The sequence below is a fragment of the Acipenser ruthenus genome, chromosome 29 (genome assembly GCF_902713425.1).
Source record: "Acipenser ruthenus chromosome 29, fAciRut3.2 maternal haplotype, whole genome shotgun sequence".
NCBI classification, from domain to species: Eukaryota; Metazoa; Chordata; class Actinopteri; order Acipenseriformes; family Acipenseridae; genus Acipenser; species Acipenser ruthenus.
The window spans coordinates 6,714,559-6,836,454 of NC_081217.1; the positions used below are offsets into that span (position 1 = coordinate 6,714,559).

The window sequence follows — 121,896 nt, forward strand, 5'->3', positions numbered from 1 at the left end:
GTGGCTGAGGTGGGATTTGAACCGGGAACCTTCTGGTTACAAGCCCTTTGCTTTAACCACTGGACCACACAGATGTTAAAAGTATTTTTTTTTTAAGAATTGAAAAACAATATTCTCCGCCTGTTAAACCCAGTTTCAATTGTGTGATAGATAAACCGAACACTGTTGGAATTTACGCAGCCTGTTGTTTCTATGTATCTATGTCTTTGTGCGTCGTTGTGTGTGTGTGGGGGGGGGGGGGGGGGGGCTGGGAGAGTGTGTGTCCCAGAACAAGCCCAGCTGTGAAAGACAGGATGGATGCCTGCAATAATTAGCCAGCAACAAAAACCCCTTCCAGCACACTGCAGCCATAGCAACAGAGAGATCTGCTGCCCCAGCATGGGCCTGCTGCAACACATTAGTGAGGGAACAGAATTAAACCAGGACTTGAGCACTGCTCCAGCACAGCCTGTCTATTACTGCTCTTAGCTTGTCGGCCAAATTACTGTCAATTAATGGATGTGCTAATATCGTTATCTGCTGGGGCTGCAGCTAGTAAAACAGAGCGGCATTGAGAAAAAGGCTGTCCAGGGCGAATTTTGTATAGTGCTTTTAAATGATTATTAGTGTTTTTTTCCAACAACATAATATTCAACAGTTAAGCTGTTAGCTTCAGGTGAAATGCTGTTTTGGGTGAGAAAGAAAAGGTGTAAAACATGTGTTGTTAATAATCTTCTGCTCTAATACTGCAAACATTTAGTTTGACTTGGGAATATGAAGCTCTGGCAATAAGCTTCCTAGCAGTTGCTATTTCAACAGCAAAATCACTTGTATACAGTGCAAGGAATACAAGGAGTTGACCGCAAATGGTTGACATCTTTTCACTTGGCTGATTTGTCGTTTTTCTAAAGGACTGGAGAACAAAGCTTTGTTGAGTTGATTTTGAAATTTAGTTTCACTTCCCATAATGCAGTGCTATTTTGGAATCGCTTCGCACTGTAGAAATACATTGAAGTCGTTATGTGGAGAATCTCTGTTTTTTCATGCTAAACAGCTGTTAGAACATTTGCGGTCCTGCAGATATGAAGGAGAAGCCACGAGCCTCCCAAAATATCTTTTACACTTTTAACACCATCAAACCCTTTCATTTCCACCTTGGGTCTTAGCTTGGGTATACAATTTGAAAAACATCCCTAAGAGCACAGCAAAGTGCAGTAAATCACATTAAATACAATTGACAGATTATTCCGTTATCAGCCATCTTATTAGAAGACCCAGTACTGGGTAGGACCAACTTTGCATCAATCATAAACCTGGCATAAAACCCAAAAGATGCCTGAAGGCGCCCATTCCTGTGGAAGTACTGCCCTTACCTAGGTCACTGAGGTAAGCAGAGAGCAGTATCCATGAATTCAGTTTAATACACAGAAACTCTGGTGGACAGAGACCAGGGATTATTCTGACCAATGATAACTGAAATCTGTCCCATGATGCACCTCAAACCTGAAATGAAAAAGCACCTTTTACAATTCCAAAAATAACAAGAAACAACTTCAGACGATGCACAAGCCTCTGAATTAAAAGCCTGTGTGGTTTAGTTCTGGTTTGGCAATTTTATAAAGTGCATTTTTACCATCTGAAAAAATGTGCTAATTATGATTTTGAGTAAATAGCATTGAGAATCGAGCCCTAAGTGTTTTGAACTGTATTCTTTTACATGACCTAAGTCTGAATGAAATCTGTGTGCAGTAAAAACACATGTGTTGACACATAATACTGTTTAAGAGAAGCTGATGTGGCTGTACAAAGCACCATCTCATTGTTCCCATTTATCAGCTCATTTTAACCAATAGAATTTGAATGATTCAGGAAACAGAAGTCATGAGATTACTGAACTTTGTCAAAGTAGAAAAAAAACTGTTCATTTTCCTCGGGTCAGGGAGTGAAAGCACAAGGAAGTGAAAATCTTAAATGAAACACATGGTGGGACAATTAGGGTGACTGGAAACCCAGCATTATTAAAAACAGTCAGGAATAATGTATCATGTTTTTCTGATAAACATTATTCATTCTTTCAGCACTAAATAACTTCACAGAAAACTAACCCTTAGATAGAGAACGAATGGCTTAATTCCATTGTCTTTTACTGACAAAGAAACACGTGAACATTTTTTTTTTGATGTACACAAAAGGTTTTAATGATTAAACAAAAATTGAAATAAATGTATGCTTCCTGGTTTGTTGTTTTGATTGGATAATTAGACAGTGAAAGCTAAATTGTTGAGTTGTTCTTTTAAAATATAAGGTTTGAAATCTGTCCCCTCCCCTAGAATCAATTCTTTGACCCTGATTTGTTCAGCTGTTACTTTCTGCTCAGAGTACCAGTACCGTTTTTTACAGTGTTTTTCAACAGTGATTACTGTCCCATTTTGACAAGAACTCGCCTTCAGTAATTGCCATCCTTACATGCATTTACAACCATCATGTTCTGTCTTCACCAATTATAGACACTTTTCTTCCATGCGACTCCTCGTGTAGCAGCAAATTAATCCCACTTACAGCGTCGCCACATTTATAATGAGAACTCTAAATGGGGTGTTCAAAATGTAGTTGATACAAAGAAATATTCTCAACCCTAACCCTGCACAAACCCCACCCTAACTCTAACCCTAACCCTAACCCTAACCTCACCCTAACCCTAACCCTAACTACTGCTACTAAACCCACATAAGTGATCATTACCAAAGGATTAAAAACTAAATAAAATCGGTTTAGGGTTACTAGTTGACAAAAGACTGCTTTTTCATTTAATTTCACTTGTCTAAATTACAGTGAAAGACTTAAATGGCTTGCATGTTTCTTCTGTTGCAATTTCTAAAGCTGTAATAAGTCCCATTCAGTGTTTTGTGTTCCTCAAGCCCTTTGTGTAGCCGGTGAAGCTGGGGAGCAATGCAGATGTTATTGAGGCCCCAGTAGAAACAAAGAACTCAGGAGCCCAGCTGGCTTCAGGCAGGCGCTGACATCCCTCTGCCAGGCAGCCGAACTCCACAACGCTGGCTGGAAGACAACGACCCATCCAGAGACCAGGAGAGGAAACTCCCTCAGCTTACAAAATAGCCCTGAAAAGATGAACACCCCCTCTTTTAAACACACGCAGAAGGTTTCAAGCAAGCTTTTCACAAATATCATGCATTTACATACATGGGAAGGATTTGGGTCTTTTTTATTTAATTTTTTTTCTGCAATGGACTATAAAGACTGGTATAAAATCATTTTTATATTTCATAATACTTATTGGCGGATAGTGCAAAAGGTGACTATACGTAGCACAATATTACCATATTAAGCAAGGTTTAGAAGGCAAGACCAGGGCTGTTCAATCACGGTCCTGGAGGGTCATTCCGCTCCAGGTTTAACAGGTAACATGTGATCATTAACTACTCAAGGTCTGGATGGAGGTTTAATCGGTTCAATTAAACAATTTAGAAAACAGTTGGAACAAAGACCAGGAGTGGAAGGGCCAACTTTGGACACCACTGGGCAGGACCATGGACAAACTGAAACTGCATCACATCTGTGAACTCATTTTGAACAAGTGGCGCAGCTTTTGAAAAAAAAACAAAAAAACCCCATACCAATCAGGACTAAATATTAACCAGTGACCTCTGTTCCTGTTGCCATGACAACCTCCTCTTGCACCTGCTGTACCTAAGCGACGTTGCCTACCAACCTGTGGCAGCGTAAAGGCCAGTACTGCATGCTCTGTGGGACCCCAGTCAAGATCAGCAACTCATCATTACTGAGATTTGAACCATGCTTGCATGACTGGCACAGCACTCTAGGTGGTAGCTCTTTTACTAGGTGAACCTACTTTTTGATGGTTGATTTTTGCAATTGTTAGCGTTAAATTACTGTACTAGTGTTTTAGTTCAAGGTTAAAAACCTGGCTTTTTTGGATGAAAATGTGAGCTCTCTCCCTGTTGATTCTTTAAAACAATGTCTTACACAGTCTCCAGAGTGCTTGGCAATGCTAATTGGAATGCTGGGAGGCTCTGGACACCCTCTGGTAATGTCATTCTTAGACGCACATTTCAATCCATCTCTGCAAGGAGATTAATGTGACATACTTGTATTTCATATCCTATACTACAGGCAATTAGGGAAAATGTATATATATATATATATATATATATATATATATATATATACTGTGTGTGTGTATATATATATATATATATATATATATATATATATATATATATATATATATATATATATATATATATATATATATATAAAGAAACTGGCAGAAGGCACAGGTGTCGTTGTCCATCAAATAACAGTACGAAGGTCACTCTTGAAATCAGGACTTAAAGGATGTGTTGCAGTAAGAATACCGAACGGGGAACAAGACTAAAAGGCTAAAATATGCACAAGAACACAGAAATTGGACTATGGAACAATGGTCAAAGGTGCTTTGGATTGTTGATGGATGGACAACGACACCTGTGCCTTCTACCAGTTCTGTTGTCAATTCAACACTTGTCTTCTTTCTATTCCCTAAGGATATTATCTTCAGGTATTGCTCATCCTTGTTAGACAGCTTCCAGTCCTGGGTTTGTCAATTACAGATGTCAATTATTGTCAATTATTCTTTGGATACCACACCTTGAAAATCAAGTGATGCAAGCTATTTCACTCAATGTTTTTCCTTCTTTATGCAAGTTAAGGTTGTTATAATAGTAGAAAATACTAGTGGAGGCTTTGAGTAAATTGTTGATGCTCATAATGCCTCAGAATAGAAAAATGCAACATGTCTAAGACTTTTGCTCAGCAGTATATATATGTGTATGTGTGTATGTGTGTGTGTGTGTGTGTGTGTGTGTGTGTGTGTGTGTGTGTGTGTGTGTGTGTGTGTTAGAACAAAAAAAACAAAAAATTGATCCCAGGTGGGACATTTTGCAGAATTAATTTTTTTTTTAAATCTATTTTCAAAATTGTTTCCTAACAACATTTAAAAATGCTTCAGTTCATGCATATTTTTATCAACGCACTTTCACTGCTGTTTGAACCCGTTTTCATTGCTGAGTGGTGGGTTAAGCTGCTTACTGTGTCAGCCTTTGTCTGTGGGACAGGGCCAGGATGCGTTCCCAGTTTCCACCCTCAGTGTCAGGTTAGCATGGGGGATGGGTAAATAAAAACCTGTCCACTTTCCTCGCGCCAGCTTGCCTTGAATAATTGATGTGTCCCGTGCAGGTGTTGCACACGCACGCCTCTTACCTCGTTCTGCAAATTAAAGCGCACACAAAATGGCCCATATGCATGTAAACCATAAAATGTTTCCTGAAAGCAACCGTTTGCAATATAATCAGAAATATATGTTTCTCCAGTCGCCCCCAAAAAAGTAATACACAATTATAAAAACTATCTTTTAAAATCTAAAAGTTTATTAAGGTGACTCACTGATATGCAGTTTAGAATGTACCTTTTCCCATAGCACCGTTTTTTGAGGGGGGTGTTCAGTTCAATAGTAGGCGATTTCATCAGAGTAATGATCCGTAGGCTCTTTTGCTCAAACAGCTTGTAGTTTAATTGGGTTGCTTGATCAAGGAAATGTACAAAGGAAGCCTGTTCACTTAATATCACTCATATCAGCGAACACTCAGACAGCAGGGTAGCGGGACAGCTCGCTTAAAAAAAAAAAAAAAAAAAAAAAATTGAGTAGGTTGGAAATTTGCGTTTGGACATCCTGTTGCAATGTATTTTTTGGCTATTGTAATCATTTTGAATGATGTGGGCAGACGGAATATGACTTCTGCAGGATTTGAGCTGTTTTCTTATTCCCTTGGTCAATATTTAAAAAATAACAGAGTTCCTTATACGAATCGGTGTTCAGTTGTACGGCTGGTACCGTTTTCACAGCTGTACTGTATGGTTTCATTCAAACAGGTGGGGCTGTGCGATTAATGCTGTTATACAACAAAGCGAAACCGGTTTTCCGTTGTATGGCATAGATCATATGATATTTTTTTTGGAGGGGCGTGTGGGGTGGGGCGCAGAGTTGTAAATAACTAGTTCGTGGGTTAGTGAATAAAGGTTTTGTTTTGTTTTAAAAATTTGACATTTTGAATATTTCTCAGACCTTTTTTTTTTACATACAGGTGGGAGATAGCCCTGTTGTAGGACAGCCCACTTTTCCTACAGAGGAGGATGTGAGCGGCTGACATTTGTGTTGCGTTTTGGGACAGGAGGCTCGCTATTGCAAACAGGTGTGATAGAGGAACCAGAGCCGCTTCTTTTTTGGGGGTTATTTTGTTTTAGATTAGAATGGTGATTATATTGCAGGCACGGATTTAAAGCACACACACATACACATATATTTAAATCCATGTCTAGGAAAATAACGTTGGATTTAATAAGGAGAAGCCCCGTCTCCGAGGGAGATATGTTTAGAGAATTTCAGGAGTGGTGTCTTAGGACTTATGGGGACTCGGGTAAAACAAAAACCGTCACCCGTCGAAAATACAAGAAGATTCTGCAAACACTTCTCCAGGGCGAAGAATCCGGCGACAGCGGCTTCATTGAAAACAACCACGTCAACGCCAAATTTAAATTCTGGGTGAAATCTAAAGGCTTTCAGGTCGGATGCAGTGCTGCTGCCAGCAGTCACAGTGAACAGAAGAAAGGGGCATCTGGAAAGCCTATCCTGTATGTGCCTGTTAAATCAACGGTTAGTCTGCTCTTCATAATATCTGTCGTGCATTTCTGTATAACCCTGAATACGTATGGTTGTGTTTGTGTTTATGGAGTTTGACTGTGCCTAGCTTCACTCTCCGTGGTTCACCATCTGTGTGTTATTGTAACTTTCTTCATATCCAAGAACCGACTCGTCCCACTACCGCGTCCGTCACCCAAGACCTGCTTTTGTGTCTTGAGAAATCTACCCGCAGCTTTTCTGTAGCCAGAGCGTACATTTTTTTTTCATTTTCAAGAGCGATCCGTAATAGGTCGGCAAACTGGTTGCACTTGAATTCTCTGCTTCCCGTAATAATATAGTGTACTATATGTTTTTGCTGTAGGACCGTTGACAATGTGTATGCACAGTACAACAGTATGTGGGTGTGTTGTGGGACCGATAAATTGCCTTGGTGAACGAAGATGAGAGATTAAAGCACCGTCGCCTTGTTTAGTCGATCGGTACTATGGAGGATTTTTAAAGGGGTCTTTTTCTGTTCTTATCTTTATTTGTGATCAGAAATAATATTGTAAGGATCACCTGGACTATTAACTTCTCAGGTTTGGGATTATAAAACCTAATACCAAACCAACCTTTCATCTATTGTTTTTTTTTTTTTTTTTTATCTACACAGTACCAACAGTATTCAGTAGATTTGACTAAATAACTGCTTTAAAAAAATGCCTCTTGAATACAGTGCAGTATGAAGATACAGGGCTGCCATACTGAGTAATATTCCTTTGGCAGGCATTTATAGAATTTTGGATAGGTGCGGATGAGGTATAGTTACCATACACATATTTTTTTTTTTTTAATTTGCCTTTAGTGGAATTAATAAGCTCACAAATGCAGAATTAATTTTAAAAGATACATTTCTGCAGTAAAAATATTGCAGTTTTGTACTTGTACAGTGTTTTCATTTGGTTCCCACTTAGCTTGGCCATGACCACATGGTGTCACTACCCCTTAATTCTCAGGTCCAGACCACTGTTTCAAAGTTAAACGGCGAGTTTCACAGAACTCGATTTGCACTAATCTTGCATCTAATTGGGGTCCGAGAAACCAACCAAAAAGAGTTTAACTAGGTGACAAGTTATTTCTAATAGTCCTTTAAATGGACAAGTAGCTAGTCAGATGAAGAAGAATAACATTTCCTTTCCTTGTCAGGAGTTCTTGAGCAGTCAACTGGTAAATCCTGTAGTCAGATGGGTGACCAGTGCAAAGACACTTTTAAACTGTTCAAACGTAAAGTGTGGTCTCAACTGTTTTACAGTGCATTGCTTTCTGTGTGGAGCTGCAGTGTCCTTCAGAGTACATTCTAGGAATGAGGAATAGGCTGCAATAGGCTAACAGTACTTTCATTTTTAATCTTTGGGTCATGGTGACCTGCATTTCCTAGACGAATGTTCAGCATACGTGCTCAGCTCCACAACACACAAGTAGTAAACAAGTTGTGCTTGCTGTTTGGGCAGGTCATAGTGCCTTCTTGTTTCTCCACAGTGCACCCAGCTGTAAAACAAGAGGTGGAATTTTGGTTGGGCTAGCCTGGGTTACTTCTAACACAGCTAAGTTACTGATAATCTGGACATTGCCCGGTAGTTCTCATAGAGGCACCCACTATCCTACTGTATAGTCATGCTTTATTCTCCCCTAGTGTAGCTCTCTCTGTGGAACCTGTGTCAGTATTGCGGATCACATTTCATTTTTCCTCATGTAAGTGTTGCAACTGTCTCAGTGAAAGTCTAATGGTGTAATCAAGTGCATGCTTCTAATGCAAAGGAGCGAGTAGGACTACATTACCATGTGGTCCTTATGCTTTCTGAAAATTCAGCTCTGCAAAAACGGACTGACCTGCCAATCTGAGTGAGCGTCGTATCCTGGTGAAATAAATCCAGTAAAGCCTTCATTTCAGATTGTGATACATTTATTGTTTTATGATGGCATTCTATAGAATGGTAATTGAACCTTTAACGGATTGTGAAATGCCCTATTATAATTAGCTTCAATAGCCCACCAAAATGCTCTTGGTGTGGGTTTGCTTGGCACATCCAGGCGTTGCTGTATATTGAATGGACTGGAAGGATGCAGTGATTCTTCAGCTGTTCATGCTCAATAGAGGGCACGTGTCTCAGGGTAGGGGGGGGGGGGAGCTGGATCCAGCCGGTTGAGCACCACTGAGCTGAGTGTTGCCTGCTGACACGGTGGGAGAGGGGGCTGGATTGACAGGCACTGGCCGGGGGAGGGGGGCAGTGAACCAGAGTCAAAACACCACTGCTTTTTCTGTGCCACTACCTGAACCTTGGGGGGGGGGGGGGGGGATATATCCCTTAAATAATTAATCTAGATTCCTCAGCTGGATATTGACTTTATACCAGTATTGAAAAAATTAAATCAAATAAAAAAAATGAGAGAGCTATAAAATTTGCGTCTATTTTATTAATTTTTCTTGGAATGGATAATGGATAATGCGTGTTGCTCCGAAACTAGCAGGGACCTCTATATTGAAATGCTTTACAGCAAAGTATATTTTATGTAGACAATAAAGCAACAATCTCCTCCTTTCCCAGGTAGGATCAAGCAGATTAGGCAGCTGTTATGCTAACAGAATCCCCAATCTGTGAATCTTCAGTACAAGTGTGATCAGCTGTCAAAGTAGAATACAGGTGCTTATTTACCTTCCCTCGGGTAGGTGAGGGGGTTGGATGGGAGTGTGTGAGTTGTTCATACAAAAACACTTACTATCATTACCAGGGCTTCTACCAATGATCACTAATGGGGAAGCTTCAGTTTGTATTTGTGTCACCTATAGCTTTAAGTTTGACGCATGCATAGTATAATATACTTGTGTCAATCCCAGGGTATTTATATAGTGCTTAAGATGTCGTTTGGGACCCATTAAGAAGTGTTTTCCCTTTTATTACGCCCCCAATTTGGAGGAACCGCACGTGTCCATGTAACAGGAGAGCTCATGTTGGGGCTTTGTTTGTTCATTTAGAGTAACAGCATTTTTCTGCAGACACAAGGAGAAGCAACAGAAATGACAGCCTGGGGCAGCGCAAACAGCAGCACTGCCGACATCTTTCACCTCCTGCAAGCCGCCCGTGGGGCTGCTCTTATGTGTTTCTATACTATGAATCTCATTCCAAGAACAGCAGTGCTCCAGACAGCTGCAAGACGGACGTTATTTAATTATATTGGGATGTCCTGAAGATGGAGCGAGGGCGTCGGAGCTGGCTGAGTGCTGGAGATGCACAAGTGGCCCTACGTTTTTATTTTAGCAGCTTTGTCTGTTCCAAACTGTATCAAGAAAGTTCAGGCTGCTTATTGAAACGCATGTGCTTTGACGATTACATAGCACTGTGTTCCTTTGCATTTAGCGTCAAACACATGGGTTGGGAAAATCAAACGTGTTCAGTTAAGTGTCTTTTGAGAATGGGTTAATAAAGTCTTTGTATTTTTCTTTTTTTGCTTCTTATGTAGTTTAAGTTTAAAAATGTTACTAGGTATTTACCCAACATGCTGTACTGTTTTGCATAGCGGCTGAGATACAGACCAGTTGCAGTTCAATGGCTGGCGTGGCACTTCACCAGACAACCTAATAAAATACTGACAGACTTTGCTTGCTTCTCATTCCTGGTTTTAAATGACCCCTGAAATGATACAGTGGGGAGTGTAACGGTAACATTCAGTAAAGCGCACTAAGGCATCATTGAAAAGCACAGTTCAAAATGCTATAAGAATAATATTAGTCTAGATTGTACACTGATTAAAATACAATTTCAAAAACAAGACTGGGTTAACCCTGATCATTTAACCTAAGGGGAGAGAGGTCCTCTCTTTTTAGCCCTTTCCGGTCCATTGTCGGACTGGGTCCGACATTGCAATTATTCCTCACAGGTCCTTTGTCGGACTGGGTCCGACATCATTATAGCAACGCAAAAAACAGTTTTCTAGTCGTTTTTTCTCCGGAAAAAAACGAGAAAACCATTCAATTGCCGAGTGGGAGCGACAAGAGCCGAGACAAGTCGAAATAAAAAAAAAAAAAGGCATATCTCATGAATAGTCATACATGGTATCTGGTATCAGATAACGGGGCGGGTCGTAAATAAACAAGTTGGCTGACTGAATCAGCGCACAGAAAACACGGACATTTGCAGAGCTTTTTTGAGGGCCATTAAACCCGTTTGACTGTGAAAAAAAATACTTTTAAACAGCGCGTCTCAAAGTAACTGCGCGTGTGAAAATTAATTAGACCTGACGTACCTGACGCGCGATTAATAAATGGACCGCAAAGGGTTAGTTCTGGGTATTATTCTGAATGGACAGTTTTCTCCATAGACTCCTATCTCAGGGAAGCTGTGAGTTTTTCAGATGATCCCGTTCCAGGTTGCTGGTAATGGAAATAATTGAAGGTGTGATGATTCACTAAGAGTAGAATGAGTATGATAAGCTTATTAGACACAGCTGGTTTGGGTGGTGAACCTTGATGGGCCTGTTCTTCATCGCAGTTCCTGTTCGTGTTCATCATTGGCCGGGCCAGTGGAATTGCTCTTTTAGCCCGTCCAGTGGGGCTCCTTCTTTCACAACGGAAGGGCATGTTTTGCTGTGTCACTTAGATGCAGTGCTCCCCTGCAGGTGCCACACTCCTGTAGTGATGGGTGGCGTTGCTGCATATTTGGCAGTTCGCATCTAAGCCGTTACCTACAACTGAATAGATGGTAAAACACAATATTCAATGTGAGAAAGAACAAGATCAGTCTATAGAATCGGTAGTGAGATTGGCAAATCGTCCTATGCAGAGCACCATGTTCAAAACTTCATAGACAATCATTGTACAGTTGCACAGGTTTATATCCACGGAATTATTAGAGTAGAAGATGGAATAGCACCAGTAGCTGGAGGGCACTTTCTACTTGCCTGTCAGAGTAATGTGTTGGAGATGTATTTTCACTGTTGCTGTATCCCAGCTGTAGAATGCATTGAGTTAATTCAGTAGTCTAGAAGTGGTCCTTTGTCACTGTCAGAGTGCTAAATAAATAAATAAATAAATAAATAAATAAATAAATATTAGATAGATAGATATATAGATACAATGGCACGCCAGCACCTTGACTTCAGCAATTTCCCAACTGCATTAGAGAATTAAAGTTCAAACCCACGCAACAAAATGGTGTCTAAGGTAGACTTCAGTCAATGGTTGCCGACAGGCCGTTCCTTTAATTTGCTTAGCAGCAGAAAGGTCTTCCCATATTGAGTTGTAACTGTCGGGTAAATCAGCTTTGTGTGAGAGATGAGAGACTATTACAGAGAGGGAAGTCCCTTCAAACGATTATCCAACACCTTTGAACTATTGAGTTTTCATTGAAGCTGCCGTATTCTCAGGACGCACCAAGTGTGCCAGGGAGAGTTAGTGCTGGCATTATTTTAGAGTAGAGTTGTGAAACCCAGGGGGTCTCATTACACTTTATTAACCATCTGTTCTTGTCTGGACAGCCTGATTCTGTCCAACAGGGTATCTGGTCTGGAAACCACTAGAACCTAGAGGAAATCAGGCAAAAGCTTCCTGACTTGTTAACACAGAGACACACACACTCACAATTGGGTTGGTTCTGCGACTCCTGATTAAAGTTACACTGCAGTCATGTTCATTTATAAGATTTAATTATGCTTCCCTGAACATGCTTTGCCAATTGCTCTTTGTACTTCACTAAGTTTTGATGTACTGTACAGCATCACTGAATGTTGAAACGGGTGCAGTTGGTTTGCTGCCTTTTAACACAGAGCACAACACAGAGCGCAAGTATTGTTATGAAATATCAGGGTTATTCTTCCATTTGTTTAGATTCACTATTTTTTGTTGCAGTCATCACATCCTGTAGAACTCAGTAGTGCTTTCAGAATCATGTCAAGCACAGCTAGTACACCAGAGTGTAACCAATACCCTTCCCCACTGCAACACTAACCTCGTTTTGTGATAAAGCAGTGAGACACAGGACAGGAAGCAATGTTTAAAGTGATCTGACCCACACACGTGAATGCGCGCAGTAAGCCTGAACTGGGGTTGTTAGTGTTGGGGTAGAAGGTCATTAAACCAAGATTTCTTTTAATGATAAAATATTTCTTTTAATGATAACCTATCTGATATGGTGCTGTCAGATGGAAACAGAAACTGTCACAGGCCATCAAGAAACAGTTTCTTAGCGGCAGTAGCTTTGTCCAAAAGATAAGGCTGGTACTTTCCAAACCCAATCAAGCTTTGTCAGGGGCAAGGAAGTGGTATAGATCTATCAGGAAAGGGCTTCCTCTCATCAGTAGAAAAAGCAGCATGCTGTTTTGTTATAAAGCCTGTGATCGCTGCTGGTTTCGTTATTAAAACTGAGAATGTTACTGAGGTGCTCATGCCTTTACTTGTTGGCAGAATGGTATATTTAGACGGTCAGCATAGTAAATGCGAGCCTACAGCACAGTGCAGACAGGTGCTCTGTCAAATCAATTCATGTAGTCTATCCTTCCATGCTCCCCTGTTTAGTCTTGGGGCTTTCTTAAGCAGAGACTGTCAGTTACACCAAATTCTGTGGTGGGTTTGTAATGTGAACCAGTGTGTCTCACTGTACACATGAATTGAACTGGTATTTTTCCGCATAGTGGTTTGCACGGTGCATGCAGCTCTGGGATCGCTTTCCTTTCATTCCCGCTAGAGCAACACCTTCAGTGTCACCATGGCGATGGCATAGCCTTGTCTTTATTGGTTGAGAAATTAGTGAGGGGGGGTTTGCCCCCCCTGCCCTCCCCTCCCCTGCCCAAATTAGCAGACTGAGAGTGCTGTATTGCACAACCTCATTAAAAATGGCAGCTTTCTCATGCATTCCAAATGGAAATTCACGTGTCTCAGTAAACGAAGCTGAAGGGGCGGTAGGATCGTTCACATTGCACACTCCCAACACACGCACACACAAGCACACATGCACACGCACACGCACACACACACTGCAGAGCAATGATTCTTCTACTCTTGAAAGACCTGCCATTGATCTCATCTTGGTAAACTAAAGTGTTTACAAATCTGAGCCCTGCTATAAACTCCTGCAGACCTCCATTTTCTAGTTTATAAGTGTGGGTCTACATTTTGCTACAGTTGTGCAATCTTATACCTGCATGGAGTGTATTGTTGTTGTTGTTTTGTGCTTTGTCTCAAAGATACTGGGGCTTTCATAAAGGGTTGCTATTTGTCACAGCTTTTTTTACAAAGTGTGCTGCTGTTGTTTGTGGACTCAAGCTGCTTTTTTTTACAGTGGCTTTATTGGTCTGCAGCTTGACCACACTGTGAAACAAAGGAAACGTGGAGCCCCCCGGTGTAACAAAGGAACCAAAACTGAGTGTCCAAGAGCGAAGGCGTCTGAAGTGTTCAGCATTAAAGCCTCACCTTCAGGCGCTAAACAGTATCTCAAAAATATTTGATTTGTCATTTTCAGGGAGTTATTATTGTTGTGACGCTTTCTTCAACCCTTTTAATCGGTTAATCGCGTAGAGGTGCTCAATTAAATAATAAAAAAGGAAGAATGCAATTACTCATTTAGTCTTTTAATTGCTTTCAAAACCTAATGAGAGTTATCTACTCATTATCAGAAAAGCCCACCATTGAATAATGCAGCATGCATAATTAATTACAGTGCACGGCTATGCTATGAAAACCACAGCAGGTTCAGTCTATGGCTCTTGACATGTTGATGGTACACATAGATATCTGAGCTAGACAGCGCACTTCAGTGTGCCAGAGCAGCTCCACTATACTAAGAAGCCTTAAAATGTACTCCAAAATAAATGTTCTACTGCAGGTCTGTAAACTATGGCAGTTACATTCAGCACAGCTGAGTGTATTTGCCCAGACTCTGCCTGTGCCGTTCACTTATTCACAAACAGACCTGGTAAAAGGAATAGGCTGTATTGGACCGAGGCATTAAGGGTTACCGCCACTGAAATTTGGGGATTTATTTTGCTGAGTGTCCTGAGACTGGACAAAACCTTGGTTTCCATCTGTAAATAACCATCTCCTGGCTTTGGAATAAGATTTTCAACTGAATTCTGAATTGAATGTTAAATGATTGCCACTGTGTCCTGCTGTAGAATACTCTCAAAATCCCTTTCAATAAGAGCCTGTTTGAGATCGTATTTATTAAGGTTTTAATTACCATACATTTGGAATGTGTCCCAAACAGATGACACCTTCACATCAATTCAATAGTCAATTACATTGTTTGCACATGAATTAATGACATTTATTGTAAAATAAAAACAAAATAATAACACAGAGAATAATGTCTCCAGCTCCATAAAAAGACTCTCCCACATTGCCATGCAAGCATTTTAACAACTCCTGTCCTAAAGCCTAGTGCTTGCAGATATCATGGAAAATGATTCCTTTTTCCATTAAGAACAGTAGCAAAGGCAATGTTCTTTCTGTATGGCAGTTCTTAAAAAAGGCAACCCATTTCCCAAAGGATTTATGCACCCTGTACCCCACCCCCACCTGAGGCAATGCCCCCTTTCTTGTCAAGACTCAAGCTGCCAACTGCATTGGTAATTAGTGGCGTGTTAGCGCTGTCCCTTTTTGATTAATTACAATGTGATGGGGAGAGCTTTCAGCAATCTCTTCACAGCTCAATATAATTAGATATATGGATAGAAAGACGTACCACCAGAGACAATAAAGAAGAAAAAAAAACACCACAGTCTTTCATTTCCTAATTTTACTAGCTAGATACCGAAAAACTGCTGTCACCCAATTGCTGCCCTTTGGAAAAGGTGCAGATTTGCTTGCTGTTTTGGCTGGTAAGCGCAGTTTATTACATCTCAGAGATATATGCCAGGCATGTGCCTGTTTGGTCAGCAGCTGAGAGGTGTAGTGCTCTCGAATCAGCCATTGCACAGATCTCAAAATAATGAACAAGGGAGTGTGGCACGCATTCAGCACAGAGGCTTCAGTGTTCAATGCCAGATATACTGTAGTCCCGAGGAAACCAAGTCACTTTAATTGAGGGTGATCACTCACTGACACCCACTCTCTTCAGGTTACATGGGCTCATGAAATGGTGCTGGAGGCCAATCCTAAGGCTTTTCAACCTTACCCTGGAGCGACCGTCTTCTTCGGGGCTAGAACTCAGCTCCTTGTCCATCCAAACATCTTTGGGCTGTATAAATATAATTTTTCATACAGGATGTGTGTGTTATACACTGACAGACGGGGAGAGACACAGGAAGACACAAAGGCCATGTGACGCTACCAACAATGGTAGGTCACGGGCGAGCATACAAGAAGTGTACAAAAAGCACAAAAAAAACCCCTCAGAAGTGGATGATCTTGATGAGGGATATAATAGGCCTGTAGTCAGGAGTCATTTACACCATCGGGATCCAGTGAAGACTGGGGTGATAGGGTGCGTTGTGTGCCTCAGTGCTTGCTTGTTAAAGCTTGGGCATAATGAAACATTCACCAGAAGAAAACAAGGAATGTTGGTCTAGAGAGAGGCCCCATCCCCATCAACAGACAATTTGCTGATCTTCTAATGGCTTGAGGGCCCTGTCTCTCTTTCATGTGGTGCCCTACATTCATGTGAATATAACTGCACCAGAGGTAAACGGATCCCTAATACGAAAAAACTTTTTAATGAAAAAAAGTTATTTCCATTAGGCTTTCCTGTGCCACAGCTCTGAAACTTGCCTCCCCCTGTCTTTCTTATTTATATACAGTATCAGTATGACATTGTTCAGCCCTCCCTGGCACCTGATACAGCTGTGACTCAGTGACCTGGGCCAGGCTGCCATTTATCAAATGAACCCCACTGGTTTCCTAGCAACCAGGCTGCACCTCGGAGCTGGTTGCTCTGGGACCAGGAGGATTATAATAACACACAGGGAGGAAAGGACCTCCGGTTCAGCGTGAACGATGCAGTTTGAGCCTTCGAGGATGGGGGTGACACAGTGGATTAGCGAGCCGGCGTCATGTAGGGAGGGGTATTGCAGCCAGACGATGGAAAGCTGTGGGGTATGAGGATCAGACAGGTTCAGGAAGCGTATTTATTTCTTTTTATCCATTTTATTTTTTCAAGGCTGTTGGGGAGGTTGAGGATGGCATTAACTCCTTTCCCGCTGGACGCCTCTAATTCAGCTGACGTGTGTCTTGTTGCTGAGATGTGCACTGTCCAATCATGGGACACTCCCAGCAGCCTTGGCTGAGTGCCTGGCTGTTCCTCCATGTACAGTGTCTCCCTGTAGAATTAACAGAAAGTTACGAATAAACCAAGACTATACTGTAATATCAGTCAGTCTTTACAAACATTTAGGTGAGAGTGAGGATATTCTATATGCGGATGCACTGGTTTGAAATGTATTCTGTTTCTGGAAAGCATTCTTCCTGCTAATTCTCATAGGAAAAGCTGTCTTTAAAACATTTTGTGTCAATACCAATTAATAAAGGCAGAGGACTATCTTATAAAATAAAAAGGTATTTCCCCGCTTGGAAGAAAAGTTAGTAAAAAAAAGCCACTAGATAAACCGAAAGAATAGATTTATGTTAAGATGACCCTTGGCAAGCCAGGGTGTCTCAGCTGTGGGAGGCTGGATTAGCGTTTCCCTTCCAGAACTCTGGCTGTCCTGCACACTCTATAGTGTTGCTATGGAAACTCTCATTACCTGGCTTCTAGTGCAGAGAGAGCAGGCTGGGGGACTCGCTGCTCTTTCAACAGGCCCTTTCAGGTCTCCTCCTCTTCAGCTCATTTATTGCCTCCTTTTCACAGCAGTCTGTCCCATCGACTACTCTAATGTGCACAGGACAAAGGCAGAGACAGCACACTAATTACTCAAAAAAGACCACCATTTACCTGTGCTGCTATAAACTGTAAACAAGTCTCTGTTCAATTCAATGGGCTCATTTGAATGAATTAGTGGTGATTTCTGATTTGTTTTAAAGTAAGTTACAAAACAGGGAGAAGGCAGACGTGGAAAATCATGAAGAACTGTACAACACACTGAAAGAGCAGTCCTTTAATATGAAAAAAATACATCTCGTTACATTTTGTGAAAACTTTTACAGATGAAAAAAAGAACGCAATAAATAAAGTTTTTTTTTTTTTTACACAGCTGTAAGCTCTGTTAGCGAAAGTTACCGTTTACAAAGGAAGTTCTGCTTGATGTTGTGATCTGGGAGCCAAGTGCACCGTGTCTTAGAGGTCAGTTTTCATTTCCATGGAAACAAGGTTAGGCTTGAGGTGAGCTGTTATATTTTAACAAGGTACTAACCTGAGCAAAATGCTGAAGTAAAAGCACACAGAAACTAGAACTAGAACTAGAAACACAGAACTTAAAATACGGATGGTTTTTTCTTCTTCTACTAAAACAGAAAACATATTTTTGCTACTGTAAATATTCATCATATTTTTTTAATGTGGTCCACAGGGTCCTATTATCATTATGGTCCAATTATCATTATGTTTCAGCGTAAGGTTTCTGGCACTAATACAGAATGAATGTGCCCTTTTGCACTGAGCTGAATTATGGCAGGTTTCTGACAGAAAGAGCTGTGCGGTTCACCTCCAAGCTGCTCAGTTGATCCCTGGCACTGAGGAGCACTGCTGGTGAGATACATGTGCAACAAACCAAGTCAATGCTTTAATTAAAGCTGCATGCATTGGTAAAACTGGGTTCCTGGCAGATTGCACAATTTTAAGACCATCTCTGAAATCTGTATTCAGAAATGTTAAAGGCTACCGGTTTTTACACAATCTATTGTATTGACCTAAATAAACAACTCTGTATTAATCCTGTGGGTGTATTGACCTCCTTATTACTGAATGTAATAGTAAATACAATGGAATACGTTTTAGGGTGACAGTATTAAAGTCAGCCACTGTTATGATCATTAAAATACACTCCAATGTATTTTTATGTTTGCGTTCTGTAAACCCCTTTTAGTTTTATTTGCCTGGCATTCATTTGATATAATCGTTTCTGTAAGCACTATAAAAGGGTGCTGATTACACAATACGCATTACACAATTCTACAGTTTCACTTTGTCCTGTATCGTTAAAATGGAGGGTGTATAATTTAGAAGCGATTTACAGCATGCAGTACCCACCAGCAAGTATCAGAACAGGTGAATATAACAGGATGGCTGGAAGCAGGGCAGACTCTTGAGTTATCGGTGCGCTGGCTTTCATTGTGTAGTTAAAGAACTGATTGCTCAGTTCTAGAACACCTTGGAAATGGAAATTGAGCTCATTGAGATTGAGATTTTAAAAATATTGCATAGGCCTGGTTTCAACCAGTCAACAGATAAGTTGTGCTTTGGAATAAATCTCAATCTTACAATGCTGGTGTTATTCAATGTTCTTGTTAGAGCTTGTCTGCAGCAGCTGCCATTGAGGAGCTCAGTGCTGTTGTATTGCGGGTCTCTTTGTGGGCTTGTGAGGTTGATAGAGCCCTGCAGAAACAGGCAAAACTTTCCCAGTGACTCATGTGCAGCTGTGACAGTGGCGGAGCTGGTGGGAGTGACACCCAGCATGACAGGCAGGGGATTTACAAAGCCAAATCACTCAGAACAGTTTAGAAGTTACTGAAACGTGTCCACTTCTGTCTTTTCATAAACTCTTTTTTTTATATACAGTATATGTTTGTTATCCCATGGATTTATGTTTTTACATGTTTAATAAAGTATAATATAGAATTTCTGTAGTAAGGCCAGTAGTATGATGACCACTGTGTTTGGCGTTGCACTAGGGGTGTGCACCTCTTAATTTCTCCCCTCCTGAAACAGCGACTTTGTTAAAGATTTGCAATGGAACTGGCATATTATGGCGTTAACATGTTAGTTTCTCTTTAAAAGAAAATAGGAGAATAATAAACACTTCTATAGCCCCCAGTGTCCAAATATAGTGTGGTGTTTAATGTGTGTGAAGAAGGTATTCAATGGGGATGGCCCTGTAACTCCTGCTCGACGCCCCCTCACTGTGGCCTCTCTGTTGCAGATTTCGGAATGCGGGCCGGCCCAGGACAGCACCTCCCTGAAGCGGGTGGCTGTGGTGGAGGATTTCTTTGACATCATTTACTCCATGCATGTGGAAATGGGCTCTGACCCCGGCAAGGCACCCAAGCACGCCGGCCAGAAGAAAACATACAAAGCGGTAAGAGGAAGGCTGACGTTACCTTTTCTTTGTACTCCTCCTTTTTGTTTTTAATTTGATTTCATTTAGAAAGGAGTCCTAAAAAGACCCTTTTCTTGTCATTTTTTTTCCTTTTGAAGACGTAGCAGTCTAGAGGTCTTTTGCTTCCTTCCTGTTATTTGTCAGTAGCAGGGCACCCCTGTATTGATTCTCTGATAATGCTAATTTGAAATGCATCTCTTCAGCACTAAGTTGAACCACATCACCGGGGCAACACAGTGTCTTTGGCTTTTGGTCTGTCTACCCTCTTCTGGAGAGAGTAAGTCCTGTACTCCTCAGATCTTATCAGAGTAGGTGTCTAAAGGATTAATTAGGCTGGACAACTCACAGCAGCAGCTTCTGCTAAAACTTGTGATACCAACACTCCCTTTGATATTATGCATAGATTTAATAAATACAAAATGCTCTCAGTGTTCAATTACAGTGTACTGGAACACAATCAATACTGTAATTAGTCCTCCAATTAAATCAAATAAGCACTGGTGAGGAATACTGATAAACTATTAAACTCTGCACAGCATGCGTTGCAGTTGGCAGAGTGGGTCCAGTTCCATTGCAATGGTTGAAACGTGACAAGTATGCAGTATACAATATGCAGATTTGAATTTAGAAGAAGGAATAAGGCAGTCTTGAAAGACGTCTCTGAGGTTTCCCGAGCGAGACACTTCGATGGCAGGCACACTTTGTGAGCTGAGACGAAGCCGGCGTGACTTTGTAGTGCAGGGTCAGGTTGAGGTCAAGCGGGGGTGGCGGCAGGGGGTCGGAGGGAGGCTGCGGCTGGTGGAGATTGCACTGGACAACATGCTATTCAATGAATAAGAAAAGAATATCCCCGTGCTCTGTGTTCTTTGGTCTCTTCCACTGCTTCCCAATCCAGGTTCTCAAGTGATATAAATACTCCAGCAGTGCACCACCATTATGAAAACCACCCTCACTAACAGTGCATGTACTGAAGGTCTCTTTAGAGTATTTTTTTTCTCTGTAAAAGTATTTAAAATGTCAGGGACGGCCCCATTTGAAATATGTAAACGGCAGGTATATTTAGACTTTAAATAAAACCACATGTTTAACATTTTTATAATTAAATATGAACACATAATAATTAACTTAGATTAGTGGGGTTTTGCCTTGTAAACTAGCAGTGCAGGCTCCTGATAAATATTTAGATCCTGGTTTAAAAACCTGGACTGAAAAAAAACCTAACAAATTGAAATTCACTTTTATGCTAGTACAGTAGAGTCAGCCTGAAGCAGGCATCGGCTGTGGCTGGCTGTATAGTAATATGTAGCGTTGCACTGTCTGTAATATAAAGTAATAGCAGATATTTCACTAGGGGCTTGCGCTGACCTTTCGGCTGCTGTCTGGGTAGTAATCACAGCAACAGCAAAAAAACCCTTTGGAGTCTTGTGGCTCATCACTGGGACTGTCCGCTCTGCAGAGCATCAAATCAGTTGAGAAATAGAGACACGAGGTGGAGGAAATGAGTAGCATGGGTTAGAGATGTGAGGAGGGCTCAGCTGTGTCAATCAAGGAGATTCAGATCTCGTTAGCTGACAATTTTCAACAGGAGACGAAAGTCACAAGCCCGATTCGAACACGGGTGTGCTGCTGTTAGGGTTCAGTTGCTCTTTTTGGAGAACAATCTAGAAGATAAATATGAGGTCAGTGAAGCACAGCCTCACAGGTCCTGGTCTGTGTATTTACATTTCTGTGGTTTATTTTGGGTTTGTGCATCACAATGAGGCACCAGATTTGTCCATTGTGGGCTTGCTCCATGAGCCCTTTCCCTGAGTTTCTGACACTATTCATATTAAAATCTCAAGATGGTTTCATAGCAGCATCCAATGCTTTCCGCTTCCAAAGTTAAAAGCCAGCTGTATGTGAAGTGCTTGCTCACATTGTTAAAGCTGCAGCTGACAGACATGCTTTGTTTCTGTTGATGCAGATAGCGGAGACCTACGCGTTCCTGCCGCGCGAGGCTGTCACCCGCTTTCTGATGAGCTGCCATGAGTGTCAGAAGAGGATGCACATCAATCCCAGTGGAGCCGAGTCCAAAGGTACGAGAATGACTGACTTCACTGAGCCACTGCAGAGCAAGACACTCACACTTTTTTTTGTTATCCTTCGCCATGCATGAAAGGGTTAAGCTAGCCATCAGTCTTGTAGTTTTTCTGTGGCCACGACTCAATCATATCTATTATTGACCTAAACACAAAGGATCGGATTGTAGCCCTGCTGTCAGTTGACTATACTGTATTTTGTCATGTGGTTAATTTCAGCTGCCTGTTTAGGCAGTGTGTCTCTTTAAAGGGACTGTCAGGTACAGTACAGAATCCAAACACTGGCCGCATATCAGTGGGAAATTGCCAAGTACCACTGCAGTAAACATTATATCTCAACCAGCTTGGTACCCAGAGAATTGTTAATATCCGTTCCTGCATTTGCTTGTGAAAGTCAAAAAGGAATTGCACTGATTTATAGAAATAAAACGGGTAAGTAAGTATTTTATATGCAGACTAAGACATCAGCCTTAGGCCTTAGTTAGGATGCAATTCTAAACCAACAGCTATAGCACAAATACTGTGCAATGAAATTACAAATCAAAGAAACCAGGTTAATTGCTAATCTTCCAGACAGGGTCTCTCCATCTCTCAGGCTCAGCATATTGTATTTAAAGTTCAAAAATGAATTATTAAACAGACCTAATTGCTGGATGGTGTGTCGTTTTGTTCGAGTCAAACAAGACAAGTGCAGTTTTCAGTTCTCTTCTTCAGTAAATGGATGTCATGTTACCAGGATCTTCTTATGCTGTCGATGTTTTTAAAAGGTATATTGTAACAGAGATCAGAATAGGGACTATTCAGGCTCGTAACTACAGTCAGTTGAAATGAAATCGCATAAGAATGCTTGCCTTGAAACTTCTAGTGAAAGGAAGTCAAATATCAATGGAATTCGGATTGCTGTATCTCAAAATCTGTAACACCAGAATGGAAGCAGAACATATTGATGGATTTACGCAGTTACTGCGTACAACACTTTTGTCTGAAATAACCCACTTATGATACACAATAATGCTCTACACAGTAGGCACTGTCCCTCATTTTGCTATAATGTCTATGAGATATTTTGCAAAATACACTCTGATTTAAAGTTAAATCTTTTTCCATTATTATCTCTGCTGGGGATGAAATCTCCTGTAAATTGCAATTTTTCCATACTGGAGGACCACTTATCCAGTTGTCATGAAACATTCAATTGTTCATTCTTATTCTATCAATTGTGTACATGCTGTTGATATTTTTTTTAGCATAGCGATTGATCTATTTTTAAATTTACTGTTCCTGATATTTTGTGTTTCCTGCTCACTTTAATCTTGGCATGTAATTGTAACCATTTTTGCATCCAGTTGGAATGCAAAAATGTTATTGATGAATGCTTTATAAAACCTTTTTTTTAATATGAACCACTTGGAACTGGAGATGTCTGATACCTCCAGTTTGTCCCTGTGATTCAATGCAATGTTATTGGACAGTGATACAAATTACATGAAACTTAATGTTTCCAGTGTTTGTGAAAGAGATGCACGGTTAGCAGAACTCAAAAACCTCTGTTCTGGCACCTTTTCAAGCAACGTAAATCACAACAATGTAAAGATTGCTTATTTCTTAAAGAGTAAGGAGAGGGTTCAGAAATAATATAGCCTTTTACGTTCTCATGTGCTGCTACAACTGTTTAAATAACGCACTTGTAATGTTTATCTTTTTATTGTTAACATCCTGACAACGTTTTACACTTATAACTTTAAAGTCTGTTTTAAAGCTCTTTTCAAAATGTCCGCTCTAGTGCACTGATATAGGATTATTGCCCACATTGTCAAACAGGTAACACAGTAATAACGATGCATGATGTGGTACGGAACAGAAAAGCCAGAGCACCTTTTTTTATCGCTTTTCCTGCAGTGATTTAGAGGACAGATCTCAAACCCCAGTGCACTAGAGCGGACATTTTGAAACAGACTTCAAAGTTCTAAGTGTAAAACGTTGTCAGGATGTTAACAATGAAAAGAGAAATTACAGGTATGTTATTTAAACAGTTGTAGCAACACGTGGGGACGTATAACGCTATATTTTTTGTCATCTTTATTTTTAAATCGTCACCTATTATTTAATGTGTTATTTAATTATTTAGCAGATGCTTTTATCCAAAGCGACTTACAGAAATTAAACAAAATATAAAATAATAAATTAAAAATTGTAAAATGTTTCTTGTAGAAGGAAAAATAAAATAGAAAAAGAAAAATAAGGATATGGAGAGAAATGGCATGTTGCGTCAAAGCTTTCCTGAAAAATAATTTAGTTTAGTTTTTAACTGTACTTAACATTGTACAAGTGAAGATTGTATGCAAATAAGAGACTTTACATGTTAATGAGGACTACTGTGGGACACTGCTTGTCACAAAAAGCGACAATAGGTGTGCAAAAGCAATGCTGCAGTACAAACTGAAAACACTTGCCCCCTAGTGGACAAAGATAAACACTACTCTTTTTACCAATCCGTCGAAAACCAATTTATGTAGCGTCCTTCATGTGCAAGCACCCCATCTTTTTGTGGCTTTCTGAGTGCGCTGAGTAGTCCAACTGAATCAAATGATGCAAATCAATAAAAAATAACTTAATGTGTAAATAGCATAGTGACAGCTCTGAATAATAACCTGAAACACACTGTCGTCATAGAGAACACACTTGCATTTTAAATAATATACATTTCCATTTGTTTTTTGGGTACTGTGATCATGCTGTACACTTCTTAACAGATTTATTAGTTATCACTTTAAAAGAAAAAGAAGACACTGTTGCCAAGGACACCATCAGCAGCTGTTTTGCTTTATTTGCTATCCAAATAAAAAAGGTCCTCTAAGACAGAACCACCTGTCTCTCTTAGAAAACCCCCTGCTGGAGATTTTCAATATAAAATCTATGACTTCTTCAAGGCGACTTACAGGAGTTACAGAGAAGTACAGGGTTACAATGCAAGATGAATATTTAAATACAGTAGAGTTTAAAGTAAGTGCAAATAATCCTACTAAAATACAATATGAAATAGGATGCAACAAGTTAGGATTACAACAAGTTATAGCTACAGTGACATATTAGTAGTGCAAGGATTGTGCATTAGCTGAGGATCCAGTAACCTGGTGTGTAGATCAGGCAATTCCAGTGCATAGCAGGAGGGGTAGATCACCTGCACAGCACCAAAACTCCTGATTTGACTTGTTCACTTTTTAATCTTGATAAAAGTAAAACATATTTTGGTGAACAAATTCTGTGTGCGGGTACACTTTGTTGCAGGTGTATTTAATTTATCCAGCTGGATTCTAGTGAGTGGTGCAAGATACCTGGGCTTTACTGTATATAAAACCTCTGAAACGCTTCTTTGCAGAGAATGACCGCCCTGTCTCCTTAGTCCCAGGACTGATAGACTACAACATGCCAATCACCACGACATACCTGAAACAAATGAAGCTGTGCAGCATGGGAGCCAACGAGCAGGTAGGACAGGCACATCCTTGTGTTTCGGGGCACTGTGTGTGGGTATGCGTGGGGGTTTCTTCTTAATGCCTATAGACAGTCATGCAGACCTTGCAAACTCTTGGACAGTAGAGCAGCCTGCTCCACAGTGTGTGCTGTACAGAGGGCATTGTGGGGTGGAATACAAACCATGCATGCTGTGATACCAACACACCCTCAGATATAAGCAGTACAGCTGGGAGTTGGTAATGTCGTGACGAGAATGAAGTGCACATTTTGGAGTGCAATGTGCTTTAGTTACCGACTCATCTCTGTATTTAAAAGAATGCCAGACTTCAGAACTGTTATCTTATACGTCCGGGGATTCTATCAGATTCTAATAGAGGGATGAGAAGTGGGAATGATAGGGAGTGGACCCCACTGGTACAATGTGGCCCCCTGCTGGTCATATGAGTGGTGTTTTTTTTATCTTTGATGGCAATTGAGCAGGTAGAGGCTGCACAGCCTCGCATCACAATTGGAGACGGCTAAAGGGGAAAAATAAAAATGACACCACAAAAAGGCCCATGTAATAAACAGAATTTGGACAGTAAGTAAATAACCTAAACACAGATTGGACGGTAGGATCTGAGCTGAAAAAATAGTCGTGGGGTGTCTTTATTACATATTTCATATTTTAGAAAAAAATGGATGTAGATGACACAGTGATTCTCATAAGCTGTTTAAACAGAGTGCCGAAAAGCAATTAAAACAGCATTTCAACAGGTTGTCCTGTTCCTGAAATAGCATGAAGGCTGTCTGAGCTGCTGCTTCTCTCCTTGGCATTCCTGGGCTCCAGTATGTTTTCATAACAGGCTTTCTATCAGTCTTTAACATTCTTCAGAGCCAAATTCAATAGAACCAGACAGGAAATGGCACACAATAACGTTATTCGGGGGAGGAGGGTGGGGGTAGAGATACCCCACACAGATAGCAGAGCAGCCTGCAGTATATTAGGGCTTGGTACTGGGGAGCTACAGAAACCTCACAGATAGACAGGGAGATAGGGCCTGTTTTGTACATTTAAGCAGTCAATGGGTTTAAATGTAAAGTAAAAAGAGGAAGCTGCAATACTCTGGGATCTGGGTCCAGTTCAATACAAGAACAGAGGAAATGACACATCTCCTTCCTTTTGATTTGTGCTGATGTGTAAGGGTTGCCCAGGGTAAAAAATTAGCCAATAGTCTCATCTTTATCTCTCCTGCACTGCCCTTTAATTAAAATTGAAGCACCAGAACTAGCAAAAAAAAAGCACCTTTGATGTGTGTGTGTGTGTGTGTGTGTGCGTGTCTCGCTGTACACCCTAACTCAGTATGTAGTAAGACAGTATACAGCAATGGCCAAACGTTTTGCAACACCTAGATATTTTTATTTAAAACCATGTAATCAAAACAACTACAAAATGATATTGCAAAAGTCTACCGGAAGCCATAATAGTAGTACAGTATTTCATGTTAGATTTTAAAACTTTTTTTTCAGCTTTTCATAAGGTATATAGAAAACTACAAAGGAGGAACCTTAAAATGTGACATGAAAATGTTCTTTGTTTGAAGATGGTTTCGATGCACAAATAAGCCCCATGTCAAATGTACCTCCCCCTGGAAAATGAACTTGGTGCTTCATTAATCCTGTGATGTGCGATCTTTTCACTTAAAAAAAAAATTTAAAAAAATTAACGTCATTTTAATATAAAGCTATGTGCAGCATTTTGAGAAGTTTTACACAAAAGGCACTATATCAAAATAAAATTGATTGATTTAGAGACCTGTCCTGGGACATGACCTGCTATGTGTCCACATTGCCTCTAGGTAGCACTGTTTCACAATGATCTGCTACAAAAACAAACTGGTATAAAACAAAGCAGAACCTTTTCCTGTTTATACTCTACATCACTCGAATGTCTCTATAGTGAGGAGTTCCTCAAGAGTGAATTTTACAGCCTTGCATTATCCTCCTGTAAGGTAGACTTTAGTGTAATGCATATTTTACCTTTTTTCCACCGTTGCTATATGATTCCTGTGCCTCTCTCAAGCAGAGCTAACAGAGATCTCTACTTATGATATTCTATAAAGGGGTTTAGTTGAATCCAAGAATTAATTGAGGAGTGGTGCTGCCTGTGTGAATCGGTGAGATCCTCACAGATCACTGACCTCACCAATGACCTCAAATTAAACATTGCTTAGACCTTGTATTACACTCTGGGAGGTGTATTAGAAGGCTGACCTCAAAGGACAATAGCTGTTATCATTGTCCACCTCCCTGCTGCGGTCATTAAACTGCTGTGAAAATTAAACGCCTGAAAGAAAAGGCTGTGTTCTTAGCTAATGCACATTCTTAGAGAGGATACAATAACGGTATAAGTCACGCAAGGAACTACTGTACTCAACTGAACTGCTCCTGGAATAGTTTTTTTTTTTCTCTTGCTAGTTTTATACATTTTACAATTATTTTCTCAGATTTGTATTATTAAATAAATTTTAAAAAATGTTAATGATAACATGCATTAGGTAAAACTTTACATTAAGTAGATGGAAATCGCATGCAGTTCTAACTGAATAATATTTTTGCTATTGAATGAAATGATCATCAGTTTGTTCTAAATTCCACACTTATATAACATCCCTTATTTGTGGGGACTGCCACTGTTTTAGAGTGTTACACAATGTTAAAATACAATGTATTTATTTAAATTGTATTTATTTCTTTCAAATTTAGCATGTTATTCTTTGCCCCTGTTTTTCTCCAGTCTGACATGTATGAGTCTGGCCAGTAGGGGGAGCACTAGCGCAGTGAGGTGAAGCAGTCCCTGACGTTTTTTTTTAAATCTCCCTAACCTGTTGAAGCGATAGGGCCAATGCAAGGTAGCCATGATCAAAAACCTATATAAAAATGAGTTTCAACTCCTCCTTGATCTTTCCATTTTCTCCCAGTAAAACACAAATATAAACTCTATTATATAAGAGTGTTTTAGATAGTACTGTAGCGCTGGATGAAATTGCTAGGCAGAGCTGTATTGGTGATGTAGTTTATTTGCTAGGATATATATATATATATATATATATATATATATATATATATATATATATATATATATATATATATATATATATATACGTTGGTACCAATATAACTCCCTCTATTCATTTCAACAGCACGCAACACATTTTGATGAAATGTTTCAACACTGGGGTGCTACAGATGAGCATTGCTGCGTTGAAGAGGCTGTTGAAATTAAGACCGTCTTCAAGTATCTATTAAAACTGATCTGTTGAAAAGACTGGCAAAAGATAGAACCACTGGAAGCTATAATGAAGTCAAAGAAGGTCCGATTTAATAAAGATTACAGCAAAATTGCAGTCAAAGAAATGTCTTCAGTTGTATATTTAGACCAGGGAAACAGCAAACCGTTTTAAAAACGAGTCCTCCTGTAATTTATAAAGCTGCTGCAGAGAATTGGGGGTTACGAACCAGGCAAGCGCTTTGTACTTTTGATGACGAATGACTGCACCTGCCCGCGTGTTATTAAAACAAGCAACTTTCTTCTTCTTTTTGAATATTATCTTCCCAATGAATTCTAAATTGAACCTCACCTGACAGACCAAAAACGTAAACTTAGAGTTAGAACAAATTTAAAATGACCACTGGTGTGAGCAGCAGGAAAACTTCTCAGAAATACATAGGGCATGCATGCACTCACTCGCCTTGCCGTATTCTTGTGTATTTAATTAGACAGGAACGGCAAAAAGCTAAATAAAATAATGCAAACAAGGGGGATATCACAATTAAAACACTGGTTACCATACTTCACAAGACTCTATAATGTTTGTGTCCTTTGGACGGGGTGTGACGTACCAGCACTGGTGCACGCGGAGCCCCGCCTCCATCTTCTGGGCTGGATGTCAGTTTTAGTCTCAGTGTGCTATCCTGTCTCTCAGAATAGCAGGATATTGTTTAAATATTAAAACGCGGAAAAGAAAGAGAAATCGTTATTGTGGTTGTTTGATACATCTAAACGGTCAGGCGTTGAAGGTAAGCCGTCATGTTGTTAATGCTGTATTTTTTTTGTGTAAGGGTTTATTCCTATTTTGAGAGCCTTGTGGAAAATAATGTTGGGCTGTGAAACTGACCAGCCCTCCCTCCCTATCTCTCTCTCTCTCTCTCTCCTCCTCCTCCCTCTCTCTCTCGCTCCTCGCAGACGAGGCGTTTTTTTGGTAGATGTTCACTGTACAGTTTTGGAAAATGGAATCGGTGTTAAGAAGCGGGTCCCCTTTTTTTATTATAAAAGTCTAAAATCGAGCCAACGTGTTGTTTGGAGAATTGATACACTTCCTAAATTGTATTGTTATTTATCCGGGGATGCGTAACGCGTACCATTTAGTATTTGCATCATTAAATTGTTGCATGTTTTTTTCTTTCAGAGCTTTACATGTATTTCCTGCAAATGCATAGTACTGCAATCAAAAATCTTCAAATGTTATATTAACTTGTTACCTTACTGAAATAAACAATGATCTGTATTGCTCGGTTCACATGCAGTGCTATATTTCAACTTTTTAGCTAAATCATTTCTTCATATTGACAAAACATATGATGTGTTGTATTCATTTTGAGATACAGAATATTACCTGCTTTGTGAGGGAATTGAAGCGCATTTAAAAACATAGAGCTTATTTTTGCATTTTTTCATTGTTAAATAGTTGAAATCTTCATTTCCTTATTATGGGAAGAATGAAGGGCAGCTCAGCCTCCCATATATACATTAGAACAATAGAGAATGTGCAATTAAGCATAATACAAATAAAACACATGTATGTGTGTGTATGTATTATTACCATTAGTGTAATTGTTATTTTGAATGCTCTTTACACAGTACCGGTGTACAGTAAAACGCTCGGTATTACAAAAAATATTAAATATTAGGCATAAATCGGAGTAACCTATACCAAAGCCTACTGTATTATAGGTGAGTATTTATAACAACCTTATTTCTAAAAAGATTTCACGAATACGTTCTATAGCTTTTCAAAAATTAGCTGCGTTCTAATTTCGTTAGGTTTCAGTTTAAAATTCCATTTAAACGCTATAGATAATGAGCTCGGATCAGAGACTGTTGAACAACAACACTACTATCTTTGTCCCAGCACGTATTCTTTAATATTAAATGTAATATACATGTTAATCTCTCGTTGAGGGTTGGTACTGAGGTTTAATGCAATCTTAAATTTCTTACATGCTTCATGTTTTGTTTTATATAGTGTTTTGCCCCCCCCCCCCCCCTACACACACACACACACACACACACAGAGGCAAGGTACAAATCGATATACAAACTGAAGGTAAATCAATATAAGGCATTACTAAATAAAATAAAATAAAAAATATTCTCCAGGTTTTTTTTTACAGTTGTATTTCCATGTTTTTTACTTGTCTGTGTAAGATACTAGTTCTGAGTTAAGCTCATGAGCTGGACATACAGTAGTAGAACAGCACAATGGTCAGGAAGCTCACAAACCATATAGCTACATGTTGGACACACACATATAATACAAACCAAAACCAAAAATTGTAAAAGTTTAAGCACCCTTTCATTTTCAGCACCAATTAGGTTTACATATGCCAGTTACTTTGAAAGCTGTAAAACCACATTTATGGCAGGTACAGTTATAAATCTTTTCCCCATTTTGCAATATCACTTTCCTGCTATCAGCCTCTTCAAACTATGTTGTTTAATGATTTAGTATTAAAAAAAAACAAAAAACTGGGACATTTGAAAACACTTTGTATATCAAGCCCTACAGAAAAGTTGACCATGGTAAAGTCATTTTTCCCCATGTGTTCTAGACCTTTGTGTGTATTACTGTATCATGCTTTTGCTATGCTTTACTACACTTTGATGCTTTCACAGTGGCAAGCTCAGCTCTGGGCTTATAAAGTTAATTGTCATTTAAAATCATTTTCACCCACCGTTGACAAGGGTATGTTGATAGTGTAAAGGCATATTTTACTTATTAAATGTAGCCTTGTTGTTTATGGTTCAAATTGTGGTGGTACACTGAGAATCAATGGACTGGATTGGGCAATAGGGACAATAAATGAGTATTACTGTACTGACTGAATACTACAATGTGGCTGGCAACATATTCATTGAGATGCTAAAACTGTTATTAACTCTTTCAACAACGGAAAAAACACTCAGAACCACCTTGTGTATGCCAATTTATGCCTAGACACTTGGGGGTTTCTTTCTGTAAAGTGACTTGGTGCTGAAAGAGATGTGGAAAATAGCTGGAGGATAGTGGATTAAAGACATGCAGTATAGACGTGCTCAAATTTGTTGGTACCCTTACAGCTCATTGAAATAATGCTTAATTCCTCCTGAAAAGTGATGAAATTAAAAGCTATTTTATCATGTATACTTGCATGCCTTTGGTATGTCATAGAATAAAGCAAAGAAGCTGTGAAAAGAGATGAATTATTGCTTATTCTACAAAGATATTCTAAAATGGCCTGGACACATTTGTTGGTACCCCTTAGAAAAGATAATAAATAATTGGTTTATAGTGATATTTCAAACTAATTAGTTTCTTTAATTAGTATCACACATGTCTACAATCTTGTAATCAGTCATTCAGCCTATTTAAATGGAGAAAAGTAGTCACTGTGCTGTTTGGTATCATTGTGTGCACCACACTGAACATGGACCACAGAAAGCAAAGGAGAGAGTTGTCTGAGGAGATCAGAAAGAAAGTAATAGACAAGCATGGTAAAGGTAAAGGCTACAAGACCATCTCCAAGCAGCTTGATGTTCCTGTGACAACAGTTGCAAATATTATTAAGAAGTTTAAGGTCCATGGAACTGTAGCCAACCTCCCTGGGTGCGGCCGCAAGAGGAAAATCGACCCCAGATTGAACAGAAGGATAGTGCGAATGGTAGAAAAAGAACCAAGGATAACTGCCAAAGAGATACAAGCTGAACTCCAAGGTGAAGGTACGTCAGTTTTTGATCGCACCATCCGTCGCTTTTTGAGCGAAAGTGGGCTCCATGGAAGAAGACCCAGGAGGACTCCACTTTTGAAAGAAAAACATAAAAAAGTCAGACTGGAATTTGCTAAAATGCATATTGACAAGCCACAATCCTTCTGGGAGAATGTCCTTTGGACAAATGAGTCAAAACTGGAGCTTTTTGGCAAGTCACATCAGCTCTATGTTCACAGACGAAAAAATGAAGCTTTCAAAGAAAAGAACACCATACCTACAGTGAAACATGGAGGAGGCTCGGTTATGTTTTGGGGCTACTTTGCTGCGCCTGGCACAGGGTGCCTTGAATCTGTGCAGGGCACAATGAAATCTCAAGACTATCAAGGCATTCTGGAGCGAAACGTACTGCCCAGTGTCAGAAAGCTCTGTCTCAGTCGCAGGTCATGGGTCCTCCAACAGGATAATGACCCAAAACACACAGCTAAAAGGACCCAAGAATGGATAAGAACAAAACATTGGACTATTCTGAAGTGGCCTTCTATGAGTCCTGATCTGAATCCTATCGAACATCTATGGAAAGAGCTGAAACTTGCAGTCTGGAGAAGGCACCCATCAAACCTGAGACAGCTGGAGCAGTTTGCTCAGGAAGAGTGGGCCAAACTACCTGTTAACAGGTGCAGAAGTCTCATTGAGAGCTACAGAAAACGTTTGATTGCAGTGATTGCCTCTAAAGGTTGTGCAACAAAATATTAGGTTAGCGGTCCCATCATTTTTGTCCATGCCATTTTCATTTGTTTTCTTATTTACAATATTATGTTGAATAAAAAATCAAAAGCAAAGTCTGATTTCTATTAAATATGGAATAAACAATGGTGGATGCCAATTACTTTTGTCAGTTTCAAGTTATTTCAGAGAAAATTGTGCATTCTTCGTTTTTTGTGGAGGGGTACCAACAAATTTGAGCACGTCTGTAATTGGGTATTGTTGTTACCTTTCATTTTAAATAGGTATAGAGCCCAATACAGTGTACTTTTAGTCATAAGTTAAATAAATAGCCCTATATGCATGATTCATGAATCATTTCGCAAGTATATCTAAAACACTGTTGGTTTACCTTTTTTGCTTTGCTTCCCTGAGCTACAGTAGAGCTTGCACATGACAGCCATAACCTCCGACTGCTGCAGGTGCTGTCGTAGCAGGAAAATGCATGTTTATTTAACGGAGGGACAGCATGACAAGAAGGCTTCGTGGAGGGAGGGAGGGCAGCTTGTGTGCTGGCCACTAAGACCACACTTAGGAAATGTAAAAAAAAAAAAAGGATTGCCAATAGGGTCTTGAGTCTGAAGTACAAGTCACAGGAGTGTAAACTAGGTAAGAATATATTAAACGTTCTATTGAACAGGATAGTGGGGTACTGAAACTTTAAGTAGAACTGAAAACATCCTACCTGTAGTATTCTATATTCTATCATTTATCATTTACTGGTGGGATTGTGACCCTGTGTGAACCACCTGATTGCCTCACTTGGTAGGAGCTGCCAGCTATGCCAGACCTCTTTCATAAATGATGAATAATGTGTAGTGTAATGCTTTTCAATCTCTCAGCCCTGTATTGGTATAATTCCTGGGGGACGCAAATGCAGGACTGGAACACAGTGGGACGATTTGTAGGTTTCAAATCCAACTCCAGAAAAAAGTCACAGGGCCCAAAATAAATGACCATAAAACAAAACGAAACCAAAAAAAAAAACAATCTTCCCTTCAAGTACAATAAATGGCCACAATAACTCTGTAGCACGCTGTAACTGTGAGCCAAACTGTGGGTCTGACATTATAGTAAATCGAGACTCAAGTGGATTGATAGAACAGGAGCTGCCGGCATTAACCTCTTAACCACCAATCGGTTTTTGAGAGTTTTGATATCTGCAATCTGAAAAAGCTTCTGTTTGTACAGTAACGCACCTCATTTTGGATGCATTGACAGTTGTATCACCGTAGTTAAAAAGGGACAGGGTGGAGGATCAGAGCATTAGTTTTAGGTATTTAAAATGAGCAGACGTCTTAATCTCAGATATTTAAACTATTTTTCTTTTTGCAGTCTGCTTGGCTGTTTCTGAATCTGCTGAGGAACCACAGTATTCCCCTGTTAGCCAGTCTGTGCTGTGTGGCAGTGGTTTCCATCGTTTATGCCATGCCCCACTTGGTGCTTAATAGGGCTGTCATCAAGTGCCCTCAGCCCTCAAACGCATCACTGATGATGGGGGAGTTGTTCTTTGGAAGGCAGCCTTTGTGTGCGTTTAGGAATCAACAACAAAGAAACTGGGTTAGCTTCGTGACCCATTAAATATCCCTGTTATTTGTTGGGATCCCATGTACTGTAGTATAACAAAGCTTTATTTAAACATGTGCGCGTCCCTTCCTTATTGGTTGATGATTACCATTTCCACACCTTTACCTGGAATTGTCTGACATTGCCGACACTGCATTCCTCCTGTAGTACAACCTGGCTTGGAATATCTGACTTTGCATATAGTTATTTTATACATAGCTTGGTTCTGGACAGATTTGGAAACAAAAGATGGATCAATGAATGGGAAAGTAAATATTAACTAATTACAGTTTTAAATCAGTGGAAGACGGTAGTTATTGCTTCTCTGTAGCTGGAATAGGTGGGCAGCTGCAGCCAGTGCATTACCAGGGCTGAACCTTAGAGTAAACCTGTACCATTGTGATTTTTTTTAAACAATCATTTTATTGGTCCGATTCAGTTTTCACAGGGTATTAAATGATACCATTTGAGCCTAAAGTGTGCAGAAGATTTGTATTTAAAATGTCTACAAAAATCAGCGCTTTCATAGCAGGTCACATAGTTTTTGGGCTTTTCTTAGAGGTTTCTCAGACATCCGCAGTGAAATGCATACTGTACCCCTTATGTCCTGGTTAATGTAGACAGATAGTTGGTTAGGGTCTATTTTAATCCTAGCAACACCAGCACAAGCCCATATTCAAAGGACATGCGGCAAGAGTTACTTCCATTAATGCGGATTGCTGTCTGTTAAAGCACAACAGCAGGCTGTAAATAACCTCACTTTGAAGCATTGTATTTGTGGGAGTCTTTGTAACAGTGTAAACAGGAATAACATTGTGGGGTATGGGAATTTTGCCAGGTTTGCCTGGTCCGTATACTGAACACACCACAACTCAAATACTCTACATAACGTTAGGGGTAGCCAAGTCATTCAGATGTATTTTCTGTTCTTTTTGCGTGTTTTATTTTCAATGTTTTTGAAAGCTGAGACACGGAAGGGCTCGCATTTCTGTAGTCTTGTTGCTTTATATCTTCTTTAATGTAGAGTCAGCAGTGTGTTGGCGACTCCCATGCAAGATGGGCGAGGTCAACACCATCAATTAAATTCAATCAAATTCCCGTCTTCAACTGTCAAAGGAAATGTTTTTCATTTTCTCTACAATTCATATATATATACACTCTGTGCTGGCTTATATTTGAGTACTATTAAAGCAAACCTGATTTTCAATATCCTACACAGGATTATAGCAGTATAGTCAGCATCCCCTGGAAAGCACACACTGTGAGCTAAAAACAGAAAAGAAGTAATAAAACCCAGGGCAGCAAGGTCTGTGCAACATGTCATGCTTTTGTCCTAGGCTTATTTCAATAATAACGTGAGGTACTTTGTTCATAAATATGAATTCTAAAACAGTTATTATTATTATTATTATTATTATTATTATTATTATTATTATTATACATTTCTATATTTATTTTACAATAAGAAATAGAGAACAGTGTTTTTTTCTTAATTTCTAATTCATCTTTCTAATGTAAAGCACATTCAGTAGTTAATAGCCTGTGTTGAAAACAAGCTTATTCAATATTTCCAGTTCTTATTGATAGTTTTCCTGTTCTAACAAGCCTAGATATAGACTACATCTCGCTGTAGACTCTGTAATATTGAGAACCACAGAGGTAATAGAGAAATTGAACCCGGTGGAATTCATCTGAGAGAAATTCTGAGCTGTGTAATTTACCTGCTGGGTAAAGACCAAACATCCGTAGCAAAATGTTTTCCAAAGGGTCCTTAATACTGTATGCATTGTGTCCACATTGCTTTCCAATTTATATGTTACAGTGAAAGTGTGACATCAGTGACTGTAGAATCACTCAAATTGGCCAGTGGATGTGTGAAACATTGAGAAAACTCAAATGTCATACATTCACCAGGGATTGTATAGAATCACTGTGGTAAAAGAGATGTGTAGATGCCTTTTTATTTACGTTTTATAAATTCTATGAACATTTTACATGCATTTATAATTATTACATTATAATTTGTTTGAAGATTAAGTTGTTCCCCATATGTTCATTTTGTTTAATAAATAATTGAATACTACAAGTCTCTATGTTTCTTGTATTTTGCCTATATTCTGACTGTACTAGCTTATAAGATTGGTCATTGGTTTGGATTAAATTATGAGTGCTGTAATACAGTACAGCAGCTCCTTTATTAATACAAATCTATTTTCGTTTTAATTGTGTTATTTTGTACGATTGTGTACATTTCTCATACTTTCACTAACATGTGACAGTGAATGTGTACAATCACTTTTTACAACAGAGTTCAATTTCATACATTCACTAAACTGGCCAGTGATTGTATGGAATCACTAGGGATTCTATTCAATCACTGGATTTCACACTTTCACTGTAACATATGTAAGTTCTAACAGGCCTTGGTGCTTCAGTAGTACTGTAGTAATTGCTTTGTACTATTCCCATTTAATGTAACCTAAAATTTTTACAGTAAATTATCCTTTTGGAGCAGGCTGATGTACTTCGAATCTGAGCCTAATTTGTGTAGGTTGATCACAAACGCCTCATTGACCTTGGCCTCTTTGTTTATGAGAGAAATTGCTCTCAAGTGTGCCTGCTCTGTCCTCGGTACAGCTCAGTACAAGGCTGTCCTTCAGCTGGTCAGAAAAACTGAAGCAGCATCCCCGGCCACCAGGAACTTGAGCTTGTGCTTTGTATTAGCCGTGTTCAGTTTGACAGCATTGGCTTTCTTTGAGTCACACTGCACTCTGTTCCTGTTTAGACCTTGCTTTGCCGCGACACAGGAGGGAATCTCAGTTGTTGAAGTTATTTGAAGAACGATGGAGTGCACAGATGAGATTGAGTGCGTTAAAGCGTACTGTATACAAATACATCCATTAGCTTGTTACAGCCTCTCAAAGTCAATTTTTCTATTTGTAGATTTAAAATGAAATCTCATTTGTATGTACAGTACAGAATAACAGAACAGGTTCATGTTCTGCAGGCTGGTGAGAGAAAGCCCAGAGCAGGCATTTTTATGTGCCCACTTTGAAGTTCCTTATTCAGTGCCTGCATGCTGTCTAGAGAATTGACGGGCCATCCCTGAGCTGGCCCAAGACATTTCTACTGAATCTAGTGCTGATACTGTACAGAGCGCACACTACAATTATACAGCAAGATCTACTGTTTTTATTTTAAGCTTGGGGCGTCCTGGGATTTGTAGTCCCTCATTTCAGTGCTGGTTGTAACTGACACTTGTGAATACACTTTTCAGATCTGTTTTGCCAGTATGTGATTGGTTATTAACATTGTCTCCTTTCCTGTGATATAGATAGTCTTCAAAACAAACTTAACGCTTTTTTAATGCTCCTCTATTTTGTGTCCTTTCCGCTTGATCGGGGACTTTGCAACTATCAGCTGAAATTCTTAGTGTTTTTTTTGTTTTCTTTTCAGAAATCCCATTCTATAAATTGCCCATAGTGAAGTCTATAGTGTAAGGGTTTTCATTTCTCAGTGCATGCAATACATTTCTCAAGAGTATGGGTAGCTATTGACATCCCCCTTGTCAGATTATATGGATCTCAATTGATTGACAACCTTTCACCGGGTGCAGATAACACCAACAATACCCTCTTGTGCTTTGTGCCTACATGTTGTACAGTATCTCTGATCACACACTGCAGTCCTGTCAATGACCATCCGCTTTGCACCTGTCAGCCCCAGTGTGACATTGCCCTGGTTTCATCCTGGAGATTGTGAGATCAAGGTGGTCCACAACCGAGGTGCACGTTACTGGAAACATGCCGTTGGCTCCTGGTGGTCAGTTAGCTTTAGTGCTTGCTGGAGTCAGCAATGAACAATGCATGCAAAGGTGACAAGGTTGAGGTAATAAAGCAACACTGGTTCAAAAGCGCAATCGCAGGCTATGATCTCCAACAGTCTCTCAGTAGACAAAGCCAGCTTTGAGAAAGCACCATTTTGGTGCTGTTTAAGGTTGTGTACCATCTTGGTTATACTTTTTTGCTTTTTTTTCTGTAATTGGTTTCACAAAATTATTGAAATGATTCCAAACTTGCCTATTCCTCTTGTACTGTACCGCACCTTCATATTTGTAGCTGCCAGCTGCATAGTACGTGTATGCCATTAATTAATCCAAGGAGATCAAGCTCGTAAAATGTGGACCGCTGGCAATGCGCTCAAATACAGGTGCAATAAAAGATCGGGACAGCGCTGGTGCTCCGCTTGCATTTCCTGTTAATAACAATATGTTCCATTCATGCTGTGTTCCCAAGGTGGTAGGGTTTTAACAACATTTGGTAATTTGGAGAACAGGCAGAAATTGCAGTGTTATAAAGGTAGTGCTGCTTTACTTTTACACAAGTAGCATTGCCATTGGTACTGTAGAAGTGGGTTTGACGTAACCTCGATGACAGCTCTAAATTGAGGTGAATTGAAGTGAATATTCAGTTTAAAAGATGTACGAACTGCATGATTTTTTTTTGCGAAGCCACGGAAAAAGCTACAAACAGACAAACAGCAAGAACTCCTCTTCCAAGTTCAGTTCCATCCCCTAGAGCGGGGGTTTCCAACCCTGGTCCTGGGGGGCAGGTGTGCCTCCTGTTTTTTGTTCTAACTGTACACTAAATTAATTAATTAGACCAGTTAAGATTATAATAAGCACTGAATTGGTCCAGTTAAGTGATTTAGAGTACAGTTGGAACAAAAACCAGGAGGCACCGTCTCTCCAGGACCAGGGTTGGAGACCCCTGCCCTAGAGAACCATTCCTCCAGTCGCTGCACTCTTGTCCATTTCTTCCTTCTCTCTCCCTGTTTGGTGTGTTTCCGGTGCTGCTGGACATGCTGCTGGTTTAGATGGTGTAATTCATAGATCTGGACTCTGGGGACGTGCACATTATGGATTTCTTTTCATATTCCTGGTCTGTAAATGTGCTGCATGTACAAATCCTATATCATATTGAAGACTGGCTATACAGTACTGTACTACCCCCATTAGGGTGCAGGAGAGTTGAATAATTTACACCATCAAAGAGGATCTTATCCTGGGCAGACTGGGAGTATCTTCCGGTAAGCCCAGGAGATCATATCGACGCCTCATAGTCTCATGCTTTTTGAAATACAGAGGTTTTTTTTTTTTTTCCAAAACCTGCTTCACCAAAATTCAAGCTCCAAAGATCCAGCATACAGCAAGTACTAGCACACACTTTTGTATGTGCTGTCCTGCAAATGATGAATTTACAATAAATACAGTACAAGCCCTGACCACCAGGGTAGCAGAATGTCCAAAATCTTCGGGACACCTTTATTTACCAGGTGGGAATGTTGGCTTTATCTTTATTATTGTAGCAAATCCTTCAGCGCACATTCAGCAGTCCTGCTGACCACATCTTCTTGTATACAGAAATATGTATTGTTTAATATAAAAAATACAAGCTTATCTACAATATGTTTTCACAGTGCACTCCACTGCTGTTTGGCTGTACAGTATAATGGTCTAATAGTGAGCAATAGACTGTAGTATTCAGAAGCTGTATGTTTGGCTCTCCATTCACTATATTGTGGTAAAGTTACATCAGCCAAACTTTTATCAGTGGCACTGTTCATGCATCTATGTACTGTGTACCAGTACTGTACCAATAATTTTCCTAAAACCTGTAAAAACTGTCACCACTTTACTTACTGGTACTCCTCATTTCTAAATAATATTGACATGCTGCAGAATGTAGCTATTGATTGAACTAGGAAGTGCACTTGTAAGGTCTGTCTTTGGGCTCTGGGTAAAGATAGTACAGGGATGTTGGATAATCTAAAGGGTATTTTCAGCACTAGATTGATCAATACTCTGCATTGAATGCTGCTTTTTTATTTCAGTTACAATTGCAAGGTAAGCAAACCTGGTAGGATCCTGACTAGGGGAACTGCTACAGAACCAGTAAGAGCTTCCAGTACCTACGGCACCATATGAGTGAAGAATGAAGGAAAAGTGTGGCACATACAGTAGTGTTTATATGTTTAGCTCTCTTCACATGCTGCATTTGTAGTAGATTCCAATGAATTTCGCTCTCATGGTCTGTAATGTTCTCAATGTGACCAAAAATTCATAATTCACAATCTGTAGTTGTTTATTCTACAGCATAGTACATTCCAGTCTTGACTTGACATTGGTGTGTATTGGGACAGTAACTATTTGTGATCCACCTATGGGGAAGCACATACTTACAGTATGTAGGTCATGGTGGTGTGGCAAGGAGTGTTCTAACATACATGGATTATTTCCCAGTAAACAGGCATTAACATGAGCATCACACTCTCATATCGTACAGGACTGTCGGTCAATGCGTTACTCTAGTCAGCCAAACCGTTTGATTGGGATAGCAAATGCCTTTAAACATCTTAAAACAAATAATCCAAACCTTGACAAGGGATTATTTGCCTCATTTTCAATGCAATACTATTTTATCAAGGTTTATAATCCAAACCTTGATAAAATAGTATTGCATTGAAAATGAGGCAACTGATTTAACCACACTTTTATTTTTGTATTTTTTTGTGTAGAATTTAAGAAGGCAGAGCTTTTGAATGAACTTTTACAGTAGTCTGCACTCCTCCCTTGACTGTTTAAGCCCCTTCACACTGATACTTCTACCTGGGTCCGGACCCGGGTTCTGGCTACCCGGGTCACAATCCCGCATAGTGTGAAACCACGTACCTGGGTCGACATGGATGTGGGTCAACACGCTTTGACCCAGATTGAACAAGACAAAATGAGCGATACAAAATGCATGACGGCCAACGAAATAGCAAACAGCCACGCCTGCGTGAAGGTTTCACTTCTGCAAGGAACGTTTTTGTTTATTCTGTTTAACCATATTTTTGTTGCTTGAGACACACCATGAGACAGATTGCAGCAGGGATGAAGAAGCATTTGCTCAAATCAACATTTGGGCCGCCGGTTCAATCCAGAGAAGCTTGGATAGAAGCGTCAGTAACAAGCTGCTTCCGGGGCATTGATACGCGTATTGTGTACTTGTGTCTGTCACCCAGGTCAACCCTGCTTTATCAAAAGCAGTGTGAAATCAGGGCTAGGTTGGGTAGAGCATGCCAGTGTGAACAGGGCTTTAGAATGTCCTCATGATGTTACAGTAATGTGACTGATCTTACAAGGGTTTGAGTGTACTGTAGTCTGGAAAAAGAAAAGTACATGTCTCTCAGTCCATCCATCTGTACGTGCTTCTGTCTACAGAAAAAACTACAGTACAACTTTGGCAACTTTGGATTGAAGGCAAAGGGTGGTCACACCAAATATGGATTTGATTTAGATTTTTCTTCTGTTCACTCACTTTGCATTTTGTTAATTGATAAATATAATCTATTAACATGTCTGTTTTTGAAAGCATTCTTACTTTACAGCATTTTTTCACATCTGCCTAAAACTTTTGCACAGTACTGTATGTTACTAACTTGTCTCCCAACCAAAGCATGGCATTATTAAACACTGACTGGGCTTTCTCATTTGGCACAGGCAGCAATTCATCAGGAGATGATAACAGTATCATTTGCATATAGATGAGGGGAATACATTAGGGAGATCATTAATAAACAATACAAATCATAAAGGTCCCAGAATTGAGCCTTGGGGGATCACTGCCCTGAGATGAAAATATACTGTACATAGTGAATATTAGGTCAAAATTGAATTCTCCCAGAGATGTAAGATTTTCACCAACTAAGTGAAATATCATTGCATCCTAATTGAAAAGAAGTTTAGTACAACATTAGATGATGATCCTCGAAATGCTTTAAAATGCTAAACGGGCTATTCGACAAGTAAAGGCTATAATCTCTGTGTCTATGAGAGACAACACAAGCCAGTAAAGTTTCTTTGATTTGGGCTAGATATATATTTGTATAGCCTTTCCGTACGACATGTACGTATGCATTTAAACTTACTTTAATATGTCCTGGATGGAAGACAGGATAACACATTTTAATGAATACAAATATGTTTTTAAAGAAAGCAACTTTACAGCATATTCCAGAAGTTCAATTTACTGCCTTACTGTCTCAAGGCCGTGGGGGCCAATGATCTAAACAGTGATAGATCTTAATACCACCACCCTCAAAATCAGCCCATGGGGGACACCCCAGCTGGATCACAGTTAGAGTGCCATTATTTAGACCCACCACTGTTTAGATCATTAAAATAGACCCCAGTGTGGGAAAGAGCGCTGTTCAGTGCTCCAAGAGGCTGTAGTCAACCTACCTGCCTACAGTAAGTGGAACAGCAGATGAACTACATAGAGGGCAGCCTGGTCTTATGCTGAGAGCTGAGGACCAGGAGCCAGGGGACCCAGTTTCAACTGTAAGTCTGACAGCCACCAAAGAGTGGTTAAATTCGTTTTATGCTGACGTTAGTGGTGGTGTTTTTAAATATTTTATTTAAAACTTTCTGAGTTCATATATCGCCACATCATGAAAAAAAAACTAAAAAAAAAAAACTAGACTTTGTATTCATAGTTTCAATATCAGCACAAAATTTAAATAATCAGTCACTTTCATGTGTGAGATTAGATGATGGTTATGTGTGCCCATGTGGCTAAACTTATTTTAACCTACTATAGTTTTAAATGGCTACTAAATCCCTAAACATTAGCACTCTTACTTTGTTATGAGGTATAATACCTACAATACCATAACAATGCCTCCTGTACTTCCTAGCTATTGAAAATGTGTGTCTCTATTGAAAAAGTATCTCAGCCAAATTCTGTAACATGAATTCCTTCACACTGAGCCCTTGTTCCGTCATGCTGGAGACCGAGTAGGATGCATTAATAATGTAAAAGCCAATTTGCAAGTTAAACACGTTAACCAATTGGACTGCCTGCTGGGCTGGCAGCCCTGTCCCTTGGGTGACTGACAGTGTGTAAGCCTGATGGGCTGCACACTGCTGCTGCTGCCCTTGCGTGTCATTACCCAGCACTCCCATTGGTGAGGTGCCACTTAGCAATGAACTGAGCTGGGGGGGTTTCTAACTGATGTCCATCGAGTGATCCCCAAGTAGCTTTTAACTCAGCTGAAGTCATAAATCAACTGGATCTGATTACATTATTAATAAATATGTATATGTAATTTAATTTAATTTGGCCAGGAATACAGCAAAGGGATTCTTTCTCCTTATAATTTAATACCAGGTCAGAGAGATATTTTTATAGTTTTGGACTATCCTACCTATCCTGCTGATCAAGGTTGTGAAACCAGCTATGAAATTTAAACCAGCCTTCACGTCAATTCTGCAATTTGTTGTGTCATATTCTCTTTATGTTTTTCAAATTGTTCTGTTTTTTCCTAAAAAAATAATAGTGGGGTTGTTTCGTTCACTGTGGCAGTTAATTTGAAACTCAACAATAAAGTTAAGATTAATTTACCCTTTGTTTCATTAGAAGATAGACAGGGTGTCATTTTGTTTTAAATTGCCTGCGGACTAAAGAGATTGGGAAAACATAAGTGCAGTTCTCTACCATGTACCACACAGTGGCTAGCTGCTGCTACAATGTAGAGAATTTCAGCTGTGGGATATAGCATTGTGGATGCACAGGCTTAAAGAACAGATGAGAATGAAAATGTATTGTATACTGTAAAACTGTGGTCTTATACTGTATATTGCATATTATGGCTGTATTACATGAGAGAAAAGCTTTATGCATAATAAGGGGTTATATTTATAAGTGGTTAGAGATATATGTATGCTGTTTCCTGTACCTTTGTTTTCCATTTTGCTGTTTGTACTTATCTGCATCTATTTTCCATACCAAGTCACCTTTGTGCAATATCAGAAATGGATGATCCTGTTGTAGGTATATGGGTATCGTAATAAACTATTGGAGGTAGGAGTTTGGCAAATAAACAATGCATGTAGCCAGTCAAGAGATCATCATATAATCCTGGTGTCTGGGATCCAGAAAGAATAGCTGAAGCTTAAACCGCACAGTAGACCTGCATGCTGCATTTTTTACTTTTAAAATGTGATGCAGAGCTGACTGAATTGAAACACAACACCATGCTCAGAATATTAAGTGCTGCTCAGTTCAACACCTGGCTGGCATTTCAGCAATAAGCAGGATGGCCCAGGTGCTGTTCACCCTCAAGGCGTAACACTCGTCTCCTCTGATAACTCGATGAGTTTTTTTTTCATGACGTGGTGGTCTCCTCCATCACTGTGAATGATGACGTGCACTTCCTTTCTCTGGCAGGATGAAAGTTCAGTGAGCAGCGAGGATTTTGATATGACCGACCCCACATGGATGTCAGCTGATCACGGCACCACGACTGACCTGAGCCCCAGCCAAGGAGAGAGAATGCACACCCCCCCGAACAGGCACAAAGAGGAGGACGGTGAGCTCAATGCAATACACCATGCAAATGGCAGGGACTTTATTTATAGCTGGATTTGAAGATCAACTCGTTTGTGATGAACATTGGTATGGACATTAGAATTTAGGCCATTTATGAATAATGACAGCATGCATTAGTTTGCAGTATCACAGAAAAGATTCCTAACGCAGGGCGACACACAGGAGGTAGTGTAAGCAATTTAGTGACAAACCCTTACTATATTATCAGAGGAGTGATAAATTAACAGTACGAGTCGGAACAGTACTGCTCATTTTATAAGATCACATAATTCTGCACAGTACAGAGCCTGTAGGCTGAAGCTAGGTAGTGACTGAGTGCCTCTCCATTGATTTGAGTGAACTGAAAAGGGCAGAGTGGAATCGGGAGATGTTGGAATAGATTCTGATCAAATGGTCACTGCTGTTTTCTGGTTTTTGATTGGCTTGAACTCTTGAGCCAGTAAGATCCTATCTCGGAGCCCAGAAGGGGCTGGCCTGGTGGGAGTGGGCAGTTGAGATGTTTGAGGACCAACCACTGATACTTCAAAGCAATTATATCGGATGTCTTGATGCTTTCAAATCAAAACACTATTTGCGTTTTAATTCTATTTAGAAAAATGTCATCAGAGTTCTGTAAAATGCAGAGTAGGTTACCAGCACTTGCCGTATGACTGCGGTAGCTTCCCTGTGTCTACTGCTAAAATAGCTCATGTGGATGGTCTTTTCAAGATAACACAATTATAAAAGCCATCCAAAGAATCTGTCAGTTTCAGATTTGAGGTGCAATGTGAAATGAGCGTTTGTTTGCTTGCTGAATCAAATGGAGCTTGGTGCATTTTATTTTGTTATACTTTACAGCACAGCTAAAAAGTACAGTAGTGCTAATAGGCTGTACACTCACTACAGATACCTTCATTAGTGTGAGTTGTTTTCTGTTGAGTTAACTTTGATTTTGGCTTGGGAATCCACTGTGTAAGGGGTCAACTGTGTTGTTGTAATGTCTAAAAAATGGCGGGAAACTGAGCAAGAGGTAAAATGGCAACATAAACGGTTCAAAGGAGAACAATTACTGAAAAATGTACAGGTCATTTGAAATGTCTTGGTTAACTGGTCTCAACACCACACATCACCCCTCTGTTTGTCCTGTCCAGCAGCCAAACCTTAAATCGTTCAGCGTGTGCTCCTAATTTTGAGGACAGTTGTCCGGAGCTGCACTCATGTAGTACAGAGTTGCTTTTTTCCAAGTGATATAATTTTGAGAAGGAATCAGGTCCCTGGATTCAGGTCATGTCATTAAAATCATGTTTAGAAACAATTTAATGTATTGTACAAAAAGTAATGAACAGCACGGTGAGCACACTGAAGTTGTCATGTGTCATATGGCCTGCGAGTCCGGGCTATATCTGTTAAGTGCCCTCATGGGTGCCACTTCAAATAAAAAAATAGCATTTGGTTTGTCGTTTTGGTCAGCTATCTGTTCTATAACAGCAGTAATATCATAAAGGAGGCTGTGTGGTCCAGTGGTTAAAGAAAAGGGCTTTTAACTAGGAGGTCCCCTGTTCAAATCCCACCTCAGCCACTGACTCATTGTGTGACCCTGAGCAAGTCACTTAACCTCCTTGTGCTCCGTCTTTCGGGTGAGACGTAATTATAAGTGACTCTGCAGCTGATGCATAGTTCACACACCCTAGTCTCTGTAAGTTACCTTGGATAAAGACGTCTGCTAAATAAACAAATACTAATAATAAACAATACAGTATGACCAATGGGTTCGCTTTATTCTTTATGTGGTCTAGCAGTGTACATGGCAAGTCCAGTTGGGATCATCAATGTAATGTAAAAAATTGTTCAAACAGTTTTAAATGTTTATTTTCAATTTCGTCAATCAGGAAGAAAATGGAATTAAATGTGTAGCGATACAGAAAAGAAAAGCTGTTGCTTTTATTGGGGTTGCCATACCATGCTGTGAAACAATGACACTTTTATAGGGGTGAAATTATTCACAGTTAGGATTGGGCATTTGAAAAAATATGGCAGGATAAAAATGTAACTTAATGGAAATATTATTAGAATTAACAATTCTAAAATATTATTAGAATTAACAAGTTCAGTGATTGTAATATAAAGACAAGAGTAAAACTATTTTACAGCCCACGGCATGTCTAACTATTTTGCAGCCCATGGCAAAGTTTGTAAACTTTCTTATGTTCTTATATTCTTATGTGATCTGAAAATCACTGAAAATCTTATGTGATCTGAAAAAAATGTTTGCATTTCATATATATTGTAAGTATACTATAGATATTGTATTTATTGAGATACTGTACTGTACAGGGGAGTGGTAGTGTCCTGAATGTGGTGTTTCAAATTGTGTTAACGTTCACGGAATCTGACAAAGGCTCTGCCTCTCACTGTAAAGTAATGGTGATTGTTGTTCTCTGCAGTTGAATCTGAAGCAGTTCGAGAGTGGTTGGTGGGGGAATGCCATAGACCCACTATAACTTCACCAGGAGGCAATCTCTGATCCACCTCTGTGAATCCAAGCACAGGGAGTGCTGCAGACACTTGGATAAGGCGTACTGCTGCCTTTCTGTTTTATGATGGGGTTTGAGTGCTTTAGAGTAAAGGTTGCTTCATAAAGCTAAAAAAACACTGAAATTTGTACCTCTTGGTATCAGCAGTACTCATGTTTACCCTCTTTAGTGGGAACACTTCAACTGGAATAGGGCTGCCATGATAAGATAAGGAACTTTCAGCACCGCTGGGCAGGTCTCGCAACTCTTGTTTGTTATTTCTTGTTGCTTTATTTTGGATGAGGCTGGCACAATTCTAACCTGTAATAGATTTAGAAATAAAGTTGTTTTATTTTTTGCTTTTTCGAGTAAGTTGAAACTGGAGTTTTACAACGTTAGTTGCTGGAAATATGGGAGGCTAAAGTAACTACAGTGTGTGGATATGAACCTCGTTTCATCTTCTTGAGAAGTATACTGAAAATCATTATGTGAAAATGTACTCCAAAATATGTCTGCTTTTTGTGGAATTTTGATGTGTGATGGTGGGGGTTGATGTTAACCTGGACCATCGAATGACTGGACTTTGAAAATTAATACATATGTAAAACAAGCTACACTACTGTTACACTACAATAATTCATTTATTTCAGATGTGGATGTGCTGGTAACCGCCCACAGTACTCATTTTGACAAGCCTCTCTCTCAATGATCACAATAGCAAGTTATATAGGTATCTGGATACTGACTAACACAATCTGTCTGGCCAGGAATAGGATGCACTTGATCTAATTTGTGTTTTGATAGGTTGGTTTTATCAGCCAGCTCCTCCCTCTTAGTTGTGATTGGATACTTTCCAGAGGTCAAAAACAATTCAAAATTCAATACAATTGAATACACCCAGGAATAGGAATCCCAGAAGGTAATCCAGGTTTATACTGGACATGTAAGTCAGAGAACATCGGCACGTAGTTGAACTGACCAGGGCTGAAAGCTGTACTGATATTAAGAATAAAGGATAGTCAAATTCAATATGGTAAGAATGAGGCTTGTTTGTGTGTGTTGTGTCGAACAGGTGAAACTGATACTTTGATTGTCTGAAAGACTCTCATTTATAATTTAAATAGAATAATACAGATGGATGCAGTAGCATCTTCTGCCTACAGTAAATGTACATGCTATGATTTTGCACAGCGGATTTGGATATTCTGTAGTGCACAGTTTCCACCAGTTTACTTGCAACTGTGTCAAGTAAATGGGGAGCTTGGGCAAAATCTTTCTTAGTTTAAAAATAATAATTTGTGTATCCTTATTTGAACAGTACAGAACCACGTGACTCAGTACTGACCTTAGAAAGGTGTGCAGTAACATAGTTCAAGTGTGTAATCAGTGCTGTTGTAATGGGACATCATTTCAGTCCAGTGGCTCTCAAGGTTCATTCACAGGGGCTTGCCTTGGTCCTTGTGCTTACGTATGACCTCTTCATCCTCTCTGAAAAGCCTGTTGCTGGTGTGAAGGTGTGTGATTGCTGCTTGTACAGTGAGCGGCATTCAATAAAAAAAGAAGACCACAAATCATTGATGTTTAGTGCATTAAGATATACCAGCAGGCACTGCTGCCCAAAGCACTAGAGACAACCAGAAACCCACCTGACCATTGGGATGCAGGGAGGCAAGATCTAAAGCATGCTGCATTCCAGTTAAAGTTTGGGACTGTGTTCCTCGAAAGCCTTCCAGTGCTTTTTTCTACACTCTAATTATTTTCTTGAATTCCCAATAGTATGTATTTATGTGCTCATGAAAAGCTAGAGCTTCCTGCGCTACACAGAACTAAGGATTCGGATCACTGATTCATCACTCACTTGATGTTTAGGATATATTCAAGCTAGTATACAGTAGCTGTACCCTTGATAATGGTATAAAGAATGCTCTTCAGCTACATGTATTTTAAAGATAAATTCTAAAAGACTTTGTAACATTTTTAACAAATATTTTGACATGATACTAAATATGCAATGTCTTAAATTTGCAAATTCATGAATATTAAAAGCAGACTCTGTCATTCATGGCAATGATAGACAATAGATCTTTGCTCCTCATAAATCTTTAATATGCTTGATTCTGGAGAAGCAGTTTGGTTATGTTGGTGTACCTAGGGACCATAACAATTCCAGTGGTGTAACGTTAAAGATATTTGGGGTTATTTCTATTGAAGTGCAAATAGCCAACAGTATTCCACAGAGCTTTGATCCCTGCCAGGTTGCAGTGGGTTATCAGGTCTCTACAGTACATGCAGTAAGCAGTCTAACTAATTGCTTCTTCAAGAAGATGCATCTACCTGTAGCAAACTACAATGTGTTACTGTCCCACATTTATTTGTCTGGTGCGCAGTAGCTGAGAATCATTTTGAAGCAGGCAGCCTCATGCAAACAAGTTCATTTAAAAAAATAGTCAAAAACAAGTTTATTAATGTGTTCCTGCAGTAGTTTGATGTAAAAAGACATACATAACAAAGCATTCATTAGAGAGTTATTAGTCACTTTCACACAGAGCAAGACTTTAAGAGACTGTCTTTTGACGGCAGTTAAACCAAGTTTTAAGTTACCCACACTTGCTATATTTTATTTACGGTGAATTTTGGCGTTTGGATCAAACTGCAATTGCAGTAACCATGTATCTGTTTATCAACCAGGATTAGATCTCAAACGTAATTTACAGGGAAATGCGTGATTATGTATTTTAATGGAGTAAGCTGACATTGACAGCATGGCTCATTTGAGAGATAACACCCCCTACAGAAAGTATAGTAGTCCACTTTTTATGAAACGTGAATAGAATTCTGTGCAGGTCATAGACAATTTAATTTGTGCCAGTAATACTGTAGAGCTAATTACATTTCAGTTCTGACTACCCCCATTAATACATTCAGGATGTTTCTGTTTGTATGGATTGACACCTTTCAGAAAAATCTCAGTGCCTGATTTCCTGGTGTATTCTCTTACTGGTCTGTCCCCACTACCATGCCACTATCATTATATCTGTGAGCTTGTAAATGTGGATGAGATGTTTCTGTAAGTCATTGTAACAGGGCGAGCAGCCCTGTATATTGTTTGTTTGTTTATTTTTAGAACGAGGGTTCATCTTCCGCCCCTGTGCAGATTATTGTTTTTGTGTATTATGATTTACTGTATTTGTCGGCGAGCGCTGTATGTTTTATTGTTTGTATTTTGACGGCGTAGCCAATTTGTTTTGTTTAGCGTGGATGGGTAGCCCCATCCACAAGATAATAATTAAAACTTGTGCAGAAGGTGGCCATCTCCCGAATCAATTAGGTGATTTAATTTGTTGCTAATCGGGAGATGGTCACCTGTTATAAAAAGCCTGCAGCTCTCTAGCTCGAGGTGGGTGTTAAAGAGGAGAGAGCGAGTAGAGAGACGGAGAGCGAGAGGAATTTATTTAAAAACCGAAACTAACTAGCGTCAGTGAAGGCGATTGCCCAGCCTGACCTGGGTTTTGTTATTATTTTGTGTTCGTGATTTGTTTTTGTTTACCCTTTTATTTTGCTCTGTGAGCGAGTGTTTTCTGTTTGAATATTTTATTTATTTTTGGATTGCTTTAAATAAAACGGCGCACGCGCCACTGCACCGTACCTTTTGTTTTTGTTGTCCCTTCTTCTGCCGTGACGTCAGACCACTCAGCCGTTCCTGTCACAGTCATCTTGATATCAAAGTATATACCTAAATAACTAAGCATACTTTTACATAAATGTAACTGTTCAGTCCTGTAGAACGCCCAGGACATAGCTGCTGTAATCTTTAGATGTAAGAAAGGCATTTTAAATCTGGGATATTACAATGCATCTCTTTGTGTGGTGAAGACCAAGTTCACTAAAATGTCCTCGTTTTGGATTTTAATTGCATTAAAAAGAAAGTCAGAAACTGTATAGAACACTTCTTCTGTACAGCTGAAAATAGGATGAGGGGGCGGGGGTCATCTTCAGTCTTTTATGAATAGGAATCCTTGAGTTTATGAACAAGAGATACGAGGAATGGCAGCCTTGGTACTGCTCAAGTCAATTAGTCTGTGGTGGAGGTAACAAATGGAATGCAGTCCCCATGAAGCTGAAAGTCTCTGAGTGGCTGGATCTGCCCCTGCCTTGTGTAAAGGAATTAATAAAAGAACAAAGGTCAGAGAGACACAGAGTGTAGGCTGTGCCACCAAGGGCGTGCTTCCACCATTAACTTCTCCATGTGACTACAAAATACAACACACAGACTGGATGGCTGAACTACTGGTTCATGATCTGGTTCAGTATTTCAGATTTCCTAATAACAGTTTCTCATACTTTTGTATTCACTGATGCTGAGAGTTAAAGCATGATACAGGCTGCATATGATTTTTATATAGCTGGCAATAAAGAGTTTATAAGTGCTGTAGGAATGAGGCAGTTATAAAGATCATTATCAGCCTGGGCATGTTAATGACGAGGAGAGAACTCACACAAATAATGGACAGAAGTGTTCTAATAGCACACAGCAATTATATGGATTTGAACCTGCTATATCCAGAGCCAAAGGCAAGCTGTAACACCCATTATACACAATCGTTATATTAAGAGTTGGCAGGTTGTATATTTAAATATTTTGTTCCTGATGAAAAAGCTCAGTCCTCAAAATAGCTGTTTTCGTTATCACTACGTGAAGGGACAGCCTGTCTCTTGGGGGGGGGGGGGGGGGGAATTACCATAAGAATCTCAGTAAGGCAATTGCCCTGTTACTTGATTTGAATTCACTGTTGTGAATCTTCATTCCAAAATGTGTGAATTACATCTCTTGAAAAAAAAAAAATATATATATATATATATTTTTTTTTTAAATATTGATTATTCATCCATAAATCTGCAGAGTAGTATAATCAGTAAAGACAAAGAGGTTGATGGTACTGTATATTGGGAAATGACATCTGCTTTTACTTGTACCAGCAGGTACAGGGAGCTTCTCTGTGCCTTGCTGTCAGTGAGGCGTTTCTGTGTACTGCAGACACCCTCATCAATGCATTAAATGCAGACAAACCCAAAATACCCATTAGGGTAGCTGCAAAGCGCTGCCTCCCTGACAGTGAATAGACTGTTTTAAACTCCTCCTTCTGCACCATTATTGACAAACCACCACCGACCCATCCCCCCTTCCCTCTTCCCCCTATCCCAACCCCACACCCAGTCACAGAGTGCTACTGAGATTAGTGACATAATGTACTGCACCAGTGACACAACAAATACAAATTTGTATTGTTTTTCTTTTCGTTTCTCATGATTTCTAGAACAGTAAAATGATCTGTATGTCATACATCTGTATAGAATGGAAGTTTAAGTGAACCTACCTTGTTTATTTTCCATGTCAGTGGTGTGCTTGTGGGAAGAAAATCTTGTCACAAACATCTTTCCGGCTAAGTGGAATTGCTCCTGTTTTTTGAACAGGCAAATCAAACCAAAACATTACAGCACCCAAGTCTAACATCTCTCTGGCTCAGTCTTTACAGTTTAAGCAGAAAGCTGGGGGTTTCAAACATACAGGTATTGATTGTTGAGAAGGGTAAACAGACAACATGACAGCCCTGCAAGGCTATTTCAGAAAGAACCACAACAAACTTGTTATTTCAACCCCCATGTATGCTCTGTCATTCCCTCTCCCTTCAAGTGTTACTGAACAGGATGTGCGGCTTAAAACACAACACATTACCGTCCCTTGCTTTCTGCTTTGTTGTAAGTATTCTTGCAAGATCTTTTTCAATATAATTGCAATGATGTTGATATTTTTATAAACACATATCTGGTCATAAATCAGTTCAGACTAGCTGTTTTTTTCCCTTCATAACATCGGCTGCTAAAATCCAACCCGTTCAATCAGAAACATTTCATTGGTTTCCGACTGCACAACAAAGCATAAAACTAGGGAAAGAAATGCATTGTGTTTTAAACCCTACAGCCTGGTCAGTAACACTTTTTAAGATGTGAGATATAGAGAGCTACAGTATGTCAAGGTTATTTATTTATCTATAACTTCGCTTGATGTTTTAAACTGTAGACCCAGTGCAAACAGGATGTTGCATCTTGAGGGGCAGTCCTCAAGGATAAAATCAAAATCAAGAATTCTAAAACAGAACCATCACTCTTCTTAGGTCAGGGTTTATTAACTTACTATAGATGTCTCAACTTTTGCAAAAATATGTCTGTTGCACTGAATTGTGTCACATTGGTTGTGGACTGGTTCCCAGTGACAGGGACTCTTTATAGACAACTTATTTGCACTCAACACATCACTTATTATGCCTAGCCACATGCTGAACAATAAACACATTAATTAATGCATGATTTGGGAATTTCCCCAATTTATGTGTGAGACCACTGTCCATTTTACAGTGGGGTCTTTGTGGGTTATTGTGGGGGTTTTCTAGCCCATACCCTCCTTTATCAACTTACCTTAGCCATCACGTCCTTTGTTCCCAGTATAAACACCAGTCCTCCCCCCGCAGCGTGCTGCCCAGCACTTAAACTGTTTGCTTTAGCCCTCATCCTGTCTCTTAATGGCTGACCCACTTAAGCTAGAGGCTACTTCACACAATCATCAAAAGCCATAACCTTTAAAGACAGATATTAGTGCTGTGGTTTGTTTCACTCAATAGCTCCCACATTAGTTGCTTAAAAGTGGCCATTATTTTTGCTGAAGAGTGATTTTTCAGCTTGTTCAGCTCTGTTTATCGTTTTCTTGGAGCTGTTTTCAAATTCCATCGCCCATCATAAAAGACACCATTGTTCAAGGAGCCACCGTTTTCATGTGGAAAGAGGTTGTCAATAACCCATTTCACTTTAAGCTGTGCCTTTTGTTGAAAACACCTTGACTACTTGTCAGACACTGTTCCGCCGCTGATGAAAAAGCTACAGCTCCTGGAGCTAGTTCCATTCAATTCCCAAGGCTGACCCTCCTAATCTCACAAGGACTAGAACATGCAGTTCAGACATTATCAAGAAGAGAGGCTGGCATTGGAAAGGCTGGGTGAGAGATTGTCCCTTTCCAAGAATAAAAAGGAATTCTAGGGGTTACCAGGTTCTCTCACTTTTGAACAAGGGCCTGGTGGTACAGTAACCCCTTAGCTACACATATGCAACTTCTTTGTGTCCTCTCCACAAGTGCCAGGAATTCATAGCATACTACCAATTTACCATATAACTTTATTAGAGAGACATTTTAATAGCTGGAACACTTACAGCACACCACAGGAAAGGAAAGAAACAGCAGTTCTGTAATGATGTTGGCGTCTAAGGTAGCATTATAATGAGGATGAATTCTTGCTGCTGATCATTTTATTTATTCATTTTCTATAAAGACATTTATTTTATTCTGTATCTGAAGAGTCTAAATTACAAATGAATTTCAAACTGAGCTAATTGCCTGGCTTGTAGCAAAATCACATATCCTCTCTTTAACGTGTGAAAATAAAAATGACCAGTGGTCTTTATTGGGGCTGCAGATTCATTTGAAAAGGACTTTCCAAATGTAATTTCGCGGATGTCTCGCTGTGAACATATTTACAGCAACCAATGTGTCCGCATGTAAACAATACATGTACTGTATATAAACTGAATTGAGTAATTATGCTAATTTTGCAGCATTTATATTTTGTAGATTTTTAATAAAAGCGAAATGAGTGAATATTTCTTGCCAGCAAACATTTAATGTTTTACAGTATATATAATATAAATTAGAATATGTAGGTTTGGATGAATAGCCTGGTGTTGGAGAATGTATAATGTAATGAAAGTCAATGAGTTTAATTGTGGAAAACAATGCAACCAGAGGGCATGTTGTTCTAGCATTTGGATCGCTGGCACTGCCCTTCATTTTCCAGGCTCTTTTGCAGCTACTGTACTGTAGACAGATTAAAAAAGTTACTAGCCTTGGGAGAGGTCCTCATCATGTGTTCCATGTTAGAACAGAAGAATAGAGTGGAAGGAGTTCCTTATACTAACACTAAGAGAAAAATCATAATTGGTCCTGGGGGGGGAACCTGTGCCTTTAAGCGGTATCCTAAAATTAGGCTGAAAGGAGTAGAGGGAGAAGCTTAATAAGTGAAATTACTGCTAAATCACACTGCAGGCACAGTACACACAACCCCGTGGATCAGAATGAGGGAGAGAGGCTGAATATTAAACATGATAAAATCCTAATGACATTCCTCGGAGGGGTGCAGACGCGAAATGTCAGTGACCTACATTGAGATCGGAGCGCCTTCCTGCTGAATCTTTTATGGGGAACCAAATTTGGAGCAAATTGAATTTACTGTAGCTAAGAGCTGAAATATTGGGGAGGGATGGTGCAAATCTGTTCCCATCTACATATGCAATAGTCTTTAAATAAAAATTTTAAGTGTGCTGTTTTTAGATGACTTCAATGAAAAAGACACCAGCTGCATCAAAGATGAGAAATATTTCTGCTAAAGATCGCTCTGTCCAGTACAAGAAGGGGCCGTTTCCCATGCCTGTTGTTATTTTTCCATTTATGTATGTTTTTATTTTGTTTGATAATTCACTGATGTTGAAAATAATGTCTTTAAAAGGTGGACATAAAATATTCTACAATTGAGCATTTACTGTTTTCCAGGTAGACTTAAATATGTCGAAACATTTGTTGTATAACTAGAGAAAACGATCAATTTTGAATGTGACAATGCAACTTTTTTCTACTTTAATAAATATTTAATCGTGAAATATCTTGAAATACCATAGACTGTGAAATGCCATGTACCTCCTATTTCTCAATACAGAATGATGGCATAGTGTTTGGTAAAAATGGCAAATTGGATGCTGAAAGAACGCCCAGTGCCACAACACGCTGTGCTTTTGGAGGCTATATTATTTTTAATGAGGCATCAAACTAAATGATATCCTTGATCAAACCCTGGCTTTAGTTTCCGTCTCAAATTTGGTGAGCCCTATTTGTGTCTCCAAGCAACTGCAGATCAAAATGTGACTGATGCAGATTTTGTAGGAATCCATTTAGCTGTAAATCCCTGTAATGAGGCAGGCTATTCTATACAGTATCTAGTCCAGCCAGTAGCGATCTGTGGTATAAACCAACACATGATTTCCTATCCTATGTAAGTGATTGGGAAGGTGCCAGTTTGAAAGGGTTTACACAGATGCCATACAGGCAGGAATAGGGATGTTTTTTGTATAGTGAAGATTCTTGTGAAGAAGCTATTGTACCGCATGCTTTATCATGTGTTAATGCAGCTCACTTTAGTAGAGCATAACACCTACAGTATATTGTTGATCGCCTGTGTGGTATTGAAAACCCTGTGCTTTCATTTCATTCAGTGATAGCAACTGGACGTGTTTCATTCAGACAAGAAATACACAGGATTAAATATTCCTAAACTCTCCTCAGCCAAAATCTGCTTTTGAAGAATTATTTGTGACGCAAATGATCAGTCTGAATAGTTTTTCATACAGTAGATCTTGGAAAATCGCTTATATAGAGGCAAGTGGGAACATTAGGATTACAACCAAACATAAAGTCATGCCTTAAACCTAATAGTAATCTTCAGAATGCCCTTGCTGTATTGATGGGATCGTCAGAGGAGCAGATCGATACTCTTCTACACAGAATCGGGGCATAGGCAGGCCCTGCTGTAGATGGTGGTTTGCAGGTTTTGCAGTTCTTTTGTAGACAAATGTTTTTTCATATAATTTAGACATGCTAATTTACAGACTGAAACAGTCCCTGTTTAGTGTGACCTTCTGCACCTGTACGGTTTTGAATATGCTTTTAATAATACTACCTGGACTGCTTCTCTTGCAAAGCAGGCGTTTCTCAAGTCAGTAACCAGCAGTGTTCGTTTTGGGAGGAGTGCAGGTTGCAGAGAAAGGATCCTATTAGCTCTGTGAAGATAAAAGTCAAGGTTTTCAGGCGAGCAGTAATTTGTAGCTTCTCTTACGGAACTTTTGCATGCAAGGAGGTGGGGATGGGGGGGAGTTGCGTTAAGGCACAAGGCCACACGGGACAGATCTAAGCTGGGAAGGAAAGCGAGTAATCAAAAGTGACAGGGCAAGATGATGAGCTGAGTGTGTTTAATTTCTGTCAGTGGGAGCAGCACGGCCAGAAATAGTTCTTCATCCTCCAGTTAGGGGCTTTGCAATCTGCCTCAGCCCCCACAGCACCGTCTGTCCCCTCGTGATTAGAAACACACTGAATGACAACATTGTTGTTTAATTACAAGAGCAGCAGATGAGAACTGAAACGACGCTCATCCTCTTCTATTTAAAACAGTCTTGTTGATAGGTAGTAGGTAGTAGTTTTTTTTGATTATGAACTACAGTATTATATTATAGTGACAACATTTTGTCTGCAGTATTTTATACAAGAAAAAGCAGGCATACTTTTTTTTTTTCAAGATCACCAAACCTGAAGTCAGTGGGGAAGAGTTGTGGTTCAAGAGAACTAAATTGATGTCAACAGGTTCAATCCTAATGGGCGGCGACCATAAGCACTTCTGTCAGTGTTATCAAATTAGAAAGCACTTTGGAGCTGAACTTTTTAAAAAAGAATAAATAGTTATGTTATTATAGTTTGAGAACATTTTGATAGATCTTAATAGGTGAGTACTGTGCACTTTTAGCACGGTGTTCCATGCAACACCTAGCATTAGAAGATAAAAGCTCTTAGTGGCAAAGTAATTTGTCTGCTGCAGAGAGGAGCCAGTGCTGCTTGTGTTAGCCATCGTGTGCAGCACTCTCCCTCCCTAATGGAGGGGAAGATGGTCCCTTTTAATGCAGCACGTGTGCCTGCCTCCCTTCCCCCTCACAGTGATGGTGACGGACTCAACAGCAGCCCATTGTTACATTGGAGTGCTATCCAGCCAATGAATGAATGTGCTGCTCTGTGTGCCGGCTCAGCTGTTTCGTGACATTTAGGGAAGGTGGTACAGTGTTCACTGAAAAGAATATTTGATGCCATGATCTATTCCGAGGGGGGGGAGGGGGGGCAACTCTTTTTTAATTATTGACTAATATTAACATTGTAGGGATGGCTGAGGAGGTGAATGTCTTTTAATTACAGTCCTGTTTGTCTCTTCCCCAGAGAGCCATTTCATATTCTAATGAATTATTGGAAATCGTTGGTAAATTGATACCAGAGATTACAAAAAACTGGAGGGGGTACAGCTAAATGGTATTGGCAGGGTTAGAAATTAACAATATTGTGCTACTAGTCCAAAGGACTAGTACCTTTTTACCTGCTAGTCCTGATGTAAACTTACTAGTCCTTATGTGAAGTGCCTAAGTTGGAATCAGCAAAAGTTGGGGTCCCTAAAAATGGCTTTGATTTTATTTTGCCAAAAAATAAACACTGTTATAAATTTAGATTTACATTTTATTTTTTAACAAAGCACCTTCGTAAACGCACATACGGATCGATCAATCACCTGTTTGGACCTCGTTACTGAGCGACTACTGTACTGTGTGCTGAGAAACTGACACTGACAGCACCAGACGCGATGACAGAGGAAAAATTCTCTCAGCTGTGTCACCGATGACACAAATAAAATGTTTATTTTATTGTACATTACATGTGTTACTATTTACAAAAATGCTGGCTGGCTGGCTTATAAATTACTATCTACAATAATTAATAAACTCACGTACACATGCGGTCTTCACTAAAGTCCCAATTTAAAGACAGTACGTTTCACTGTAGCCCTCGGGATGAAATTGTTAGCTAGGTGGCTATTTTTTTTGTTTTTAATGGGAGAAAACCGCTTCAGCAAATACAGTAGAATCTGCCATAACTGACGGACGCTGTATCTACTATAGATACTAATGAGAGCATGACAAATAAAAAAGATAAATGAGGGAAACAGATCTTTTCAAGAAAGCTTTTTTAAACGCTGCAATAACTGTTCTGTTTGTGAAGCATCCACACTATAATTTGACAGAACAGGTCATTTATTTGCACTCTGCAGGACCTTATTTTCCGACATTGGTGCTTGAGCCCTGGAGCGCTCACGGAATCGGACAGGGTCGTAACCCGGTATAAATCTCCACATTTTTGTAAAATTACTTTACACTTACTTCAAAAGATACAACTTGTTTCAGTAAATTCACATGATATACTTCGCATCAAGCTGTGAAGAGCAATTACATGTTATTTTTTTATCTCTTCAATTTAGGGCACGTCACAAAACACATAATCAGCAGCATCCAGGTGTGAAACATTTTACAACAGTGTGATCTTCAGGAGCACTACTGTACCGTACTGTAATATGTACAGTTTGAGGATGCTGTTGTTGCATACTGCAAGATCTATTCTTAGTCGTGTAATAGACAGCGGCTGGGTGTGAACAGTCCACCTCTGTATTCCCAAGCAGCTGTCTCAAGCACTGTACCTTTTTCAGCTCTTAAAACACAGTAACCCATCTCACCACCAGGGTCAGGATCATCGTTACAGAAGTGCAGCACACAGCACAACACTGTTATACTCGCTGGGCAATGTGATGTCAGTGGGGCTGCTGAAACTCTTAGTAAGTTCAGGATTTCAGTTAAACAAGCTATTCAAATGCCTGTTGCTTTGGGTTGCTTTTCAGAGTGAAAGAGCTGTTTATAAATGCGGGCAGCTTGTTGTTCTTCTTATAAACAGTATAGAGAGAGTTCAATGAGTGCTAGTACTGCTGGGTCATGGTGCAAGCAGGTTCCTAAAGCTCTTCTTCATTGGGGGTGCTTCGTATTATACAAACCTGCTATTTATGGTGTAATTCCTAAAACGTCCACAGCCTTTACCCTTTACGTCCATTTTTGGCAAGTCTGCAGCTGTTTTAAGGTTGAAAATGAAGAAGGAACATCAGTGTACTGTACAGTTAACTAAACATATAGTGTTCTGATCTTTTGATCTGAATAATCTCTCACTTATCTTTTCTCTTATCTAATCTCTCACAAATCACTTGGCTTCGGAGCCTGTGATTTGTCGTACATTGCAGTGATTTGCGTATGCTGCCCACAACATCATCTTTTCAGCAAAACAAAAAAATTCTCATGTTTTTTGAGGTTTTTTTTTGTAACTGAAAATGCAGGACAATAGCGTCTATTCATTTGAGAAAATCTGAATCGCCCAGTTCTGGACTGATTTTTAAACACACAAAACTACCAGCAAATAAACTGCAAATGGCACAGTGTCTGGTCAGTCTACGTTCTGTAGACATGTAGATTAATTTAGTAGAACCAGGAAAAATGAAAAGATGAATTATCTGTGTTGATACTGCTTGCTTATACCAACAAAAGTACTGTACTGTATATATTACAAATTGATTGATAAAAAGTAAAAGCCCAGTGCTTTCTTTTTTATGGTGGCATTTCGCTTGCGGATACTTAACATTGACCACCAGAATGTCCTATTTACTACTTGAATAGCTGCCCAATATGAGCATCCCAGTATTAAGCTTAAAGGTGCAGTGTTCTATAAAGTGTAAAGCATAGTGTTTTCTGCTGTGCTCTGTTGTAAAGTCTGAAGGAATAAACAGTGTAGAACAGCGTTGGAGCTGAGCCTTGAGGGGGTAAATGGGGGTAACCACTGAACTGAAGGAACATTCATATAGAGTAGTCCTCCTGTCCTGGAACTCAACAGAGCAACAAGACTGCTAATATATCAGTTTAGTGAACCTGGAAAGTAGTATGTCATGGTGCTGTGTGCACACCATGCACCCCAGATTGTTCTGCTTTCTGAAATCACTGTAAGACCACGTAAAGTCGTCAACAACAGCTTGTTGCTTGCAAAGGCTGCTGGGAGAGACAGTTCTCAAGAACTCAATCTCCCAGCAGCTTTTGCAATCTTTCCAATCACTGTGTCTCTTAAGTAGACAAACCTTCCAGCAGTATAGTTTTACAATACATTGCAGGTTCATAGTGGATTGAGTTGTGAATGATAGCTCAAGTTGTATGCTGTAGGTAAGCAGTTGAAAGAAGAACGGCTATTCTGCTGTACCAGATATGCTACTGTACCAGAGGACCCACAGATGCTGTTTCAAAGAGTTCTAGTAGTCCTCAGAATATTGTAATCTGCCAAGTGTTTAATCTGTAGTATTTTGTACTTAATCATATCCTGATGTAACTATCACTATTTAATCATATCCTGATGTAACTTTCACTATTATCTGCTGTATTATTGAATTGTGGTTTGTCACACTTGAGAATTATTGTATTTCTTGTTCTTATTGTATGACTTATATTGTAACACTTGAATGTATTTGTATTTGCTTGCGATTGTAAGTCGCCCTGGATAAGGGCGTCTGCTAAGAAATAAATAATAATAATAATAATAATAATAGTAGAAATCTTGGTTTGAGGAAATACACGAGAAGATTAATAATTAGACATTTTTCTTTATTACAATTCTCAGAGGGGGGATTTCTTTGCTCTAATTATTTTCCTCCCTTTGAAAGATTTTTTTTTTTAAAGTTCTATCTAAATGGGAGAACATGCATTTTAAATTGAATTCACTACAGGGCTTGTTCTGAAATTGCATATTAACTTATTGATCCAGTAGAGTTCAAACAACTTTGAAGTCTTTATTGGAAATATTTAAGTTGGTGTTCTGTATTCCTTTTTATAATTGAAGGTTCCAGTACCGTATTACCTTAAGTAAGTGATGCACAGCTTTGATTCAGCAATGTAGCTGTTCTAATGTTCCTCATATACACGTGCTAACAGTTTGTGCGTGATCAAATTGCTCAAAGTAAGTATATTATACAGCACATCCCTTGATTTAGAAAATGCATTTACCTCTTTTTATGTATGTATAAAATCGGTGGATTTAGCCATTTTAGCTCTAATGTTCAGGTGGAATTAGTGTGTGCTAATGCTCAAATAGCCACAAGCCTACACTATGTAATTGTGTATTCGACATTCCTGTATCATAATGCATTGGAATGCAGTACAAACAACATTCTGTAGGGCATTAAAATGCTGATCTCAACAAAGCCATTTACATTCACAATGTGAAGTGTCTTTTGTTCAGTGGTTTGGTTTCTGACTTTTAATCCAAATTTGCAATTAAACAGAAGTTTTATATACAGGACAAATGGTTTGTCAAGACTACCGTATGTTGCAATTTACTGTACCAGTAGTGTATTTTCTGTTTCAGTCAATTACTTTAGTAGTATACCGTACAGTACATATTAATTTGACGGACAGACATATTTTATGATGTTATCTACTGTATCAAATACAGTATACCATAACTGTACAGTACATATTTGATGGATAGAAATATTTAATGATGCTATCTACTTTATTTGTATTTGATACAGTAGATAGCATCATAACAATCAAATTGACAGATTCAGAAACGTTTATTTCGAAGGAGATTATGTTCATGCTAGGATTTCCCCCCCTTCCTCAATGTGGACTGCACTGAGGGGCTGGAGGGGTTGGGGAGACACTGGAGACTTGCAGGACTGTAGAGGACGAACACAAGAGGCAGCTACACTGTACATAACCACCACCCAGGCAGGTCCTGAGGCCTGTCTCTCCACCATTAGTCAGGGCTAGCTGCCATTGGCCCACCTTGCAGGGCCTGGGATTGGCTGAGCAGCAGAGGGGGGAGAAGAAGCCTTGTTGCTATGGGGATGCCAGGCCTAGTGCAGGCATGGGGAGCAGCTCGTGCCGCTTCTTAGCAGGATAATCCATTGTAATCCCGCGGAGGGGAGTCAGCACAGCAAAAAAAATACAAGGCAGCTCAGCCCCCAAGGGAGATTGTGGAAGTTGAAGTGAAGGAATTAGCATCTGTTACTGCTATCGCTCAGGTCAGGTAGGGGGAAAATCACTTCAAGCTGTCAGCATGTCTGAGCTACAATGAAAAATGGCATCACTGAAAAATTACTCCCCTTACGATTTCATAGTAGTTTGTTAACAAAATCTGCTATAGAATGTTCACCTCTGTTATAAACAAAAGAGTTGATATTTAAAATTTAAAAATAATTAATGTCTTCGTTCCGATTCACAGATTAAAAAAACTTTCTGTAGTTATTTACTTTTTTTTTTTAATAGTGTCCCACTATTTTACAGTCCATTATATTTTGTGACACAAAAACAGTGTAGGTCACAGTGGCTAATACGGTTTGAATACAGGGTAAATGGAAGTGATGGCTGAAAGCGTGTAAATGAGTTTTGTTTCGACCCTGTCCAGCCCAGTCCTGTGTGCACCAAGGCCACAGCCATTAAGCACCTTCAATAACGTTTACCCTGCAAAGACTCCAGACCGTACCCGAGACGTTTAGTACATTATATTATTTATTTAGCAATGGATGATTGAGACCCACATGGGACACTATAATAACTAAGGTCAAAGATCAAAATACCTTAGTTACCAAGCTTGCCCTGTGAATTTAACTGTGGGCCCCTGGGACACACATACAGCATCAGTCTGGCCAGACTGTGACACCACACTGGAAACTTACTAGTGAATCAAATTAGAATGCTGATAGTATAATCTGGGCATCGTAATGGAGTGTGCACTGCAACACACAGTACACAGCATAACTATGTTTTCTGACATGTCATTTACAGGTAGAAGCAGTGGGTTAGAGCAGGTATTCGGCTTACAGTAAGTGAGTGCAGTATAAAGTGATCCACCCAAGCAAATTGACAGTATTACAGTCTTTACTGTACAAAACTTACAAGAATCGTGCTCACTTAAAAGTTTTAGTTAAATAGCAACAGTGCTGTTGCTTTTATTTCCAGCTCCACCATGATGCAAATGAAATAAATCCCTTATGCTGAATGCATTATTACTGATTTAAACCTAGCTGCTGTATTTCAGTAATGATACGCATCAGTTTAGGGAGAAATGTGATGCAATACATATATATGCCACTGTATGATACCATACATCTATACGCCACTGCCCAGCAGACTAAAGGCTTTCTCCCTTTTTGGAACAGATCCCGGTTACCTACACACATATACAAGCCCTTCGTTTTCTATGACAGCTATTGGATATTCTGTGTTGCCTCACTACCATCCATTGTTCTATTTGGCAGCTGTTAGTGGTGCTCCAGCATTGCTGCTGGTAACTACAGTGTGAGATATGAGACTTAACACAGTACCCTGGAGTACAGCCAAACCATTAACATTGTATTTTAACACTAAGATACCCTACTATATGTTTTTAGATTTATGTCTACAGTTCACATGGCATCGCACAAGCAAGCTTCCATTGTTGTTACAAATGATTACATCTAGAGTTTGTATGAAAAAGATTTCTTCACTTCTATAAAACATTTTGAAAACGCTAAACAAAATCAATAAGCAGGCTATCCCGGATGCAGGACGCTGTGTCTGTTAATGTAAATTGAGACATTGAAACTCTGTGGCGCTGAAGTATAATAAAGGTGTCTGACATTTAAATATAAATAGAAATGATGCTTCACTGACAATAAAGATTATAACCTTAATAAGCTATGTTGCTCGGTCAGTGTAGCTGTAGCCACTGCTCTGTGGAATGTGTTTTCTGTTTTTTCCTGATGTGTTTGGCGAATTGTATTATAGCTGTGTGAATCCACTTGCGTACAAAGATGTTTTTGTTTTTAGCGGTTATGCGTGGGCCATGAGGAATATTCTCATCACATAAAATGAACGGGAGAAATGTACAACACTACCCAGAGTTACTGTGTGATATCTCATTTTCAATTGTTATAGCTGACAGCTACTGGATTAGACAGGGCTTCGTGTGCCCTCTGGCAACCATTATATATCTTCTATTGTTCCCTATAGCAGGCAGTAGACCCCCTCTAGTGTACTAAATTGGCAAGCATTCTACCCCTGTCTAGTGTTCTAATTGGCAACCATTCAATATCCTCCACTCTTCTCCAGCCATTCTCCAGTCTCTGTGACAGTCCGTATGCATTCCCCTTTGTTGTTTGTACCTATGGTAAGTGCCATTCACATTTTCTAAATAGTTCAGGGGTTAATAATCCCTGATTATGAAATGCTTGCTTTTGCATTTCAAACAGACCTTTAGTTGACATGAATCTTTACATCAATGTGTATGTGCATGAGCCTTTATTAACTGGGCTAGAATTACATTACATACTGTAAATTGACACTTACAATTGCTTTAGTCACATAAAAAGCTAAACTGTTTCTGCTCTCCATTAAGCTACATGTTATGTAGCATATAAATACGGTTCTGTAATACAAATACAATAAGCAGCTAGTAGCTTACGAAATGTAGCAATTCATCAAAGCAGCTCTAGAACACAGTTGTTGGGTATTAGGCCAAAAACCTAGGCACGTTTTGTCTGTTTATTAAATTTAATAAACACATTTTATCAAAGAGAGAGGGAGAGAGAGAGCTAATAGGATAGCATGTCCTCCAGATATCTGTCTCTGTCTGTTTAATGCTGTCGTTGAGTCCCTGAAGAAGCTAGGAAGAATATTGATTTACTGGGTCATTCCTCCCTGGGTCCCATGAGCCTCTGCTCCCTGCTCTGGTGGTGTAGTTGTAGGTATTAGGTGTTTTTAGGATGTGACAGATTGTCTCTTTCAGTCCTGCTGCTTTGCTGCTCTGATTTGCAGTGAGGAAGTGAACCCAACCCCAGCTCCACACTAGAATCCTCTCATACACTCCTAGCCTGCAAAAAACTCTCATACTTCAATGTGACATTTAAATTCCAGTGCAGCCTGGCTCGCATTGTCAGCTCAAGGGTTTTGGGAAGCCAGAAGAGAGGGGGTTCGGGGAACTCGGGAAGCGTGGCTTCTTCTTTTGGAAAGAGAAGCTTAAAAGAAAGCACATATTGAAGAGAAAGTGCAGCAAGAGGCAGCAGCTGCTGCTGCAAATGAGTGAGAAAATAAGCCATTTCCCAATGGGGAGCTGGTTAATTTGAGGTCACTGTCATGAATTAAAAATCAGCCAATTACACATCTCTCTCTCTGAAATTTGGTGATTGCAGTAAATAGAGGATCTCCTAATGGTAATGGTGTGTTAACAAGCTTCTCTCAGGAGAGGCTTGAAAACCCACGAGTGCTGTTGTGAGAAGCTGAGTTATAGCGCCTCCAGCAAACAGAAAGGCAGCATTGCTCCTGTACCCCTACAGACACACGCACACTGGCATTGCAGCTTCAATACCTGGCATTCCGACACAGTACAGTACATACTTCTCTGTGCATAGATCAATTTGTTTTCTCCAATCTTCTACATCTACTCTGTGTACATAGCAGTTCTTTGTAACACATTTCTCCATTGCATTAAAGATTGTAGAAAATGTCATACAAGTGACACGTAAAGGAATGCTTTGTTATCCCCCCCGGGTGTATACATTGTAAAAGCTACATACATTATTGGAAATGACTCTAAAAGCTTTTTCTAAATCTGACATTGAGTGTGTAATTACTGGGCAAATTACACAGATTATTCGCTTCACTAAAATAATTGATTTAAGAATGTGAAAATAAATCACATGCTTTACCTAGATCTCAAAACAAATGAAATAAGAGGACAGGTTTGTTGATTTTCCTTAATAAGATTAGTGTCAAATAATGTTCATGGTACTGTCGTACTTACTACTGTAGCTATAGTGCTACTACTGTAGCTATAGGTACAGTAGAAACACCCTTTTTTATATTGATCTATAAAACTGCTTTGTTTGACTTTTTTAAGATGTCTATTTAATAGCAGTTTGAGCCATTCTTTATTTAATCGTGAGGCACAACATACAATACACTGAGATTACAACACATGACAAAGCGCAGGAAGAAAGGAGCCTACATGTATTCAAACTGTGTTCTAGGGAATAAACAGAGTCCAGGAGCTGTAAACTGTTATTTAATGTAACTTGATTGTTAATTTGATTTGAATTACACACAGAAGATACAGTTTACTCATTTGACTCTAAACTTTTCAGACAATCTACAGTAACCACCCTGTATTTTTACACATTAATTACCCTTTGGTCTTAGACTGATAGGTGTTCTTGTTTGTGATAGTGTCCACCCATTGCACAGATTTAAGGAATGCACCTCTCTGTTCCCTGGATACAGTACGAGCCAGTCACCTCGCCCCTCCTTGTTTGTTTTAAACAGTAACTCCATTGCCAGTGCCTGGAAAAGGAAACAAACAGACATGCCCAGAACAAGGCACCAGCACGGATCCCCATGTTTAAATCTTCGCTAACTCCATGCCTGTCTGACTGGGATTTTGCCCAGATACAGCCGGGTACCAGGCATAGCAACAGCCTGCTAGATTTCAGCACACATTCTGCAGCTTTTAATCCATCTGATAGTCATCCTTTTAGAGGCTAATAAAAAACAAACTCCCTCGAATATCTGTATGTTGGTTGATGGCATGTCAAGGAAGGGCTGTTGTGAGGGTTAGTCGTGGAACCACCTGCCTTTGTGATACACTTAATACAGTTGAAATAAATGTGTACTTTTACAAAGATGCCTAGAAAGAAGATAAGCTTTGTGAGTCTGATTTCATTCAGGTAAGGCATTGAGAGCTGGGCATAGAGAATATCCAAGCATATATACTGCCTCAAGTAGACAAGAGAAATGCAGTGATCAAGGCTGGAGAATACCTACCAAGACCCCCTAAGGAATTGGTGGCAATGAAAAAGTGATGAGACATTTCTGAACAGTGTTTAATGTTTTTCGCCTTGATTCTGAAATCATAAAAATGCAATGGATCGTTTTGAAGTTTCTTTTTGCAGCAGCTGGACCAAAACTTAACACTTGCTAGGAATGACTGCAGCAGCTCCCATTCTCAATGTACTGCCACTGTCAGCACAACACTGGTAACAGTGTTTGTTTTGGTCCCTGCTGTTTGACCAGAGCCATGGGAAAGCGGCCCTGTTCCTTTAAGAATCTGTGATAGGGTTGCTGATCCCCTGTAGACCGATGTGGGCTTCCTGAGAGGGATTTGTGTAAAAGCTGGCAGGAATTAGACTAGCTTTACTCTGTGCGCATGAATACTTTTTATACTCTAATAAATATGCTGCTGTTCCCAGATCGGGCTGTATCTGTAACCCACTCACTGCTTCATACCAGCGGGCTGAGAGAGGGCTTTCTGAATCAGACAGTGCATGAGCAGCCCTCACTGTCCTTCGAGTGACACATCTAACCCTAACCCTAACCCTCACATCCAGCACCCTCAATTTGAAAACACACACACACACACACACACACACACACACACACACACAAACCCCACTCTGGGTTCTTTACCCTCCTAATCAAGAAGATTCAAGTCTTGAGTTGTATTCTGCCTTCAGGGTAATGTCCTGTGCTGCTGCAGTCCCTGCTTATTTCCAGGGCTTTGTCACTGTCCCCTTTCCGGTATATTGAAATTTCCATTTTGTAACCCTCTGATTGCATTGGCTCTGTGAGCGGCTGCAGAAACTGTTTTGCCGCAATGAAATCTGGGCATGACCAAAGTGATTAAAAAACGTTTTTTAATGTATTGCTCTGCAGACCCAGTGACTTCAGAACAATCTATTAAAAGAAAAGTCAACGCGACACCTCCACCCCCACCTGTACTTCAGGGAACAGTATCTTCTGACATTGATTTAAATGTAAGATATTTTCTTGTCAAAAAAACTGCAACTAAAATGACTAAAAATGTATAGAATTTGGACAGGATTCACTCGGTGCAACCCAAGTTGCTTCTTCCCACTTACAGTCGTACCTCCCTAGTCTGATTAACAATAGCCTTATAAGAAATATTAGTGTGTGATATGCTTCATGATTTCCATGCAAACCCCAGCACCCTGATATATGGGTGTAATTCAGAGCTTTTGTTTAATCTTCAGCAAGGTGGACTTTGGGTTCTGTTGTAGGAGTGACAAGTCTCGCAGCACTGGGATCTCTTCACTGGTAAACGTAGTAAAAACAACAGAATAGCCATAAAAAAAAAAAAAAAACCTCTTATCATCCATCACCTACAGCATAAGTCAAAGCCATGTCGTAAGTGATCACTTATTTAATAGCTGCCTCTCGAGCTGAGGTCTGTACCGCAGTATTGATGGATGAAGATCAGAGTGCTCCATTAGCCTGCGGAGGAGACCCAGTTAAAAAATAGGGAAGAGACAACTTCTAGTCTAGTCAGCTGTTTCTTGAGTGGAGCTCTTATTCATATTGTGTGGTGTAGCCTTTCCCAAAGAAGTTCCAGAACTACAAACATGCTACTAGATTTTTGTCTTTTTAAAATACAATTATACCATGGTTTAATCTGCACGAAATAGTTGCTCAGAGGCTAGAGCCAGTGTATTTTATGTACACCAAAAAATGATTTCCTAGTCAGGAATTTATAAAGAATGTTTTGCTACCTCTGCTGTACAGTGCAATACAGTACTGTACTAAAATGTGTTTGTTTCTTGACATACCTGAATGCAGATGTTTAAATGTCACTTTTATTATCAGCCCCCTTGCTCAGTTGTTACCCTTATGTTTCACCCCAGGGCATTTAACTCACAGAGTCTGTGATTAAAACACACCGTCAAGTTCATCAGGTCTTGCTTAATCATCTTCTCTTCCAGTATGTAACCCTGGAATCACCAAACATTTATGAAATCCAGTAGCTTCTGAACCAAGCACAGACATGCCATCATTCTGCAAAGCATCCTGAATTAACTCCCAATGTTTTCTTCAGATTAATGACTGTTTACATTAACAACAGCGGTTTTAAAAACGATCACTTCACTAGGCTAAGGGATTCAGAAGGTGGGGAGACATTACTGCACAGGTGCTCGTTTTGTCTAAATGTTTTAATTTTTTTAATTGCTTCATTTTAACAGTTCCTTACAGATATGCTTTACAGGTCCCCGCTTTCATCACTGCCTAGTACTTTCTCTGTTGCAGAACACCTTGTTGTGTCTGTGTGTGCTGTTATCATTTTTCAACAATCGTCTGTGCACATACTTCAGTGTACTGTATGCTCTATTCAGCACAGCAGCTGCAGCATTAAAAACTTTGTGCATACATTTCTTTCTTTATTTATTTTTGCTTCACAACAGATGGCCTCGCTCCTTGGTGAGTACTGGCTGATGGTTATTTACCTGATCTGTTACACTACAGCATGTGCTAATGAGTACACAGCACATTACTGGCAACTGGATCTCCTCCAAAATGTATCGACTTAATAAACGAATTCGGGGCAACACTTCCAGCATAAATCCCTTAACAGTTCAGTGAACCCTTGGAAATGACGTTTGATTTTAACTCTGATTTACTCTTGCAAACTAGCTAGTCCAGTGTCTATCCAGTCTAGGGTTTAACTGATGCTTTATAAACGTTTGCTTTAAACAGTTTGGTATTTTCTTTTGTTTTACTATTCATAAGAAATGCAGTCAAGTACAATAAGGCCTTTTGAGCCCAGCCTGCCCCACCGATCCCTGTTCTAATGGCCTCCTCCCCCCTCTTCTTTCAGATGACTCGTCCTCAGAGAGCGGCAGTGGGAACGGCCTGACCACTCTTAACCCGTCGGCCCCGGGCAGTGCCCAGGAGGACGGAGCCTACACGGAGGTGAACGGGAACAGAGCTCCTGGCCCGCTGGACTTCAGCACCACCTCATCATCCTCCTCCTCCGAGGACCAGCCCATCAACCTGAGTGAGCGACTGCAGCCCCCCTTCCAACCAGACCCCCTGGATGGGCTGAGGAGCCGAGTGAAATACACAAGCAAGCCAGCCGCGGAGCTCAGGCTAGACCGGGAGATGAGAGACTATGTAAACAAGGTACCACGACAGAAAAAGAGAATTGAAGAATTCCACAGTGGACATAAATATTCAATGAGTTTTTTAATGGAAAATAAAATCGCTTTTAATACGCCACAATTGCTTCATTTGTGCCAGTTAAAAAGCATGTCGGCTGAGTGGGGACTATCACTTAAGTATTATAATTACAGAAATATTGAAGGGAGGTGCATACATTTATTAATGGCATGACACATACAAGCAATGTTTTTGTCTAACGTCCATTTGCCTTTTGGATTTTAAACTGCACACAGAACCGGAGGCAGCCCCAATCTGATAACAAGATGAGATTTTTACAGGCTGATTCCGTGGTGCAGATGGAAGTTTCAACAAAATGATCACATTTAAAATACTACTGAAGGTTAGATTTCAATAGAGCTGTGTAATGCTGTAATGGCATGCATGTTGCATTAGCAGTACTTGTGAGTTGTGGAGCTTGTCCAGGGTTCTTGGTATTCAGGACCATTGGGACAGGAGGAAAGTGAGCAACACTAGTGTGAGGTGGTTGGTCCAGCCTCTTGCTCTCAGTATGAATAGCCGAGGTCGAGATTGTTGTTTTGGAGGAGCCCTGCCCAGTATTAGTTAATGTTTGACATTCAAGGTTACAGCAGTGCTGCTATGGGAGAGGCACAGGATCCCCCAGCCACCCTGGGAGGAGAGCAGAGCTTTTACAGTCCCAGACTTTGAAATCCGCAAGGGTAGAAAGGGTTTTCTTTACTTTTTAAGGTACAGCAATATCAAAAAATGGATGGAAAAGGTAACCTGTAGAAGTTACTACTTATACATCTACTGCATCAGTGAATTCTTATTTTGCAAAGATTGTTGAGTAGATGATGCATATATATATTTCCTTTAAGTGTCTTTTACTATGCAGCAGAGGGTTTAGGTCTAGGATGGGCAGATCCAGCCTCCAGTGGGGTGTGTGTCTGGGTTTCTCCCTGCAGACCAAATATCAAGAGAGCTGCTCTCCACCCTGCCTCCCTCTGGTGACTCAATTAGGTATTAGCAGCTCCAAAAAGCAAGGCATGTAAATTGGTGCCTGTTTTGCCTTAGCTCAGGGTGTCCAATCACAGTCCTGGAGGGCCATTCCACTCCAGCTTTAACAGGTAAAGTCTGAATGGAGGTCTAATTCAATTAAGCAATTTAGAACAGGGTTGGAACAAAGACCAGGAGTGGAAGGGCCAACTTTGGACACATGTGCCTTAAGACACTTGCAGATTTACATATTTTTAGGGATTTTTAAAAAAATAATAATTTTTTTTTCTAAGTAAACAGCAGAAACAAAACATCAGTGAAGCAATAGAAAGATCAGTAAACATGCAAAATATTAATCAAAAGGACTCGGTGCAAGCCTTTATTCAGCATAGACAGCTGGGACTAAATCAATTTTAGTACCTGTGCTTCCATCAGTAGAAAGTAACTGAAAACATGACTCAATTCCAGGTGGGTCCGATACAGAACAGGTAGCTGGATTAGTCCATGTTTTTCCAGCCAGTATCAGTGTTGTAGAGTAATGTAATGTGCAGCTGCAGAGCACAGCTTAGCTGGAAAGAGGAGATGTACAGATAATAAACATCCTTTCCAGCACAGCCATGAAAAGCTGGTTATGTGGATGGCTTCATTAGACAAATAATAAAAAACAAAACATGAGTAAAAAAATTAAGTGCTGCAGCATCAATATTAATTCTACCTTGTAAAACCGTATGTTCATTCCTCATGCGTGATGTAAAACTAATGCAGCGAAAAGGTTTCATGTAGTAACCTCAGTATCTGTTCCTGTGAACTTTGTGGTCGTGGGTAGGAATAATTTCTCTACCACAGGCATTTACAAACTTGCACATAACAACGAATGCAATCCTGAAGCACATGAGACACGTACGATAATCTGTTCACTGGGAGAAAAGCAAAGAACAAGCTGTGTCCTTGAAAGTCTTTTCTTCTCTTCAGCTCTTATTGGGGGTTCCATGGAATATATTTACCTGTATGAATAAAAACAAATCACAATTGTAATGTCAGTCTCTTTGTTCTGAATGAAGAGTAAGCCCCTAACCTCACTCTTTCTCTCTGCAGTCTCCGCAGTACAGCTCAGGGAGTTACGACTCGGTCAAGACGGAGGTCAGCCTCTGTCCGGAGGACCTCTCGGTCAGCCGGGCGCCCACTGCGGACGATGATGATGACGACCACGACCATGATGACCACGAGGACAACGACAAGATCAACGACTCTGAGGGAATGGACCCTGAGCGGCTAAAGGCTTTTAACGTAAGAACTCAGAGCTGGATGCCCATTTCATAAATTCAGGGCTTGTGAAAGGTGCTCAACAGGTACAAAGTCCCCACCACTGTGCCTCAATTACCCTTCCTTTCTGTGAGTGGGCCGAGAAGGTGCCCCCCAATCTCTGGCCTCTCGGGAACCCCATTTCGAAATGCCCAGCAGGTTTGATACGTCTGGAACAGAGCACATGCCTACAGCGTTCTTCTCGCCCAAGATTGCCTGTACCGTTTAGTTCTCTACTCCATTCAACTAATAATCTGAGCTGTATTATAATGTGAGTTGTTTCCTCCAGTAAAAGCCCTGCTGTGCTTCCCCTTCACTAGATGTTCGTCCGCCTGTTTGTGGATGAGAACCTGGACCGCATGGTGCCCATTTCTAAGCAGCCCAAAGAGAAGATCCAGGCCATCATCGAGTCCTGCAGCAGGCAGTTCCCAGAGTTCCAGGAACGCGCCCGCAAGCGCATCCGCACGTACCTCAAATCCTGCCGGAGGATGAAGAAGAATGGCATGGAGGTAACTGGAGGAGAGGCAGTCACAGGGACTGGGGATGTTGTGCCTGTCCGCTTCAGTACAGATTTCATTAAATAGTCAAATTCATGGAATCAACATAAGGATATAGTGTTTGATGTAAGCAAAATGTCCATAGGACAGTGCCTTTTAACAAGATGTACAAAATAAAGCATAGAAATATCATATTATAGCCAAGTCAATTCAGAGGATAGTAAGAGTTCATTTTTAAACAATTATGAAAACTGGAGGCCTTTGAATGTCCGTGGGAGGAATTCAGCCAGCTCACCACTGCCCTCCAGTGGATTTGTGAGTAATCACACTTGAAGTGGTATTGACTAGCAGTTTAAATAAAGGCATTGGTAAACACGGTTCCCAGAAGAAACATTATTTTGGTCTCCTGTCTTGTTCATTTTAATCAGAAGTTTTAGGTATAAAAGTAACAATCAGAGTCTCTAACAGTGGGACCCAAAAGCTGTGGGATAGAATGCTGTGCTGGTTTACAGAAATTCAAGGTCTAGAAAACTTGCACTGCACAGTACCGGAGTAGTCACAAGCTGTATGCTGCTGTAGAATCTAGTATGTCACATAGACGTAACAGTGCAGTAATGTGATTATTTAAAGAAACAATGAGGTTTTGCAATGGCTGCGTATGACAATCTAATCCAAACCTCTCTTCACTGTCCTGACCCCGTTGCAGACACGCCCCACTCCTCCTCATCTAACCTCCGCCATGGCCGAGAACATCCTGGCAGCTGCCTGCGAGAGCGAGACCCGGAAAGCAGCCAAGAGGATGCGTCTGGACGTGTATCAGGCTCCTCTTGTGAGTTTGCTGTCCAGCACTTTCACAGCTCCGGCTGAGATGGATTACAAGGCTGTGTCAAAATAGATGTATTTTTCAGTTTCTGGCAGGAATTCGTTATGCAATTCCATCTTAACTAAAAAGTTCACAAATGAAATCCAGTTAAGGATTCTGCATTCATACAATCATATATCAATCCCTTAACCATTGCCACCTATTGCAAGTAGCAAGTAAGCTATAAGCATTTAAAAGTAGTTTCCTGTTGGTATGCTTTGGGTACAGTAGGTATTTCCATGGGGGTTAAGGGTTTACAATCCTGTTGTTCAGCTCAGAATTGTGGACACTTGCTCTAGCCCTAACATTGTGACCCTGTGCTGCTCTCCCAGGATGAACAGATTTCACTAGAGAAGCCGAGCGGCCGGGAGCCACACTCCGCCTTCACACTGGCAGCCTCGGCTTACTCACAGGATCAGATCTACATCAACGGAGGCCTCAACTACAGTTACCGTGGATACGGGGGGCTGGGAACCAGTCTGCAGCCTCCTGTCTCCCTAACAACAGGGACCACTCTGAGCAATGGTACAATTCATGTGATCTTAAACCAAGTTAAAAAGGGTTTTCAGCAGATGCTGATACATGCTCACACTGCCTTGAGATCTGTTCAGTCGCTCTAAATAGTCTCGTAACAGGGTTATGCAAGTCACATGTTCTTTAGTCTGGTTGACCAAAGATGTTGTATGACTTGCACATGGGAGTACCAAGTAAGATGGAATTCAAACCCAGAATACTAGCTGTGACTGCAGTGAGAACCTGCACAGCCAGATCAAGGTAAACAATCTTACCTCTGTATGTGTTGACAGTTCAAATGGAAACAGCTCCACCCCCAAGGCAGAAGTTTGCAACTTCCATGGGACATTACATGAAGTTAAGTCTTTATGCAAAGAGATTTACTGACACGAGTTAACATTGTTCTTTTAAAACAGACATCATGCACTTTATAATTGATCCTCCAAACTACATTTTATTTGGATTGCAGCCAGTGCATTTAAAAAATGAAACGGCACATTGTGAAGATCTTTAAAATCCCCTCCACATTCCTGTAGTGGGATGTCTAACTTGAACTTCATGTTTTCACCCTTGGGAAGGTGCAACTCCTGCTAAATGGCTCTGTTGTTTGTGTGTTGCAGGTCCAACTGATCTCAGCATGAAGGCACTGGCTTCGAACTCCTCTTCAGCCTCCAGTACAAACAGCAGGGGTGTCCCGACAGCCCAGCTGAGCCCCACGGAAATCAACGCAGTGCGGCAGCTCATCGCCGGCTACAGAGAGTCTGCTGCTTTCCTCCTGCGTTCGGCCGACGAACTGGAAAACCTCATTTTACAACAGAATTGAATTCAGCATCTCCGTCCCCTCCCCTAAAATGAAAAGATATTAAACTTACACTGGACCCCCCCGGCCCACCCCGTCCTCTGCATGGTCTGGTCTCCCCTCGGGGACCCCCACCCTCAGTCTTCGCACTGCCAGGGGAGGCTTGTGTGCAGAGTAAGAGTGAGCGAGTTGTTGCTTTAAATTGCGTTGTACCGTCGCTCAACCCTCCTACAGGAAGAAACAACCGAGTCTTGAAAAAGTAGCTATCCTCTTTAGCACCCATTACTGTAAAATGAAAACACCTAGCGCCACCCTAGAAGCACTTACAATTATTACAGGTCTCCGAGTAATGGCTAATAGTTTTGATCAGCTAAAGACCATTTCAAATGTAATGGCCAGTGTTTCACACAGCGCCACCTGTCATTTGGTGCTGGTACTACAGGTATCTCAATGCTACAAGACAAAAAAAGAAACAATTGACTACTATTGTAACGAGCTGTAAATATGTGCTATGTGTTATTTAAGCACTTTCCTCTCACAGCCCCCATGGAGAAGGCAAAAGAAGGTACTGAACATAAATATGCAGATGGCACGTGGAAATACCTCAATATATTTCATTATATTTACATTTATATTGATTTTGTATCTCTTGGTATCTTGGGGGAGGTGGGGGAGGTGGTTGCATCAATATTGGAGTTTGGATCTTTTAAACTGTAGAAATACCTGACTTCAGAAAAACAGACCACTAAAACAGTTCTAAAAGACTTTGGCACTAGAGATTATTTGTAAACTACATATTTGAAGATAGTGTTGTGAAAGTAAGATGTCTCTTTTACTACAAGGTTAGATACCGTCAACCAGGAAAATGTAACGAAACCTCCAAACATCCCCAATACAAGTCAAAGTGCAATCCCACTATTGAGAGGGTTGTGGGTGTACACTGCCACCTATATATAAAAGGGGGGCCAGTTTTCCGGTTTCCTCCCAACTACCCATCTTGTAGTTAAAGCCTGGTTGTGGACATTAGGGGAAGATTTTCCGTTCTTGTTCTAAGATGGCCATTAACCCATTTGCTGCTATGCACCCAATATTTGCCACAGACCTGTAACCTCAAGAGGAGTCTTCAGCCTCCACCAAACGAGAGGACCTCAGCGACACTGCTCTCCTGTCTGTGAAAAACAAACAAAACACACCCATAAAACACAAAGAGGATCTCAAACCAGTTACTACACCGCTTTGCACTGCGGATCTCTCAGTTAATAGTTTGAACTTACAGCCGAATGTCTAACCTCCAAAAGCAAAAACACACACAGGGACCAAGAGCCCAAGACCTCCCACCGTACAGCAGTGTGACTTCCAGGGAATGCTGTGCTGCTTCAAGAACTCTTGCTTTCTTCCTTCGAGCTGCTACACCCACATTGGTTGCCATTAAAAAAAGAAAGAGTAAGACCACCCCTAAGCATTCAGTTTCGAGGTGCAATATTGAACAGTGTAGACCAGGGTCTTCCTTCACTGCCCAGCTGCTGGCTTTCTTTCTCCATTTGCTTTTTCCACACGCGGTTCATTGTGTATCGGGCTACTTTCTGTGAATCAACTAAAGCCAGATCTATTGAAATTGCAGTTTTTTTTAATGTGCGTGCCCATTGTTGAGATAATGTCATAGAAATTGACACAAAGGGCATAACCTTTTCAAACATCAGGTGATGGTTTTGAATTCTCCCTACAGAAGTTCCCCTTGATCAGCCTGTTTCATTAGTTCGAAGAACTGTGTTTCCAGGACTATCAGATTTGAGCTTACATTTTGCACTAATGAAAAGTCGTGCATTCGATAATCATTAACTTCTGTAGTGTAAATACTGTAGTCTGAATGCCCTTAATATTAGTCCTTTGATTTTGTTTGAAACTTTCTATTAAAGTGTGAAAGCAGCCCGATGCTTTAGTTAGGAAAGCATTTCTTTAAACCTCAACAGAAGAGACCCAAGTGCAAGGCAAGGCTTTAACCCATCCGGACTGACCTACTTCCATCATGTCTAATACTGACAAACATCCACATGGCAAAGCTGATGGAGTTGCTCCATATCAGAATGACCACAGCTGCTTTATAATCCGCTGTGGTTTACTCATTGCCATGGACACGCTCATTAGCAATACAAGAACCAAGCTCATGTTAATAAGATGTACTAATTGAATGCACGCATGGATTGATTCTAGCCGTGGCCATGAATATGGCCTCATCTCACATTTCAGTAATCTGAAACAATTTATATTTTAATTAACGATTCACTGGGAAAAAGCAAGGAGACAGATTGTTTTGGGTATAACATCACAGACTGGGAACAAGACAAATGCTTTGTATTGCTTGGAAATAAATGGTCCAGGATCATTTGTGTTGTATTTAATACACCTTAACAATTCTAAAAACATAACCATGCTAATGATTAAAAATGTCAAGTGATGCATATTACAGGCCGCCATAGATGTACGAGTGAATCTGCTGGGCTCCTGATCAACAGAAAATAACCAAAAGATGCATGCTTCTTCTAATATCAGTTAGCTGTGGATTCTGTCAAGGTGGTTCTACTCTGAAGAAAACCCTGGTAATAGCCATAATTTCAGAAAGAAGGATTTACTACTTCAGTGACTCCATCCTTATTACCTCTGTTCTACAGGTCTCCTTCTGTCCTGATGGCTTTGCAGCAATGAATTGGGTTCTTTCAGATGACCCATATTCACATGGCAGGAATAGCGAGTGAACCCTACTGTACAACCTGGTCATTACCCAGAGCCAGACTGCTATTTCAGGAAGAATTCATTTTATTCAGATCAAATGCAAATGCATGAAAGTTCTGTGATGCAGTGGTTAATAATGATCTGAATGTTATGCATCTTCACATGTGTGGTGTGGTACAAACTACTCTTAAAATGGAGTTATTAATGACAGCTGAACAAGCTTTTTATTTTAGAAATATAGCTTTCATGTTACTGAAAGCTTTTTTTTTTTTTTTACTTCTGAAATGTACAATCATTACTTCAAAAATATCTCTTATTCAGAATTAGCAGGTTCTAATAAAGGGAGATTACCTGCTGAGAAAACAGAGTAGGCCTGGGAACATGGTCAGAATTCAAGGGAGAAAGAATGCAGCGTGGTTTAAAAACGCTTGGAAATGCATTACATTTCATTATTAACTGCAAAACATCTTACAAATCCAAACTGACTTACACTTGTTTACAGCAGAACATTTTGACTGCTAGCCAGGTAAAATAACTGCTCAGTCGCAGGAGAGGCTTGTGGTACAACAGAACCCTCTAGCACATTATGATATGGTAACTAGAAAAATATAAATCTATCTCAAAAGCAGCCACCAATACTGAGAGTCACAATTCTCTTGCTATGTCTTGCCAAGTTATTCTACGTCTATACCCCACCTTGTGCCAAAACTGTTCCTGTGGCTCAGAACTGAGGACATCTCTACCATTCATTGCTGCTCAAGCCCATCCTTGACAGAAGAAAGCCTTACCTTGTTGCAAATTCTCTGAAGTGCGCTGCTGAACTTTAGCCTCAAACCTGAAGTAACCGTCCTCCGTGGCAAGATTTAGCTTGTTAGTCTAGAAAGCGCTATGCATATGTAACAGACATAACTGTTTCTGTGGAAGGAATAAAGAGATTATATGGTGTACAGGCTGTTGCAAAATATCCTCCCCTGTGATTGTTTATTTTCCCCCTTAGCGGTTTTAGAAGATACACTGTAAAGAAAGAAAAAAAATGTAGGCAAAAGACAATCTTATCCCCTTCATTGTTTGATTTCCATGTCTTTTTGTGTGCAGCTATTGTATACAGTGCGTCTTGGGGACCACAAAGTATTTTATCCATAATCAAAGCATTCTTACTGTATTACTGTGCTTACATAAGAGTTGTGATGCACACATGTGGCTCACCATTTGATCAGTCTCTTTTTTTATGCAATTAGTCTTTTTTTTAAAAAAATGTCTGAAAAAAAAGTCTCGAGTGTAAACATTCCAAAACAAGCAAGAACAGAAAAGAAAAAAAATGGTTTTAGCAACAAACCTTACCAGCTTCCACTACGACCCTGAGGATTAGAGTACCTTCCAGAACACGGGTCACTGTGACCCTGGGGATTAGAGTACCTTCCAGAACACGGCTCACTGTGACCCTGAGGATTAGAGTACCTTCCAGAACACTGGTCACTGTGACCCTGGGGATTAGAGTACCTTCCAGAACACTGGTCACTGTGACCCTGGGGATTAGATTACCTTCCAGAACACAGGTCACTGTGACCCTGGGGATTAGAGTACCTTCCAGAACACGGCTCACTGTGACCCTGAGGATTAGAGTACCTTCCAGAACACGGCTCACTGTGACCCTGGGGATTAGAGTACCTTCCAGAACACGGGTCACTGTGACCCTGGGGATTAGAGTACCTTCCAGAACACGGGTCACTGTGACCCTGGGGATTAGAGTACCTTCCAGAACACGTGTAGACGTGGTTCTTAATTCAGAACTACTGTAAGGTAAAAGAAAGTTAGGGTGTCAGTGTTGAAAAGATACAGTGTAGTGTAAATAATTTAATTTTAAAAAAATCAATGAGGGGGCATGGAGCATATCAATACGACCGTGTATGTTATTAGGCGTTTATTTAACATAAATATTCATGTTTAATTACAGTACTGCTTTTTAACCTTTTGCCTCCCAACATTTCTGTTCTGGAAGCTTGTCCTTTTTTCAGCCCTCAAGTTCCATTACTACTGTATGGTAATACTGTCACTGCTAGAAAACAACAAACACTAGATTGAGAAATAGAATACTGATCGTCTGGGCCACATTTTCAGATGGACTGGTTAAAAAGAAAATAGCTACTTTCATTCGCACAGGGAGGTAAAAGTATACTGCGTTTTAGTCCTAAAATGGTTTTGGACAATTTCATGAAAATGTATCTCTTGGACCTTGCTGTGTGTATTCACAGATTAGAGATATATTTTAATACTGACGTGTGTCTTTAAAATGACATCACGTAATTAAATATACCAATTCAAAATGTCCTAATAATTAAATTACAGATAATGTGTTCTTGACTGTAAGCCTCCCAAAAGGTGCTTTACTGTGGTTACGCTTGTAAGGTTCATTGCTATCAGACACAAAAATATCTTCAGGCAGATATTTTTGCAGCAAAAAAAAAAAAAAAAAAATTAACTGTCTTTTTATTTTTCTAAAAGGAGTAGTGTAGTCAATAAAAATCAATCTGGTCTTTTTTCTATATATAATTTGGTGGTGCTTTAGATTAGTTTGTTCTGTTGTACAGGGAGCTGGGGGGTCTCCACTCCTTACCTATTTGTACCTAATACCAATGTGAAACTTTGTATTTTACTCCTGATTTTGGACTCAGTGGAAGTGTGATGTTTACATGTACAGATTTTGCAATTTTTTTCCCCCCAGTGTTATATTTTTTTCTGATACTCTGTACTTGAGAGGGGAAAAAGAATCAAAACAAATTAACCATTGTAAAACTGTTTTTAAAAGAGTGAATCGGTTTTTGTTTTGGTTTCAAGCCATTAATATTATTTTCAGCAACCAAACAACTGAAAAACCAAATCTGGCATTGGTTTTATACCAAGGCCTGAAATACATGATATTTATTAATTTATTCAAGTACAGCAAGTGAAAGTCTTAACCAGCTGTTACCATGAGTAGCGCACGCATGATAAATATGTAGTAACTACAATCTGTTCATTTAAAAGTGGGCTTATTACAAAAACAACAAAGCATAGCGAGTTATCTGTTAAAAAAAAAACTTTATTTGGAACACTATACAGTAATTTGAGGTACTGTTAATTTGAGATAAAACGTACTGAAACCAATTCAACGTTCTAGCAAATGCAACTGTTTAATAAACAATTGTCATTGTTCAATATAAAATAAACTATTAGAACTCGAATCTTCAATTCATAGATCAATTCTGATACAAACTTGTCTCCGATTAAGCCATGTGGCCCCACCATCTAGTTTGGGGATGCAGTCAGAATTGTCCTGCTACTGTTTAAAAAAAACAACAAGAACACCCCCTGTGCCCTTTTTAGAAACAGGTCAGTTTTAAAATGGTTGATTTCCCTCTGATATTAAAGTATATCAAATTATTATTATTATTATTATTTTTTATATATATATATTTATTGTGTTATCTAACAGTGAATAATTTTTTGAGTACATGTGGCTAAATATTTTAATTCTTTAGAAGTGTTGATAAATATATATATGTGAAAAAACTAAAATATGAAAAAAAATCTGTTATTTCTGTTTGTTCAATGCAAAATAGCATGGGCAGTTCTCTTTTACTTTACATATCAGTTTTATTAATGAAATACCAATGAGTTTAAATTGAGCATTTCTCAGTGTAATGTTATTACTAGGTAAATACACTGGTTTCAAAACAATTATGGAACTTTGTTTTCTGTATATCACAATGCTGAATATACTAATAAAAACAGTATGCTATATATCAAACAGAACTAAAATACATGGTCTGTCTTTATGTCGTGGTATGATGCAGCATGCATTAAATTCACTAACAAAAATGATAGGGCTGACAAATGGTGAATACAAAAATCTTAGTATACAGTACAATGCTGGACGCCAGAGGGAGACTTATTGTTAGAACAGTCACTAGTGACTTGCCTTCTTCAGGGTCATGTGCAAATGAAGCTTGAACCTTGTTTAACTTTCTAAAATATCAAAATGAAGAGGTATGAAATGATTTATTAAGTTCAAGTGCTTACCTTAAATGTCCATGCGAAATGCCAGGCTGTTGAACCTAATAGAAATGAAGGGATTCTGCCATGAGTAATACCAAGTTACATAATGGAAATTAACATTTATTGTAGCAAAATTACAGGCTGCCTTTTAAGCTATAAATCATTTAATATAAATGAGCCACCTGTTATGTACTAGTATTGTACCTGTCAAAATACATAAATTCAATTACAAACCCCTATTTTACTACATTTCAGCTTGAAAATATTAATAAAACGTAAACTTATAAGAGGTGGCAGGATTTTAAAAGCAAGCTGCTTTTCATCTGAATCAGGAAATTAATAGTTTAAAAAGACAGATAAATAGATTAACAGAGAAGACACAAAAATAGAATATTATGCAGAAGTTATTTTACTTCACACGCAAAAAAAAAGATATATACATTGAAAAGAACAAAGGTAATGCATATCACACATCACCATTACCAACATTCACGAGAAAGGTACGTTTCAAAAGAGAATATAAAATAAAGTTTGGAGGAAGGGGTTAATAATTTAAGACCCTGAGAATAAGCAAAGGGATTTAATGAGAAGGGGGAAATCGTTGGTAGTTTAGAGAACAAGAAAATTTGTCAAAAAGCAGAAACACAAATTAACATTTTAGACGACCAGCTTACCACAGAAAAACATTGCTCACTGTAACCGGATTTGAATATCTAGTATAGCATTGGGCAACCACTGACCCCCTGTAACCCCTTAATCAACCTGTCAATTCTACAGGTAACATTAACTGCCCATTTCATTACACTATCGGCATGATTTGCTTCCTTTAATGCCAGTCTACTCACTTGAAAAACGGTGATCAATGGAGTTTCAATCAATTCATATAATCCAGATTTACACTAGTTATGTTATGAAACAATTGCCATTAACATTGGATGCTGCACTGCGCCAAGCAGTCTGGGTTTGCACTCCAAATACAAAATCAAATTTAAATTACCACCTGTAATATAAATCAGGTAGTCCAGCAAGTTGAAAGTCAAAGCATTCTTTATCATCAGTCCTGAATTACTGCATTATTAAACTTACTTTATGCTAGTAAATATCTCTTACAAGGAGAGCGATTTTTTCTTATTTGTTCACATCCATTATCTTGATATATAAATGGGACGTTTTAAACCTAAAAGGTACGACAAACTTAAAAAATACCAAACATCAAATATGGAAGAGGACACATACTGTATTAAAAAGTGTATTGTAACACTGAAGTCCTACTTAAATAAATGGGAAGAGTTTGGCCTAAGGCTGGGGTGGGAAGTTCTTTTGCTGTTGTAAACAATGGAGAAGAATTATACAATGTATTGTCAGATTAGGAAAACAAAATAAAAAAATAAAAAGTTCACAACTAACAAAAGCCAGGCACAGACAATGGAACATAACCGTCTTTCTGCAGCACCATCAAACATACAGCATTCAATGGTGAACTGAGGAGCATTCTCTACCCTTTCCATTAGGTTTAACCACAGGAAGGCGTTGCCTAGCTTTTTTTTCTTAAAAAGTAGTTCACAAAACCTGTTCTTATATATTACTAAACTATATTAAAACCCTTTGATGAAGAATATAACGAGAATTCAAGGCTTTACATTCATGTTATCACACACATATAGGCTGCAGATACTGCATGCCTGTACAGTGTCCGAGTCAGTGATATTGAAATACTTTTATACAGGTTTGCCCTTTATTAAAAGCCACTATTATTTTTTTTTTTTAACATGAATGCAAGAAGCATGCAGGCCATCAAATGTCTGGAAAAGTTGACCAACCTTGATATAGGTAGATGCCTCCGTCAAGAGTAACATTGCTTCATACTGTATGGTTGTCCATTTACAGCACTGCAAACCTATCCAATCTAAATATAACCCAGTTTTGTAAGAGTACCAGGAAAAAGCAAGTCTAAAACACACACCACATACCCCTTGAATATTTGACTGAAATGGGGTGAAACCCAACACCATTTTACAAAATCAATGCAGTTCAAAGCATCTTTTTTTCTTAGTAGAATAAATGAAATTGTGACACAGCAGCATTCTATTTTAATCACAACCTGCAGGTGGCAGTGTGCATCACAGAAACAAGGGCCTGCATGAAAAAACACACAAAAGAAACACCCACAGCAGGCTGAGGAAGGAACTCCTTGCCCATACTCTTATGTGGGAGCTGCAAATCAAGATAGAATGTCAATGTAAACAGGTCCACTTACAGAAATCCCTTTGCATACAATGCTTGTTATATGGCCAAGTGTTGTTTTACTAGTAATATTGCCTTAATATCTGTACATTAGGGTTAGACACATTCTGAGCAAATAAAGATGCATGGGTTAGATGAAGAACTCTCTGCAGTGTGTGGGTGTTGTGCGGAGTGTGTCAATTCAGCTGGTTCATTATGCCCGAAATTCTGATTTGCTTCACTGGGGAAGAGTCCAATCGGTCACAGGTACGTACACAATGCAAATATAGGCCATTTACAAATTTCCAGGCCATTACTTTCCTTTATAAGTAGGGCATCTGATTTTCAGGTGAAATCTTTTTCCAAATTCGGGTGAATGCTTTTTTAAAAATCAGGTAGAATTATTTAATGAAAAATCAGAGAAATCGGATAAAACCCGAAAATCAGACGGCCTATTTATAAGAGACAGCTAGACAGTTTTAGTAAAAAGTGTATTTTAACACACGTTTCATCCATTTAAAGAATACAGAATATAACGGGACCGCATCTATCCCAGTTTATTTAAGAACTAATAAATACATTATCCCTGAATTCAGCAGCATATGAACAACTTGGCATGCAATGCTTTCCTTAATGTCAACTTGATTATGGATACAAAATGCATTGGAAGGATTTGAACACACTTTGTTTACTGGAACCAGCTGTTCTCTGATGTGTGCTTATCACTGTGGGCTTTCCAATTACTCAAATGTGTTATTTCTGCCCTTCAAGATCTTTTGAAAGATGTCAATTGCATATCAACAGTATAACCAGGGTGCACTCATCCATCGCTGTCCTCTTAACTGTGTGCCACTTGCTGTGGCTGGGGTTTTGAATTGACAGATTGTGGCTACATCTCCCTTCACAGGAGTGTAGAGTTTTGGGGTGCGCTACACTATTTACTGCTAGGTGGGTCATTTACAACAGAAAGCTCTATTTCAGACTTCTTACAAGTTCACATTCCCTAGAGAAAGCAAAGCTTTGAGAATAAATACTGTACAATCACAAAGTACATTTTATTTAACACATTTAAATCAATTCAGTCTGGTTTAATGTTTATTTTAATACTCTGCTTAACAGCTGAACATAAGATACAAAAAAAAAAAACAACATAACTGGGAACCTGAATAAGAATAGGAAATGCAATTCCCATATTCAATACTTAAAAATAATTCAAGACATGTGGTGTCTCGTACCCCACCCCTTGAATGACACAACTTATGCCATAACTGTGTAATGGAACAGGATAGAGGTAAAAGATAAATGGAACCATGCCCAGTCTTGCAATTCACTTAACATTAGAAAAAATTGTATGCCACAAAAAAATACAGCACAATTCTATATACACCACGCTCGAAGATCACTGTTCGCTATCTTACAACAAGACAGGACACACAAAGCTTAGAGGGACCTATACAGTCATCGTGGCAGAAAGCACCACAGCCTTGACACATGATCATGGCTTTCAGTCTGCATGAGCACTTGAGCGCCATTTCCTCAACACTGTGCTCTGCAAAGGTCTTCTGCTGCAGCTGCATCACACTGTTAGCAATGTTCTTCGAGAAGCCGCTAAGAGCGCGGTCTGAAATCGGCATGGTGGTATAATTAAAGACTGAGCTGCTGTTATAATGCAGTTTGGGGAGCTTCCCGTAAAACTGTTGCTGGATATTAAGCTGGAAAGGAATATAGGAAGGCTCCAAAGGGTGCTGGAAGGGCTTTCCAGACTCTCTTGTCAATCGGACAAGAGACATTCCTACATTTAACAGTGTCCCTGGGAAATGTTCCTTGGATTCAAAAGAACTTGCCAAGTCTTTTTTACCGGTTGTAAGAACATTTTTGGAAGGACTTTGACATGATGGGTTCTCATTTTTGACACCAGGTTGCTGTTTTGGGTGCCAGTCTATTTTAACAGTGGGCACAACTTCCCTGGAGATAAAATTATGTTGTGAGGACACCTGCCTGTTTTGGTCCATGTCTGTATTGCACTGCATGTCACCTGCTTTGCACTCTTGAGCTGCACCTTTCTGCCCTGGAACTCCTGGGTATCCTTTATCCACAATTAAACCGAAGGCAGAGTTTTGTCCAAAAGCAGAGTTCGAAGGGTTATTATTTGACAATGCAGGAGTGTTTACTTGGGATCGTCCTACAGCAATATTCGCCACTTCTTCAAAACAACAAGAGGCGCTCCCCTGCTCATTGACTCTGCTATCTTCATGTGTGTTTGGAGTCACAACTGTATTCCCCTGTTCCTGGGAACCACAGATTTGCTCCCCACATGGGGAAATTTCATTTGAGGAAACCCAAGATTGAACCCAAACTTCATTGCGATCCAGTGAAGATTTTAAATGTCCTTGCCCGGCTTTTGGAGGAAGATCTTGATGCGCTTTGGAGTTCGATGTACAAGAGTCCTCTCCTCTGCCTATACTACTCTGCACACTTTTAACGGACTGGTTTTCCTGTGGCATCTGAGGAGGTACAGGTAGCCGATGGATTTCAAGCTTGCTTGTAGAATTAGGCTGTGGCAACACCTTTTCAAGAGGAAGACTGCCTTGAAGCAGCTGTGTAACTAGTGGGTTGTTAGCTTCTACTAAAGACACGTGCCTGCTTGAGCTCCCAGCCTTTCTTGGAACCTCTGCATTTTTCTGCACAGCCGGAAGGGGATTATGAGCTTCAGTTTGAGAGCCGTCCTTATTTTCTTTCTTTCTCCTGTCATCAATATTATCTCCGTTACTACTTGCTTGGCAGGCCTCAGATCCCGGATTCCAGCCGTTTGATTTTGCTGCTGCAACAGGACGGGAAGGGACAATTGTACTTGCAGTGTCTGGACTGTATTTTTGGTTGTCTATTTCAACATGCCAGCTGTGCTCATTGCCCATTTCGTTTTCAAAGTCAGAGGCAGTCTCTGTTGAGTCACTATGCATACCCGCCTCGCTATGCAAACACGTTGACATGAGATCTAAATCAACGAGGAGTGTCTGATTTGATGCATGTCTTTCCACATCTACACATGGAATACTAGAAGAAAAACCTTCCGAGATACAAGCTACACCCTTAATGTGAAGCAGTTGTGCACATGGTTTTGTTTTTTCTGGGCTCTGGGTTTTATTTAATTGTTCACAATTCTTTAAGGATATTTCTGTACCGTGACCATTTCTCGCTTCCTTGTGGTTTGGCAATCTTGGCGATATGCATTCTTCATCTTCTTCATCTTCATCTTCTACCTCTTTGGTCTTGTATTTCTTTACCTTTATTTCTTTATACACACTGTGAACACCCTCTAAAGGCTGTAAAGAAACTAAAGTCCTGAGGGCATCAATGCCTTCTGCTCCAAACCTTGGCAGTGTGTCAGGTATAGATGTGGGAAGCAGCACTGTTACCACATCACTCTTTACTTCAAAATACTGGCATTCAATCTCTTCAGAGCTGGTTTCAGTCTCTAAGTGATCTTCCAAACCAACAGGTTCACACATCATTTCTACAACTTGTTCTTGGGTTTCTAGAACCTGGACGGGTTTATCTTCTTCACTCACAGGCTCCACCTCTTCAGTGTAGATCATATCTTCTGTGTAATTCGGGTCAATCTGCTGAGAAGCACTCGTATGATCTATACCAGCTGGATCTGCGTACCTTGCACTGCCTACAGAAGGATGAGAGATATTGGGCAGAACTCTAATTTTGCAATCTTTTTCCAAAGATATTTCAGTTTGAATAATTTCAGATTTAACATTCTGCAAGAGCTCAGTCTCTGACACCATCTCGTCCTCTGTGCCTGCTACAGGGTTCTGCTGTAGCTGTGCTCCTTCGAGATGATTTGACAAAGCCTCTGTAAGCGCTCCTTTGCTTCCTCCAGGCTCTGCTGGTTCGTAGCAGTCCCTTCTTCCTCCACCCCCTCCTGGTCCTCCTCCTCTTTCCGGCCCTCCACCTCCCCCGACGGATGCGACAGCAGCTGCTGCCTCCCTCTGTGCCCGGGCCTGCTGGGCACGGGCTTTAATGTCAGCAAGTGTCCGGGCTCCGGTCCTGCCACGGCTGTCTGTCTCTTGCTTAGGGATAATCCGAGGGCATATCTGGTATGTGGGCGGTCCTTTAACCACCCAGGGAGGTTTGATCCGGGAAAGCTGGATCTGATGGAAGAAAATTAAAATAAAAACACGCTGTATTGAATAAAGTACATTGCATTGCAATAAATTATGATGAGGTTAGTGGTGCTTGCACAAAACATGTTTCTTATTCCAGATGAAATTCACTGGAAGGAATGAGTTCATTATAGCAAAAACTGGTACAATATGGCAAACTATTTCTGAACCATGTTCCACAGGGAAAAAGCCTTAAAATATACTGAGCATCAAAAGAAACTTATCACTTATATTTGAGTATCAAAAGAAACGTATCACTTATATGACAAATGACAAACTCTGCTTTAGAGCAGGTGCAGTGACTTTTTATTGTGCTGATTAACTATTGACATTACGAAGATACTGCAAAATGATCTGTCGATCTTGGGCAGGTGTTGTGACTCTTGGTCTCCCAGTTCGTGGCCTGTCATTGACAGTGTGTCTGGTTATATCGTCTCGCCAGGTTTGAAATTGCTGGCTGTGAGCACCCAACACAGCGAGCCACAGTACGCTGCCCTAGTCCAGGCTCCAACATGCTGATTGCTCTCTTGACAGACGTGGCATATTGTTTTTTTTCTGTGATTTTCTTTATTGCTTTTATTCAGCTTGCAATTCAAAAGCGGACATCACTCCATATCCATTGTCCAATCAACTGGATCACTAATTAACCCTTTGCGGTCCATTGTCAGACCTGGTTCGACATTGCAATTATTCCTATCCGGTCCATTGTCGGACCCTGTCCGACATCATCAAAAAAACGCCAAAAACGGGTTTCTAGTCGTTCAATGGCCGAGTGGGAGCGACAGGAGCCGAGACAAGCCGATAAACAAAAAAAAATTAACACAATTGGGCGTATCTCATGAATAGTCATACTTGCCATTGGCATCCCATATGGGCGGTCATAAGGAAACAAGCTGGATGTTACTGTATCAGCGCACAGAGACTATCACGGACATTTGCAGAGCTTTTTTGAGATGTTACAGTAATAAAATAATGACTTGAATTGCATTATTGAGGAGTTTGGTGATAAAACGAGTGATCAGGAGATGATTGATCGGTATGTACGACTATTATTATTTATTTCTTAGCATATGTGAAAGCGATAGCGAACGAAAGGGTGGGGCGGTGCTGGAGATGCCTAGTGAGTGCTTTGTTGATATGCAGGGCCTTTTAAACCCGTTTGACTGTGAAAAAAAATACTTTTAAACAGCGTGTCTAAAATTAACTGCGCGTGTGAAAATAAATTGGACCTGACGCGCACTTAATAAATGGACTGCAAAGGGTTAAGTGATTAAGTGCATATTCTTCAGTCACAGTCACTCAAGTGTGTCATGGTCAAGGATGAATGATCGAGTGATTCAAAAGAAACCAAAAACATTTCGTCCATCATTTATATACCTTCTTTTTTTTTCGAAAATAAATGTTATAATAGTGATGTTTCTTTTGATGCTCTGTATATATCTGCAAAAAGAAATGGATAAAGTTTCTAACTAGAAAGAACTCACCCATTACTAAATGAAAAATACTTTCAGGAGATTAAATGTTAATAAGGTGGGTTATTACTCTCATTATTAAAAAATCTCCAACCATGCACAGAAAGCAATAGAGAATTTAAGCAACAAAACTTCATACTCGGATAGGTGGCACTTTTGGTTCCTCTTTGGTGCGGTGTGGCTTTTCTGAGTGAACACAGTCAATTGTGTTCCGAAAGGACTGGCGATCATCAAGACGTGGCTTTTTCTCGGGGAAGGAGGTGGAGGCTGTGGGCTCGTCGAATTTCCTCTTCTGGTCCTTCACCTCCTCAGAGTTGTTCTTGTCGCTGGCATCAGCGCTAAGGTAGGCTCTCTGGTCAGGGGAAGCAGAAGCAGCGCCAAGGTCTCTCTGATTATCGTATGAACTAGAGGAGTCCACAGAACACAAGCCAGCAGGCGTCTCCAACTGACCCCCTACAAGTGAAACAGCAGCAACAGATATTGCATGAGTTGCCTGGGCTTCAGTCCCAGCTTCCTCCAAGTCCGTCTGTATTTTATGTTCTCCCTGTGAAGTGGCTTCAATACCTGAAGCAGCAGCAGCTTCAGAATGATCTTCGGCTTCCTCCAGCTTGGGTTGTCTGCAAAGTGCCCGTCTAGCTCTGGTCCTGAGGTCTGACCTGGAGCGTCTTCTCAGGCGCCCGTCCTTCCGTCTGCGACCAGCAGCTCGCTTCTTGGCGGGTCCAGTCGGAATGGCAGCGGCAGTCAGATTTCCTGAGTCTTCTTGCACCAAGGTCTGCTTTAGTGATTCCTCTTTGGTTAAGCCCAACCTGTAATGCAATAAAACAAAAAAATGTCAGGCAACCTTTCTAACTGCATAAAACTTACAAGTACGTTTTCAGAGAGAATTAAGTTCTTAATAAAATGCATTCGTTCTCAAGTGTGAATGGACTTGCCTCTGCCCATAGTAATCCTCAAAGAACTTCTCCTTCCACAATTCCACCTTCTTTTCTTTTTCCATTTCCTGGCGGATTCTCACCTGCATCTCATGTGTGAATTCTCCTGCAACGCACAAATTTACAAGCATCAACAACCGGAAAGGTAACCATTTGTAAGTTTAACATTATTTCTTATTTTTCATGCAAGTTTAACTCAACATCTTGGATACAAACTATTTTAATAATAAAACTGCTGTTACAGTGGCATAACTTCTTTGACTACAGTTTTCTGCTGCAAAATACCTACCATCTGCAAGCCTCTCCTTCCAGCACAGTGATGCATGTGTAAAGAATTCGTTATTCAGTGCAGAACTGCTGAGACGTGCCAGCCCATCAGCACCAACCTAAGAAAAGAAAGTGTCAAAAACACTGCAGTTTTTTGGGGGGATTTTTTTTTTTTAATCATCGGAAACCCCTGAAGAGTTCTTACTGAAATGTCGGTTCAAGAAAACATGGCAAGTTAGTGAAATAAGCAATATTAAAAGATTTTGGAAGGAAAAGCAGATTTTATTGCTTACCGGTCGATCAACCTCTGGAAGCAGGAGCAGCAGCTGCTGCTGGAGATGGGGAGGCAAAGTCGCAAGTGTCCGTGTGTTGATCAGTGCTCGGATATTGGTATTGACCAAGATAGAGCCTGGCGTTTCAAAATCAACCTCTTCCCCTTTGTTTCTCTTCATTTGTCCTAAAAATACACATTCAGAAATGTTTGCTCTACACTGCAGTCAAATAAGCACTGAACTACAAATCTTTAACAGATTTATGATGTAGACAACTTGGACTGTCAACATGGTTTGGGATTTTGGAAAAAACAAACATAAAAAACATAAAAAAGGAGCATTTCTTTGTGTGTGTGTGTGTAAAATGTCACACTGTTGGGCACCACGTCGTTACCTGTCCGTGACTTGTGCAGGTTTTTGAAGCGCTGCCCATGTTTCCTGCTCAGTTCTGCCCTGCTTCTCAACGAGCTGCTGCAGGCGATTGCGGAGCTGCTGCTACAGGTGCTGCTCAACTCTGCTTCTCTGTGCTTGCCTGGAAAACCTACAGCACAAAACAATGAAGAAAAAATACACACCTTAAGAGAACAAGATTAAACTGAATCGCTTACATTTCATTGTTCAGCACTTAAAGCACTGTTCGTGTAATCCGCCGACCAATTTCAATAATCATGCTTAAAAACCCTGTAAGGCAGGGGTGTCACACTCCAGTTCTGGTTTTCATTCCCGCTTAAGCTCTCAATTAACTTAACTGATCTAATTATTTGTTCAATTGGACATATTTTAAGGTATTTTACATTTGATAGTTTAAAAAAAATGCACTTGATTCAAGGTACACTACCTATGGTACATTTTGAGGCCTGGAGAGAAGTGTTAAATTTTGTCCAGTTAATCAAATAATTAGACCAGTTATGCAACAGAGAGCTGGGGTGGAACGAAAGCCAGGGCAGATTTTTTTCTTAATGCTGCTTGGAGATGAAGTATACCTTAGGACATGCAAGTCAAGAAAATAAAATATGGAAAAACTTTATGCTTTGCTCTCCAAGCCACTCCAAATCCTTGTCTAAATTAAATGCTAAAAAAAACATTGTCCAAGCAATTTCTTTAAAACATGTTCAAATGATGTGAAGCAAATGAACTCAAACACCTCACATTGTCCTTACCTGAGGGTACGTGCTCTCCGTTTACTTTCAGTGGGGTCAGTACAACACGAGGCATCATGACACCTTTCTTTCTCTGCCTTCCAGACTGCATTATTAAAAACAATTGAATAACAGCTTTTAATGGTGGTCTGGAAGTCTCTAAATCAGGCTAATAAATCAAGACTTTAGGTAGATCAATTCAACGCCAATGACATCTTTTGAACCAAGAACTCAGATATGGGGGGGGGCCAAATACAGCAATCCAAAGTGTATTCGTCAACATTACTATGGTTTTGCCTATAGGGAATAAGACTACAAGTCTTGATTATATCCAGAGAGCATATTACTGTTATCTTTCTAAGCATGAATAAAACCACTATACAGTACCAAATCAACAACCATGGCTGCGGCATATATACAGAATGACTGGACAACATCACATTTTAATAAAAATCGGAGTGGATTTTTTGCAGCACAAGGTAAAGAGGATCCATACTTCTCTCTCAGAGCAGGCACTGGCTGCCCTCCCCTGCTGTGCTGCTCTGAGGCTGCTCTGTCTGGCCTGAGGGGTCTGCTTGCTTTGTGTTTCTGTGGAACATGAAGCACTAGATGAGGTCTCTTCCAAGGACACTTGTGGGAAAAATACACAAAAAGTAGAATAAAATCAAGAAGGGACAGAATATAGATGAAAGTCACTAAACTCAAGTGTAACCATCGTCAGCAAGAAGACAAAAATGTTCTGGGTTTAAAATGGTCTCTGAGATACGAGGCTTTGACAGTGTGGCAGGGGCATTTTTGTAAAGCCGCTGCATTGTAAAATTAAACGTGGATGTATACACACAACAGTGAGGATTGCTCCAAATGGGAAGAATACTGTAGGTTCCAAATTGATGGGGGTGGGGGATTAAGAGGACTGCTGCTTCAACACACATACTATCGCTTTCCCCACTTGCACTGCTCGTTTCATTGGAATCACAGCTTTCCACGTCTGCAGAGTCTTCTAAACCCTCTGCCTCTGGCACTGCCATGCTTTTGGACCACTGCAGGGCATCTTTCTGGAAAAAATAAAAATAAAAATAAAAAAAATCTGTAAATATGCACCTTTGGAAAGCAAGGGGAATGTAACAGTCAGCATCTTTATTTCACTTGTGATATTGAAGTTCAGTTTTACTTTTGATACAGTATTATAACAAATATTTTACAGCTGCATAGGGATCCAATTAAACACAGTGCACACTGATAACCCTACTTTGTAGCACAGCACCACTAGCACGGTCCCTTCACTAAGATTCTCAATTACAGATTTTTTTCTAAAGGCGCTACAGCCAGTAAACCACATAAAAGTCCCCCCATCTTCCACAGGCAGGTTTAGAAATGTGTCAGAGCCTGCAATGGTCAAATAGGGGTCCATTGTTCACACCTACTGAGTTTCTCAAAAAAAAAAAAGGCACTATTTCAAAAAAGTGGTAAAAAAACTGAAAAAAGGCACTATTCAAGAAAAGGATTTTATACAAGGGGTCAGGGGTTCAAACTGAGAAACAGAAAACATGATTTAAAAAGTAGGTTTATTTGCAGACAACCTTAGCTTTCTTCAGTAGTCCCACCTTTTTCACGATGCATTAGAAATAACTGTCACACTGCTATTCAGTGAAACACAATTATACTCATTCTAATTAGTTGTCATTGTGAAAACAGCGTTTCATTACATGCTTTAGTTTTTGCTTTCTTTGTTTTACAGGGGAAGTACTGGGGAATGTAATACAAAAGATTAGTGTGAAACAACCATCACACATTCAAACAAACAGTACACTGCTTCCTCACATCAAATTTGGCATTCTAGCATATCCTGGGGGCAAATAACAATAATTAAGCCCTTAGATGAATTAAATTTTAGGATAAAACATGAAAACGACAATCCGCAGATTTAACTTCTTTTGCGCGTACGGTAGCGTTTACTTTCCACTTGTCCTGGGTCTATTAAACAGCTACAGTGAAGAAAGGTGCCATTACCTTCAGAGTGAAAAGACTCAATCTGCCAGGAAGCTTGAAAAAGATCCCATCGTCTCCTCTGCACTGTGAATGCAGCATTGTGTTCAGGCATGCCAAAGGTGAAGTCCCGCTGCAAAAAACCAAGGAACCCAAGAACTTAGGAGTGAGTGTGGAGAAGCTGTCTTTTTTACATTTCTACACAGGTTACAAATGTTCCCATCTTTCTCAAGAAGTTACAATACTAATCTCTGCAGACAATTTCAAATACTGAATTTCCTCCCCTTCCCCTTACGATTATAAATTCATGCATGGAAAAAACACACACACGTTTTATTGTGTAGTATAGCTTTCAGTTTGGCTTACCTTCTATAACCAGTAAAAGAGCACCAGTGTTGCAGAAAGAAAGAGAAAAACAACAAGTTACATGCTATTCAGAAACAGCATGTTTAAAATCGCAAAGAAAGCTACCAATGGAGTTGCTGTACAGCTTAATTACAGCAAAAAACAGGTTTGAATTTGGATCAGACATTTCTAATAAAAACACCAGGCACTGTACATTTCCCCAGCAGTATTCGAATCGTTTTTTTAAATGCCTATATGGTATTTGCTTCTGAATTGGTAATTAATGGCTGCATTCATCCTCATTATTATTATTATATTTTTTTTTTACAAAACTAAAATGAAATTGTTCATGTTGACCTGACCTCATCTCTTTGAGTCCCTTTGTCTCGATGACGTGCAGGATCTGTTTCGGTGTCATGGGAGCATCAGAAAAATTCTCCAACACCTGAAGAAAAGGGGGGAAAAAGGCTCAAGATGATTCTCAACCACATTACAATTTTATGACTATCCAAGTGAACCACGCATTTCATGCCCAATAACTGTTCCTAGATTATTATATAAAAGAAAAAAAGCCCTTCCTTTGATTGTGTTTTATCACCCTCTCTCACTCCCCCTTGTTCCTGCTTCAAATCTAATCTTTTCATCCTTATCTTCTTGTTTTCCTGTGCAACATACAGGACATGGCGTATAGATGCCACTATTTACTGAGGTACATTTGACAGACAGATAGAAAATAAGATAACATCAGAACTTTTTTATTATTAATCTCATGCTGGGGGCATTTTTATTAATTCAAAACATTTAGCAATTCACTATATGTTCAAACAAAAAAAATTAAGATATCATAATTCATTTAGTATGTAATAAATCCACGTGTCACTTTTTCCTGTACCAGGATGAGTGTCTATAAGCATAAATATAATATTTTTTCTTCATAGACAATATGTAACAGTACTGGGTTAAAAAAAACAAAACAGGGTCTCTTGTACTCCATGTTACTACAGAAACTTTGCAAACAGAAGAGTAGCAAGTCTTTCCCCAAGGGTGGACACTTCTGACAAAAGGCTGGCGTTGCGTATTTTATAGGCTAGTGGATGGGTAAAGTGCTAATCAGGACAAGCAGGCATTCATTTTCCAATGCACAGGCCTCTGCACAGTGAGCTGCAGCGTGCATGCACAGACTGAGATATCAGTCGACTCCTTTATCATGCAAATAGCAAGGCAGGCTTCTTTCATAACATCAGAGTATCCCAGAACTTAAAAACGTTGCTCATTGCGAGCAGCTTATTTTTTATTGCACAAAAAACATCCCATTTGTATTTTAGTGTTTTTTTGTTTTTTACATACATGTAGGAGAGAAACCCATATGGTGCTACTATAGTATTCTGTTCAATTAATCACCGCGTTTCAAATGTTAAGACAGAACTCATTTAAATCTTGTCAAACCCACCGCCCCCCCCCCCCCCCCAGAATAATGAATGACTGATTCACAGTAGAGATACCGATCCACATTGTGAGGCTACTTATAAATTCTTTTATCAAGACAGCTTCCTTTAAACCTGACAATGCCTTCTGAAATTTCACTCCACAAGTGGCCCACTGCGGCCAAATAACTGGAACATGGTTCATTGTACAGCCTCCATTTTGGATTTAAACTACACTCAAACCTGTATTAAAGACCACCTGTACAGAAGGACCACCAAGTTTCTTTCATTAACACTACTGTAGAGATTCACTAGAAACACCTATGAAACTTTACTGTCAAATACTAGGTTTTACAGACCATTGAACATGAATCTTGGGCAAACTTACTGTACCTAGGGTAAGTTAGGTAGCTCCAAGTTTTAGCTGGAAACAGCCCCCGTTTGTCAAACATGTCACTTAAGTTTCAGTCATGAAGGGCAAAACAGATTTTTGATAGCAGAATATTGCTCCATATAAGAAAACAGCTGTTTTATTTATTTATTTATTTTTAGTTTAATATGCACCATACTTGAAAGTTGTTTAATAAAGCAAATCTGTCAACTGAAGTTTTGCCGAGTGCTTCAGTGGCTGGTTTCATAGTTGTTCGAGAGCAATTATATAGAAGTAATAGACTGGCATCTTAAACAGTAAATTCTGAATCAGTTTCATGTTTTCATATGTGTACCTTTAAGCTACTGCTTTTTCCTGTTACTTTAATCGACAAGGGAAATTCCTCTGTCTTAATGAGATGGAGGGATTTTTATTTTGTAATGGGGTTTTCCCCTTCCACACTGTGTGGCAGCATCTCTGACTGTGCTAGTCCTGTCAAAGCACTGAATACAAATTGAAAGAAGAAATGAAGTATATTGCAAAGTCTATGCGTGTCGAGAACGATGGCCTTTACCCATTTTCAAGTGTTAAAGTTCAGAACTTTACCTCAGTATTAAAGGCTAACATGCAGGCTATATATGCATGCATCTTTTATCTTCTGTTAATATAGTGCTTATACTGTAATAAGTGTAGAGTGCAAAGTCATTTTTGTTATTTATTTCATTTAGTTATTTTCTTTTTACATTGCATTATTTATGCAGAAAACCTTACGATAAATAAATAAATACACAACATTATTTGGGGTTTTCAAACATTAAGAATATTATAACACGCATTATTTTTAAATGATTACAAGCATTTCCTTATTTCAAGGAGAACCGATTTTCAGCAGATATTCTACGGCAATCTAAAAAAGGAAAAATGCAGAATCATACATAAAATAAACAAGACACGACACAGTTTCTGGCTGTTGTGGTTTCCAGTAAAGGTATTGATCACATACGTGAGGTATGGTTAACTTCAGAAAAAAAAGCAAACAAGTTACCAAAACCACTTCCTATACTAAACCACTAATAAAAATACTAAATAAAATAAGGATGAAACATGCAAAGTGCAGGTCTGTGAACCTACAGAAAAATACTTTTATTTTAAATGTTGTCAAACAATACAAGCTGCTCTCTAGCCCATAAGAATAAGATAAGGGCAAATAGGTTTACCAGGGATACCAGAAAACAACCACAATTATAGACAACTTCCTTGTTAGTGCTGTAATATTTTTCCACTTCGTTTTCTAGGGACCAGCTTGGATCCCTTTTACCAAATCAAGTGTAGTCCGCCAGACTTTCACACTGGGCCAGTATGTAAAAAATGTGACGCAACAGTTTATAAATTCATACACTGCATCCAAATACTGGCCCACAGTAAAGTTATTTTGGTTTTGTAAGACACCGTACTGTGAAAAAAAACCTCTGTACTAACCCTTGCTAGTTTTTTAGCATTACCTGTCAAAGTGGCACATTGTTATGGTGCAAGAGCTGGCAAAACAAGGCAAGAAAACACATTAATCCTGCAAATAAACAGCCATCTGAACTTAACCAAGACAGCATGTAACTGCGCACACAATTATGATACCAGAGGTCATATACACTTCTTTAAAATAAATGAGAAACCTACTTAATTGACAAACAGGGAACGATTTCAGGGGCCGCTTCATAAATTCAGGTGAGCCTGATACACATGAGCCAGCAGATCACTGGATGATTAATTAGCTTTGTACTGGGGTCTGCTAATCTATGCATGCCTTCTCTTAAACAGTGCTTCCCCACTTACTCTGCCAATCACTTCATTAGCACCCTTGACACTGATGCGTTCTAAATTCATGAGCACTGCCATCACTGAAGCATATGTAATGTAAATTAAATGAGGGGTTAAAGTTCCCTTATTTCTATCATGCACTCACTAACAGTATGCCATGGTCAATATATAGGATGTAAAAATTATAAATTAATACATGCCACAATAACTTGGATGCAACATACAAAAAACACCTAACTGATTGTGTTTAATTACCAGTACTTTCCACATATGCAAATGAAAAAGACTGCACCCCAGTACTAGAATTGTTACTACTGTATTACTTGACATTTACCACTCACTCACTCCCCCCCCCCAAAAAAAAATAATTCAATGGTCAATACATTTTTGTCACTAGTTTTTGGATGCAGCTACACAACACACTGCTGGACTACCACAACAGCATAATATAAACATCACTGGATTATAACAGTGGGAAAATCTGACTTGCTAATATAGATGTGTTCTTCACATCAGGATAGGTGTAGCGCTGCAGCTGTAAAAAGGTACACACTGTACAACTGTGACAGGAGCTCTTTAGATACTGTGACAAACAAATATTTTGCATTACAGTGACTGCACACACATTCACATTTTCTCTCCCCTCCCCCTCTTGAAGGATTGCGTTATAGTAACCTGCAGGGGGTCAGAATTGTATTTTGAACAGTTTGCAGCACAGTATTGGGGACACTATACTGCAGCTGTTTTTTTTTTAATAGCAAGCCATACAGAACCTCATCTTCTGGTGCTTTAAATTCACATTTTTCTCATAGCAAACCCGCCATGCTAGTTTTACTACCACCATACACATTTGGAATATAATGAAATGAATATCGTCAGAATTTGAATTGCATTTGTTATCACAAAGAGTATCAGTGCAACCCACAAATAACTACGCATTAAACGGCAAAAACGATAAAACAGTATTAATAACACAGTACAGCACGCACTTACACAACACAGGCTAACCAACTGCATCAAAGCGGAAGGATGACACATAAACGTGTCCTGTATCTTATATGGGACCAAAAAAAATGAACATTTTTCGTTTTTAGAACAAATGAAACAGCAAACCAGGCGTTTTCCCTCAATACTGACTGCCGCATATATTTTAAACGCCCTGCATTCTCCCTTTAAAATTCCGCCCAGCAGTATACGACATGATTGCGCCCCACAACCCTCTCAAGCCACCGTTATATTATACCAAATGCCGCTAATTACAGTGCGAGTTGGCATTCATTATTTTATTATATTTATCATTACCATTCGGGCAGCCTCAGCCCACGTGCGCTCCTTCTTTTTCTTCTGTTTGTCCTTCATTTCTTCGGGGGGGTTCGTCTTTTGTTTTTAAGCGTAGATGTCGTTTTTTTTGGTTTTTATTTTTACAGGCTATTTTTTTTCGTCAATTCAAAACCGAAGCGCGCTTCCTTTTCGTTGTTGTTGTTGTTGTTGTTGTTGTTGTTGTCGGCTCTTCGTTGTAAACACACACAGAAAGCAAGTCCGCACGCTACTACGACTACTGCAGGAAATCCTCTTACTCAGGAATGCAGGGGGGAACATAACAACGGGGTTAAAGGGCACACACTGCAGGAATGCAAAATAACACACCGCCCCTCCCCCGACCAGTATGCGCCATTTTGACTCTGCAGCCGCTGCAATGCAGTGCAGTGTACTGCACGCTGCAGTCTCTGACTCAGAGCCCCAATGGCGTGCGTTTCATTCGGTCGTTTAATCAACAAACCCCACTTCAAACATAGTTTTTATATGTTTTCTTTTTATTTTAACAATTGAATAAATTATCAATGTCTTATTTAATTCAGCAGTTATTTCGCATGACGTGGAACCGATGTGTTCTGGGAATTGTAGTTGTGTTAATGATCAGCTTCATAACAAATACCAAATGTTTAAATATAATTTAATATTTTCCTGAATAATAAGTACCCACGTTTTCCAAGTCTAGATATTGTAAATAATAATTTCCCTATTGAAACATCCATTAAAATGTGTAAGGGCTCTAACACTTCCAGGGTGTTTACAGACTCGGCTACCCAGGCTGCACTACGAGCCTTCAAAACAAAATGATTATACAGCGCTACCTACCGTCAAAAACGCAGTACTGACAAATATTCCAATACTAACTGTGTGTGTTTCCCCAAATTAATATTAGCTTTTGCAAAAAAAGTGTTTTTTAAATGTATTTATAATTAAATAAACAAGAATGCGCGTTGTCTCCCACTTGCAATGCAATATGGAATGTGGATTTCTTTGTTTGGGCAATGTAGTTATTGTATGCTTGTGCTGTTTTTCCTTTCTTTTTTTCTTTGGCCTCCTTGTGCTGTGCATGGATTTTTCTTTCAGTTGTTGGCGATGATTAGGCCTCATACTTACTGACCAGATTGCGTTCAAGCCTTTAACAGTGACATATACGTAAACCATGCTTATGTTTTTCTATGGTAAACCCAGTAATGATATTTGCAAGATATCTGACTTTATTGTTTAGCCCACATTCACTGCGCTGAGTAAAGACAACATTACCAAATGCAAAGACAGTCTTTCAGTGCCTCTATGAATACATTTGTAATTACCACAGATGTAAATATTACATATGAGGCTTCAGTATGTTAACACATACAGTACCTTCTTGAGAATTGTAAGAATACATGCAGGTACCAGCTTTTGACCTGGGGCTGTATCAGTATGCTTTACTTTTATAGTACTTTACTGTTCTATGGTATTTAAAATACTCAAAATAATTTATAACACATTCTTTATCATCTAAGAGACATTATTGCACAGAAAGGATTCAGTCTCAGACACACTTGTTTTGCTTTTGTTTTTAATAAAAATTAACCAAGGATAGTAAATTCAAAGACAGAAGGGGATTAGCAGTTCCATCATAGTTGGATCAGCTGGAAACAGACTTGTTGAATTTTTGTACCAGGGACATGGTTAATGTGCGATTCAAACAAACATTTATGCTTACGTGACATTTTTCACAGGATATGCAAAAGGACTCTAGTTTCAGTGTAAGTGACTAATTTGAAAAGTTGATGTTTTTATAGTATTTGAACATTAAAATAAGAACTGCAAGTAGTGTCCCCCCCCGTCCCCCCCCCACTATTATGCTGACATGCCTAAAATATTTGTAGACTCATGCTTTAATGTACAAAACAGTGAATTGAGAGAAGTTAGTTGAGGATGAGGATAAGTAAGCATCTGTAAGAATCACAGTTCTTTGTCCAGATTATTTATTTTAATATTACTATTGTTTTACAAAATTAAAATCTACCGATTCTGGACTTGAGTTTTCCAGACTGCTACTGTACCTACATGTACAGTATATACAAGAGACTGAAGAAAGAAACCTGCAAGAACAACTGGAATTGATAAAGTATAATGGTGCGGTAACTAGAAACCTATATAGGCTCATTAACATAGTGAAACATGTAGTTCAGTTTATTGCAACATAACCCACTTGTGTATTTCTTTCCAAGTACAGTTTGGTACACAGTCAAATGTAAAGCTATCCAAAAGGTTTTTTTTTAGTTTTTTTTTTTAGTGCACTTATGTAGAGTTCATCTCGAAAAATTCACATAAAAAAGGATACACAAAAATGTATACATAACCTTTAAACGATACATTCCTCAAAAATGCTATCTGTGCAGTAAACAAATAACAAACAAGACACAAAATTCAGTTTATCTACATTTATCTTTAAAAAAAAAAACAACTCAAATTAGAGCCTATAAATCTGCAATGTTGTCTAAGTTTTTTTTTTTTTAATACAATATATCTCCTCAGTTTATATGAGGTATCCATTCCATATATACATATACTGTATGTATGTAAGAATAGGGGTAATGTCATCTAATAATAATAATAGCAGCAAGCACTGGCACTATCCAAGGGTAAAAGACATAATTTTCTGCACAACTTCACCCCTGTGCCCACTTACAGATCAGGGGGCCACTTCTGTTTCCGCCGTCCAGCCAATCACCTTTTTCACTTGTTGAACCTAAGCAATGGTTGTTATGAAGCTACTGGACCTGTAATGCAAGCACCAAGCTTGGGAAGTCAACACCAGACCAGTAGGAGTTACTAAAGCGCAATGAGGCAACCCATCACCAGCTAATTTCACTCCTTAACCCTGTGGGAGCGCAAAGGCTAATGCAGCACTCCCTGTGGGTCCCAGCCAAGCCGAACTACTCTTCTGAATACTGCTTCCAAGCTGAGAACAAGGGCAGCCCCGTTTACAAGAAACATCAGGGGCAGTGTAACAGGATCCGAAATTTTGTCTACCACTTGCAAGCTTGATGTGGCTTTGGAATAAAATACAATGCTAGGCTTCAGTGCATTTCTGTGTTGACCCTGGACATTTTACAGTAGGTATCAACTCCACAGTTTTTATGTTTTTATAAATGTTTTTTCACCGTGCAGGTAAAGTCTCTATGTTTAGAATTATTTCACTGCACTGATATCAGGAGTTACTACTTAAGAAAACAGGTTTTTAGAGACGTTTAAGATATAAATGTATATACTATACGCACACCCCAAACTCAATTTGGGCGAGTTATTCAGTTTACAAAATAAGAAAAAACAATATCAGTGCTTTTCTGTTTGCCCTGCTATTGTTGTGAAAAGTTTCAGCCCCCTCCCTCCCCCACACAAAGAAAAATATGCGTTTACTTCGGAACAAGGCCACGAGATTGTGGGTAAAGTAGAGATCCTGAGCTCCCTGGGGATGAAGAGGAAGTGGGGGTGCCAGCCTTCTTTCCAGTTTTTGGCCTAATAATTAAAATAATAATAATAATAATAATAATAATAATAATAATAATAATAATAATAATTACTACAATGAAATGCACATTATGTAGGCAAGTCCCATGATTGGCCATTCTAGTTGTGACAGATATTTAGTAAGCAAGTAAGTAAGCAAGCCAATGAACACAAGGAAATAATATATATATTCATGTCTCACCTGGACTTCGATTTTTTGCTGCCAAAACTTTCAAAAGTTGAGGCATCAACCTGAATTTCATCTTCATCCTGCAGAGCGGCTTCCAGCACCGCGGCCACCTTCGGGGCAATTGCCGGCTCTTCATACTCCCTGGTGGTCCGGCTGGGCATATCCAGCTCTAACAGCAGGATATTTTCTGCCTGAGAGAGAAACGCCAAAAGATTACACAGATGGACTGTATTTTTATCATGGCTTATGTCTCCTTTATTATTGTAGAAAGAAAAAAAGACTGATTACATTGGAAGGCTGGGTCACCACAATCGAGTATTTAAGAATTTTTTATTTAAACACCTTTTGACTCAGAAGTGCCAGAATTATTAGAGCCCACAGCTTTTTGTACATTAAGATTCCAATTCAGACATTCTAAGACCATGAATATCAACTCATCCTTACCCTATATCTAGCCTCAGGTCTCATCATCATTGACATTCTGGCATGCTGGCTCAGGGGCCTTTTGTAGCCCACAGCAGAGACAGGTCTCGTCATCATCTGCTGATTGCTAAGAGAAAGTTCAGGTTATAATCATTACAATAGACACATCATCATTTTATACTGAGCTATGAAATAATTGCAAACTACTGTAGACTGATATGCTACTGTCCATAGTTACACACCTATGTTTTTACAACCAGCATCGCTCAATGGCAGAGCACACAACAAGAAGGCTGTAGGAGGCTGTGTGGTCCAGTGGTTAAAGAAAAGGGCTATAACCAGGAGGTCCCTGGTTCAAATCCTCACCTCAGCCACTGACTCATTGTGTGACCCTGAGCAAGTCACTTAACCTCCTTGTGCTCCGTCTTTCGGGTGAGAAGTAGTTGTAAGTGACTCTGCAGCTGATGCATAGTTCACACACCCTAGTCTCTAAGTCACCTTGGATAAAGGTGTCTGCTAAATAAACAAATAATAATAATAAAAGAAGCATGTGCCTTGGTAAAAAAAAAAAAAAAACTCAACACAATGGTAAAAAGGTAATTAGTGACTTAGGTCAGTTTCAGTGCTGTGTTTTCCCAGGTTCAGGTGCATAGATATATTTGCAAAACTGCTTCGTCATCTAACTATTAAGCAATGAAGGGACTTCTTTTCAAACTTACTCCTCAATGCGAGTTATGGGGTGCAATTTCCATCGATCCTCCTCCTCATCAAAAAACGCCCTGTTTGTGATCTTACTCTTCTCTTCCATTGGGATGAAGTTCTCGATTATAAGGTGCCTGAAATACACAGGGTTATTAACATTAAACTGTTGCTCGCCCCAGTTTATGTTTCCTCATTATTTTAAAACAACTTACCAACCAATCAGAATATTTCGTGGATGTGGTCAATAACTTCTATGGCATTTTAAATTTCAGACCCCCCCTAACCCATTTCATTTTCTGTCTAGGCATTATTAAAACAATGATAATTGACCCATCTTTCCAGTTACATACTTCAGTTTGAGTTCCCTGGTGAGCTCATTCTGCGTTTGTTCCAGTTCTTGTCTCTCTTTAATGTGTTCTTCCTGTAGATCATGGATCTCTGCTTTTACTGCCTGCAGCTTAGCAAACAGCTATGAGAAGAAGCAGAAAAACTACTGTAAGCAATATAAATATAAACCACGCTATTGTCCTACTGATAGTTTAACATGTTAACATGTTTTCCAATCACTTGGCAGCCATACCTTTTTTAGCTTCTTGGTTTTTATGTCCACTTCTTGTTGTAGAGAACTGTAGGTCTCTTTCAGTTCCAGGGTCTCTTCATCACGACAATCCATCTGCTGTTGCATCTCCCTCTCTCGTCGTTTCTGTTCACAAACACGGGAACAAAGTTCTGTGAATTCACTTTAAGAGCATATTACTCTCTATCACTTAATTTCAAGTGAAGAAAAATGTATGCATCTCTGACAAAACACACTTGTTCAATTTGAACTTGAGTGGTTTAAGCACAAAATATTTTGCAATGGCGAACACATTGCAAAACAGCAACGTCATCAGAATTCAAAATTAGATGAGTGCCCAGATGAAAAACAAATATGATCAATATGCATATGGATGAAATGGGCCCTGTAACATGGGCCATTAATAACACCAATTAGGATTCCATAGTACTGTGCAAATACATTTCTAATTAACTACATTAAAACAGCAAAGGAACCTTTTCTGACAAATGTTGATCTAGAGATTAACAGATTTTTTTTTTTTTTTTTTTTACCTGCTCTGCAATTTCTTGTCGTTTCTGCTCCAGTACTTTTTGTTGTTCATTTGTATGATCAACAATATTTTTACCTCCAACAAGCAACTTGCTCTCCATAGCCTAAAGAAAATATAAAAAGACAGATCAATGGAAACATTCTGATAATATTGTTTTTTTTATAGAAGCTTATAAGTTTGATCTGCTACAGTACCTGTTTACTATTCTAATTGATATGTACAATGAGTACCAATTCATAATTTATATATATAACAAAAATAGTTTTAGTGTATGTACTGTATATTTAGGCCTATATCAAGTGTAATAAAGTACAGACTATGTTACAGAGGAAGCACAAAGGATTTTTGTGCAATTATTAGCTTAAGAATAGAACTCACCAACATCGATGCTACTAAAAAGTAATGTGTTGCTATTTTAGCTGTCTGGAAACATACAAAACGATCCACACAACTTTATATAACTTCTAATGAAGGTTAAAAAAAAAAAAGGTACAACCAGGGAATTAGGAACATTTATGCTTTGAAACAGCCTACATTTAAATCAGGGTAGAGAGTGCCTCAAGTCATGAAATGCATATTCTCTTACTAAATAAAATCACCACCAAATAATGCATCAAGTGACTCGATGCTTCCAACCTCTTACAGTGGCACGTGACTACATTTTTAATTCAACGCATCCATGAAAGGAGGTTACTTTAGATACACACTCCGCTCAGAGTTCCTCAGCAACATGGTATACTAGCTATTAACCAACAAAAAACCTGAAGATACAATATAAGACTGTAAAACACAAATTCCTCAGGATTCCCAATTGTATTTGCCTTGACAACTGAATGCTTAAAAAAAAACAAAAAAACACACACACACACACAACACATTCTAAAACGATATACTTCTGTCCCACCCTCACCTTCACTTTGGATGACAGCATCTCACTGGCTTCCTTTTCTCTTTTCAAGTCTTCCATCTTTCTCTCCTTCTCCTTCAGCAGCTTCAGTTTCTCCTCTGCCACCAAGCTGTGGTCCTCCTGGATGGCCTTCCTCTCCTTTTCAAGCTTTTCTTGCTGCTCTCGCCAGTAATCCGAGTCATCCTTGTCATCTACTTCCACCTCATCCTCATCCTCTTCGTCCAGCTCCTCTCCTCCCTCTCCCTCTCCTCCCTCTCCCACATGCCTCCGCTGGCTCTTCTTACTCCTCTTCCCCGATCTCTTCTCCAGTTGAGCCTTCAAGCGAGCTATCTCTTCCTGAAACTCCCGCAGCAGGGCGTCTTTGGGGTCCTCATTCACTTTGGGTTTGTTCTTGATGTTTTTAGCCCGGTTGGCATAGCGCAAAGTTGTTAGGGTCTCTTCGACATTGTAAGAGGCTGGGCCAACATTAGCAACCATGACTGTCCTGGCATTGCCTCCCAAGGAGTCCTGAAGCAAACGGGTGAGTTTGGAATCGCGGTAAGGGATGTGGGTGCTCTTGCCATCCACAAGGGCAGATATCACGTTTCCCAAAGCTGAAAGGGACAAGTTGATCTTCGTTGCTTCCTTTAACCTTTCCCCCTGGGCTCCTGTTTTGGTTTGACGTTCACTGCCCGCGAGGTCTACCAGGTTCAGTTTTCCTACTCTAATGTGATTCTCCCCGTCAAGTCCCAATTCGCTGCACTCAATGGTTATCAAAAAAATAGCATGTGATCGAGAACTGTGCTCGTTCATGTTGGTGGCTCCCACTGACCGGTTCTGATTGCCGACATTCATGACATGTTCTATTTCTTTAACGCTTTTGGTAACGAAGGACGACAAGTCTTTTACATAAACACCGGTATCAGGTCTTTCTTTTAGCTCCAGTCTTTTGGCTTGGTCTTTTGATAACAAGTCTCTGATCTCCTCTTGATAAATTTCCAAATACGAAGCTCTAACAAGATACTGTTGGTTCTGGGACCTGGAAATGTGTGTGAATATATGCTCAAAGGAATTAGGGATGACTCCTTTCCTCTCTGGGTCATTGCGCACCCCCTCCATTGTGTATGTTTTCCCAGTACCCGTCTGGCCATATGCAAATATAGTGCCATTAAAACCCAGTAGGACGGAATCTACCAGAGGCCGGAATGTCTCATCATACAGTTCCAACTGCTTAGAATTCCAGTCATACACAGAATCAAACGTGAAGGTCTTGGGCAGCTCATTGGGCATCCCCCTAGGATTCTTCACGGAGATCTGTCCCAATTTCACATCAACAGAAACTACTCTATCAAATCTAGCAGAAGTCTCTTTCTCATTCATCGGCCGGCATCTGACAACCACCTTCACTGTCTCTGCGCTTTTCATTTTGGACATTTTGCCGAATAGTGCTTCTTGGGTTTTATTTCACAGTGACTGTTGTCCGATTTCAAAACCTAAAAAAAAAAAAAAATCATAAAACAAATGGTTAGTTTATCCTGCATGAGCAACATCTACACGAAAAAAGAAAATAAACCATAAAATCATTGCCTTCAGTATAGTACGCGGCTTTCAGAATTGGATTACCAACAGGAGCCTTGGTTGACGTAACCTACATAAGAATTTATTAGACCATGACCTTTTGATGCGAGCCAATTTAATTTAAAAAAGCCTTCTGGTAATGAACTGGGGAGCAAAGATTGACTGATGGTTTGTACTAACAGATTCCATATATATATATATATATATATATATATATATATATATATATATATATATATATATATATATATATATTCATTCCCATATATATATATATATTGCTTTAAAAGCAAATAAATGAAAAATGTGCCATCTATTACTGATAAAAGATAATTTCAGGTTACAGATATTAAATGCACTACCATAAGCAATAATAAAATTAAAGCTAGATACCCTGGGGTGAAACTGCAGGGTAAACATGTCATATGTCTGATATCAATGCATCCATCTGTTCTTGTCTGCACTTTTAGATACAGCAGTGCAAAGGCAGATTTAACAGTTTTATTAGAATCATCCTTTATTGATGGGTTGAGGAATGCAGTGAAATTGCCTCAACAAGAAACCATTAGCTTGCATCATCAATAATACATAGTTTTCTTACTTATGGTTGTCACATAAAAAGGACTACAGGAAGGAAAACATCTTCACAAAGAATCCAAAAGGGCTTTTCAAACACCAACTGTCTCTATTGAACAAGAACTCTCTAATGCCCAATGACCCTATTAAAAAATAAATAATAGTAGCCTGCAAGTCAAACATGATCTTGGTTACAGTATTTTGGAAAAAGAAATTTTTAAATCATCAACCATGTGAATAAATGTATCAATGATTACAATTAAAAATAAATAAATAAATAAATAAATGATATACTAAAGCAATGCCAAGAAACTGAGCATTTGTTTGCCCACAACACCTTTAAAATGTATACTGGTGTAAATTGGTTGGTCAGTCGATTGAATGGCTGTTTGATTACCTGGTGTATTGACTTTGAGTACATAGTTCAGTGGTAAGCTTTGCAATTAAACATAACAAAACAGAGACCCTTCATTCTTAAATTCTCATTTAAGGTTTCAGCAGCGTATTGGTGATAACAAATCTGAACCCTGCATAGACACAATAAAAGTTTTATTAATTTAACAAGTGTATGTGTGTGTGTGTGCGTGCGTGTAAAAACAATACAGCACAGACTGACTACTCACATTGTTATCGGCTAAATGTTGGTATACCTTCGAGAATACTGAACACGAACAACAAAGACATTTGTCGTATACTATTCGATACTTTATATTTGATCAAAAGCGATCAAAATCAATAAAAAGTAATTTGTGTTGAGCATGTAATTATTGTACGGTAACGCATAATTGACTAAATAAAAAAATATTGTCAGCCAAGATCCACAATTATTTGTTGACCATTGTCAAAATGTAATAAATAGGTAGAAGGTTAAAGACCCCCAGAAAATATATATATCTATATATATCCGAGACTTCATAAACATTACGTCGTTCTACAATAACAATAATATTATTTTACAGAAGCATCCCCAATGTTAGCGAGATGACCGCACAAGAGACAAAAATGAATCAGAAAAATTTACCTCAGCAACCTACCCAAGCGGCCTAGCAACGGCAAAACAAATTCATTTTATGAAAAAACAAAACAGGGCCAAGCCCGGCTATCCCTCTCAAAACTGTCAACGAGCTTATAACCCAATGACATTTTGTTTTTTAAAAAACGTCAACCAACGATAAAGCAGCGATAGTTAAGTTTTAATTTGGCGTTACCTGCTGTTACAACTCTCTCTGCCGTCAGCCATTACTGAACACACTGCCTCTACTGTCCCGGATTGAAACCATCAACTTCCTTAGAGACCAACTGATTTGAACCGACCTTACTAAATTTATAACGCGCAGATCTAATACAGTTCAACATGCCTGCCAATAAACCTCCCTTGGAGGTCAACTGAAGCTGTTGGTACAGTAGGCTACACTACAAACCTATTTACACAGCAGTCGTGCCGATGTGTTAATCAAAGCAAAAGTTACACACGCCGACCATCAACTAGTGAAAACAAAAGTCAATAGTTTTTTTTTTTTTTTTTGGTTGTTCAATTTTGGCATTGGATTGCTTTGTGAAAAAGTCATTTTAACAAAAAATGTGCAATGTTATAGACAGTAGTAGCCTTAGCCTAAACGCAAATAAGAACTCAGAGTTTATATGCAAGTTATGGCTTTTGTATTGTGTAACTTAGTCGTATTATTGCCGTGTAGCTCAAAATCATTACAGGATTCACGTTGCAGGATATGGATGCCTGTAAGTAAGTTATCCAATGAAGAATCTAAAACCACATTTAAACTAAAGACAGATGCATATATCTGTTTTTAGAATATCTTACAATATTAATTACGTTTAATATTAATTTATCGGATTTTTTCTTCCAGGTTCTGTTTATCCACAAATTAAATCATTTGGAATGTGTATGGCGTCAGTTTTTTTTTTTCTGCATGCCATTATTGTTGTTACATATTTTACTAATTTGTTGTGTTATTATAAGCCATGCCCACACTGTATTATGGGTGCCTGTGTTTCCAAGTTTGTCTGAGTTACTCCTAAAAATGATACAAACAAAACAAAAAAATAAATCAAAATATATATCCCTCATATATATATATATATATATATATATATGATAGTCAACAACCTTGCATTTTTCCCCCACAGTATTTACTGTGGTATGCTACAGGAAACAGTAGTGTTGTTTTTTTACAGTATTATTAGTTAGGTTAAAACTTTCCAAACTACTGTAATTTCTGTAGTAAATACAAAATTCTGATCAACACCTACCTATTGATTACACTGAAACAAACAAGGTTTCAAAACACACACATTATATATATATATATATACACACATATATATACAGTATATATATACACATATATATACAGTATATATATATATATATATATATATATATATATATATATATATAAGAATTAAGACTGATGAAAATGTAGTTAATGAAAAAACAGCACAAAACAAGGATTTCAAAATGATCTTTTTTCATTTATTTAAATTACAAAATATATGTTTCCAAACCAAAGTATGGATTTTCCTTATTTAGAGCAATCTTACCTATACCCTACTTACATGAAAATTAATTAATAGCATGTGAAACCATACAGAAACAGTGAGGTTGAGAAAAATAACAAAAAATAGTTATATCTGTATTTCTTACTGTGAGAAGTATTTTTGACTTTAATGACTTTAACAACAATAAATGTGAAACACAGTACACATCAAAAGTAAAAAAAAAATAAAAAAGTTATTTATTCCTTAATATTTATTAATAATAATTGAATCGAATAAAAAGCAGTTGTAGTGTTCTGTTTGTTCTGATTTTATACATTATATATATATCCAAACATGTGCCCTATCCATTAGGACCATTTACTCAGTCCCTTGGTGCGATCACAACGCATTACACTGCATTTGCATCCTCTTTGTGGACATTATCATATTCTGACCTAAATAAGACATAACCATTTCTGTGAAAAACTACACCCTTTCTGCTACCCATAGTGCAAACACATTGGGGCACACTACATTGAGGATTTAACAGCTGAATGTTGCTTTTATTTGGACAGACTAAAGGAGAGTGTCGTGCAAATCATTCACAAAGTGGGGTAAACATGACAAGTGCAACTATTATTAGCAGGAAGAAGATTGGTTTTCATACATTGATACGTCTGTCAGCTTACACCTCTCAGAAAGGTTTCCAGCTCCATTGAAAAGTGCTATCTCCTCAAATTGTTTGTTGTGAACCCTTTAAAGCACAGCTGTAGGATATATAAAAAATACTTTAAATAAAATGTAGCTGCTTCAGAATAAAAAGTCTGAAAAATTCACTGTTAAACAATGCACCTACCCCCTAAGCTTTTCTTCTCTGTGGTGAAGATCAGATAAAGTTCACAATGAAACCCAGAATGGCACAAACTGCTATGCATGTGACGGATGGGATGTCATTTATACACCAGGAACACTTCTATATGTTTTAGGTTCTTGTGAAAATGAAAAATCCCATGAGATGCAAGATAATGTTACTCTTTACAGACTGCAAACGTGTTTTCTAGTCTTAAAAAAAAAAAAAAAAAAAAAAAGCCATCTACTGGAAATTAGTACATTTATTTTTCTTCGCAAAAATCTTGACTACGAATTCATTCTACTTTAGACTGATAGTTACATGTTTTGTCCTTCCCTGTTAATACTTCCTTTTAATTGACCGGCCCTGTCGCAGGTTAAAAGTTCTAAAGTTCATCTTTTTTCTTTGCAGGGTAATCCATTCCAAAGAAGGAAGATGGCTTGCTGTGAACGTCCCGTTCTCGCTTCACAAAGGCAGTGAAGGAGGAGGCGCAGTTCCCAATAAAGTGATCAGCCTGCCCCAGGATGTACAGGTCCACGTGGGCCACCTCTGGCTGCAAACTTACAACTTTAACCTGAAAAAACAGAACAGAATCTGTGTTAGACAAAGCATGAGGACCTCTTGAAGAGTAATGCATTGAAGCCTTGTAGGTTAGAGTTTTATTCCTGCCTTCTGATGAAGTTGAGGGCGAGCACATTGTTTCACCAACGCCTTCAAATATTTATACAGGTTGGTTCATCCAGATTGCATATCTTGTTCACAAGAACCTCCCGTTGGCTTCTCTGCTCTGAATTCATACGATTTAAAACAGGGATCAAATGTGAATTCAAATAAACTTGCAACCTTTACACAGAGATAAACAATCAGAGCTAAAGTAAATGTCTATAGCAAAAAGAACATGCAAATTAGAGGGACACACACACACACACACTCCCAATGCCTCAAATTATCAATGCATTTCCTGTCTCATGCTGTAAAACACAAGACCTTTCAACTTTAGGGCTACTTCCTTTTCACCACAGCTTTTATTTTGAACGTCCACTGCAGAAACATGTCACAATACTGTATAGCTGGACACCTGAAACAAAACATCATTAGCCTCAGTTGGCTTTCTTTTGTGGGGTCATCATTATTTAGGTACATAATGTTTTGACGCCCAGACTGCCAACAATCAAATTTTGCAGCATAAACATCCTAATAGTTTCTGGAAGGCAGGTATTTGAAAACTTAGCTAATACTGTAATGAACTCACGTTTCCCTTGAACAGTTGCTCGATCTCCTTGCTGTGGGATTCTGAGTCGGTTGCGATGTAGACAGACTTGCCGTTGATCTTCTTTACCCAGAGTTTGAGGGCTCGCTGGATCTCCTTCAGGTCTGGCAGGCACATGTTTTTGGTGAGCGGGATGGCGGTGTTCCGGTTATACCCGACACACTGCGGCGATGCCATGAAGTGAGGCCCTGCTTTGTCATCCTTCAACAGCTCACAGGCCTTTTGCTGTCAGAAAGAAAAACCTGCTCACAACTCCTGTATCCAGTAATCTCCTGTGATCTACCCTCTTCCACCTCACTGCTCAAATCTCATTAAAAGCGACAGCTATTTCAAAATTACCCACAAGCCTCTGTAAGTCGGTAAACTTCTGTTCTCTGATGCATTTGTTCTTCTGTCTTTACAGAAAACAGCTCACTCACACTGTTGCTATTTTAGAGGTCACCAGTTTATATGCTCGCTCGCTCAGCTATCTCATTTGCTGACCTACATAGCTACACGTAAATGCTGCGTGCATACGCAACCAAACAATTTACAGATCATCGGAGATTTGTATTTTCAGTGCATGACACGCTGCATTTTTTTAAGGAAATAAAGGAAGCGCCTAATCAAATGTGTTTTTACATCCAATGCAATGATTTCACTGACTATTCAAATTCATGATTTTCATGACCTCCGTGACAAAATCATAGCCTTAATCATGAGGTGTCAGATGTTCACACAGATTTACATACTACAAACTTGAAAGTATCACCAGAAAGTGCTACCGGCATTAACCCTATGTTGCATAGGTTCAGAAATGGTCAAATATGATGAAATCATACCTAAAAGTTGAGGAGTGTCCTGTACACTGGATTATGCACCATCTGGACCACCAAATTGAATGTCCCATATATGTTACTACTAGCTGTGTAATTTTTGTCATAATCTATCTAGTATACAGGACAGGAGCATTCAACTGTCTTACTGCACAATTCAAATGTTACCAGCTCCTGGGTAAACAGAAACTGTAACTTAGTGTTTCAATACATTTATCTATGTAGCAGAGTATGATTTTGTTTTGGTCTTTGATCCTAAATGTTTTTTTTTTTTTGTAATTTGATTAATTTGCTTGTATTGGTTATTTGAATGTATGTGTGTGTGTTTGTAGTACATGCCTCCTTCTTGACCAGGTCTCCCTTGAAAAAGAGATTTTAATCTCAATAGGACTTTCCTGGGTAGATTACTTTGTTTTTATATTAGTACTGTGTATAATTCCATACTTGTTTTTATTGAAAACTGCAATTTCCCCCTGCATCCCACCATAGCACAACCGTTTCCCACTGGAACCCCACAGTCTCTGACAGGGTGCTTACCCAATCAGAGCCGATCCTCAGATGGATCCCCACGTATGGCCGGATGAGCAGTGAGTCGATATAGCCCTCTCCCTCCTGAACCATGTGGTCAGCCCACGCCACGTAGCTCTGCAGGGGCACATGCTCCTCCAGGACTGGGAACTGAGCTGGGGCTCCAGGCAGAGCTAGGACCGGGTGCTCTGAAGGGGGAAACCTGGATGTGGAGAGAGGTTTCTTACACAGTCTGCAAGAGGTTCTGGAACCTTCCAAGGGTTAAACTGTAGACGAGAGCAGCACTGATAGTTAGATGTTATATCATCAGGTAACATCGTGGCTTTTAATACTGTCCCAGGCCAACCAAAAAATAAAAGAACCCCCAAATAGAATATAACAACAATGCATATCAAGACTTGTACCCCACATCATGGAGACTTGTGTTCCTTTGAGCTTGGACGATGGGAGTAGGAGGTAAAAGGCAGCCAGAGTTAGTGATATACTTGCTTTTTAGTCCACTGTTGCTTGTAGTAAGAAGAAAAGGAAATGCCTGGAAAGAGCACAGACTTGTCAAAGTCCACACCAAACTGGTCCCAGAATGGACCAAATGGATTCCCCTCCTGCAACAAGAAAATTATAACAATTTAAACATCATATAATAATAAGCTTTATACCCTGTGGATATTTTTTAACAAAAGTACATTGCAAAGCATAACTACATGTTACTAGTATTACAAGATAGAGGTGCAGTACCACCAAATATCCTCAAGGTGACAGTCTTATGCTACTACCTTACCTGGACTCTTGCTTTAAATAATGAAATACAGTAAAGAGACTTTCTGTTAGAGATCCGGTTTTTCATACTTTTAGTACAAAATATACTATATTTTCAAGAGGCTGTATTTTGATCCCTGGCTGTTTGGGTCAATTTAATAGAACAGGACGTGATTCTGCTGATTGGATCTTCAACACATACCATCAGTGTTGAAATATCATATACTGGATATAACCACGTGGATATGAAATGCACAGAGCTTCTGTAGCGTACACTGGAGAGCAGGCAGATCAGTTTGATATGTTCTTTGCTATTTTCTTTACCTTCATGGGGCAGCTCTTTTTGTCAGGGCTTCTTTTGGCTGCTGCATCGTAACAGTAGGCTACTCGCTCGCCTGGGGGCCAGTGAGTGGGGGCCAGCTTCTCCATGAACTCCTCCATACTAATGACCCGGTGGTACTGAAGCAGGGGCTCCAGCTGGAAGAACTCGTTGTAAGGAACGTGCATCTGTTGGCAAAAAACAAAACAAAAACGTGTATGTGGACTGATCGCACCACGCATGGAGATAGACAGCTAATGCACCTTCTGGTGTTACACTGTCAACAGCATCCAAACTTAAGGCAGTTTTGAAGATTCCTAAAGTATTCAGAACTGGTACAGAGGCCATGTTGCATCACATGACATGTTAGTTTTTTTTCATGTGTGGGTAAGCATGCAAATACAATGCATATTATTTGAGTTTTCTCAACATACTGAATATGATGAAATTACACGAAATTGTGTCGGCTCCTCGTATTCTTCATTTTGATACTACTACTCAAAATTGTAAGTGATATAATTTATCATATACAAATAAAACGGCTCTGAATACGCACGAAGTTTAGACAAAATACCTTACATTAGTGAAAGGAGGCGTGTGGTGTCTGTATATAATCCACGGCGGGACAGCCAGTGTCCGGTTCAGCATCTTTGCAAACGCCAAGGAACCCAAGAAATGATCCGCCTGATTTCCAAATCGCCCTGTAAGAAATCAAAAAAAGAAATAGCGTAGATCTGAGCGTGTGGACTTTGCAACGGTATAACAGTAGCACAATGCAATGAATCATAATGAACCACAATTTAAAACGGTGGCACATAGCCCAGGCAAATATGTCAAATCCCATAGAAAACATAAAAGCACACGCTGTATCCCAACATTATTACACAAACGATAAGAATAATACATGCCTATTGATGTTAGTCCACTGTGCAAAACATAATATATAGCACAAAAAATACACATACCGTAAATATAAAGAGCAGTTAACTATTATTTGTTTATAATTGTTTGCACTGGAGTCAAAGCTTAGTAAATCTATCCCAGTAATTTACCGTCATCTGCCTGTAAGTGCACAAACTCAAAACTACCGGAACAATATTAAAACATTAGAAATAAAATAAATAAATACTCACCCATGCACGGGCAGTACAGAACGTATCCGTTCTCATCCCAGACAACTCCAGTAGCAGAAATGAAACGCAACTGTAATAAACTTGACATGTACAAAACAGTCTTAGCTAAAAGTTTCATTGTCGTTCTGCAAGCGGCCATTGCTAACGTCCCACAATACTGTGCGCGAGTCAGAGGTTAACTGTTAGGGCGCCAGTCCTCTGCAATAACGCTCCAGTTTAGACATCGTATTTGTTTATTTATTTATTTGCCTATGACAAATATATATTCCAGTCCTCACACGAGATTTGCTTGTGCAATGCATGACTGCATTTGCAAAAAATGTGAATATTTTTGAAAAACAGCACTTTGAGTTATAGTTCTGAAACACTAGTAGAAGTATTCCAATACACATAATGCAATACACATCAGATACATTTAAATATTTTAAGAATGACGTGAAGTTTTTTTTTAATATGTTTTAAATATAGTCGGTTTGGATGAAAATGTGCTGGACTGTTGTTATAGAAACCAATAACAGTCTAGGACTGTTTTGTGAATATCAAACTTTATTTAAACCATTAAAACAGTTTTGCGTTAAAGCTCATAGATATCTAAAAGATAACTTTGAAGAAAACTTTACAATATTCTTGATGTAACCAACCGAATACAATTTTCAGAAAACTGCGATGGATGTTGTGTGTTTTCCAACAGTTTTTCCGGAACTCAATACTCTCTCATAATCGTTCATGTTAGTGCCCATTTCCCATGTGCTTTTACTGCTGTAACCGGTTCCTTGGTGACAAACTAAAGTAGGAGCTATGTCATCAGTATTTATAGCTGCTACAGAAGGAACGTCATGTTGTATTTGTTGGTAGTAACCAGCTCTTCATCCTTCTCTAAACAGGCGCTCTCCAAGGTTCATTGCTGTTATAAAACCCTACTTTTCCCCCACCATTTACCTGGCAGCCAGTACTTGTTAGCAAGCATGTGCTGGGTGTTTTCTGTCCTGCCTATGTCTGAATGGTATTACTCACAGGAAAACAACCAAAACGACGTGCTATAGAAAGGATACTCTGATTATTTTACTTGCATAATGTGCAATCAATCTTGTTGAAATGATAATTGTAACTCAAGGAATGCTGGTGTTCTTTTTGTGTTTGTTATTTGTACAGAAGTGATTAATTTGAGGTATTAATTGCTCGGAATTGATTTCACATGTTTGGACTACACTACAAAATTGCAAGTGATACAATAAAATAAGGCAGATGGAAAATGTGCCATTGCTATTTAATAAATACACAGAACACTAAACGAGTGTGAAAGTAAATTTGACAAGCAATTATATTTTTTTCTGAGAAATATGCTGATTCTAACAAATAAAACATCTGTAACACTTTGCAAAGGCCCTCACGTTTTTGTTTTTTTGGTATTTAAACGTCTTGTACATATCTAACCAAAACACAACTATGGGTTGGCAACCAGTTTGTCTTACACATTTTTGTAGAGTTCATCCGAAACATGTGCATGTGTAGAATAAGTGAGGGTTTATAGGGTTTAATATGAACAAAGGCGTGTTTGCAATTAGCTATGCTCAAAAATAACAACACTAGTATTCTAGAAACACTAAGTATAGGTTTTGGGTCTTTCCTTGTATTTTGATGTATTTTCTTTGCAGGTACACAGATACACACTTGAGTATCCTGGTTATTTCTCAAACTCTGACCCCTTTTGCTTCTAGCCCATATTTCCTGCACGCATACATAATGAATAAAACAAGAGCCGCGTGTGGGGAGGACACTGACTGAGCTGTTACAGATCATTATCAACCACAAACGCAGTTATGTAATTGTACAGACGGGATCGGAAAGGTGGATCCTTTCATAAGTAAAATCAGCTCGGATCTGTCCTGCTTATTGACAATCTATTATTATTATTATTATTATTATTATTATTATTATTATTATTATTATTATTATTATTATTACTTGACCATGTGAGGCGTGTGCTAGCTGTATGTGATGTTTCTAGCAGGTTTGCCCTCCATTCATCTTTGCTGCACAAAATTGCCGTGTCTTTCTTTTTCTTTTTCTTTTCCTTGTCCTACCAGTAAATCAGGAAAATGGTGCAAATGTAGAATGGAAACCCATTTTCAACACACCAAATGACTCAAAAGATGCCAAACCCTGCAAGACAAAACATCTTTAGTTGGCTCAGAATTCAATTTTTTAAAAATTACATTACACATTAATGACCTGCATTATGCACAGAGTTAATAATATCCTTTTTTCATTTCCAATATTATTGTTTTCATCATGTTGCTCGAGATCAATCTCAGTCACCCAGCTATTAGCTCAAGAAATACTTTATGGGGTATGTTAATTCCACTCTGAATGAAGGTTGGTGGTCACTGGTCAATTGTTACCAGGTTTCTGTGCTGGAAATCTGTTATGTACTCAGGCTTGGCTACGCGAGGAAACAAGGCTCTGCTTCAGGGACTGGAGCCCATTCATTCACAACCCCCACTAAGTAACATTTGGTTATAATTTTATCATATCAGCAGTTGTTGTAAATCAAGGGGTTTTGGGATATCCCCAAGATGGGAGAGAAAAACGAATGTTCTGAATCTGATTATCACCACCCTCACCGCACTGGTTGTAAATCATAACCTAATATTTTTTAAATCAATGTCCTATGTTTTGCACACACAGTTGTTACCCAATGAACTGAAGACATGCTGGCAATTTCTCTCACTCTTCTGCTCCTTATTTATGTTATTTGTTAAAAAAAAACAGTTTTAATATTTTTTAAGAAGCACATGATGAAAATATAATCTGGAGTTTCCTGAAATTCTCTCCAGTATCACCAGTATCTTCTTGAGCAGCGGTTGAAAATGTAATTTATAACATTGTTCCTGCTGATATAGTAGCAAGAACTGGATTTTTAGGCTCACAGATTTTAAGCAAGGTGTCTTTAAGTGGGAAAGAACCTGGATATTTTAAGAAACTACCTATGTAAGAGGGTAGTGTTATACTACTGCTAAATTACAGAGTTATTAGAAAAAGTAATAATATATACATTGTGACATTCATGAAACTGCACTAGACTGTTGGTGAATAACCAAGACTCCAGAACCAAGAACTACTGGGGGGTCTGGTATGTCTGCTGGATCAATGCCATGTACAATCCTATAAGTTAAAAGACATTTTTAAACCCATCTGTTAATACAGGAAGCCAGTGAAGTTTAAATAAACTGTAGGTAATTTATCTACCAACGATCACTCACAAGGTAAGGTAAGAACGACAATGAAACTTGTAAGGTAAAGCATATAATCAGTGTAAACTGACGAAGGCACTGGCCGAATCGTTTGTCTACTCATAGAATAGATTTTACTTTAAAGGTTTAATAAAACTGGAGTTGTGGGTACAGATTCAGGCAGACTCAGGCATTACAAACTGCTGCCTGCAATTTCAGAAATGCTTGTTGCGGGAGATAATGAGATGCGATTAACAAAGACCCCGATTCTGCTGTATGGAAGTAGAATCCCACACAAACAAGAAAGAGATACCCCTAATGGCAAACAAACAGGGGAGGAAGGGCAGTAAGTACAAAGATGAGAATTGCTTGATTGGCTTTTTATTCAGATCCCTGTTAGATGAAGCATTAACCAGTTTGGAGGGGTCACTTCAATCTTGATAAGATGACAAAGAGGGAATAGACAAAATAAACTGCTGATGTGGCATTCACAGGAGTTAACAAATAGTAGATGTACAGATTAGTTGTGTATTTATCATGTACAGTAATGGGGGTTCATTTCTAGTACCTTATCAGCA

General features: G+C 39.3%; 4 protein-coding genes and 1 long non-coding RNA gene across 13 annotated transcripts; 1 reads left to right on the plus strand and 4 right to left on the minus strand.

Annotated features, from left to right (window-relative positions):
• Window positions 1-6,100: 6,100 nt before the first annotated feature.
• Window positions 6,101-82,995, plus strand: LOC117422204 (nucleolar protein 4-like). 3 transcript variants are annotated; one of them, XM_059003907.1, is made up of 11 exons: window positions 6,101-6,709; window positions 19,736-19,891; window positions 21,876-21,987; window positions 25,370-25,479; window positions 45,075-45,216; window positions 71,187-71,491; window positions 73,580-73,771; window positions 74,107-74,295; window positions 74,990-75,112; window positions 75,478-75,670; window positions 76,279-82,994. In XM_059003907.1, exons 1-11 carry the CDS (start codon window positions 6,368-6,370, stop codon window positions 76,479-76,481), a joined length of 2,067 nt encoding a protein of 688 aa, XP_058859890.1. In that variant the 5' UTR covers window positions 6,101-6,367; the 3' UTR covers window positions 76,482-82,994. The 3 variants fall into 3 exon arrangements, with proteins under 3 accessions (XP_058859890.1, XP_058859891.1, XP_058859892.1); XM_059003908.1 differs by lacking the exon at window positions 75,478-75,670 and having other exon boundaries at window positions 6,102-6,709; window positions 76,279-76,432; XM_059003909.1 differs by lacking the exons at window positions 6,101-6,709; window positions 19,736-19,891; window positions 21,876-21,987; window positions 25,370-25,479 and adding an exon at window positions 29,353-29,526 and having other exon boundaries at window positions 76,279-82,995.
• Window positions 51,601-54,280, minus strand: LOC131702091 (uncharacterized). Its single transcript, XR_009309276.1, has 3 exons — window positions 54,203-54,280; window positions 53,104-53,185; window positions 51,601-51,879 (listed from the first exon to the last, which is right to left on the minus strand). It is a non-coding gene; the product is annotated as an uncharacterized LOC131702091 (long non-coding RNA).
• Window positions 82,996-86,476: 3,481 nt separating the features above from the next.
• Window positions 86,477-101,328, minus strand: LOC117430193 (polycomb group protein ASXL1-like). 6 transcript variants are annotated; one of them, XM_059003905.1, is made up of 13 exons: window positions 100,942-101,326; window positions 96,393-96,475; window positions 95,710-95,818; window positions 94,634-94,754; window positions 94,196-94,329; window positions 93,721-93,805; window positions 92,955-93,101; window positions 92,582-92,745; window positions 92,311-92,407; window positions 92,022-92,127; window positions 91,654-91,895; window positions 91,229-91,542; window positions 86,477-89,605 (listed from the first exon to the last, which is right to left on the minus strand). In XM_059003905.1, exons 1-13 carry the CDS (start codon window positions 100,996-100,998, stop codon window positions 86,855-86,857), a joined length of 4,410 nt encoding a protein of 1,469 aa, XP_058859888.1. In that variant the 5' UTR covers window positions 100,999-101,326; the 3' UTR covers window positions 86,477-86,854. The 6 variants fall into 6 exon arrangements, with proteins under 6 accessions (XP_058859888.1, XP_058859887.1, XP_058859885.1 ...); XM_059003904.1 differs by having other exon boundaries at window positions 91,229-91,895; window positions 94,196-94,287; window positions 94,649-94,754; window positions 100,942-101,328; XM_059003902.1 differs by having other exon boundaries at window positions 91,229-91,895; window positions 94,649-94,754; window positions 100,942-101,328.
• A 2,781-nt stretch (window positions 101,329-104,109) lies between these two features.
• Window positions 104,110-111,236, minus strand: LOC117430212 (kinesin-like protein KIF3B). Of its 2 annotated transcripts, none has more exons than XM_034050055.3 (9): window positions 111,127-111,236; window positions 107,789-109,257; window positions 106,880-106,981; window positions 106,350-106,472; window positions 106,120-106,238; window positions 105,787-105,903; window positions 105,089-105,194; window positions 104,657-104,835; window positions 104,110-104,463 (listed from the first exon to the last, which is right to left on the minus strand). In XM_034050055.3, the coding sequence occupies exons 2-9, from the start codon at window positions 109,196-109,198 to the stop codon at window positions 104,361-104,363; spliced, it is 2,259 nt and encodes a 752-aa protein (XP_033905946.3). In that variant the 5' UTR covers window positions 109,199-109,257; window positions 111,127-111,236; the 3' UTR covers window positions 104,110-104,360. The 2 variants fall into 2 exon arrangements, with proteins under 2 accessions (XP_033905946.3, XP_058859889.1); XM_059003906.1 differs by lacking the exon at window positions 111,127-111,236 and adding an exon at window positions 110,940-111,066.
• Window positions 111,237-112,387: 1,151 nt separating this feature from the next.
• LOC117429284 (GDP-fucose protein O-fucosyltransferase 1-like) lies at window positions 112,388-118,300 on the minus strand. The gene is made up of 7 exons (XM_034048627.3): window positions 118,086-118,300; window positions 117,532-117,653; window positions 116,958-117,140; window positions 116,367-116,479; window positions 115,887-116,079; window positions 114,517-114,759; window positions 112,388-113,838 (listed from the first exon to the last, which is right to left on the minus strand). Exons 1-7 carry the CDS (start codon window positions 118,222-118,224, stop codon window positions 113,650-113,652), a joined length of 1,182 nt encoding a protein of 393 aa, XP_033904518.3. The 5' UTR covers window positions 118,225-118,300; the 3' UTR covers window positions 112,388-113,649.
• Window positions 118,301-121,896: the final 3,596 nt, after the last annotated feature.

Excerpts from the sequence above, each read along its gene's own strand:
- LOC117422204 (XM_059003907.1), top strand. The coding sequence starts at position 6,368 with ATGTCTAGGAAAATAACGTTGGATTTAATAAGGAGAAGCCCCGTCTCC. Across the intron at positions 6,710-19,735 it reads ATGTGCCTGTTAAATCAACG|ATTTCGGAATGCGGGCCGGC; the intron begins GTTAGTCTGCTC and ends TCTCTGTTGCAG. Across the intron at positions 73,772-74,106 it reads AGCGGCTAAAGGCTTTTAAC|ATGTTCGTCCGCCTGTTTGT; the intron begins GTAAGAACTCAG and ends CCCCTTCACTAG.
- LOC117430193 (XM_059003900.1), bottom strand. The coding sequence starts at position 100,998 with ATGAAGGACAAACAGAAGAAAAAGAAGGAGCGCACGTGGGCTGAGGCT. Across the intron at positions 91,896-92,021 it reads GAGGATTACTATGGGCAGAG|GTTGGGCTTAACCAAAGAGG; the intron begins GCAAGTCCATTC and ends ATTGCATTACAG. Across the intron at positions 89,606-91,228 it reads CAAAAGTGCCACCTATCCGA|ATCCAGCTTTCCCGGATCAA; the intron begins GTATGAAGTTTT and ends TTCTTCCATCAG.
- LOC117430212 (XM_034050055.3), bottom strand. The coding sequence starts at position 109,198 with ATGTCCAAAATGAAAAGCGCAGAGACAGTGAAGGTGGTTGTCAGATGC. Across the intron at positions 105,195-105,786 it reads CCCATAACTCGCATTGAGGA|CAATCAGCAGATGATGACGA; the intron begins GTAAGTTTGAAA and ends ACTTTCTCTTAG. Across the intron at positions 104,836-105,088 it reads GACCTGAGGCTAGATATAGG|GCAGAAAATATCCTGCTGTT; the intron begins GTAAGGATGAGT and ends TTTCTCTCTCAG.
- LOC117429284 (XM_034048627.3), bottom strand. The coding sequence starts at position 118,224 with ATGGCCGCTTGCAGAACGACAATGAAACTTTTAGCTAAGACTGTTTTG. Across the intron at positions 117,141-117,531 it reads ACACGCCTCCTTTCACTAAT|ATGCACGTTCCTTACAACGA; the intron begins GTAAGGTATTTT and ends TTTTGCCAACAG. Across the intron at positions 114,760-115,886 it reads TGAGGATCGGCTCTGATTGG|CAAAAGGCCTGTGAGCTGTT; the intron begins GTAAGCACCCTG and ends TCTTTCTGACAG.